General features: G+C 53.7%; 1 protein-coding gene across 1 annotated transcript; it reads right to left on the bottom strand.

Moving 5' to 3' along the window:
- Positions 1-1,410: 1,410 nt before the first annotated feature.
- On the bottom strand, positions 1,411-109,399 carry LOC142475570 (ubiquitin carboxyl-terminal hydrolase CYLD-like). The gene is made up of 15 exons (XM_075581372.1): positions 109,255-109,399; positions 93,758-94,261; positions 91,680-91,958; positions 82,079-82,151; positions 81,032-81,243; positions 78,368-78,530; positions 76,673-76,808; positions 13,605-13,715; positions 12,948-13,039; positions 12,450-12,516; positions 10,458-10,590; positions 9,279-9,387; positions 6,913-7,031; positions 5,589-5,808; positions 1,411-3,697 (listed from the first exon to the last, which is right to left on the bottom strand). Exons 1-15 carry the CDS (start codon positions 109,381-109,383, stop codon positions 3,513-3,515), a joined length of 2,532 nt encoding a protein of 843 aa, XP_075437487.1. The 5' UTR covers positions 109,384-109,399; the 3' UTR covers positions 1,411-3,512.
- Between the last annotated feature and the right edge of the window lie 4,851 nt (positions 109,400-114,250).

The raw sequence follows: 114,250 nt of genomic DNA, 5'->3' as shown, positions 1-114,250 counted from the left end.
CCTATCAGACCGTGGGAATTCTCCTGCCAGTCAATCACCGATTTGACAGTATTGTAAAGCAGGGCGGGCACCTTTTCTCAGGTAGGAAGGGGGCATGGTTAACTTGGCCCCTCCGCCACTTTGCATACTGAGCCCACCCTCTCCTCAGGCTCCACAGTCTGGATTTTGGCAAATGGTGGTAGCTTGCCTTGTGTCAGGCCAGGATATGGGTACTCCAGAATAACGACAGTGCCCCTCCTGCCCTAACACCTAGGCATCTCTGAGCCTATCTGAGGTTTTCAATATCTAAACACATTAAACTATACCCGCCTAATGAAAGATATGGTGCCCTGTCTTCTGTGTGCTAAAAGTTATGAGTTCTTATTCTGGTGTCAGGAATGGAGTGAGTGTATATTCCCTACAATCACTAACCTCATTCCTGGCACACAAGAAAAATACTTTTAACTTTTAAAGCACTGCAAACATGCTCAGCTTTCTAACCTTAGCTCGAGCACCTTCCTGAACCCCTACTCTAGGCTCAGGTTACCTGGGCATGTATGTGCGTACCTCTGCTATACTAAGGACTCCGTGTATACCTGCAGATATATTTTAACCCCTTCATACCCATTTACCTTGTCTGGAAGATGCTGCAGCAGGGATCCTGGCGGTGAGTCGTAAGAACGTTTCCAGGGTCCGAGGTTGGCGGAGTAATGCGCTTAGCTGTATCCAAAGATTCACTCAATCTCCGGATTCAACTGTTGGGGTATCCCATAACTCCGGTACCCCGCTACATAGACACATTCTGCAAAGACTTTCTCCGCCAAACCCACCCTGAAACTTACAGCCTAGAAATCTCCCGATCCCAGCACCCCCGGAAAGGCAAAAAAAATCACATAATTCTTTAATGTCTTAAAATCAGTATACAGTTGCAGTAATACATTTTTGCACATCTTGGTCCCAGAACTGACAATCTAAGACCCTAACACACGGGACAGGGTTAACCAAGTGGGCTTGACCTTTATTATAAGCCTGGTTAACCCCTTCACCGTCACACTGCTCATGTGAAATCCAGTTGCTGTTAATTAGTCCATGATTGGTTACATTCCTTCTGCATCACACCCTGAATCATAGAGTAACGGTACTGACACTATAGTCACCATAATTAGGATGCATAAAGTATAATAAATATATATATACTGTATCACCCTTTCACCTATCCCTATGGGAAACAACGGTAATTACAGTACTGGTGCTACCTGTTATACAGAAGGCCTCTGTTCATAGGGAGCCTGGGGTGACTGTGTGTTATGTATATCTCTATATGGTGCAGTGCCTCCACCTATGAGGATCCTGGGTAATAGGATGACTCCTCATAGGAACTCGTATACCTTAGGGTACTGTATATCCCAATAACACACACGCAATCCAGTATAATATAACTCCTTTACTGTGGTCCCACAGAAGGCCTCCAATAACACAACACAATACATAAATACAACAAGGATAACAGTATTTGCATTAATATAGTCCCGGGGTAGCTAGCCCCAATAGTACCTAGGGTGCTCGGCACCTGTAACAAAGTGTCCAGCAAGCGACCCCTCCCAGTGTGTGTGTGAGGGCAGCGCTACCTCTCCCTTGCGTTGGTACACAATACCATCCTGGCTTAAGGTCCAGCCAGGCCACACTTCCTAGCAAGGCAAGAACAGCAGCAAGGTCCCACACTGCGGGGTCTCCAACAACAAGCCCCTCACACCTTATGTCCAGGTGATGGCTGATACTCAGGCCGCTGGGGGAAGCCTCCCTCTGCACCCCGATCTGCTCCCTCACTAACAAGAGCTCCCGGCTCATAGGGCCAGCCCTGCACACTTCGCTGTGGAGGGGAACCTATCTGGGGGAAAGCTTGGGCCTAGTCCGGGAGCTTGGCAGGCTCCCCGGACACTACCTTCCTCTTCCCTGGCTCCGGATACTCTGAAGGTCACCCCTGTCCCGCGGAGGAAATCCCGTCTCAGCCCCTTCCTTCCGGTCGCGCCAACCCCAAGATGGCCACCGCATTACATATTACAGTGTCTGGAGGGCCACGCCAACCATAACATGGCCGATGCAATGCTGCTGTCTCTCCTGCACTACGGAGCTGCTCTCTCCCCAGGAGGTAAGAAGGGGGATCCCTGCTTCACATAAAATATATAATATAGATATAAAGATAGTAAACAAAATAGAAAGCTTTTTAACTGGTTTCCCCAGTTATGTATCCAGTAAGTATACAACAAGCGACAGAGAAGCCCAATGCTACATCCAATATGACAAAAATACTTATATATTCTCTTGAAAAAGGAACATTTAGTTTAACCCTTTGGCCAAAGCGTTGTAAGCCTGTGAGCCACGACAAGGCTGACTTTTTGACACTTATATATATATATTTTTTGTGGGGGCTCAGTGGTTCCCAAAAAGAGCTTACTGGGGTTCTGTGTGTTATGTATCCAGAAGTCCCTTAATATATTAATTTACGTCTTTATGGTTATCAATGCTTTATGCGCTTCCATGTATGCCCACTCAACACTCAAGAGGGAGGTATGTCTCTCAGTTGCTTAAATGTTCTGAGACGCGGGCCCCTCCTCTTTCTACTGTTCACAGCTTTCTATTGGCCGCCAGTATGACGCTAACCCCAGCAGCCATTTTTTGTTCCTCAGACGAACAAAAATGATGGCGAATACATTTTAGAATTAAATAGTCAGGGACCGGGGAGCCCCCTGGGCTGAGACGGCCACGGCTCAACTCTGGGGGACCACTAAATAATCTATAAATCTAAATTAATAAAAAAGTGAGCAGCATGGATTGCTAGCACTTTAAGCACATGCGCAATACACTTTATTTTAGGAAGAGTCGTCTCTTATTTATGATAAATAAACAGAAATGGAGAGAGCATTTCTACAGATCAGGAACTGTATGTAAAAAAGCAGTGGTACTCGGCACACCCCAAAACCACCGTGCTTACAAAATATCCCTTGTTAAGGGAATAGGAACATGTCTTTTCTTCAAGAGTCAGGGGTCTGGAGGCCCTCATACTACTGAGATTCATCAATAACCACTCTGGCTTCTGCTAATTCTGCAACTGCCCTAACCTGACCGCCCCCTCACGCCCACTGTCACACCCACTGTCTAAAACACCAGATGTTGAAGAGCGGAAGGAAGGGGCAGTTGGGTTGTGACGTTCCAAGAGAAGCCGAGAGTCCCGAGATGAAAAAAATGATATTGCCATAATATTTATTTTTAGATTAAATTCTGCATTGTTCCTATCGGGCACAAGTGCATTTTGTTAAACCCAAGAAGGTCACATTTTTTTAAATTTGGTGCAACCTCCATTTAATTAGATTGATGTGCACATGGAGTAACAAACAGTTATCTTCTCCGACACATCCTCCATCTCTCACCCCACATCTGACTCTCCCCAACATGAAACACAGGGCAATACAAATGGTCCACATAGCCAAGGCTGGGACTCTATCGCCTGTTTGAGTGGTTGCCCACTGGTTAGCTCATTTGTACAGCCCCATCCTCTTGTTCTGGTACATATACATGTAGGCATCGCAGAAGAGACGCTTGGCCACTCCTTTCATCTCCCGGGGGTTCTGTTCGGCCAAGTCCTTCACCGGAGACGCCAGGTATGTGGCTACCTCAGGGCACAGGTTGACCGTTGGTATATTATATCCGTCTTCATCACCTGATTGTAAGCACAAGAGGGTGGAGATGGAACACACGGAGAGAGAGGAACACTTCAAGCTTGTGGCATGAGGTTACACCTACACTATCAGAGGGGCAACACGGCAAAGCCCATTTCTGGAAGGCTCAACCGAGCCAGCAATATTTTGGAGATTGAGTATATGGCTCTAAAAAAAAAAAAGGGTAATTTTAAAGATAAAAACATCATCTTTGGGATTTTTTTAAAAATAAAACCTACAATTATTCCTGGTCTTTTTATGCTTTCCCAAACCTGCTTCATTTACTGCAATGTCAAAAGTCATACAGTGGTTAAGGCTGCAGAAGAGGATTCTGGGTAGCTACATGTAAATGAGCACTTGGTGGGCGTGTCACTTTTGCAAACTGGGACTGTGCCACGTAAACCCGGCTGTTTGATAGAGTTGTAGTAGATAAGTAGAACAACCTCTTATGTAAGAAGATGGGGTTTCACACATGGGCTGATCTCAGGCAATCAGGGTTGCCCCGGTGGGCCGGAGCTGTGGCTCTAGAAGCGGCGGACCCCCAAGCTCCCTGACTGCCTGCAATACTCTCCCTCCTCCACCGGGATCTAACGTCCGCCTGAGCAGCAGAGTCCCCAGACTGGCACAGGACTGCTCCTCACCTCAAGGTGAGTGTGTGTGGGTGTGTGTGTGTGTGTGTGGGTGTGTGGGTGAGAGGGGGCGTCTTACCTTCTCTGGAGCGCCCCCCCCCTTGCAGGGCCGTGTAGTCATGGCGACCAGACGTCACACGGGGACAAATTGCCATGACGCCACGACCCTGCAGGAGAAGGACCAGTCTTCAAGGAGTTGTCCGGGCCGGCAGGGATGTACAATCTACCTACCCCTCGTCTCACATGAGTCCGGCGAATCAAAGCCGAGCCTTCCCGAGTTCCCAGTATCCCTTAAGACACCTTGTGGGGCATCACTCAGTGTGCTGTGAAGCTGCGCCCTGGTGCTGGAGAAGATTCCAGTCTCATTCTCTTGACTGGAGCTGAACTCTTCTCGAGCGTATGGGATAAGTATATACTGTACTGGATCATTAGAATTAATAAAGAGAAAACCCGTTTCCCTTCTCACCTACAGTGGGTGTATATATATATATATATATATTTTTTTTTTTCCCCTAAGGTATTGGATTGTTTGAGGGAATTGTTGCTGAAAACAGTAATATAGAAATGTGAAACAGGAGCCAACAGGGGGCACGAGATTGTAGGGTCCCATTGGACAATAAAGTAAAGTGAGCTTAACTCATGCATGTGTATTTTTATATCATGTGTGTGTGTATATATATATATATATATAACCGAAACGTCAGTTTTCTTTTTGCGTCTTTTTCAAATACAATTAACTTTTTCTGCCTACTTACCTGAGTGCTGCCTCTGATTTCGTCTCAACAACGGTATCGTATGTCTTATAATTACTTTATGGGAAAAGCACCTACCTTTATGGACTTGCCAGTGCAGTGCCTGCTGTTTTTTGTGCTATATATATATATATATATATATATATATTGTTTTTTGCATACATACTCACACACTGTACAGTGCTAGACACAGAGCAGCCTGACACTCACTGTGGCCGTGTGCGCACACACACACACACATACACACACACACACACACAGATTCAGCATTCCGGGTTCCCCGGTCAGTCCGGGTCACTCAGCCAGTCTGGACTATGGGAGCCCCTCTGATGCCAACGTCCACTGAGTATTCCCACTGTTAATAAGTGTCTCAGTCCTACCCTGGTTCTACACATTGAACTCCCCTGAAATGCATTGCAAGCCCTTCTAGCAATGAAGGGATGAAAACGGGGAGAATGCGCACACAGAGATTCCCTGCAGATCGCCCCCACACCCGCCCTCACGCTCCTCACCGTGTCGGTCAGCCATGCTGTCAAAAAACATCCAGCTGCCCTTCTCCGGGCCGTACTTCACGAAGGACACGTAGTGACTGGTCTCTATGCACAGCACGGCAAACAGCTCCAGGGTTTCCCGGGGAATCCGCGAGGGGCCCCAGCCTCCCGCTCGCTGGAAGCCCTCGGGGAGGTGCAGGGACGTTAGCTTGTGGCCCCTGCGCTTGTAGTGCGCGTGCACCTGGGGGGGGGGGGGGAGAGCGAGATACAGTGAGAGCGAGCGCGAGGAGAGCAGGTCACGCGTGGGATTCGGGTTCTCGCGTGGCTGACTAGGATACTTCCCTCTGGCTCTCCCAGGTATACGAAGCCGGGGGGGATACCCGGAGCTGAACCGCGTTCATTCCAGCTCCAGGGACCCCCTGCAGTCCCGGGATACTTCCTGGAGAAGGTATCATGCGTATATGTCTATAATTAAGCTAGCATTAACCCTCAGTACCGCTCCGTAGCATCAGACTGCAGCTACAGAAACCAGAGCGTAAGGAGAAGCGTGGCTTCCCAGAATGCCTCTGTCTGTGGTAGAACGCGCGCAAACTGCACGCGGAGCGCACCAACAGCACAGCATGTAACGCCAGCTACGCACTGCCCAGCAGTGTAATACCATGCCGTCGGGAGCGCAGTGACTATGCTGTGAGTGGGGGTGCTGCACATACACAATCAGTAACATACATCAGGTAAAAATATATAAACCCTGCCGAAGAGGAGGACTGCAGCACCCCAGCACCCCTGGTTCCAGCCCCCCTGCCGCACCTCCGCGCCCCTAGTTCCACCCCCCCTGCAGCACCATCAGACCCCTAATTCCAGGTTCCCGGCAGCACCCCCACACCCCTAGTTCCAGCTTCCCTGCAGCACCCCTACTTCCATCCCCCTGTGCACCCATAACTCCAACCCCCTGCAGCACACCAACACCCCCTATCTCCAGTCTCCTGCGGGACCCCACATCCCTAGTTCCAGCGTCCCTGCAGCACCCCTAGTTCCAGCGTCCCTGCAGCACCCCTAGTTCCAGCGTCCCTGCAGCACCCCTAGTTCCAGCGTCCCTGCAGCACCCCTAGTTCCAGCGTCCCTGCATGCTTCACACTCACACCTGACACACACACACTCTCTCAGTGCGGGAGAGACTTGCCACGCACTGTGTGTAAGGGGTAAACACCAACACATCCGCAATGATATACACAGATTTACACATTTACACTCACAAATATACACATACCGATGTCCTGACATACTGTGCTATACACCTGCCTGCGCTATACGCTGCCTGCACTGTTCTGCCCCCGGCACAAGGTACCTGTTTAGTGCACACGTCACAGTACTGCTTGAGCGGGGAGTCGGAGAGAAGCTGGTCTTTGAAGCAGTCAGCGCACTCCTGGGTGGCAACATTCGCACACATCACGCACTCTCTGGGGCCTGTGAGGAGACAAGGAAACGCTCACTCATACGGTGTATAACCCCAGGGAGCAGGCTCTGGTGCAACTGTATAACCCCCAAGGTGCCTCAGGCATCTGTTGCTCAATACCAACTCGTAGTGAATGGATTACGGCATTCTTAAATACTGGGGGCGTGGAGGGGGAGGGGGGAGGGGGAGAGGAGTTGGGGGGAGGAGGAGGAGAGGAGGCTGGGAGGAGGAGGAGGAGAGGAGAGTGGGGGGAGGAGGAGGAGTTGAGGTGGGGGGGAGGAGAGGACGTGGGGGGGAGGAGGAGGAGGGTGGGGGGGAGGAGGAGGAAAAAGAGGGGGGGGAGGAGGAGGGTGGGGGGAAGGAGGAGGAGGGTGGGAGGGAGGAGGAGGAGAGGAGGGTGGGGGGGAGGAGGAGGAGAGGAGGGTGGGGGGGAGGAGGAGAGGATGTGGGGAGAGGAGAGGAGGATGGGGGGAGGAGGAGAGGAGGGTGGGGGAGGAGGAGGAGAGGAGGGTGGGGGGGGAGGAGAGGAGGGTGGGGGGGAGGAGAGGAGGGTGGGCGGGAGGAGGTGGGGGAGAGAGGAGGGTGGGGGAGGAGGAGAGAGGAGGAGAGGAGGTGGGGGGAGGAGGAGGGTGGGGGGAGGAGGAGGAGGAGGGTGGGAGAGGGTGGGGAGGAGAGGAGGAGTGGGAGGGAGGGGTGAGGAGGAGAGGAGGGTGGGGGGAGGAGGAGAGAGGAGGGTGGGGTGGAGGAGGGTGGAGAGGAGGGGGGAGGAGGAGGAGAGGAGGGTGGGGGGAGGAGGAGATGGTTGGGGGAGGAGGAGAGGAGGGTGGAGGGGGGAGGAGGAGAGGAGGGTGGAGGGAGGAGGAGGAGAGGAGGGTGGGGGGAGGAGAGGAGCCTGGGGGGAGGAGGAGGAGAGGAGGGTGGGGGGAGGAGGAGAGGAGGGTGGGAGGAGGAGGAGGAGAGGAGGGTGGGGGGAGGAGGAGGAGAGGAGGGTGGCGGGAGGAGGAGAGGAGGGTGGGGGAGGAGGAGAGGGGTGGGTGGGGAGGAGAGGAGGGTGGGGGGAGGAGGAGGAGGAGGGTGGGGGGAGGAGGAGAGGAGGGTGGGGGGAGGAGGAGAGGAGGTGTGGGAGGAGGTGGAGGAGAGGAGGGGGAGGAGGAGAGGAGGGTGGGGGGAGGAGGAGAGGAGGGTGGGGGAGGAGGAGAGGAGGGTGGGTGGAGGAGGAGAGGAGGAGCGGATCAATCTGTATTGCCCCATTGCCCCAGAACTGCAGCACTTTTGACCTGATATACAGACCCGAACAGCTGGAGTTAAGTAACATGTGTGAACACATGTAGGACACTCACTATCGTGCATCAGGTGTGAGTACGTGTAGGACACTCACTATCGTGCATCAGGTGTGAGTACGTGTAGGACACTCACTATCGTGCATCAGGTGTGTGTACGTGTAGGACACTCACAATCGTGCATCAGGTGTGAGTACGTGCAGGACACTCACTATCGTGCATCAGGTGTGAGTACGTGTAGGACACTCACTATCGTGCATCAGGTGTGAGTACGTGTAAGACACTCACTATCGTGCATCAGGTGTGAGTACGTGCAGGGCACTCAATATCGTGCATCAGGTCTGTAAGAACGTGTAGGACACTAACTATCGTGCATCAGGTGTGAGTACGTGTAGGGCACTCACTATCGTGCATCAGGTGTGAATACGTGTAGGACACTCACTACCGTGCATCAGGTGTGAGTACGTGTAGGGCACTCACTATCGTGTATCAGGTGTGAGTATGTGTAGGACACTCACTATCGTGCATCAGGTGTGAGTACGTGCAGGGCACTCAATATCGTGCATCAGGTCTGTGAGTACATGTAGGACACTCACTATCGTGCATCAGGTGTGAGTACGTGTAGGGCACTCACTATCTTGCATCAGGTGTGAGTACGTGCAGGGCACTCAATATCGTGCATCAGGTCTGTGAGTACGTGTAGGACACTCACTATCGTGCATCAGGTGTGAGTACGTGTAGGGCACTCACTATCGTGCATCAGGTGTGAGTACGTGTAGGACACTCACTATCGTGCATCAGGTGCGAGTACGTGTAGGACACTCACTATCGTGCATCAGGTGTGAGTACGTGTAGGACACTCACTATCGTGCATCAGGTGTGAGTACGTGTAGGACACTCACTATCGTGCATCAGGTGTGAGTATGTGTAGGACACTCACTATCGTGCATCAGGTGTGAGTACGTGTAGGACACTCACTATCGTGCATCAGGTCTGTGATGTCCAGTTCCAGGGAGGGAACGATTTTACCGAACATTTTATACTCCTTCCCGAAGCGCGGCGTCTGTATAATGAAACAGGAGGGGACCTGCCGGCAGAGGAGAAACGGAAGCAGTTATTTACCCTTCATTAGTCTTTATGTTGCATCAAAGAACGACCCAATGCCCCTTCCAATAAAGCCAGGGGCACCATGGCTGATGTCCCAGCCGGCATTTGAAAAGGAAATCGGCAGTGAAGCGATTTAAAGGACTGCTCCTCACGATCAGAATATCTTTCCTTGGAGTTTATATTTCTCATCCGGTGACAAAGCTGCTTTATACCGGTAGCAATCCAATCCCGAATGGATGGATGACAGGGCAGTAAACCCCAGCAGTATGAAGCATTGCTTGTTCACACAAACGGTAAGAGGATCAGTGGCTGAGCCACGACTTGCTCAGTATTTGGGCATGAAGCGTGGCCACTGGGCACATTTATTTTCCCGTTCTCCAAACCCTTTCCACTACACCGAAAATATCGCATCGGGCCCCAAAGATGGAGAAAAATTAGAGCCCCCAGAAAGGATTCTGGGCCGTGACGTTCTCAGTCCGGCATGTGATTGGGGAGGGGATAGTCTCGCCCTGAACTCATTGTGCCACCATGTGACTCCCGGACATTAAAGCCTTTATTACCCAGCAGGCACTGGGGGACAGAGGAGCGTAGCAGGGCGAGCTGAATGAATGGTTTTCACACACTGCACTAGCTCGATAAATGGATCAGCCTCCCAGCACAGGTCAACATATAGAGCGTAAGACCCAGAAAGTCCAAACGCACATCCCAACAAGACTTGCACTTTATTCAAAGCCTATTCAGACGTAGCAGCCGGCGTAGTCACACATCTACTAAGCGATGCTATGCTATTAGAAATCTTCCTGCGCCAGAAGCCGCCTTACAGCCCATTCCCTTCAAAGGGCCATAAGGGGTCTTCATGGCAAAGCACCGCTTAGTAAATATGTGCAAATATATTTTGGGATCACAACACAGAACGTAATGACGTCTCAGTGAGATGACCATAGGAGGACACACCAATCCATTGCAAACCACACAGAACGAGATGATTAGTGTAGCTGGGTATTGGGACGATCTGTGATCTTATACTGTGACTGGAGCCGTGTCCCGTACCTCTGCCAGCTTCAGGTTGGAATGGTGGAACGAGTGGTCCAGGAGCTGCTGTACGTTGGGCACGGTCATTTCCTGCTGCTTCTCCATGAAGATCTGGTAGCAGTAACAGTCCTGCACCGTCTGACCCGCACACCTGCAACGCAGAGCCAGCAGAACAACGGCATCTTCTGAGCACCGGCCGGATAAACGGGTGTTCAAGTCCACACATTTACCATTAGACATGCACAACCTTAGCCAGCTCCAAGCCGGGCGCCACGGCATTATATAGTTATATATGTCATTGTGCCAACAGCAGCGCTTCTGGGAAAGTGACCTTAAATATACAACAGTACATAGAGAAGCCCCAATGCCCGTCCAATGTGGCACATCATTTCATTCATTTCTATAGGTTTTTTCTTCTAGTTTAATGATGTGGTCAAAACTTCTTAATCCTGCAAACACGTCAGGTTAGCCCTTTCAGCAGTACCCCAATTATATACTGTATCCTCTGTATTGCCTCCACCGCATAGAGAAACAAAACAATGATGTAGTCCAGGGGGGGCTAAACTTCATTCCTCAAGCCCCCCCCCCCTTCCCAACAGGCCAGGTTTTCAGGATATCCCAGCTTCAGCACAGGTGGCTCAATCAGAGGCTCGTTCAACGTCTCAGCCCGATTGAGCCACCTGTGCTGAAGCAGGGACAATGCCACCTGTGCTGAAGCAAGGATATCCTGAAAGCCTGACCTGTTGGGGGGCTTTAACCCATCATTTGTTTTTAGATTTGAGGAAGATTTTTAGATACAAACTTGCGGCACTAAGTTTCCCCCAATATACGCAAATCTTTTTTTGAGTCACTGTGTGTATACCGAAGATCTGGAATAATAACCCCTTGTTAACACAGATTCTATGTTGGAAAAGGTACATTGATGATATTATTTTTAGATGGAAACGGGATGTACCACCTTAATGCTCCTTTTAGCATTTTTAAATATGAGCAATTTTGGGTCTTCCTTTCATATCCAAATGGGATTTTTAAACAAAAAAGAGTTTTTAGATGTTTTACTTTTTTATGACTGTGACGGTAGGGTGTAACAGGCGCTCAAATAAAGGTTTAAGCCTGTTTGGTTACCCCTGATTCATATATAAGGGTTCAAGAGAGTTAGCTCTTAGACCCAGTAACATTGTATCTTTCAATGCATCACCTGTAATAAAAGATATTTTGTGTGTTTTTCCCTTTCCGGGCATGCCAGCGAGCAGGGATTGCTAGGGCATGAGTTTCAAGGGGGGTTTTGCGGAGGAATTGTTGTCAGAATGTGGCTAGCTAGTTGGGGTCCGGAGATGTCGGTTCCCCTGTAAATGTTCCCGGGAATCATGCCTGATTCCTGGATACATGTAGGCACATTGTCCCGGCAATATCTCCCCTTGAAAACGCGTGCGTGATTCATCGCTGGGGTTCCCTGCTTCAGCACAGCCCAGAAAGGTAAATGAGGCACAGGGATGAAAAGTATCCCTGTAGCTGAGGGAATCCCTAGGTAACATAAGGGTACCCCAGTTAGTGCCAGGTAGCCCAGAACCAGGATTGGGTTTGTGGGTATCCCCAAGTGTAGATAAGGTTGCGAGGGGACTTTCAGAGTCCAAGCTAAGTCCAAAAGAGAGTGTGTGGGGAATAAAGGCTGATAGAAATAAAAGTACATATTTCTATTATATTCCCTTAGGGATGTATTCAAGTATATGTTATTAATACATTGTAATGTACTGGTGTATACTGTAATGAGCTGGGACTTTCAGAGCCAATGTTCAGACAGACTGCCAGTGCTACCCATTGGTGCCAGTAAGTCTGCTGGACATCCGAGTTCAAAGCAGTCAGAGGAACCCAGAGGTGTGAGCGGCAAATGGGCAGCGGGGAACGGCCGAGAATCCAAGTCCGGGGATCAATGGGAGTAAGGGGGGGAGGGGGAGGGGTGAGGAGCCCCCTTATCACATGTTCTATTCAAGGATAAACGTCAATACTCACTTCAGCTTAAGGAGAGGCTCCATTCCCAGGATATGATGCATGATGAGATTGAGGAACTCTTCTGGGTCTGAAAGGGAAAGAGCAGGAAGAAAGCACTCAGTACTGTGACACCTCCTTCCCATAACCCCCTGCAGAGGTCCCCAGTGGCAAACAAGGCAACATTCATGCTGGTGTTTTCATATGGTTTATTTCTAAGTAAAAGGCAGAGCGAGCGCCGGCAGATAAGGATGAAGCCCCCTTTATAAATGCCTAAGAAAATGCAGCACCCGGCACCCAGAATCAAGGTAACCTATGCCGAGTAGCCAGATATTGTACACCGATGTACTCTCCCTATAAGCCGGGCAGGGGGGGTTACAAATAGATTAAAGGAAACGGCGACGCATATTAATTTAATGCCCGGCGCATCGTTTGCAAACTCTGACTCGGCCGCGGACTTTTGCTTCCTCCTGCGACCGTTTCACCGCTCTCCAGCAACATGTAGATGTACATTACATTTACCTTTCTCAGAGGTGGTAAAGCTGGGACACCGGCTCTCCTGCATCAGCTGATGTCTGAGCGTCATCACACTGCTCGCCGAGACGAAACCCTTCCTGCCGGTAAAAGGGAACAAGGTCACACCAGGCGTCTTCGCCCGTTTCCGGCTTTAAAAAAAGCATACCCACCTCCCCGCTTCAGATCACCCGTGTGATAAGATCGTCTCTCTTCAAACGGAGCTCTCCCCACTACCAGAGCAGGCTAACGTTTACACCGGTAACGCCAAAAGCCAGAGGTGAAGAAAATCACGATTTTTTAACACAAACAGAAGACGCTGGTGGAAGAGGATGGAAGAGGAGGCCTTCTGTCGTTCTGCTCCTTTCCTGGGGAGATTTCGGCCCCTGTGCGCTCAGCGGGCAAAGATCGCAAACAGAAAAGGGATTCCCCTTCCGTTCCCGATGGCAGACCGGGTCCATTAGAGGACCAGCACACAGGGTTAAATGCATGCCTGTCAATGCTGGCAACATTGGGGGACTTGCATTTGGAGGCATCCTGGCACGAGCATCACTGAAATTGCTGGGAGGTGGTAAGTCACCATACTTGGCCGGGAATTGGCAGGCTGCTATGTTGTTTTTTCTTACAGCCTGTACCTCCCCCAGCATTGGCTAAGCCCGTCCTCACCTGCGCAAAGGGTTAACAATCTCCTCCCGCAGGATCCTCTGGGTATTTCCTTCAGGAAGAGCAGACGGCTTGAAGAGCAAAGAGTCCAGCACAGAACTGCAGGAGAAGAGACTGCGAGGAGAGACAGGGGGAGAAGGAGTTTGTTACTGTCGGTAAAACCTCCCCAGCTTCCTGCTTTACCCGGGACAACCCCAGTCTGCACAGGTCTATGGGGAAGAACATGAATATAACAGCACCCGTCTGCACAGGTCTATGGAGAAGAACATGTACATAACAGCACCCGTCTGCACAGGTCTATGGAGAAGAACATGTACATAACAGCACCCGTCTGCACAGGTCTATGGAGAAGAACATGTACATAACAGCACCCGTCTGCACAGGTCTATGGAGAAGAACATGTACATAACAGCACCCGTCTGCACAGGTCTATGGAGAAGAACATGTACTGTATATGACAGCACCAGTCTGCACAGGTCTATGGGGAAGAACATGAATATAACAGCACCCGTCTGCACAGGTCTATGGAGAAGAACATGTACATAACAGCACCCGTCTGCACAGGTCTATGGAGAAGAACATGTACATAACAGCACCCGTCTGCACAGGTCTATGGAGAAGAACATGTACTGTAAATGACAGCACCAGTCTGCACAGGTCTATGGGGAAGAACATGAATATAACAGCACCCGTCTGCACAGGTCTATGGAGAAGAACATGTACAGTATATAACAGCACCCGTCTGCACAGGTCTATGGAGAAGAACATGTACTGTATGTAACAGCACCTGTCTGCACAGGTCTATGGGGAAGAACATGTACTGTATATGACAGCACCTGTCTGCACAGGTCTATGGGGAAGAACATGTATATAACAGCACCCGTCTGCACAGGTCTATGGGGAAGAACATGTATATAACAGCACCCGTCTGCACAGGTCTATGGGGAAGAACATGTATATAACAGCACCCGTCTGCACAGGTCTATGGGGAAGAACATGTATATAACAGCACCCGTCTGCACAGGTCTATGGGGAAGAACATGTATATAATAGCACCCGTCTGCACAGGTCTATGGGGAAGAACATGTATATAACAGCACCCGTCTGCACAGGTCTATGGGGAAGAACATGTATATAACAGCACCCGTCTGCACAGGTCTATGGGGAAGAACATGTACTGTATATAACAGCACCCGTCTGCACAGGTCTATGGGGAAGAACATGTACAGTACATAACAGCACCTGTCTGCACAGGTCTATGGGGAAGAACATGTACGCTGTACAGTATACATGTAGACGAAAACGGCTCCGTGATTGGTTGGAATAATGGCCGCTGCATCTGTACATAAAATGTATCACACAAAGCCCTCACACTCTCCTCCCACACACACACACAGCCCCCACTCTCCTCCCGACACACAAAGCCCTCACTCTCCTCCCCCCACACACAGCCCTCACACTCTCCTCCCCACACACAAAGCCCACAAACTCTCCTCCCCACACACACAGCCCTCACACTCTCCTCCCACACACACACACAGCCCCCACTCTCCTCCCGACACACAAAGCCCTCACTCTCCTCCCCACACACACAGCCCTCACACTCTCCTCCCCACACACAAAGCCCACAAACTCTCCTCCCCACACACAGCCCTCACACTCTCCTCCCACACACACACACACAGCCCCCACTCTCCTCCCGACACACAAAGCCCTCACTCTCCTCCATACACACACAGCCCTCACACTCTCCTCCCCACACACACAGCCCTCACACTCTCCTCCATACACACACAGCCCTCACACTCTCCTCCCCACACACACAGCCCTCACACTCTCCTCCCCACACACACAGCCCTCACACTCTCCTCCCACACACACACACAGCCCCCACTCTCCTCCCGACACACAAAGCCCTCACTCTCCTCCATACACACACAGCCCTCACACTCTCCTCCCCACACACACAGCCCTCACACTCTCCTCCCCACACACACAGCCCTCACACTCTCCTCCATACACACACAGCCCTCACACTCTCCTCCCCACACACACAGCCCTCACACTCTCCTCCCCACACACAAAGCCCACAAACTCTCCTCCCCACACACAGCCCTCACACTCTCCTCCCACACACACACACAGCCCCCACTCTCCTCCCGACACACAAAGCCCTCACTCTCCTCCATACACACACAGCCCTCACACTCTCCTCCCCACACACACAGCCCTCACACTCTCCTCCCCACACAGCCCTCCCCCCCCCCACACACACAAAGCCCTCACTCTCCTCCCCACACACACAAAGCCCTCACACTCTCCTTCCCACACACACACAGCCCTCACACTCTCCTCCCCACACACAGCCCTCACACTCTCCTCCCCACACACACACAGCCCTCACACTCTCCTCCCCACACACACTTAGCCCTCACACTCTCCTCCCCACACACACTCAGCCCTCACACTCTCCTCCCCACACACAGCCCTCACCACACACACAGCCCTCACATTCTATTCCCCACACACACAGCCCTCACACTCTCCTCCCCACACACAAAGCCCTCACACTCTCCTCCCCACACAAACCTCACACTCTCCTCCCCACACACACTCAGCCCTCACACTCTCCTCCCCACACACACTCAGCCCTCACACTCTCCTCCCCACACACACACTGCCCTCACTCTCCTCCCCACACACACAGCCCTCACACGCTCCTCCCCACACACACAGCCCTCACACTCTCCTCCCCACACACACACAGCCCTCACACTCTCCTCCCACACACACACACAGCCCCCACTCTCCTCCCGACACACAAAGCCCTCACTCTCCTCCCCACACACACAGCCCTCACACTCTCCTCCCCACACACAAAGCCCACAAACTCTCCTCCCCACACACAGCCCTCACACTCTCCTCCCACACACACACACACAGCCCCCACTCTCCTCCCGACACACAAAGCCCTCACTCTCCTCCATACACACACAGCCCTCACACTCTCCTCCCCACACACACAGCCCTCACACTCTCCTCCATACACACACAGCCCTCACACTCTCCTCCCCACACACACAGCCCTCACACTCTCCTCCCCACACACACAGCCCTCACACTCTCCTCCCAAACACACACACAGCCCCCACTCTCCTCCCGACACACAAAGCCCTCACTCTCCTCCATACACACACAGCCCTCACACTCTCCTCCCCACACACACAGCCCTCACACTCTCCTCCCCACACACACAGCCCTCACACTCTCCTCCATACACACACAGCCCTCACACTCTCCTCCCCACACACACAGCCCTCACACTCTCCTCCCCACACACAAAGCCCACAAACTCTCCTCCCCACACACAGCCCTCACACTCTCCTCCCACACACACACACAGCCCCCACTCTCCTCCCGACACACAAAGCCCTCACTCTCCTCCATACAAACACAGCCCTCACACTCTCCTCCCCACACACACAGCCCTCACACTCTCCTCCCCACACACAGCCCTCACACTCTCCTCCCCCACCCCCCACACACACACAAAGCCCTCACACTCTCCTCCCCACACACAGAGCCCTCACACTCTCCTCCCCACACAGCCCTCACACTCTCCTCCCCCCCCACCCCCTACACACACACACACACACACACACACACACACACACACACACACACACACACACACACACACACACACACACACACACACAAAGCCCTCACACTCTCCTCCCCACACACAAAGCCCTCACACTCTCCTTCCCACACACACACAGCCCTCACACTCTCCTCCCCACACACACAGCCCTCACACTCTCCTCCCCACACACAAAGCCCTCACACTCTCCTCCCCACACAAAGCCCTCACACTCTCCTTCCCACACACACACAGCCCTCACACTCTCCTCCCCACACACACAGCCCTCACACTCTCCTCCCCACACACACACAGCCCTCTCACTCTCCTCCCCACACACACACAGCCCTCACACTCTCCTTCCCACACACACAGCCCTCACACTCTCCTCCCCACACACAAAGCCCTCACTCTCCTCCCCACACAAAGCCCTCACTCTCCTTCCCACACACACACAGCCCTCACACTCTCCTCCCCACACACACAGCCCTCACACTCTCCTCCCCACACACACACAGCCCTCACACTCTCCTCCCCACACACACACAGCCCTCACACTCTCCTCCCCCCACACATAGCCCTCACACGCTCCGCCCCACACACACAGCCCTCACACTCTCCTCCCCACACACACAGAGCCCTCACACTCTCCTCCCCACACACACACAGCCCTCACACTCTCCTCCCCACACACAGCCCTCACACTCTCCTCCCCACACACACAGCCCTCACACTCTCCTCCCCACACACACACAGCCCTCACACGCTCCGCCCCACACACACAGCCCTCACACTCTCCTCCCCCCACACACAGCCCTCACACGCTCCGCCCCACACACACAGCCCTCACACTCTCCTCCCCACACACACACAGCCCTCACACTCTCCTCCCCACACACAGCCCTCACACTCTCCTCCCCACACACACACACAGCCCTCACACTCTCCTCCCCACACACACACACAGCCCTCACACTCTCCTCCCCCCACACACAGCCCTCACACTCTCCTCCCCACATACACAAAGCCCTCACACTCTCCGCCCCACACACACACAGCCCTCACACTCTCCTCCCCACACACACACAGCCCTCACACGCTCCGCCCCACACACACAGCCCTCACACTCTCCTCCCCCCACACACAGCCCTCACACGCTCCGCCCCACACACACAGCCCTCACACTCTCCTCCCCACACACACACAGCCCTCACACTCTCCTCCCCCCACACACAGCCCTCACACTCTCCTCCCCACACACACACAGCCCTCACACTCTCCTCCCCACACACACACACAGCCCTCACACTCTCCTCCCCACACACACAGCCCTCACTCTCCTCCCCACACACAGCCCTCACACTCTCCTCCCCCCACACACAGCCCTCACACTCTCCTCCCCACACACAGCCCTCACACTCTCCTCCCCCCACACACAGCCCTCACACGCTCCGCCCCACACACACAGCCCTCACACTCTCCTCCCCACACACACACAGCCCTCACACTCTCCTCCCCACACACACACAGCCCTCACACTCTCCTCCCCACACACACACAGCCCTCACACTCTCCTCCCCCTCTCCTCCCCACACACACACAGCCCTCACACTCTCCTCCCCACACACACTTAGCCCTCACACTCTCCTCCCCACACACACTCAGCCCTCACACTCTCCTCCCCACACACAGCCCTCACCACACACACAGCCCTCACATTCTCCTCCCCACACACACAGCCCTCACACTCTCCTCCCCACACACAAAGCCCTCACACTCTCCTCCCCACACAAACCTCACACTCTCCTCCCCACACACACTCAGCCCTCACACTCTCCTCCCCACACACACTCAGCCCTCACACTCTCCTCCCCACACACACACTGCCCTCACTCTCCTCCCCACACACACAGCCCTCACACGCTCCTCCCCACACACACAGCCCTCACACTCTCCTCCCCACACACACATAGCCCTCACACTCTCCTCCCCACACACACATAGCCCTCACTCTCCTCCCCACACACACACAAAGCCCTCACGCTCTCCTCCCCACAAACACAGCCCTCACACACACAGCCCTCACTCTCCTCCCCACACACACAGCCCTCACATTCTCCTCCCCACACACAAAGCCCTCACACTCTCCGCCCCACACACACAGCCCTCACACTCTCCTCCCCACACACTCAGCCCTCACTCTCCTCCCCACAAACACAGCCCTCACACACACAGCCCTCACTTTCCTCCCCACACACACAGCCCTCACACTCTCCTCCCCCCACACACAGCCCTCACACTCTCCTCCCCACACACAGCCCTCACACTCTCCTCCCCCCACACACAGCCCTCACACGCTCCGCCCCACACACACAGCCCTCACACTCTCCTCCCCACACACACACAGCCCTCACACTCTCCTCCCCACACACACACAGCCCTCACACTCTCCTCCCCACACACACACAGCCCTCACACTCTCCTCCCCACACACAGCCCTCACACTCTCCGCCCCACACACACAGCCCTCACACTCTCCTCCCCACACAGGTAGCCACGAATGCAGGGATGCAGCGCACAGCAAAAGAACAGGATTCCACGGGACAGCAGCGGTATGGTAAAAAAGATCCTTTATTATAACATCATGGTGCACCCATTCCTGTCTGCAGCATGATGTTATAATAAAGGATCTTTTTTTACCATACCGCTGCTGTCCCGTGGAATCCTGTTCCTTTGCTGTGCGCTGCATCCCTGCATTCGTGGCTACCTGACCTTTACTCAACCTGCAGAAGCACGCATCTTGGAAGGCACTATGGGCATGGTCACGTGAGTCTGTACTTTGATATGGTACTTTGAGGTATTTTATTGGTGTTCACAGTCGTTTGTCAGATCTAGTCCACATTGGCAGTGAAGGGGTGGGGCTCATATATCTCCATTCACCCACACTCACCAGGACATTTATCCAGGTCTCATACATATACGCTCACCCATATATACCTCATTTACTCACTTATACACCTTAACCCAGCCTATTACCGTTCTTCAATCAAGAAACCAATTCATTATTACATGTCTAACATCTAAGGTCCTTAGAGCACTATTACTGAACTATGTTCTCCTACCTTGTCTCCACTCAGCCCTCACACTCTCCTCCCCACACACACTCAGCCCTCACACTCCTCCCCACACACAAAGCCCTCACACTCTCCTCCCCACACACAGCCCACACACACAAAGCACTCACCCTCTCCTCCCCACACACACAGCCAACACACTCTCCTCCCCACACACACAGCTCTCACTCTCCTCCCCACACACAGCCCTCACACACAAAGCACTCACCCTCTCCTCCCCACACACACAGCCAACACACTCTCCTCCCCACACACACAGCTCTCACTCTCCTCCCCACACAGCCCACAAACGCCCTCCCCACACACACAGCCCTCACACTCTCCCTCCCCACACACAAAGCCCTCACACTCTCCTCCCACACACACACACACACAGCCCCCACTCACCTCCCGACACACAAAGTCCTCTCTCCTCCCTACACACACAGCCCTCACTCTCCTCCCCACACACACAGCCCTCACACTCTCCTCCCCACACACACTCAGCCCTCACACTCTCCTCCCCACACACACAGCCCTCACACTCTCCTCCATACACACACAGCCCTCACACTCTCCTCCCCACACACACAGCCCTCACACTCTCCTCCCCACACACAAAGCCCACAAACTCTCCTCCCCACACACAGCCCTCACACTCTCCTCCCACACACACACACAGCCCCCACTCTCCTCCCGACACACAAAGCCCTCACTCTCCTCCATACAAACACAGCCCTCACACTCTCCTCCCCACACACACAGCCCTCACACTCTCCTCCCCACACACAGCCCTCACACTCTCCTCCCCCACCCCCCACACACACACAAAGCCCTCACACTCTCCTCCCCACACACAGAGCCCTCACACTCTCCTCCCCACACAGCCCTCACACTCTCCTCCCCCCCCACCCCCTACACACACACACACACACACACACACACACACACACACACACACACACACACACACACACACACACACACACACACACACACACACACACACACACACACACACACACAAAGCCCTCACACTCTCCTCCCCACACACAAAGCCCTCACACTCTCCTTCCCACACACACACAGCCCTCACACTCTCCTCCCCACACACACAGCCCTCACACTCTCCTCCCCACACACAAAGCCCTCACACTCTCCTCCCCACACAAAGCCCTCACACTCTCCTTCCCACACACACACAGCCCTCACACTCTCCTCCCCACACACACAGCCCTCACACTCTCCTCCCCACACACACACAGCCCTCTCACTCTCCTCCCCACACACACACAGCCCTCACACTCTCCTTCCCACACACACAGCCCTCACACTCTCCTCCCCACACACAAAGCCCTCACTCTCCTCCCCACACAAAGCCCTCACTCTCCTTCCCACACACACACAGCCCTCACACTCTCCTCCCCACACACACAGCCCTCACACTCTCCTCCCCACACACACACAGCCCTCACACTCTCCTCCCCACACACACACAGCCCTCACACTCTCCTCCCCCCACACATAGCCCTCACACGCTCCGCCCCACACACACAGCCCTCACACTCTCCTCCCCACACACACAGAGCCCTCACACTCTCCTCCCCACACACACACAGCCCTCACACTCTCCTCCCCACACACAGCCCTCACACTCTCCTCCCCACACACACAGCCCTCACACTCTCCTCCCCACACACACACAGCCCTCACACGCTCCGCCCCACACACACAGCCCTCACACTCTCCTCCCCCCACACACAGCCCTCACACGCTCCGCCCCACACACACAGCCCTCACACTCTCCTCCCCACACACACACAGCCCTCACACTCTCCTCCCCACACACAGCCCTCACACTCTCCTCCCCACACACACACACAGCCCTCACACTCTCCTCCCCACACACACACACAGCCCTCACACTCTCCTCCCCCCACACACAGCCCTCACACTCTCCTCCCCACATACACAAAGCCCTCACACTCTCCGCCCCACACACACACAGCCCTCACACTCTCCTCCCCACACACACACAGCCCTCACACGCTCCGCCCCACACACACAGCCCTCACACTCTCCTCCCCCCACACACAGCCCTCACACGCTCCGCCCCACACACACAGCCCTCACACTCTCCTCCCCACACACACACAGCCCTCACACTCTCCTCCCCCCACACACAGCCCTCACACTCTCCTCCCCACACACACACAGCCCTCACACTCTCCTCCCCACACACACACACAGCCCTCACACTCTCCTCCCCACACACACAGCCCTCACTCTCCTCCCCACACACAGCCCTCACACTCTCCTCCCCCCACACACAGCCCTCACACTCTCCTCCCCACACACAGCCCTCACACTCTCCTCCCCCCACACACAGCCCTCACACGCTCCGCCCCACACACACAGCCCTCACACTCTCCTCCCCACACACACACAGCCCTCACACTTTCCTCCCCACACACACACAGCCCTCACACTCTCCTCCCCACACACACACAGCCCTCACACTCTCCTCCCCCTCTCCTCCCCACACACACACAGCCCTCACACTCTCCTCCCCACACACACTTAGCCCTCACACTCTCCTCCCCACACACACTCAGCCCTCACACTCTCCTCCCCACACACAGCCCTCACCACACACACAGCCCTCACATTCTCCTCCCCACACACACAGCCCTCACACTCTCCTCCCCACACACAAAGCCCTCACTCTCCTCCCCACACAAACCTCACACTCTCCTCCCCACACACACTTAGCCCTCACACTCTCCTCCCCACACACACTCAGCCCTCACACTCTCCTCCCCACACACACACTGCCCTCACTCTCCTCCCCACACACACAGCCCTCACACGCTCCTCCCCACACACACAGCCCTCACACTCTCCTCCCCACACACACATAGCCCTCACACTCTCCTCCCCACACACACATAGCCCTCACTCTCCTCCCCACACACACACAAAGCCCTCACGCTCTCCTCCCCACAAACACAGCCCTCACACACACAGCCCTCACTCTCCTCCCCACACACACAGCCCTCACATTCTCCTCCCCACACACAAAGCCCTCACACTCTCCGCCCCACACACACAGCCCTCACACTCTCCTCCCCACACACTCAGCCCTCACTCTCCTCCCCACAAACACAGCCCTCACACACACAGCCCTCACTCTCCTCCCCACACACACAGCCCTCACACTCTCCTCCCCCCACACACAGCCCTCACACTCTCCTCCCCACACACAGCCCTCACACTCTCCTCCCCCCACACACAGCCCTCACACGCTCCGCCCCACACACACAGCCCTCACACTCTCCTCCCCACACACACACAGCCCTCACACTCTCCTCCCCACACACACACAGCCCTCACACTCTCCTCCCCACACACACACAGCCCTCACACTCTCCTCCCCACACACAGCCCTCACACTCTCCGCCCCACACACACAGCCCTCACACTCTCCTCCCCACACAGGTAGCCACGAATGCAGGGATGCAGCGCACAGCAAAAGAACAGGATTCCACGGGACAGCAGCGGTATGGTAAAAAAGATCCTTTATTATAACATCATGGTGCACCCATTCCTGTCTGCAGCATGATGTTATAATAAAGGATCTTTTTTTACCATACCGCTGCTGTCCCGTGGAATCCTGTTCCTTTGCTGTGCGCTGCATCCCTGCATTCGTGGCTACCTGACCTTTACTCAACCTGCAGAAGCACGCATCTTGGAAGGCACTATGGGCATGGTCACGTGAGTCTGTACTTTGATATGGTACTTTGAGGTATTTTATTGGTGTTCACAGTCGTTTGTCAGATCTAGTCCACATTGGCAGTGAAGGGGTGGGGCTCATATATCTCCATTCACCCACACTCACCAGGACATTTATCCAGGTCTCATACATATACGCTCACCCATATATACCTCATTTACTCACTTATACACCTTAACCCAGCCTATTACCGTTCTTCAATCAAGAAACCAATTCATTATTACATGTCTAACATCTAAGGTCCTTAGAGCACTATTACTGAACTATGTTCTCCTACCTTGTCTCCACTCAGCCCTCACACTCTCCTCCCCACACACACTCAGCCCTCACACTCCTCCCCACACACAAAGCCCTCACACTCTCCTCCCCACACACAGCCCACACACACAAAGCACTCACCCTCTCCTCCCCACACACACAGCCAACACACTCTCCTCCCCACACACACAGCTCTCACTCTCCTCCCCACACACAGCCCTCACACACAAAGCACTCACCCTCTCCTCCCCACACACACAGCCAACACACTCTCCTCCCCACACACACAGCTCTCACTCTCCTCCCCACACAGCCCACAAACGCCCTCCCCACACACACAGCCCTCACACTCTCCCTCCCCACACACAAAGCCCTCACACTCTCCTCCCACACACACACACACACAGCCCCCACTCACCTCCCGACACACAAAGTCCTCTCTCCTCCCTACACACACAGCCCTCACTCTCCTCCCCACACACACAGCCCTCACACTCTCCTCCCCACACACACTCAGCCCTCACACTCTCCTCCCCACACACACAGCCCTCACACTCTCCTCCCCACACACAGTCATCACACTCTCCTCCCCACACACAAACTCTCCTCCCCACACACAGCCCTCACACTCTCCTCCCAATACACACACAAAGCCCTCACACTCTCCTCCCCACACACACAGCCCTCACTCTCCTCCCCACACAGCCCTCACTCTCCTCCCCCCCCACACACACAAAGCCCTCACTCTCCTCCCCACACACACTTAGCCCTCACTCTCCTCCCCACACAGCCCTCACACACAAAGCACTCACCCTCTCCTCCCCACACACACAGCCAACACACTCTCCTCCCCACACACACAGCTCTCACTCTCCTCCCCACAGCCCACAAACGCCCTCCCCACACACACAGCCCTCACACTCTCCTCCCCACACACAAAGCCCTCACACTCTCCTCACACACACACACACACACACACACACAGCCACACACAGCCCCCACTCACCTCCCGACACACAAAGTCCTCTCTCCTCCCTACACACACAGCCCTCACACTCTCCTCCCCACACACAGCCCTCACACTCTCCTCCCCACACACACAGCCCTCACTCTCCTCCCCACACACAGTCATCACACTCTCCTCCCCACACACAGTCATCACTCTCCTCCCCACACACAAACTCTCCTCCCCACACACAGCCCTCACACTCTCCTCCCCACACACACTCAAAGCCCTCACACTCTCCTCCCCACACACACAGCCCTCACACTCTCCTCCCCACACAGCCCTCACTCTCCTCCCCCACCAGCCCCCCCCCCCCCCACACACACAAAGCCCTCACTCTCCTCCCCACACACACACAGCCCTCACACTCTCCTCCCCACACACACAGAGCCCTCACACTCTCCTCCCCACACACACACAGCCCTCACACTCTCCTCCCCACACACAGCCCTCACACTCTCCTCCCCACACACACAGCCCTCACACTCTCCTCCCCACACACACACAGCCCTCACACGCTCCGCCCCACACACACAGCCCTCACACTCTCCTCCCCCCACACACAGCCCTCACACGCTCCGCCCCACACACACAGCCCTCACACTCTCCTCCCCACACACACACAGCCCTCACACTCTCCTCCCCACACACAGCCCTCACACTCTCCTCCCCACACACACACACAGCCCTCACACTCTCCTCCCCACACACACACACAGCCCTCACACTCTCCTCCCCCCACACACAGCCCTCACACTCTCCTCCCCACATACACAAAGCCCTCACACTCTCCGCCCCACACACACACAGCCCTCATACTCTCCTCCCCACACACACACAGCCCTCACACGCTCCGCCCCACACACACAGCCCTCACACTCTCCTCCCCCCACACACAGCCCTCACACGCTCCGCCCCACACACACAGCCCTCACACTCTCCTCCCCACACACACACAGCCCTCACACTCTCCTCCCCCCACACACAGCCCTCACACTCTCCTCCCCACACACACACAGCCCTCACACTCTCCTCCCCACACACACACACAGCCCTCACACTCTCCTCCCCACACACACAGCCCTCACTCTCCTCCCCACACACAGCCCTCACACTCTCCTCCCCCCACACACAGCCCTCACACTCTCCTCCCCACACACAGCCCTCACACTCTCCTCCCCCCACACACAGCCCTCACACGCTCCGCCCCACACACACAGCCCTCACACTCTCCTCCCCACACACACACAGCCCTCACACTCTCCTCCCCACACACACACAGCCCTCACACTCTCCTCCCCACACACACACAGCCCTCACACTCTCCTCCCCACACACACACAGCCCTCACACTCTCCTCCCCACAAACACTTAGCCCTCACACTCTCCTCCCCACACACACTCAGCCCTCACACTCTCCTCCCCACACACAGCCCTCACCACACACACAGCCCTCACATTCTCCTCCCCACATACTCAGCCCTCACACTCTCCTCCCCACACACACACTGCCCTCACTCTCCTCCCCACACACACAGCCCTCACACGCTCCTCCCCACACACACAGCCCTCACACTCTCCTCCCCACACACACATAGCCCTCACACTCTCCTCCCCACACACACATAGCCCTCACTCTCCTCCCCACACACACACAAAGCCCTCACGCTCTCCTCCCCACAAACACAGCCCTCACACACACAGCCCTCACTCTCCTCCCCACACACACAGCCCTCACATTCTCCTCCCCACACACAAAGCCCTCACACTCTCCGCCCCACACACACAGCCCTCACACTCTCCTCCCCACACACTCAGCCCTCACTCTCCTCCCCACAAACACAGCCCTCACACACACAGCCCTCACTCTCCTCCCCACACACACAGCCCTCACACTCTCCTCCCCCCACACACAGCCCTCACACTCTCCTCCCCACACACAGCCCTCACACTCTCCTCCCCCCACACACAGCCCTCACACGCTCCGCCCCACACACACAGCCCTCACACTCTCCTCCCCACACACACACAGCCCTCACACTCTCCTCCCCACACACACACAGCCCTCACACTCTCCTCCCCACACACACACAGCCCTCACACTCTCCTCCCCACACACAGCCCTCACACTCTCCGCCCCACACACACAGCCCTCACACTCTCCTCCCCACACAGGTAGCCACGAATGCAGGGATGCAGCGCACAGCAAAAGAACAGGATTCCACGGGACAGCAGCGGTATGGTAAAAAAGATCCTTTATTATAACATCATGGTGCACCCATTCCTGTCTGCAGCATGATGTTATAATAAAGGATCTTTTTTTACCATACCGCTGCTGTCCCGTGGAATCCTGTTCCTTTGCTGTGCGCTGCATCCCTGCATTCGTGGCTACCTGACCTTTACTCAACCTGCAGAAGCACGCATCTTGGAAGGCACTATGGGCATGGTCACGTGAGTCTGTACTTTGATATGGTACTTTGAGGTATTTTATTGGTGTTCACAGTCGTTTGTCAGATCTAGTCCACATTGGCAGTGAAGGGGTGGGGCTCATATATCTCCATTCACCCACACTCACCAGGACATTTATCCAGGTCTCATACATATACGCTCACCCATATATACCTCATTTACTCACTTATACACCTTAACCCAGCCTATTACCGTTCTTCAATCAAGAAACCAATTCATTATTACATGTCTAACATCTAAGGTCCTTAGAGCACTATTACTGAACTATGTTCTCCTACCTTGTCTCCACTCAGCCCTCACACTCTCCTCCCCACACACACTCAGCCCTCACACTCCTCCCCACACACAAAGCCCTCACACTCTCCTCCCCACACACAGCCCACACACACAAAGCACTCACCCTCTCCTCCCCACACACACAGCCAACACACTCTCCTCCCCACACACACAGCTCTCACTCTCCTCCCCACACACAGCCCTCACACACAAAGCACTCACCCTCTCCTCCCCACACACACAGCCAACACACTCTCCTCCCCACACACACAGCTCTCACTCTCCTCCCCACACAGCCCACAAACGCCCTCCCCACACACACAGCCCTCACACTCTCCCTCCCCACACACAAAGCCCTCACACTCTCCTCCCACACACACACACACACAGCCCCCACTCACCTCCCAACACACAAAGTCCTCTCTCCTCCCTACACACACAGCCCTCACTCTCCTCCCCACACACACAGCCCTCACACTCTCCTCCCCACACACACTCAGCCCTCACACTCTCCTCCCCACACACACAGCCCTCACACTCTCCTCCCCACACACAGTCATCACACTCTCCTCCCCACACACAAACTCTCCTCCCCACACACAGCCCTCACACTCTCCTCCCCATACACACACAAAGCCCTCACACTCTCCTCCCCACACACACAGCCCTCACTCTCCTCCCCACACAGCCCTCACTCTCCTCCCCCCCACACACACAAAGCCCTCACTCTCCTCCCCACACACACTTAGCCCTCACTCTCCTCCCCACACAGCCCTCACACACAAAGCACTCACCCTCTCCTCCCCACACACACAGCCAACACACTCTCCTCCCCACACACACAGCTCTCACTCTCCTCCCCACAGCCCACAAACGCCCTCCCCACACACACAGCCCTCACACTCTCCTCCCCACACACAAAGCCCTCACACTCTCCTCACACACACACACACACACACACACACACAGCCACACACAGCCCCCACTCACCTCCCGACACACAAAGTCCTCTCTCCTCCCTACATACACAGCCCTCACACTCTCCTCCCCACACACAGCCCTCACACTCTCCTCCCCACACACACAGCCCTCACTCTCCTCCCCACACACAGTCATCACACTCTCCTCCCCACACACAGTCATCACTCTCCTCCCCACACACAAACTCTCCTCCCCACACACAGCCCTCACACTCTCCTCCCCACACACACTCAAAGCCCTCACACTCTCCTCCCCACACACACAGCCCTCACACTCTCCTCCCCACACAGCCCTCACTCTCCTCCCCCACCAGCCCCCCCCCCACACACACAAAGCCCTCACTCTCCTCCCCACACACACAAAGCCCTCACACTCTCCTTCCCACACACACACAGCCCTCACACTCTCCTCCCCACACACAGCCCTCACACTCTCCTCCCCACACACACACAGCCCTCACACTCTCCTCCCCACACACACTTAGCCCTCACACTCTCCTCCCCACACACACTCAGCCCTCACACTCTCCTCCCCACACACAGCCCTCACCACACACACAGCCCTCACATTCTCCTCCCCACACACACAGCCAACACACTCTCCTCCCCACACACACAGCTCTCACTCTCCTCCCCACACACAGCCCTCACACACAAAGCACTCACCCTCTCCTCCCCACACACACAGCCAACACACTCTCCTCCCCACACACACAGCTCTCACTCTCCTCCCCACACAGCCCACAAACGCCCTCCCCACACACACAGCCCTCACACTCTCCTTCCCCACACACAAAGCCCTCACACTCTCCTCCCACACACACACACACACAGCCCCCACTCACCTCCCGACACACAAAGTCCTCTCTCCTCCCTACACACACAGCCCTCACTCTCCTCCCCACACACACAGCCCTCACACTCTCCTCCCCACACACACTCAGCCCTCACACTCTCCTCCCCACACACACAGCCCTCACACTCTCCTCCCCACACACAGTCATCACACTCTCCTCCCCACACACAAACTCTCCTCCCCACACACAGCCCTCACACTCTCCTCCCCATACACACACAAAGCCCTCACACTCTCCTCCCCACACACACAGCCCTCACTCTCCTCCCCACACAGCCCTCACTCTCCTCCCCCCCCACACACACAAAGCCCTCACTCTCCTCCCCACACACACTTAGCCCTCACTCTCCTCCCCACACAGCCCTCACACACAAAGCACTCACCCTCTCCTCCCCACACACACAGCCAACACACTCTCCTCCCCACACACACAGCTCTCACTCTCCTCCCCACAGCCCACAAACGCCCTCCCCACACACACAGCCCTCACACTCTCCTCCCCACACACAAAGCCCTCACACTCTCCTCACACACACACACACACACACACACACACAGCCACACACAGCCCCCACTCACCTCCCGACACACAAAGTCCTCTCTCCTCCCTACACACACAGCCCTCACACTCTCCTCCCCACACACAGCCCTCACACTCTCCTCCCCACACACACAGCCCTCACTCTCCTCCCCACACACAGTCATCACACTCTCCTCCCCACACACAGTCATCACTCTCCTCCCCACACACAAACTCTCCTCCCCACACACAGCCCTCACACTCTCCTCCCCACACACACTCAAAGCCCTCACACTCTCCTCCCCACACACACAGCCCTCACACTCTCCTCCCCACACAGCCCTCACTCTCCTCCCCCACCAGCCCCCCCCCCCCCACACACACAAAGCCCTCACTCTCCTCCCCACACACACAAAGCCCTCACACTCTCCTTCCCACACACACACAGCCCTCACACTCTCCTCCCCACACACAGCCCTCACACTCTCCTCCCCACACACACACAGCCCTCACACTCTCCTCCCCACACACACTTAGCCCTCACACTCTCCTCCCCACACACACTCAGCCCTCACACTCTCCTCCCCACACACAGCCCTCACCACACACACAGCCCTCACATTCTCCTCCTCACACACACAGCCCTCACACTCTCCTCCCCACACACAAAGCCCTCACACTCTCCTCCCCACACAAACCTCACACTCTCCTCCCCACACACACTCAGCCCTCACACTCTCCTCCCCACACACACTCAGCCCTCACACTCTCCTCCCCACACACACACTGCCCTCACTCTCCTCCCCACACACACAGCCCTCACACGCTCCTCCCCACACACACAGCCCTCACACTCTCCTCCCCACACACACACAGCCCTCACACTCTCCTCCCATACACACACACAGCCCCCACTCTCCTCCCGACACACAAAGCCCTCACTCTCCTCCCCACACACACAGCCCTCACACTCTCCTCCCCACACACAAAGCCCACAAACTCTCCTCCCCACACACAGCCCTCACACTCTCCTCCCACACACACACACACAGCCCCCACTCTCCTCCCGACACACAAAGCCCTCACTCTCCTCCATACACACACAGCCCTCACACTCTCCTCCCCACACACACAGCCCTCACACTCTCCTCCATACACACACAGCCCTCACACTCTCCTCCCCACACACACAGCCCTCACACTCTCCTCCTCACACACACAGCCCTCACACTCTCCTCCCACACACACACACAGCCCCCACTCTCCTCCCGACACACAAAGCCCTCACTCTCCTCCATACACACACAGCCCTCACACTCTCCTCCCCACACACACAGCCCTCACACTCTCCTCCCCACACACACAGCCCTCACACTCTCCTCCATACACACACAGCCCTCACACTCTCCTCCCCACACACACAGCCCTCACACTCTCCTCCCCACACACAAAGCCCACAAACTCTCCTCCCCACACACAGCCCTCACACTCTCCTCCCACACACACACACAGCCCCCACTCTCCTCCCGACACACAAAGCCCTCACTCTCCTCCATACACACACAGCCCTCACACTCTCCTCCCCACACACACAGCCCTCACACTCTCCTCCCCACACACAGCCCTCACACTCTCCTCCCCCACCCCCCACACACACACAAAGCCCTCACACTCTCCTCCCCACACACAGAGCCCTCAAACTCTCCTCCCCACACAGCCCTCACACTCTCCTCCCCCCCCACCCCCTACACACACACACACACACACACACACACACACACACACACACACACACACACACACACACACACACACACACACACACACACAAAGCCCTCACACTCTCCTCCCCACACACAAAGCCCTCACACTCTCCTTCCCACACACACAGCCCTCACACTCTCCTCCCCACACACACAGCCCTCACACTCTCCTCCCCACACACAAAGCCCTCACACTCTCCTCCCCACACAAAGCCCTCACACTCTCCTTCCCACACACACACAGCCCTCACACTCTCCTCCCCACACACACAGCCCTCACACTCTCCTCCCCACACACACACAGCCCTCTCACTCTCCTCCCCACACACACACAGCCCTCACACTCTCCTTCCCACACACACAGCCCTCACACTCTCCTCCCCACACACAAAGCCCTCACTCTCCTCCCCACACAAAGCCCTCACTCTCCTTCCCACACACACACAGCCCTCACACTCTCCTCCCCACACACACAGCCCTCACACTCTCCTCCCCACACACACACAGCCCTCACACTCTCCTCCCCACACACACACAGCCCTCACACTCTCCTCCCCCCACACATAGCCCTCACACGCTCCGCCCCACACACACAGCCCTCACACTCTCCTCCCCACACACACAGAGCCCTCACACTCTCCTCCCCACACACACACAGCCCTCACACTCTCCTCCCCACACACAGCCCTCACACTCTCCTCCCCACACACACACAGCCCTCACACTCTCCTCCCCACACACACTTAGCCCTCACACTCTCCTCCCCACACACACTCAGCCCTCACACTCTCCTCCCCACACACAGCCCTCACCACACACACAGCCCTCACATTCTCCTCCCCACACACACAGCCCTCACACTCTCCTCCCCACACACAAAGCCCTCACACTCTCCTCCCCACACAAACCTCACACTCTCCTCCCCACACACACTCAGCCCTCACACTCTCCTCCCCACACACACTCAGCCCTCACACTCTCCTCCCCACACACACACTGCCCTCACTCTCCTCCCCACACACACAGCCCTCACACGCTCCTCACCACACACACAGCCCTCACACTCTCCTCCCCACACACACACAGCCCTCACACTCTCCTCCCATACACACACACAGCCCCCATTCTCTTCCCGACACACAAAGCCCTCACTCTCCTCCCCACACACACAGCCCTCACACTCTCCTCCCCACACACAAAGCCCACAAACTCTCCTCCCCACACACAGCCCTCACACTCTCCTCCCACACACACACACACAGCCCCCACTCTCCTCCCGACACACAAAGCCCTCACTCTCCTCCATACACACACAGCCCTCACACTCTCCTCCCCACACACACAGCCCTCACACTCTCCTCCATACACACACAGCCCTCACACTCTCCTCCCCACACACACAGCCCTCACACTCTCCTCCTCACACACACAGCCCTCACACTCTCCTCCCACACACACACACAGCCCCCACTCTCCTCCCGACACACAAAGCCCTCACTCTCCTCCATACACACACAGCCCTCACACTCTCCTCCCCACACACACAGCCCTCACACTCTCCTCCCCACACACACAGCCCTCACACTCTCCTCCATACACACACAGCCCTCACACTCTCCTCCCCACACACACAGCCCTCACACTCTCCTCCCCACACACAAAGCCCAAAAACTCTCCTCCCCACACACAGCCCTCACACTCTCCTCCCACACACACACACAGCCCCCACTCTCCTCCCGACACACAAAGCCCTCACTCTCCTCCATACACACACAGCCCTCACACTCTCCTCCCCACACACACAGCCCTCACACTCTCCTCCCCACACACAGCCCTCACACTCTCCTCCCCCACCCCCCACACACACACAAAGCCCTCACACTCTCCTCCCCACACACAGAGCCCTCACACTCTCCTCCCCACACAGCCCTCACACTCTCCTCCCCCCCCACCCCCTACACACACACACACACACACACACACACACACACACACACACACACACACACACACACACACACACACACACACACACAAAGCCCTCACACTCTCCTCCCCACACACAAAGCCCTCACACTCTCCTTCCCACACACACACAGCCCTCACACTCTCCTCCCCACACACACAGCCCTCACACTCTCCTCCCCACACACAAAGCCCTCACACTCTCCTCCCCACACAAAGCCCTCACACTCTCCTTCCCACACACACACAGCCCTCACACTCTCCTCCCCACACACACAGCCCTCACACTCTCCTCCCCACACACACACAGCCCTCTCACTCTCCTCCCCACACACACACAGCCCTCACACTCTCCTTCCCACACACACAGCCCTCACACTCTCCTCCCCACACACAAAGCCCTCACTCTCCTCCCCACACAAAGCCCTCACTCTCCTTCCCACACACACACAGCCCTCACACTCTCCTCCCCACACACACAGCCCTCACACTCTCCTCCCCACACACACACAGCCCTCACACTCTCCTCCCCACACACACACAGCCCTCACACTCTCCTCCCCCCACACATAGCCCTCACACGCTCCGCCCCACACACACAGCCCTCACACTCTCCTCCCCACACACACAGAGCCCTCACACTCTCCTCCCCACACACACACAGCCCTCACACTCTCCTCCCCACACACAGCCCTCACACTCTCCTCCCCACACACACAGCCCTCACACTCTCCTCCCCACACACACACAGCCCTCACACGCTCCGCCCCACACACACAGCCCTCACACTCTCCTCCCCCCACACACAGCCCTCACACGCTCCGCCCCACACACACAGCCCTCACACTCTCCTCCCCACACACACACAGCCCTCACACTCTCCTCCCCACACACAGCCCTCACACTCTCCTCCCCACACACACACACAGCCCTCACACTCTCCTCCCCACACACACACACAGCCCTCACACTCTCCTCCCCCCACACACAGCCCTCACACTCTCCTCCCCACATACACAAAGCCCTCACACTCTCCGCCCCACACACACACAGCCCTCACACTCTCCTCCCCACACACACACAGCCCTCACACGCTCCGCCCCACACACACAGCCCTCACACTCTCCTCCCCCCACACACAGCCCTCACACGCTCCGCCCCACACACACAGCCCTCACACTCTCCTCCCCACACACACACAGCCCTCACACTCTCCTCCCCACACACAGCCCTCACACTCTCCTCCCCACACACACACAGCCCTCACACTCTCCTCCCCACACACACACACAGCCCTCACACTCTCCTCCCCACACACACAGCCCTCACTCTCCTCCCCACACACAGCCCTCACACTCTCCTCCCCCCACACACAGCCCTCACACTCTCCTCCCCACACACAGCCCTCACACTCTCCTCCCCCCACACACAGCCCTCACACGCTCCGCCCCACACACACAGCCCTCACACTCTCCTCCCCACACACACACAGCCCTCACACTCTCCTCCCCACACACACACAGCCCTCACACTCTCCTCCCCACACACACACAGCCCTCACACTCTCCTCCCCACACACACACAGCCCTCACACTCTCCTCCCCACACACACTTAGCCCTCACACTCTCCTCCCCACACACACTCAGCCCTCACACTCTCCTCCCCACACACAGCCCTCACCACACACACAGCCCTCACATTCTCCTCCCCACACACACAGCCCTCACACTCTCCTCCCCACACACAAAGCCCTCACACTCTCCTCCCCACACAAACCTCACACTCTCCTCCCCACACACACTCAGCCCTCACACTCTCCTCCCCACACACACTCAGCCCTCACACTCTCCTCCCCACACACACACTGCCCTCACTCTCCTCCCCACACACACAGCCCTCACACGCTCCTCCCCACACACACAGCCCTCACACTCTCCTCCCCACACACACATAGCCCTCACACTCTCCTCCCCACACACACATAGCCCTCACTCTCCTCCCCACACACACACAAAGCCCTCACGCTCTCCTCCCCACAAACACAGCCCTCACACACACAGCCCTCACTCTCCTCCCCACACACACAGCCCTCACATTCTCCTCCCCACACACAAAGCCCTCACACTCTCCTCCCCCCACACACAGCCCTCACACGCTCCGCCCCACACACACAGCCCTCACACTCTCCTCCCCACACACACACAGCCCTCACACTCTCCTCCCCACACACACACAGCCCTCACACTCTCCTCCCCACACACAGCCCTCACACTCTCCTCCCCACACACAGCCCTCACACTCTCCGCCCCACACACACAGCCCTCACACTCTCCTCCCCACACAGGTAGCCACGAATGCAGGGATGCAGCGCACAGCAAAAGAACAGGATTCCACGGGACAGCAGCGGTATGGTAAAAAAGATCCTTTATTATAACATCATGGTGCACCCATTCCTGTCTGCAGCATGATGTTATAATAAAGGATCTTTTTTTACCATACCGCTGCTGTCCCGTGGAATCCTGTTCCTTTGCTGTGCGCTGCATCCCTGCATTCGTGGCTACCTGACCTTTACTCAACCTGCAGAAGCACGCATCTTGGAAGGCACTATGGGCATGGTCACGTGAGTCTGTACTTTGATATGGTACTTTGAGGTATTTTATTGGTGTTCACAGTCGTTTGTCAGATCTAGTCCACATTGGCAGTGAAGGGGTGGGGCTCATATATCTCCATTCACCCACACTCACCAGGACATTTATCCAGGTCTCATACATATACGCTCACCCATATATACCTCATTTACTCACTTATACACCTTAACCCAGCCTATTACCGTTCTTCAATCAAGAAACCAATTCATTATTACATGTCTAACATCTAAGGTCCTTAGAGCACTATTACTGAACTATGTTCTCCTACCTTGTCTCCACTCAGCCCTCACACTCTCCTCCCCACACACACTCAGCCCTCACACTCCTCCCCACACACAAAGCCCTCACACTCTCCTCCCCACAAACAGCCCACACACACAAAGCACTCACCCTCTCCTCCCCACACACACAGCCAACACACTCTCCTCCCCACACACACAGCTCTCACTCTCCTCCCCACACACAGCCCTCACACACAAAGCACTCACCCTCTCCTCCCCACACACACAGCCAACACACTCTCCTCCCCACACACACAGCTCTCACTCTCCTCCCCACACAGCCCACAAACGCCCTCCCCACACACACAGCCCTCACACTCTCCCTCCCCACACACAAAGCCCTCACACTCTCCTCCCACACACACACACACACACACACACACAGCCCCCACTCACCTCCCGACACACAAAGTCCTCTCTCCTCCCTACACACACAGCCCTCACTCTCCTCCCCACACACACAGCCCTCACACTCTCCTCCCCACACACACTCAGCCCTCACACTCTCCTCCCCACACACACAGCCCTCACACTCTCCTCCCCACACACAGTCATCACACTCTCCTCCCCACACACAAACTCTCCTCCCCACACACAGCCCTCACACTCTCCTCCCCATACACACACAAAGCCCTCACACTCTCCTCCCCCCACACACAGCCCTCACTCTCCTCCCCACACAGCCCTCACTCTCCTCCCCCCCCACACACACAAAGCCCTCACTCTCCTCCCCACACACACTTAGCCCTCACTCTCCTCCCCACACAGCCCTCACACACAAAGCACTCACCCTCTCCTCCCCACACACACAGCCAACACACTCTCCTCCCCACACACACAGCTCTCACTCTCCTCCCCACAGCCCACAAACGCCCTCCCCACACACACAGCCCTCACACTCTCCTCCCCACACACAAAGCCCTCACACTCTCCTCACACACACACACACACACACACACACAGCCACACACAGCCCCCACTCACCTCCCGACACACAAAGTCCTCTCTCCTCCCTACACACACAGCCCTCACACTCTCCTCCCCACACACAGCCCTCACACTCTCCTCCCCACACACACAGCCCTCACACTCTCCTCCCCACACACAGTCATCACACTCTCCTCCCCACACACAGTCATCACTCTCCTCCCCACACACAAACTCTCCTCCCCACACACAGCCCTCACACTCTCCTCCCCACACACACTCAAAGCCCTCACACTCTCCTCCCCACACACACAGCCCTCACACTCTCCTCCCCACACAGCCCTCACTCTCCTCCCCCACCAGCCCCCCCCCCACACACACAAAGCCCTCACTCTCCTCCCCACACACACAAAGCCCTCACTCTCCTTCCCACACACACACAGCCCTCACACTCTCCTCCCCACACACAGCCCTCACACTCTCCTCCCCACACACACAGCCCTCACACTCTCCTCCCCACACACACTTAGCCCTCACACTCTCCTCCCCACACACACTCAGCCCTCACACTCTCCTCCCCACACACAGCCCTCACCACACACACAGCCCTCACATTCTCCTCCCCACACACACAGCCCTCACACTCTCCTCCCCACACACAAAGCCCTCACACTCTCCTCCCCACACAAACCTCACACTCTCCTCCCCACACACACTCAGCCCTCACACTCTCCTCCCCACACACACTCAGCCCTCACACTCTCCTCCCCACACACACACTGCCCTCACTCTCCTCCCCACACACACAGCCCTCACACGCTCCTCCCCACACACACAGCCCTCACACTCTCCTCCCCACACACACATAGCCCTCACACTCTCCTCCCCACACACACATAGCCCTCACTCTCCTCCCCACACACACACAAAGCCCTCACGCTCTCCTCCCCACAAACACAGCCCTCACACACACAGCCCTCACTCTCCTCCCCACACACACAGCCCTCACACTCTCCTCCCCACACACAAAGCCCTCACACTCTCCGCCCCACACACACAGCCCTCACACTCTCCTCCCCACACACTCAGCCCTCACTCTCCTCCCCACAAACACAGCCCTCACACACACAGCCCTCACTCTCCTCCCCACACACACAGCCCTCACACTCTCCTCCCCCCACACACAGCCCTCACACTCTCCTCCCCACACACAGCCCTCACACTCTCCTCCCCCCACACACAGCCCTCACACGCTCCGCCCCACACACACAGCCCTCACTCTCCTCCCCACACACACACAGCCCTCACACTCTCCTCCCCACACACACACAGCCCTCACACTCTCCTCCCCACACACACACAGCCCTCACACTCTCCTCCCCACACACAGCCCTCACACTCTCCGCCCCACACACACAGCCCTCACACTCTCCTCCCCACACAGGTAGCCACGAATGCAGGGATGCAGCGCACAGCAAAAGAACAGGATTCCACGGGACAGCAGCGGTATGGTAAAAAAGATCCTTTATTATAACATCATGGTGCACCCATTCCTGTCTGCAGCATGATGTTATAATAAAGGATCTTTTTTACCATACCGCTGCTGTCCCGTGGAATCCTGTTCCTTTGCTGTGCGCTGCATCCCTGCATTCGTGGCTACCTGACCTTTACTCAACCTGCAGAAGCACGCATCTTGGAAGGCACTATGGGCATGGTCACGTGAGTCTGTACTTTGATATGGTACTTTGAGGTATTTTATTGGTGTTCACAGTCGTTTGTCAGATCTAGTCCACATTGGCAGTGAAGGGGTGGGGCTCATATATCTCCATTCACCCACACTCACCAGGACATTTATCCAGGTCTCATACAGTACATATACGCTCACCCATATATACCTCATTTACTCACTTATACACCTTAACCCAGCCTATTACCGTTCTTCAATCAAGAAACCAATTCATTATTACATGTCTAACATCTAAGGTCCTTAGAGCACTATTACTGAACTATGTTCTCCTACCTTGTCTCCACTCAGCCCTCACACTCTCCTCCCCACACACACTCCTCCCCACACACAAAGCCCTCACACTCTCCTCCCCACACACAGCCCACACACACAAAGCACTCACCCTCTCCTCCCCACACACACAGCCAACACACTCTCCTCCCCACACACACAGCTCTCACTCTCCTCCCCACACACAAAGCCCTCACACTCTCCTCCCCACACACTCAGCCCTCACACTCTCCTCCCCACACACACACACAGCCCTCACACTCTCCTCCCCACACACACAGCCCTCACTCTCCTCCCCACACACAGCCCTCACACTCTCCTCCCCCCACACACAGCCCTCACACTCTCCTCCCCACACACAGCCCTCACACTCTCCTCCCCCCACACACAGCCCTCACACGCTCCGCCCCACACACACAGCCCTCACACTCTCCTCCCCACACACACACAGCCCTCACACTCTCCTCCCCACACACACACAGCCCTCACACTCTCCTCCCCACACACACACAGCCCTCACACTCTCCTCCCCACACACAGCCCTCACACTCTCCGCCCCACACACACAGCCCTCACACAGGTAGCCACGAATGCAGGGATGCAGCGCACAGCAAAAGAACAGGATTCCACGGGACAGCAGCGGTATGGTAAAAAAGATCCTTTATTATAACATCATGGTGCACCCATTCCTGTCTGCAGCATGATGTTATAATAAAGGATCTTTTTTTACCATACCGCTGCTGTCCCGTGGAATCCTGTTCCTTTGCTGTGCGCTGCATCCCTGCATTCGTGGCTACCTGACCTTTACTCAACCTGCAGAAGCACGCATCTTGGAAGGCACTATGGGCATGGTCACGTGAGTCTGTACTTTGATATGGTACTTTGAGGTATTTTATTGGTGTTCACAGTCGTTTGTCAGATCTAGTCCACATTGGCAGTGAAGGGGTGGGGCTCATATATCTCCATTCACCCACACTCACCAGGACATTTATCCAGGTCTCATACATATACGCTCACCCATATATACCTCATTTACTCACTTATACACCTTAACCCAGCCTATTACCGTTCTTCAATCAAGAAACCAATTCATTATTACATGTCTAACATCTAAGGTCCTTAGAGCACTATTACTGAACTATGTTCTCCTACCTTGTCTCCACTCAGCCCTCACACTCTCCTCCCCACACACACTCAGCCCTCACACTCCTCCCCACACACAAAGCCCTCACACTCTCCTCCCCACACACAGCCCACACACACAAAGCACTCACCCTCTCCTCCCCACACACACAGCCAACACACTCTCCTCCCCACACACACAGCTCTCACTCTCCTCCCCACACACAGCCCTCACACACAAAGCACTCACCCTCTCCTCCCCACACACACAGCCAACACACTCTCCTCCCCACACACACAGCTCTCACTCTCCTCCCCACACAGCCCACAAACGCCCTCCCCACACACACAGCCCTCACACTCTCCCTCCCCACACACAAAGCCCTCACACTCTCCTCCCACACACACACACACACACACACAGCCCCCACTCACCTCCCGACACACAAAGTCCTCTCTCCTCCCTACACACACAGCCCTCACTCTCCTCCCCACACACACAGCCCTCACACTCTCCTCCCCACACACACTCAGCCCTCACACTCTCCTCCCCACACACACAGCCCTCACACTCTCCTCCCCACACACAGTCATCACACTCTCCTCCCCACACACAAACTCTCCTCCCCACACACAGCCCTCACACTCTCCTCCCCATACACACACAAAGCCCTCACACTCTCCTCCCCACACACACAGCCCTCACTCTCCTCCCCACACAGCCCTCACTCTCCTCCCCCCCCACACACACAAAGCCCTCACTCTCCTCCCCACACACACTTAGCCCTCACTCTCCTCCCCACACAGCCCTCACACACAAAGCACTCACCCTCTCCTCCCCACACACACAGCCAACACACTCTCCTCCCCACACACACAGCTCTCATTCTCCTCCCCACAGCCCACAAACGCCCTCCCCACACACACAGCCCTCACACTCTCCTCCCCACACACAAAGCCCTCACACTCTCCTCACACACACACACACACACACACACACAGCCACACACAGCCCCCACTCACCTCCCGACACACAAAGTCCTCTCTCCTCCCTACACACACAGCCCTCACACTCTCCTCCCCACACACAGCCCTCACACTCTCCTCCCCACACACACAGCCCTCACACTCTCCTCCCCACACACAGTCATCACACTCTCCTCCCCACACACAGTCATCACTCTCCTCCCCACACACAAACTCTCCTCCCCACACACAGCCCTCACACTCTCCTCCCCACACACACTCAAAGCCCTCACACTCTCCTCCCCACACACACAGCCCTCACACTCTCCTCCCCACACAGCCCTCACTCTCCTCCCCCACCAGCCCCCCCCCCACACACACAAAGCCCTCACTCTCCTCCCCACACACACAAAGCCCTCACACTCTCCTTCCCACACACACACAGCCCTCACACTCTCCTCCCCACACACAGCCCTCACACTCTCCTCCCCACACACACAGCCCTCACACTCTCCTCCCCACACACACTTAGCCCTCACACTCTCCTCCCCACACACACTCAGCCCTCACACTCTCCTCCCCACACACAGCCCTCACCACACACACAGCCCTCACATTCTCCTCCCCACACACACAGCCCTCACACTCTCCTCCCCACACACAAAGCCCTCACACTCTCCTCCCCACACAAACCTCACACTCTCCTCCCCACACACACTCAGCCCTCACACTCTCCTCCCCACACACACTCAGCCCTCACACTCTCCTCCCCACACACACACTGCCCTCACTCTCCTCCCCACACACACAGCCCTCACACTCTCCTCCCCACACACACATAGCCCTCACTCTCCTCCCCACACACACACAAAGCCCTCACGCTCTCCTCCCCACAAACACAGCCCTCACACACACAGCCCTCACTCTCCTCCCCACACACACAGCCCTCACACTCTCCTCCCCACACACAAAGCCCTCACACTCTCCGCCCCACACACACAGCCCTCACACTCTCCTCCCCACACACTCAGCCCTCACTCTCCTCCCCACAAACACAGCCCTCACACACACAGCCCTCACTCTCCTCCCCACACACACAGCCCTCACACTCTCCTCCCCCCACACACAGCCCTCACACTCTCCTCCCCACACACAGCCCTCACACTCTCCTCCCCACACACACAGCCCTCACACGCTCCGCCCCACACACACAGCCCTCACTCTCCTCCCCACACACACACAGCCCTCACACTCTCCTCCCCACACACACACAGCCCTCACACTCTCCTCCCCACACACAGCCCTCACACTCTCCTCCCCACACACAGCCCTCACACGCTCCGCCCCACACACACAGCCCTCACTCTCCTCCCCACACACACACAGCCCTCACACTCTCCTCCCCACACACACACAGCCCTCACACTCTCCTCCCCACACACACACAGCCCTCACACTCTCCTCCCCACACACAGCCCTCACACTCTCCGCCCCACACACACAGCCCTCACACTCTCCTCCCCACACAGGTAGCCACGAATGCAGGGATGCAGCGCACAGCAAAAGAACAGGATTCCACGGGACAGCAGCGGTATGGTAAAAAAGATCCTTTATTATAACATCATGGTGCACCCATTCCTGTCTGCAGCATGATGTTATAATAAAGGATCTTTTTTACCATACCGCTGCTGTCCCGTGGAATCCTGTTCCTTTGCTGTGCGCTGCATCCCTGCATTCGTGGCTACCTGACCTTTACTCAACCTGCAGAAGCACGCATCTTGGAAGGCACTATGGGCATGGTCACGTGAGTCTGTACTTTGATATGGTACTTTGAGGTATTTTATTGGTGTTCACAGTCGTTTGTCAGATCTAGTCCACATTGGCAGTGAAGGGGTGGGGCTCATATATCTCCATTCACCCACACTCACCAGGACATTTATCCAGGTCTCATACAGTACATATACGCTCACCCATATATACCTCATTTACTCACTTATACACCTTAACCCAGCCTATTACCGTTCTTCAATCAAGAAACCAATTCATTATTACATGTCTAACATCTAAGGTCCTTAGAGCACTATTACTGAACTATGTTCTCCTACCTTGTCTCCACTCAGCCCTCACACTCTCCTCCCCACACACACTCAGCCCTCACACTCCTCCCCACACACAAAGCCCTCACACTCTCCTCCCCACACACAGCCCACACACACAAAGCACTCACCCTCTCCTCCCCACACACACAGCCAACACACTCTCCTCCCCACACACACAGCTCTCACTCTCCTCCCCACACACAAAGCCCTCACACTCTCCTCCCCACACACTCAGCCCTCACACTCTCCTCCCCACACACACACACAGCCCTCACACTCTCCTCCCCACACACACAGCCCTCACTCTCCTCCCCACACACAGCCCTCACACTCTCCTCCCCCCACACACAGCCCTCACACTCTCCTCCCCACACACAGCCCTCACACTCTCCTCCCCCCACACACAGCCCTCACACGCTCCGCCCCACACACACAGCCCTCACACTCTCCTCCCCACACACACACAGCCCTCACACTCTCCTCCCCACACACACACAGCCCTCACACTCTCCTCCCCACACACACACAGCCCTCACACTCTCCTCCCCACACACAGCCCTCACACTCTCCGCCCCACACACACAGCCCTCACACTCTCCTCCCCACACAGGTAGCCACGAATGCAGGGATGCAGCGCACAGCAAAAGAACAGGATTCCACGGGACAGCAGCGGTATGGTAAAAAAGATCCTTTATTATAACATCATGGTGCACCCATTCCTGTCTGCAGCATGATGTTATAATAAAGGATCTTTTTTTACCATACCGCTGCTGTCCCGTGGAATCCTGTTCCTTTGCTGTGCGCTGCATCCCTGCATTCGTGGCTACCTGACCTTTACTCAACCTGCAGAAGCACGCATCTTGGAAGGCACTATGGGCATGGTCACGTGAGTCTGTACTTTGATATGGTACTTTGAGGTATTTTATTGGTGTTCACAGTCGTTTGTCAGATCTAGTCCACATTGGCAGTGAAGGGGTGGGGCTCATATATCTCCATTCACCCACACTCACCAGGACATTTATCCAGGTCTCATACATATACGCTCACCCATATATACCTCATTTACTCACTTATACACCTTAACCCAGCCTATTACCGTTCTTCAATCAAGAAACCAATTCATTATTACATGTCTAACATCTAAGGTCCTTAGAGCACTATTACTGAACTATGTTCTCCTACCTTGTCTCCACTCAGCCCTCACACTCTCCTCCCCACACACACTCAGCCCTCACACTCCTCCCCACACACAAAGCCCTCACACTCTCCTCCCCACACACAGCCCTCACACACAAAGCACTCACCCTCTCCTCCCCACACACACAGCCAACACACTCTCCTCCCCACACACACAGCTCTCACTCTCCTCCCCACACAGCCCACAAACGCCCTCCCCACACACACAGCCCTCACACTCTCCCTCCCCACACACAAAGCCCTCACACTCTCCTCCCACACACACACACACACACACACACACAGCCCCCACTCACCTCCCGACACACAAAGTCCTCTCTCCTCCCTACACACACAGCCCTCACTCTCCTCCCCACACACACAGCCCTCACACTCTCCTCCCCACACAGCCCTCACTCTCCTCCCCCACCAGCCCCCCCCCCCACACACACAAAGCCCTCACTCTCCTCCCCACACACACAAAGCCCTCACACTCTCCTTCCCACACACACACAGCCCTCACACTCTCCTCCCCACACACAGCCCTCACACTCTCCTCCCCACACACACAGCCCTCACACTCTCCTCCCCACACACACTTAGCCCTCACACTCTCCTCCCCACACACACTCAGCCCTCACACTCTCCTCCCCACACACAGCCCTCACCACACACACAGCCCTCACATTCTCCTCCCCACACACACAGCCCTCACACTCTCCTCCCCACACACAAAGCCCTCACACTCTCCTCCCCACACAAACCTCACACTCTCCTCCCCACACACACTCAGCCCTCACACTCTCCTCCCCACACACACTCAGCCCTCACACTCTCCTCCCCACACACACACTGCCCTCACTCTCCTCCCCACACACACAGCCCTCACACGCTCCTCCCCACACACACAGCCCTCACACTCTCCTCCCCACACACACATAGCCCTCACACTCTCCTCCCCACACACACATAGCCCTCACTCTCCTCCCCACACACACACAAAGCCCTCACGCTCTCCTCCCCACAAACACAGCCCTCACACACACAGCCCTCACTCTCCTCCCCACACACACAGCCCTCACACTCTCCTCCCCACACACAAAGCCCTCACACTCTCCGCCCCACACACACAGCCCTCACACTCTCCTCCCCACACACTCAGCCCTCACTCTCCTCCCCACAAACACAGCCCTCACACACACAGCCCTCACTCTCCTCCCCACACACACAGCCCTCACACTCTCCTCCCCCCACACACAGCCCTCACACTCTCCTCCCCACACACAGCCCTCACACTCTCCTCCCCCCACACACAGCCCTCACACGCTCCGCCCCACACACACAGCCCTCACTCTCCTCCCCACACACACACAGCCCTCACACTCTCCTCCCCACACACACACAGCCCTCACACTCTCCTCCCCACACACACACAGCCCTCACACTCTCCTCCCCACACACAGCCCTCACACTCTCCGCCCCACACACACAGCCCTCACACTCTCCTCCCCACACAGGTAGCCACGAATGCAGGGATGCAGCGCACAGCAAAAGAACAGGGTTCCACGGGACAGCAGCGGTATGGTAAAAAAGATCCTTTATTATAACATCATGGTGCACCCATTCCTGTCTGCAGCATGATGTTATAATAAAGGATCTTTTTTACCATACCGCTGCTGTCCCGTGGAATCCTGTTCCTTTGCTGTGCGCTGCATACCTGCATTCGTGGCTACCTGACCTTTACTCAACCTGCAGAAGCACGCATCTTGGAAGGCACTATGGGCATGGTCACGTGAGTCTGTACTTTGATATGGTACTTTGAGGTATTTTATTGGTGTTCACAGTCGTTTGTCAGATCTAGTCCACATTGGCAGTGAAGGGGTGGGGCTCATATATCTCCATTCACCCACACTCACCAGGACATTTATCCAGGTCTCATACAGTACATATACGCTCACCCATATATACCTCATTTACTCACTTATACACCTTAACCCAGCCTATTACCGTTCTTCAATCAAGAAACCAATTCATTATTACATGTCTAACATCTAAGGTCCTTAGAGCACTATTACTGAACTATGTTCTCCTACCTTGTCTCCACTCAGCCCTCACACTCTCCTCCCCACACACACTCAGCCCTCACACTCCTCCCCACACACAGCCCACACACACAAAGCACTCACCCTCTCCTCCCCACACACACAGCCAACACACTCTCCTCCCCACACACACAGCTCTCACTCTCCTCCCCACACACAAAGCCCTCACACTCTCCTCCCCACACACTCAGCCCTCACACTCTCCTCCCCACACACACACACAGCCCTCACACTCTCCTCCCCACACACACAGCCCTCACTCTCCTCCCCACACACAGCCCTCACACTCTCCTCCCCCCACACACAGCCCTCACACTCTCCTCCCCACACACAGCCCTCACACTCTCCTCCCCCCACACACAGCCCTCACACTCTCCTCCCCACACACACACAGCCCTCACACTCTCCTCCCCACACACACACAGCCCTCACACTCTCCTCCCCACACACACACAGCCCTCACACTCTCCTCCCCACACACAGCCCTCACACTCTCCGCCCCACACACACAGCCCTCACACTCTCCTCCCCACACAGGTAGCCACGAATGCAGGGATGCAGCGCACAGCAAAAGAACAGGATTCCACGGGACAGCAGCGGTATGGTAAAAAAGATCCTTTATTATAACATCATGGTGCACCCATTCCTGTCTGCAGCATGATGTTATAATAAAGGATCTTTTTTTACCATACCGCTGCTGTCCCGTGGAATCCTGTTCCTTTGCTGTGCGCTGCATCCCTGCATTCGTGGCTACCTGACCTTTACTCAACCTGCAGAAGCACGCATCTTGGAAGGCACTATGGGCATGGTCACGTGAGTCTGTACTTTGATATGGTACTTTGAGGTATTTTATTGGTGTTCACAGTCGTTTGTCAGATCTAGTCCACATTGGCAGTGAAGGGGTGGGGCTCATATATCTCCATTCACCCACACTCACCAGGACATTTATCCAGGTCTCATACATATACGCTCACCCATATATACCTCATTTACTCACTTATACACCTTAACCCAGCCTATTACCGTTCTTCAATCAAGAAACCAATTCATTATTACATGTCTAACATCTAAGGTCCTTAGAGCACTATTACTGAACTATGTTCTCCTACCTTGTCTCCACTCAGCCCTCACACTCTCCTCCCCACACACACTCAGCCCTCACACTCCTCCCCACACACAAAGCCCTCACACTCTCCTCCCCACACACAGCCCACACACACAAAGCACTCACCCTCTCCTCCCCACACACACAGCCAACACACTCTCCTCCCCACACACACAGCTCTCACTCTCCTCCCCACACACAGCCCTCACACACAAAGCACTCACCCTCTCCTCCCCACACACACAGCCAACACACTCTCCTCCCCACACACACAGCTCTCACTCTCCTCCCCACACAGCCCACAAACGCCCTCCCCACACACACAGCCCTCACACTCTCCCTCCCCACACACAAAGCCCTCACACTCTCCTCCCACACACACACACACACACACACACACACAGCCCCCACTCACCTCCCGACACACAAAGTCCTCTCTCCTCCCTACACACACAGCCCTCACTCTCCTCCCCACACACACAGCCCTCACACTCTCCTCCCCACACACACTCAGCCCTCACACTCTCCTCCCCACACACACAGCCCTCACACTCTCCTCCCCACACACAGTCATCACACTCTCCTCCCCACACACAAACTCTCCTCCCCACACACAGCCCTCACACTCTCCTCCCCATACACACACAAAGCCCTCACACTCTCCTCCCCACACACACAGCCCTCACTCTCCTCCCCACACAGCCCTCACTCTCCTCCCCCCCCACACACACAAAGCCCTCACTCTCCTCCCCACACACACTTAGCCCTCACTCTCCTCCCCACACAGCCCTCACACACAAAGCACTCACCCTCTCCTCCCCACACACACAGCCAACACACTCTCCTCCCCACACACACAGCTCTCACTCTCCTCCCCACAGCCCACAAACGCCCTCCCCACACACACAGCCCTCACACTCTCCTCCCCACACACAAAGCCCTCACACTCTCCTCACACACACACACACACACACACACACACAGCCACACACAGCCCCCACTCACCTCCCGACACACAAAGTCCTCTCTCCTCCCTACACACACAGCCCTCACACTCTCCTCCCCACACACAGCCCTCACACTCTCCTCCCCACACACACAGCCCTCACACTCTCCTCCCCACACACAGTCATCACACTCTCCTCCCCACACACAGTCATCACTCTCCTCCCCACACACAAACTCTCCTCCCCACACACAGCCCTCACACTCTCCTCCCCACACACACTCAAAGCCCTCACACTCTCCTCCCCACACACACAGCCCTCACACTCTCCTCCCCACACAGCCCTCACTCTCCTCCCCCACCAGCCCCCCCCCCCACACACACAAAGCCCTCACTCTCCTCCCCACACACACAAAGCCCTCACACTCTCCTTCCCACACACACACAGCCCTCACACTCTCCTTCCCACACACAGCCCTCACACTCTCCTCCCCACACACACACAGCCCTCACACTCTCCTCCCCACACACACTTAGCCCTCACACTCTCCTCCCCACACACACTCAGCCCTCACACTCTCCTCCCCACACACAGCCCTCACCACACACACAGCCCTCACATTCTCCTCCCCACACACACAGCCCTCACACTCTCCTCCCCACACACAAAGCCCTCACACTCTCCTCCCCACACAAACCTCACACTCTCCTCCCCACACACACTCAGCCCTCACACTCTCCTCCCCACACACACTCAGCCCTCACACTCTCCTCCCCACACACACACTGCCCTCACTCTCCTCCCCACACACACAGCCCTCACACGCTCCTCCCCACACACACAGCCCTCACACTCTCCTCCCCACACACACATAGCCCTCACACTCTCCTCCCCACACACACATAGCCCTCACTCTCCTCCCCACACACACACAAAGCCCTCACGCTCTCCTCCCCACAAACACAGCCCTCACACACACAGCCCTCACTCTCCTCCCCACACACACAGCCCTCACACTCTCCTCCCCACACACAAAGCCCTCACACTCTCCGCCCCACACACACAGCCCTCACACTCTCCTCCCCACACACTCAGCCCTCACTCTCCTCCCCACAAACACAGCCCTCACACACACAGCCCTCACTCTCCTCCCCACACACACAGCCCTCACACTCTCCTCCCCCCACACACAGCCCTCACACTCTCCTCCCCACACACAGCCCTCACACTCTCCTCCCCCCACACACAGCCCTCACACGCTCCGCCCCACACACACAGCCCTCACTCTCCTCCCCACACACACACAGCCCTCACACTCTCCTCCCCACACACACACAGCCCTCACACTCTCCTCCCCACACACACACAGCCCTCACACTCTCCTCCCCACACACAGCCCTCACACTCTCCGCCCCACACACACAGCCCTCACACTCTCCTCCCCACACAGGTAGCCACGAATGCAGGGATGCAGCGCACAGCAAAAGAACAGGATTCCACGGGACAGCAGCGGTATGGTAAAAAAGATCCTTTATTATAACATCATGGTGCACCCATTCCTGTCTGCAGCATGATGTTATAATAAAGGATCTTTTTTACCATACCGCTGCTGTCCCGTGGAATCCTGTTCCTTTGCTGTGCGCTGCATCCCTGCATTCGTGGCTACCTGACCTTTACTCAACCTGCAGAAGCACGCATCTTGGAAGGCACTATGGGCATGGTCACGTGAGTCTGTACTTTGATATGGTACTTTGAGGTATTTTATTGGTGTTCACAGTCGTTTGTCAGATCTAGTCCACATTGGCAGTGAAGGGGTGGGGCTCATATATCTCCATTCACCCACACTCACCAGGACATTTATCCAGGTCTCATACAGTACATATACGCTCACCCATATATACCTCATTTACTCACTTATACACCTTAACCCAGCCTATTACCGTTCTTCAATCAAGAAACCAATTCATTATTACATGTCTAACATCTAAGGTCCTTAGAGCACTATTACTGAACTATGTTCTCCTACCTTGTCTCCACTCAGCCCTCACACTCTCCTCCCCACACACACTCAGCCCTCACACTCCTCCCCACACACAAAGCCCTCACACTCTCCTCCCCACACACAGCCCACACACACAAAGCACTCACCCTCTCCTCCCCACACACACAGCCAACACACTCTCCTCCCCACACACACAGCTCTCACTCTCCTCCCCACACACAAAGCCCTCACACTCTCCTCCCCACACACTCAGCCCTCACACTCTCCTCCCCACACACACACACAGCCCTCACACTCTCCTCCCCACACACACAGCCCTCACTCTCCTCCCCACACACAGCCCTCACACTCTCCTCCCCCCACACACAGCCCTCACACTCTCCTCCCCACACACAGCCCTCACACTCTCCTCCCCCCACACACAGCCCTCACACGCTCCGCCCCACACACACAGCCCTCACACTCTCCTCCCCACACACACACAGCCCTCACACTCTCCTCCCCACACACACACAGCCCTCACACTCTCCTCCCCACACACACACAGCCCTCACACTCTCCTCCCCACACACAGCCCTCACACTCTCCGCCCCACACACACAGCCCTCACACTCTCCTCCCCACACAGGTAGCCACGAATGCAGGGATGCAGCGCACAGCAAAAGAACAGAATTCCACGGGACAGCAGCGGTATGGTAAAAAAGATCCTTTATTATAACATCATGGTGCACCCATTCCTGTCTGCAGCATGATGTTATAATAAAGGATCTTTTTTTACCATACCGCTGCTGTCCCGTGGAATCCTGTTCCTTTGCTGTGCGCTGCATCCCTGCATTCGTGGCTACCTGACCTTTACTCAACCTGCAGAAGCACGCATCTTGGAAGGCACTATGGGCATGGTCACGTGAGTCTGTACTTTGATATGGTACTTTGAGGTATTTTATTGGTGTTCACAGTCGTTTGTCAGATCTAGTCCACATTGGCAGTGAAGGGGTGGGGCTCATATATCTCCATTCACCCACACTCACCAGGACATTTATCCAGGTCTCATACATATACGCTCACCCATATATACCTCATTTACTCACTTATACACCTTAACCCAGCCTATTACCGTTCTTCAATCAAGAAACCAATTCATTATTACATGTCTAACATCTAAGGTCCTTAGAGCACTATTACTGAACTATGTTCTCCTACCTTGTCTCCACTCAGCCCTCACACTCTCCTCCCCACACACACTCAGCCCTCACACTCCTCCCCACACACAAAGCCCTCACACTCTCCTCCCCACACACAGCCCACACACACAAAGCACTCACCCTCTCCTCCCCACACACACAGCCAACACACTCTCCTCCCCACACACACAGCTCTCACTCTCCTCCCCACACACAGCCCTCACACACAAAGCACTCACCCTCTCCTCCCCACACACACAGCCAACACACTCTCCTCCCCACACACACAGCTCTCACTCTCCTCCCCACACACAGCCCTCACACACAAAGCACTCACCCTCTCCTCCCCACACACACAGCCAACACACTCTCCTCCCCACACACACAGCTCTCACTCTCCTCCCCACACACAGCCCTCACACACAAAGCACTCACCCTCTCCTCCCCACACACACAGCCAACACACTCTCCTCCCCACACACACAGCTCTCACTCTCCTCCCCACACAGCCCACAAACGCCCTCCCCACACACACAGCCCTCACACTCTCCCTCCCCACACACAAAGCCCTCACACTCTCCTCCCACACACACACACACACACACACACACAGCCCCCACTCACCTCCCGACACACAAAGTCCTCTCTCCTCCCTACACACACAGCCCTCACTCTCCTCCCCACACACACAGCCCTCACACTCTCCTCCCCACACACACTCAGCCCTCACACTCTCCTCCCCACACACACAGCCCTCACACTCTCCTCCCCACACACAGTCATCACACTCTCCTCCCCACACACAAACTCTCCTCCCCACACACAGCCCTCACACTCTCCTCCCCATACACACACAAAGCCCTCACACTCTCCTCCCCACACACACAGCCCTCACTCTCCTCCCCACACAGCCCTCACTCTCCTCCCCCCCCACACACACAAAGCCCTCACTCTCCTCCCCACACACACTTAGCCCTCACTCTCCTCCCCACACAGCCCTCACACACAAAGCACTCACCCTCTCCTCCCCACACACACAGCCAACACACTCTCCTCCCCACATACACAGCTCTCACTCTCCTCCCCACAGCCCACAAACGCCCTCCCCACACACACAGCCCTCACACTCTCCTCCCCACACACAAAGCCCTCACACTCTCCTCACACACACACACACACACACACACACACAGCCACACACAGCCCCCACTCACCTCCCGACACACAAAGTCCTCTCTCCTCCCTACACACACAGCCCTCACACTCTCCTCCCCACACACAGCCCTCACACTCTCCTCCCCACACACACAGCCCTCACACTCTCCTCCCCACACACAGTCATCACACTCTCCTCCCCACACACAGTCATCACTCTCCTCCCCACACACAAACTCTCCTCCCCACACACAGCCCTCACACTCTCCTCCCCACACACACTCAAAGCCCTCACACTCTCCTCCCCACACACACAGCCCTCACACTCTCCTCCCCACACAGCCCTCACTCTCCTCCCCCACCAGCCCCCCCCCCCCACACACACAAAGCCCTCACTCTCCTCCCCACACACACAAAGCCCTCACACTCTCCTTCCCACACACACACAGCCCTCACACTCTCCTTCCCACACACAGCCCTCACACTCTCCTCCCCACACACACACAGCCCTCACACTCTCCTCCCCACACACACTCAGCCCTCACACTCTCCTCCCCACACACACTCAGCCCTCACACTCTCCTCCCCACACACAGCCCTCACCACACACACAGCCCTCACATTCTCCTCCCCACACACACAGCCCTCACACTCTCCTCCCCACACACAAAGCCCTCACACTCTCCTCCCCACACAAACCTCACACTCTCCTCCCCACACACACTCAGCCCTCACACTCTCCTCCCCACACACACTCAGCCCTCACACTCTCCTCCCCACACACACACTGCCCTCACTCTCCTCCCCACACACACAGCCCTCACACGCTCCTCCCCACACACACAGCCCTCACACTCTCCTCCCCACACACACATAGCCCTCACACTCTCCTCCCCACACACACATAGCCCTCACTCTCCTCCCCACACACACACAAAGCCCTCACGCTCTCCTCCCCACAAACACAGCCCTCACACACACAGCCCTCACTCTCCTCCCCACACACACAGCCCTCACACTCTCCTCCCCACACACAAAGCCCTCACACTCTCCGCCCCACACACACAGCCCTCACACTCTCCTCCCCACACACTCAGCCCTCACTCTCCTCCCCACAAACACAGCCCTCACACACACAGCCCTCACTCTCCTCCCCACACACACAGCCCTCACACTCTCCTCCCCCCACACACAGCCCTCACACTCTCCTCCCCACACACAGCCCTCACACTCTCCTCCCCCCACACACAGCCCTCACACGCTCCGCCCCACACACACAGCCCTCACTCTCCTCCCCACACACACAGCCCTCACACTCTCCTCCCCACACACACACAGCCCTCACACTCTCCTCCCCACACACACACAGCCCTCACACTCTCCTCCCCACACACAGCCCTCACACTCTCCGCCCCACACACACAGCCCTCACACTCTCCTCCCCACACAGGTAGCCACGAATGCAGGGATGCAGCGCACAGCAAAAGAACAGGATTCCACGGGACAGCAGCGGTATGGTAAAAAAGATCCTTTATTATAACATCATGGTGCACCCATTCCTGTCTGCAGCATGATGTTATAATAAAGGATCTTTTTTACCATACCGCTGCTGTCCCGTGGAATCCTGTTCCTTTGCTGTGCGCTGCATCCCTGCATTCGTGGCTACCTGACCTTTACTCAACCTGCAGAAGCACGCATCTTGGAAGGCACTATGGGCATGGTCACGTGAGTCTGTACTTTGATATGGTACTTTGAGGTATTTTATTGGTGTTCACAGTCGTTTGTCAGATCTAGTCCACATTGGCAGTGAAGGGGTGGGGCTCATATATCTCCATTCACCCACACTCACCAGGACATTTATCCAGGTCTCATACAGTACATATACGCTCACCCATATATACCTCATTTACTCACTTATACACCTTAACCCAGCCTATTACCGTTCTTCAATCAAGAAACCAATTCATTATTACATGTCTAACATCTAAGGTCCTTAGAGCACTATTACTGAACTATGTTCTCCTACCTTGTCTCCACTCAGCCCTCACACTCTCCTCCCCACACACACTCAGCCCTCACACTCCTCCCCACACACAAAGCCCTCACACTCTCCTCCCCACACACAGCCCACACACACAAAGCACTCACCCTCTCCTCCCCACACACACAGCCAACACACTCTCCTCCCCACACACACAGCTCTCACTCTCCTCCCCACACACAGCCCTCACACACAAAGCACTCACTCTCTCCTCCCCACACACACAGCCAACACACTCTCCTCCCCACACACACAGCTCTCACTCTCCTCCCCACACAGCCCACAAACGCCCTCCCCACACACACAGCCCTCACACTCTCCCTCCCCACACACAAAGCCCTCACACTCTCCTCCCACACACACACACACACACACACACAGCCCCCACTCACCTCCCGACACACACAGCCCTCACACTCTCCTCCCCACACACACAGCCCTCACACTCTCCTCCCCACACACACTCAGCCCTCACACTCTCCTCCCCACACACACAGCCCTCACACTCTCCTCCCCACACACAGTCATCACACTCTCCTCCCCACACACAAACTCTCCTCCCCACACACAGCCCTCACACTCTCCTCCCCATACACACACAAAGCCCTCACACTCTCCTCCCCACACACACAGCCCTCACTCTCCTCCCCACACAGCCCTCACTCTCCTCCCCCCCCACACACACAAAGCCCTCACTCTCCTCCCCACACACACTTAGCCCTCACTCTCCTCCCCACACAGCCCTCACACACAAAGCACTCACCCTCTCCTCCCCACACACACAGCCAACACACTCTCCTCCCCACACACACAGCTCTCACTCTCCTCCCCACAGCCCACAAACGCCCTCCCCACACACACAGCCCTCACACTCTCCTCCCCACACACAAAGCCCTCACACTCTCCACACACACACACACACACACACACACACACACACACACACACACACACACACACACACACACACACACACACACAGCCCCCACTCACCTCCCGACACACAAAGTCCTCTCTCCTCCCTACACACACAGCCCTCACTCTCCTCCCCACACACACAGCCCTCACACTCTCCTCCCCACACACACTCAGCCCTCACACTCTCCTCCCCACACACACAGCCCTCACACTCTCCTCCCCACACACAGTCATCACACTCTCCTCCCCACACACAAACTCTCCTCCCCACACACAGCCCTCACACTCTCCTCCCCATACACACACAAAGCCCTCACACTCTCCTCCCCACACACACAGCCCTCACTCTCCTCCCCACACAGCCCTCACTCTCCTCCCCCCCCACACACACAAAGCCCTCACTCTCCTCCCCACACACACTTAGCCCTCACTCTCCTCCCCACACAGCCCTCACACACAAAGCACTCACCCTCTCCTCCCCACACACACAGCCAACACACTCTCCTCCCCACACACACAGCTCTCACTCTCCTCCCCACAGCCCACAAACGCCCTCCCCACACACACAGCCCTCACACTCTCCTCCCCACACACAAAGCCCTCACACTCTCCTCACACACACACACACACACACACAGCCACACACAGCCCCCACTCACCTCCCGACACACAAAGTCCTCTCTCCTCCCTACACACACAGCCCTCACACTCTCCTCCCCACACACAGCCCTCACACTCTCCTCCCCACACACACAGCCCTCACACTCTCCTCCCCACACACAGTCATCACACTCTCCTCCCCACACACAGTCATCACTCTCCTCCCCACACACAAACTCTCCTCCCCACACACAGCCCTCACACTCTCCTCCCCACACACACACAAAGCCCTCACACTCTCCTCCCCACACACACAGCCCTCACACTCTCCTCCCCACACAGCCCTCACTCTCCTCCCCCACCAGCCCCCCCCCCCCACACACACACAAAGCCCTCACTCTCCTCCCCACACACACAAAGCCCTCACACTCTCCTTCCCACACACACACAGCCCTCACACTCTCCTCCCCACACACAGCCCTCACACTCTCCTCCCCACACACACACAGCCCTCACACTCTCCTCCCCACACACACACAGCCCTCACACTCTCCTCCCCACACACACTCAGCCCTCACACTCTCCTCCCCACACACAGCCCTCACCACACACACAGCCCTCACATTCTCCTCCCCACACACACAGCCCTCACACTCTCCTCCCCACACACAAAGCCCTCACACTCTCCTCCCCACACAAACCTCACACTCTCCTCCCCACACACACTCAGCCCTCACACTCTCCTCCCCACACACACTCAGCCCTCACACTCTCCTCCCCACACACACACTGCCCTCACTCTCCTCCCCACACACACAGCCCTCACACGCTCCTCCCCACACACACAGCCCTCACACTCTCCTCCCCACACACACACAGCCCTCACACTCTCCTCCCCACACACACAGCCCTCACACTCTCCTCCCCACACAGCCCTCACTCTCCTCCCCCACCAGCCCCCCCCCACACACACACAGCCCTCACTCTCCTCCCCACACACACAAAGCCCTCACACTCTCCTTCCCACACACACACAGCCCTCACACTCTCCTCCCCACACACAGCCCTCACACTCTCCTCCCCACACACACACAGCCCTCACACTCTCCTCCCCACACACACTTAGCCCTCACACTCTCCTCCCCACACACACTCAGCCCTCACACTCTCCTCCCCACACACAGCCCTCACCACACACACAGCCCTCACATTCTCCTCCCCACACACACAGCCCTCACACTCTCCTCCCCACACACAAAGCCCTCACACTCTCCTCCCCACACAAACCTCACACTCTCCTCCCCACACACACTCAGCCCTCACACTCTCCTCCCCACACACACTCAGCCCTCACACTCTCCTCCCCACACACACACTGCCCTCACTCTCCTCCCCACACACACAGCCCTCACACGCTCCTCCCCACACACACAGCCCTCACACTCTCCTCCCCACACACACATAGCCCTCACACTCTCCTCCCCACACACACATAGCCCTCACTCTCCTCCCCACACACACACAAAGCCCTCACGCTCTCCTCCCCACAAACACAGCCCTCACACACACAGCCCTCACTCTCCTCCCCACACACACAGCCCTCACACTCTCCTCCCCACACACAAAGCCCTCACACTCTCCGCCCCACACACACAGCCCTCACACTCTCCTCCCCACACACTCAGCCCTCACTCTCCTCCCCACAAACACAGCCCTCACACACACAGCCCTCACTCTCCTCCCCACACACACAGCCCTCACACTCTCCTCCCCCCACACACAGCCCTCACACTCTCCTCCCCACACACAGCCCTCACACTCTCCTCCCCCCACACACAGCCCTCACACGCTCCGCCCCACACACACAGCCCTCACTCTCCTCCCCACACACACACAGCCCTCACACTCTCCTCCCCACACACACACAGCCCTCACACTCTCCTCCCCACACACACACAGCCCTCACACTCTCCTCCCCACACACAGCCCTCACACTCTCCGCCCCACACACACAGCCCTCACACTCTCCTCCCCACACAGGTAGCCACGAATGCAGGGATGCAGCGCACAGCAAAAGAACAGGATTCCACGGGACAGCAGCGGTATGGTAAAAAAGATCCTTTATTATAACATCATGGTGCACCCATTCCTGTCTGCAGCATGATGTTATAATAAAGGATCTTTTTTACCATACCGCTGCTGTCCCGTGGAATCCTGTTCCTTTGCTGTGCGCTGCATCCCTGCATTCGTGGCTACCTGACCTTTACTCAACCTGCAGAAGCACGCATCTTGGAAGGCACTATGGGCATGGTCACGTGAGTCTGTACTTTGATATGGTACTTTGAGGTATTTTATTGGTGTTCACAGTCGTTTGTCAGATCTAGTCCACATTGGCAGTGAAGGGGTGGGGCTCATATATCTCCATTCACCCACACTCACCAGGACATTTATCCAGGTCTCATACAGTACATATACGCTCACCCATATATACCTCATTTACTCACTTATACACCTTAACCCAGCCTATTACCGTTCTTCAATCAAGAAACCAATTCATTATTACATGTCTAACATCTAAGGTCCTTAGAGCACTATTACTGAACTATGTTCTCCTACCTTGTCTCCACTCAGCCCTCACACTCTCCTCCCCACACACACTCAGCCCTCACACTCCTCCCCACACACAAAGCCCTCACACAGCCCACACACACAAAGCACTCACCCTCTCCTCCCCACACACACAGCCAACACACTCTCCTCCCCACACACACAGCTCTCACTCTCCTCCCCACACACAGCCCTCACACACAAAGCACTCACTCTCTCCTCCCCACACACACAGCCAACACACTCTCCTCCCCACACACACAGCTCTCACTCTCCTCCCCACAGCCCACAAACGCCCTCCCCACACACACAGCCCTCACACTCTCCCTCCCCACACACAAAGCCCTCACACTCTCCTCCCACACACACACACACACACACACACAGCCCCCACTCACCTCCCGACACACAAAGTCCTCTCTCCTCCCTACACACACAGCCCTCACTCTCCTCCCCACACACACAGCCCTCACACTCTCCTCCCCACACACACTCAGCCCTCACACTCTCCTCCCCACACACACAGCCCTCACACTCTCCTCCCCACACACAGTCATCACACTCTCCTCCCCACACACAAACTCTCCTCCCCACACACAGCCCTCACACTCTCCTCCCCATACACACACAAAGCCCTCACACTCTCCTCCCCACACACACAGCCCTCACTCTCCTCCCCACACAGCCCTCACTCTCCTCCCCCCCCACACACACAAAGCCCTCACTCTCCTCCCCACACACACTTAGCCCTCACTCTCCTCCCCACACAGCCCTCACACACAAAGCACTCACCCTCTCCTCCCCACACACACAGCCAACACACTCTCCTCCCCACACACACAGCTCTCACTCTCCTCCCCACAGCCCACAAACGCCCTCCCCACACACACAGCCCTCACACTCTCCTCCCCACACACAAAGCCCTCACACTCTCCTCACACACACACACACACACACACACACACACACACACAGCCACACACAGCCCCCACTCACCTCCCGACACACAAAGTCCTCTCTCCTCCCTACACACACAGCCCTCACACTCTCCTCCCCACACACAGCCCTCACACTCTCCTCCCCACACACACAGCCCTCACACTCTCCTCCCCACACACAGTCATCACACTCTCCTCCCCACACACAGTCATCACTCTCCTCCCCACACACAAACTCTCCTCCCCACACACAGCCCTCACACTCTCCTCCCCACACACAAAGCCCTCACACTCTCCACACACACACACACACACACACACACACACACACACACACACACACACACACACACACACACACACAGCCCCCACTCACCTCCCGACACACAAAGTCCTCTCTCCTCCCTACACACACAGCCCTCACTCTCCTCCCCACACACACAGCCCTCACACTCTCCTCCCCACACACACTCAGCCCTCACACTCTCCTCCCCACACACACAGCCCTCACACTCTCCTCCCCACACACAGTCATCACACTCTCCTCCCCACACACAAACTCTCCTCCCCACACACAGCCCTCACACTCTCCTCCCCATACACACACAAAGCCCTCACACTCTCCTCCCCACACACACAGCCCTCACTCTCCTCCCCACACAGCCCTCACTCTCCTCCCCCCCACACACACAAAGCCCTCACTCTCCTCCCCACACACACTTAGCCCTCACTCTCCTCCCCACACAGCCCTCACACACAAAGCACTCACCCTCTCCTCCCCACACACACAGCCAACACACTCTCCTCCCCACACACACAGCTCTCACTCTCCTCCCCACAGCCCACAAACGCCCTCCCCACACACACAGCCCTCACACTCTCCTCCCCACACACAAAGCCCTCACACTCTCCTCACACACACACACACACACACACAGCCACACACAGCCCCCACTCACCTCCCGACACACAAAGTCCTCTCTCCTCCCTACACACACAGCCCTCACACTCTCCTCCCCACACACAGCCCTCACACTCTCCTCCCCACACACACAGCCCCTCACACTCTCCTCCCCACACACAGTCATCACACTCTCCTCCCCACACACAGTCATCACTCTCCTCCCCACACACAAACTCTCCTCCCCACACACAGCCCTCACACTCTCCTCCCCACACACACACAAAGCCCTCACACTCTCCTCCCCACACACACAGCCCTCACACTCTCCTCCCCACACAGCCCTCACTCTCCTCCCCCACCAGCCCCCCCCCCCCACACACACACAAAGCCCTCACTCTCCTCCCCACACACACAAAGCCCTCACACTCTCCTTCCCACACACACACAGCCCTCACACTCTCCTCCCCACACACAGCCCTCACACTCTCCTCCCCACACACACACAGCCCTCACACTCTCCTCCCCACACACACACAGCCCTCACACTCTCCTCCCCACACACACTCAGCCCTCACACTCTCCTCCCCACACACAGCCCTCACCACACACACAGCCCTCACATTCTCCTCCCCACACACACAGCCCTCACACTCTCCTCCCCACACACAAAGCCCTCACACTCTCCTCCCCACACAAACCTCACACTCTCCTCCCCACACACACTCAGCCCTCACACTCTCCTCCCCACACACACTCAGCCCTCACACTCTCCTCCCCACACACACACTGCCCTCACTCTCCTCCCCACACACACAGCCCTCACACGCTCCTCCCCACACACACAGCCCTCACACTCTCCTCCCCACACACACACAGCCCTCACACTCTCCTCCCCACACACACAGCCCTCACACTCTCCTCCCCACACAGCCCTCACTCTCCTCCCCCACCAGCCCCCCCCCCACACACACACAGCCCTCACTCTCCTCCCCACACACACAAAGCCCTCACACTCTCCTTCCCACACACACACAGCCCTCACACTCTCCTCCCCACACACAGCCCTCACACTCTCCTCCCCACACACACACAGCCCTCACACTCTCCTCCCCACACACACTTAGCCCTCACACTCTCCTCCCCACACACACTCAGCCCTCACACTCTCCTCCCCACACACAGCCCTCACCACACACACAGCCCTCACATTCTCCTCCCCACACACACAGCCCTCACACTCTCCTCCCCACACACAAAGCCCTCACACTCTCCTCCCCACACAAACCTCACACTCTCCTCCCCACACACACTCAGCCCTCACACTCTCCTCCCCACACACACTCAGCCCTCACACTCTCCTCCCCACACACACACTGCCCTCACTCTCCTCCCCACACACACAGCCCTCACACGCTCCTCCCCACACACACAGCCCTCACACTCTCCTCCCCACACACACATAGCCCTCACACTCTCCTCCCCACACACACATAGCCCTCACTCTCCTCCCCACACACACACAAAGCCCTCACGCTCTCCTCCCCACAAACACAGCCCTCACACACACAGCCCTCACTCTCCTCCCCACACACACAGCCCTCACACTCTCCTCCCCACACACAAAGCCCTCACACTCTCCGCCCCACACACACAGCCCTCACACTCTCCTCCCCACACACTCAGCCCTCACTCTCCTCCCCACAAACACAGCCCTCACACACACAGCCCTCACTCTCCTCCCCACACACACAGCCCTCACACTCTCCTCCCCCCACACACAGCCCTCACACTCTCCTCCCCACACACAGCCCTCACACTCTCCTCCCCCCACACACAGCCCTCACACGCTCCGCCCCACACACACAGCCCTCACTCTCCTCCCCACACACACACAGCCCTCACACTCTCCTCCCCACACACACACAGCCCTCACACTCTCCTCCCCACACACACACAGCCCTCACACTCTCCTCCCCACACACAGCCCTCACACTCTCCGCCCCACACACACAGCCCTCACACTCTCCTCCCCACACAGGTAGCCACGAATGCAGGGATGCAGCGCACAGCAAAAGAACAGGATTCCACGGGACAGCAGCGGTATGGTAAAAAAGATCCTTTATTATAACATCATGGTGCACCCATTCCTGTCTGCAGCATGATGTTATAATAAAGGATCTTTTTTACCATACCGCTGCTGTCCCGTGGAATCCTGTTCCTTTGCTGTGCGCTGCATCCCTGCATTCGTGGCTACCTGACCTTTACTCAACCTGCAGAAGCACGCATCTTGGAAGGCACTATGGGCATGGTCACGTGAGTCTGTACTTTGATATGGTACTTTGAGGTATTTTATTGGTGTTCACAGTCGTTTGTCAGATCTAGTCCACATTGGCAGTGAAGGGGTGGGGCTCATATATCTCCATTCACCCACACTCACCAGGACATTTATCCAGGTCTCATACAGTACATATACGCTCACCCATATATACCTCATTTACTCACTTATACACCTTAACCCAGCCTATTACCGTTCTTCAATCAAGAAACCAATTCATTATTACATGTCTAACATCTAAGGTCCTTAGAGCACTATTACTGAACTATGTTCTCCTACCTTGTCTCCACTCAGCCCTCACACTCTCCTCCCCACACACACTCAGCCCTCACACTCCTCCCCACACACAAAGCCCTCACACAGCCCACACACACAAAGCACTCACCCTCTCCTCCCCACACACACAGCCAACACACTCTCCTCCCCACACACACAGCTCTCACTCTCCTCCCCACACACAGCCCTCACACACAAAGCACTCACTCTCTCCTCCCCACACACACAGCCAACACACTCTCCTCCCCACACACACAGCTCTCACTCTCCTCCCCACAGCCCACAAACGCCCTCCCCACACACACAGCCCTCACACTCTCCCTCCCCACACACAAAGCCCTCACACTCTCCTCCCACACACACACACACACACACACACAGCCCCCACTCACCTCCCGACACACAAAGTCCTCTCTCCTCCCTACACACACAGCCCTCACTCTCCTCCCCACACACACAGCCCTCACACTCTCCTCCCCACACACACTCAGCCCTCACACTCTCCTCCCCACACACACAGCCCTCACACTCTCCTCCCCACACACAGTCATCACACTCTCCTCCCCACACACAAACTCTCCTCCCCACACACAGCCCTCACACTCTCCTCCCCATACACACACAAAGCCCTCACACTCTCCTCCCCACACACACAGCCCTCACTCTCCTCCCCACACAGCCCTCACTCTCCTCCCCCCCCACACACACAAAGCCCTCACTCTCCTCCCCACACACACTTAGCCCTCACTCTCCTCCCCACACAGCCCTCACACACAAAGCACTCACCCTCTCCTCCCCACACACACAGCCAACACACTCTCCTCCCCACACACACAGCTCTCACTCTCCTCCCCACAGCCCACAAACGCCCTCCCCACACACACAGCCCTCACACTCTCCTCCCCACACACAAAGCCCTCACACTCTCCTCACACACACACACACACACACACACACACACACACACACAGCCACACACAGCCCCCACTCACCTCCCGACACACAAAGTCCTCTCTCCTCCCTACACACACAGCCCTCACACTCTCCTCCCCACACACAGCCCTCACACTCTCCTCCCCACACACACAGCCCTCACACTCTCCTCCCCACACACAGTCATCACACTCTCCTCCCCACACACAGTCATCACTCTCCTCCCCACACACAAACTCTCCTCCCCACACACAGCCCTCACACTCTCCTCCCCACACACACACAGCCCTCACACTCTCCTCCCCACACACACTTAGCCCTCACACTCTCCTCCCCACACACACTCAGCCCTCACACTCTCCTCCCCACACACAGCCCTCACCACACACACAGCCCTCACATTCTCCTCCCCACACACACAGCCCTCACACTCTCCTCCCCACACACAAAGCCCTCACACTCTCCTCCCCACACAAACCTCACACTCTCCTCCCCACACACACTCAGCCCTCACACTCTCCTCCCCACACACACTCAGCCCTCACACTCTCCTCCCCACACACACACTGCCCTCACTCTCCTCCCCACACACACAGCCCTCACACGCTCCTCCCCACACACACAGCCCTCACACTCTCCTCCCCACACACACACAGCCCTCACTCTCCTCCCCACACACAGCCCTCACACTCTCCTCCCCCCACACACAGCCCTCACACTCTCCTCCCCACACACAGCCCTCACACTCTCCTCCCCCCACACACAGCCCTCACACGCTCCGCCCCACACACACAGCCCTCACACTCTCCTCCCCACACACACACAGCCCTCACACTCTCCTCCCCACACACACACAGCCCTCACACTCTCCTCCCCACACACACACAGCCCTCACACTCTCCTCCCCACACACAGCCCTCACACTCTCCGCCCCACACACACAGCCCTCACACTCTCCTCCCCACACAGGTAGCCACGAATGCAGGGATGCAGCGCACAGCAAAAGAACAGGATTCCACGGGACAGCAGCGGTATGGTAAAAAAGATCCTTTATTATAACATCATGGTGCACCCATTCCTGTCTGCAGCATGATGTTATAATAAAGGATCTTTTTTTACCATACCGCTGCTGTCCCGTGGAATCCTGTTCCTTTGCTGTGCGCTGCATCCCTGCATTCGTGGCTACCTGACCTTTACTCAACCTGCAGAAGCACGCATCTTGGAAGGCACTATGGGCATGGTCACGTGAGTCTGTACTTTGATATGGTACTTTGAGGTATTTTATTGGTGTTCACAGTCGTTTGTCAGATCTAGTCCACATTGGCAGTGAAGGGGTGGGGCTCATATATCTCCATTCACCCACACTCACCAGGACATTTATCCAGGTCTCATACATATACGCTCACCCATATATACCTCATTTACTCACTTATACACCTTAACCCAGCCTATTACCGTTCTTCAATCAAGAAACCAATTCATTATTACATGTCTAACATCTAAGGTCCTTAGAGCACTATTACTGAACTATGTTCTCCTACCTTGTCTCCACTCAGCCCTCACACTCTCCTCCCCACACACACTCAGCCCTCACACTCCTCCCCACACACAAAGCCCTCACACTCTCCTCCCCACACACAGCCCACACACACAAAGCACTCACCCTCTCCTCCCCACACACACAGCCAACACACTCTCCTCCCCACACACACAGCTCTCACTCTCCTCCCCACACACAGCCCTCACACACAAAGCACTCACCCTCTCCTCCCCACACACACAGCCAACACACTCTCCTCCCCACACACACAGCTCTCACTCTCCTCCCCACACAGCCCACAAACGCCCTCCCCACACACACAGCCCTCACACTCTCCCTCCCCACACACAAAGCCCTCACACTCTCCTCCCACACACACACACACACACACACACACACACACAGCCCCCACTCACCTCCCGACACACAAAGTCCTCTCTCCTCCCTACACACACAGCCCTCACTCTCCTCCCCACACACACAGCCCTCACACTCTCCTCCCCACACACACTCAGCCCTCACACTCTCCTCCCCACACACACAGCCCTCACACTCTCCTCCCCACACACAGTCATCACACTCTCCTCCCCACACACAAACTCTCCTCCCCACACACAGCCCTCACACTCTCCTCCCCATACACACACAAAGCCCTCACACTCTCCTCCCCACACACACAGCCCTCACTCTCCTCCCCACACAGCCCTCACTCTCCTCCCCCCCCCACACACACAAAGCCCTCACTCTCCTCCCCACACACACTTAGCCCTCACTCTCCTCCCCACACAGCCCTCACACACAAAGCACTCACCCTCTCCTCCCCACACACACAGCCAACACACTCTCCTCCCCACACACACAGCTCTCACTCTCCTCCCCACAGCCCACAAACGCCCTCCCCACACACACAGCCCTCACACTCTCCTCCCCACACACAAAGCCCTCACACTCTCCTCACACACACACACACACACACACACACACACACACACAGCCACACACAGCCCCCACTCACCTCCCGACACACAAAGTCCTCTCTCCTCCCTACACACACAGCCCTCACACTCTCCTCCCCACACACAGCCCTCACACTCTCCTCCCCACACACACAGCCCTCACACTCTCCTCCCCACACACAGTCATCACACTCTCCTCCCCACACACAGTCATCACTCTCCTCCCCACACACAAACTCTCCTCCCCACACACAGCCCTCACACTCTCCTCCCCACACACACTCAAAGCCCTCACACTCTCCTCCCCACACACACAGCCCTCACACTCTCCTCCCCACACAGCCCTCACTCTCCTCCCCCACCAGCCCCCCCCCCCACACACACAAAGCCCTCACTCTCCTCCCCACACACACAAAGCCCTCACACTCTCCTTCCCACACACACACAGCCCTCACACTCTCCTCCCCACACACAGCCCTCACACTCTCCTCCCCACACACACACAGCCCTCACACTCTCCTCCCCACACACACTTAGCCCTCACACTCTCCTCCCCACACACACTCAGCCCTCACACTCTCCTCCCCACACACAGCCCTCACCACACACACAGCCCTCACATTCTCCTCCCCACACACACAGCCCTCACACTCTCCTCCCCACACACAAAGCCCTCACACTCTCCTCCCCAAACAAACCTCACACTCTCCTCCCCACACACACTCAGCCCTCACACTCTCCTCCCCACACACACTCAGCTCTCACACTCTCCTCCCCACACACACACTGCCCTCACTCTCCTCCCCACACACACAGCCCTCACACGCTCCTCCCCACACACACAGCCCTCACACTCTCCTCCCCACACACACATAGCCCTCACACTCTCCTCCCCACACACACATAGCCCTCACTCTCCTCCCCACACACACACAAAGCCCTCACGCTCTCCTCCCCACAAACACAGCCCTCACACACACAGCCCTCACTCTCCTCCCCACACACACAGCCCTCACACTCTCCTCCCCACACACAAAGCCCTCACACTCTCCGCCCCACACACACAGCCCTCACACTCTCCTCCCCACACACTCAGCCCTCACTCTCCTCCCCACAAACACAGCCCTCACACACACAGCCCTCACTCTCCTCCCCACACACACAGCCCTCACACTCTCCTCCCCCCACACACAGCCCTCACACTCTCCTCCCCACACACAGCCCTCACACTCTCCTCCCCCCACACACAGCCCTCACACGCTCCGCCCCACACACACAGCCCTCACTCTCCTCCCCACACACACACAGCCCTCACACTCTCCTCCCCACACACACACAGCCCTCACACTCTCCTCCCCACACACACACAGCCCTCACACTCTCCTCCCCACACACAGCCCTCACACTCTCCGCCCCACACACACAGCCCTCACACTCTCCTCCCCACACAGGTAGCCACGAATGCAGGGATTCAGCGCACAGCAAAAGAACAGGATTCCACGGGACAGCAGCGGTATGGTAAAAAAGATCCTTTATTATAACATCATGGTGCACCCATTCCTGTCTGCAGCATGATGTTATAATAAAGGATCTTTTTTACCATACCGCTGCTGTCCCGTGGAATCCTGTTCCTTTGCTGTGCGCTGCATCCCTGCATTCGTGGCTACCTGACCTTTACTCAACCTGCAGAAGCACGCATCTTGGAAGGCACTATGGGCATGGTCACGTGAGTCTGTACTTTGATATGGTACTTTGAGGTATTTTATTGGTGTTCACAGTCGTTTGTCAGATCTAGTCCACATTGGCAGTGAAGGGGTGGGGCTCATATATCTCCATTCACCCACACTCACCAGGACATTTATCCAGGTCTCATACAGTACATATACGCTCACCCATATATACCTCATTTACTCACTTATACACCTTAACCCAGCCTATTACCGTTCTTCAATCAAGAAACCAATTCATTATTACATGTCTAACATCTAAGGTCCTTAGAGCACTATTACTGAACTATGTTCTCCTACCTTGTCTCCACTCAGCCCTCACACTCTCCTCCCCACACACACTCCTCCCCACACACAAAGCCCTCACACTCTCCTCCCCACACACAGCCCACACACACAAAGCACTCACCCTCTCCTCCCCACACACACAGCCAACACACTCTCCTCCCCACACACACAGCTCTCACTCTCCTCCCCACACACAGCCCTCACACACAAAGCACTCACTCTCTCCTCCCCACACACACAGCCAACACACTCTCCTCCCCACACACACAGCTCTCACTCTCCTCCCCACACAGCCCACAAACGCCCTCCCCACACACACAGCCCTCACACTCTCCCTCCCCACACACAAAGCCCTCACACTCTCCTCCCACACACACACACACACACACACACACAGCCCCCACTCACCTCCCGACACACAAAGTCCTCTCTCCTCCCTACACACACAGCCCTCACTCTCCTCCCCACACACACAGCCCTCACACTCTCCTCCCCACACACACTCAGCCCTCACACTCTCCTCCCCACACACACAGCCCTCACACTCTCCTCCCCACACACAGTCATCACACTCTCCTCCCCACACACAAACTCTCCTCCCCACACACAGCCCTCACACTCTCCTCCCCATACACACACAAAGCCCTCACACTCTCCTCCCCACACACACAGCCCTCACTCTCCTCCCCACACAGCCCTCACTCTCCTCCCCCCCCACACACACAAAGCCCTCACTCTCCTCCCCACACACACTTAGCCCTCACTCTCCTCCCCACACAGCCCTCACACACAAAGCACTCACCCTCTCCTCCCCACACACACAGCCAACACACTCTCCTCCCCACACACACAGCTCTCACTCTCCTCCCCACAGCCCACAAACGCCCTCCCCACACACACAGCCCTCACACTCTCCTCCCCACACACAAAGCCCTCACACTCTCCTCACACACACACACACACACACACACACACACACACACACACACACACACACACACACAGCCACACACAGCCCCCACTCACCTCCCGACACACAAAGTCCTCTCTCCTCCCTACACAGACAGCCCTCACACTCTCCTCCCCACACACAGCCCTCACACTCTCCTCCCCACACACACAGCCCTCACACTCTCCTCCCCACACACAGTCATCACACTCTCCTCCCCACACACAGTCATCACTCTCCTCCCCACACACAAACTCTCCTCCCCACACACAGCCCTCACACTCTCCTCCCCACACACACACAAAGCCCTCACACTCTCCTCCCCACACACACAGCCCTCACACTCTCCTCCCCACACAGCCCTCACTCTCCTCCCCCACCAGCCCCCCCCCCCCACACACACACAAAGCCCTCACTCTCCTCCCCACACACACAAAGCCCTCACACTCTCCTTCCCACACACACACAGCCCTCACACTCTCCTCCCCACACACAGCCCTCACACTCTCCTCCCCACACACACACAGCCCTCACACTCTCCTCCCCACACACACTTAGCCCTCACACTCTCCTCCCCACACACACTCAGCCCTCACACTCTCCTCCCCACACACAGTCCTCACCACACACACAGCCCTCACATTCTCCTCCCCACACACACAGCCCTCACACTCTCCTCCCCACACACAAAGCCCTCACACTCTCCTCCCCACACAAACCTCACACTCTCCTCCCCACACACACTCAGCCCTCACACTCTCCTCCCCACACACACTCAGCCCTCACACTCTCCTCCCCACACACACACTGCCCTCACTCTCCTCCCCACACACACAGCCCTCACACGCTCCTCCCCACACACACAGCCCTCACACTCTCCTCCCCACACACACATAGCCCTCACACTCTCCTCCCCACACACACATAGCCCTCACTCTCCTCCCCACACACACACAAAGCCCTCACGCTCTCCTCCCCACAAACACAGCCCTCACACACACAGCCCTCACTCTCCTCCCCACACACACAGCCCTCACACTCTCCTCCCCACACACAAAGCCCTCACACTCTCCGCCCCACACACACAGCCCTCACACTCTCCTCCCCACACACTCAGCCCTCACTCTCCTCCCCACAAACACAGCCCTCACACACACAGCCCTCACTCTCCTCCCCACACACACAGCCCTCACACTCTCCTCCCCCCACACACAGCCCTCACACTCTCCTCCCCACACACAGCCCTCACACTCTCCTCCCCCCACACACAGCCCTCACACGCTCCGCCCCACACACACAGCCCTCACACTCTCCTCCCCACACACACACAGCCCTCACACTCTCCTCCCCACACACACACAGCCCTCACACTCTCCTCCCCACACACAGCCCTCACACTCTCCGCCCCACACACACAGCCCTCACACTCTCCTCCCCACACAGGTAGCCACGAATGCAGGGATGCAGCGCACAGCAAAAGAACAGGATTCCACGGGACAGCAGCGGTATGGTAAAAAAGATCCTTTATTATAACATCATGGTGCACCCATTCCTGTCTGCAGCATGATGTTATAATAAAGGATCTTTTTTACCATACCGCTGCTGTCCCGTGGAATCCTGTTCCTTTGCTGTGCGCTGCATCCCTGCATTCGTGGCTACCTGACCTTTACTCAACCTGCAGAAGCACGCATCTTGGAAGGCACTATGGGCATGGTCACGTGAGTCTGTACTTTGATATGGTACTTTGAGGTATTTTATTGGTGTTCACAGTCGTTTGTCAGATCTAGTCCACATTGGCAGTGAAGGGGTGGGGCTCATATATCTCCATTCACCCACACTCACCAGGACATTTATCCAGGTCTCATACATATACGCTCACCCATATATACCTCATTTACTCACTTATACACCTTAACCCAGCCTATTACCGTTCTTCAATCAAGAAACCAATTCATTATTACATGTCTAACATCTAAGGTCCTTAGAGCACTATTACTGAACTATGTTCTCCTACCTTGTCTCCACTCAGCCCTCACACTCTCCTCCCCACACACACTCAGCCCTCACACTCTCCTCCCCACACACAAAGCCCTCTCACTCTCCTCCCCACACACAGCCCTCACACACAAAGCACTCACCCTCTCCTCCCCACACACACTGCCAACACACTCTCCTCCCCACACACACAGCTCTCACTCTCCTCCCCACACAGCCCACAAACGCCCTCCCCACACACACAGCCCTCACACTCTCCCTCCCCACACACAAAGCCCTCACACTCTCCTCACACACACACACACACACACACACACACACACACACACACACACACACACACACACACACACACACACACACACACACACACACACACACACACACACAGCCCCCCTCACCTCCCGACACACAAAGTCCTCTCTCCTCCCTACACACACAGCCCTCACTCTCCTCCCCACACACACAGCCCTCACACTCTCCTCCCCACACACACTCAGCCCTCACACTCTCCTCCCCACACACACAGCCCTCACACTCTCCTCCCCACACACAGTCATCACACTCTCCTCCCCACACACAAACTCTCCTCCCCACACACAGCCCTCACACTCTCCTCCCCATACACACACAAAGCCCTCACACTCTCCTCCCCACACACACAGCCCTCACTCTCCTCCCCACACAGCCCTCACTCTCCTCCCCCCCCACACACACAAAGCCCTCACTCTCCTCCCCACACACACTTAGCCCTCACACTCTCCTCCCCACACAGCCCTCACACACAAAGCACTCACCCTCTCCTCCCCACACACACAGCCAACACACTCTCCTCCCCACACACACAGCTCTCACTCTCCTCCCCACAGCCCACAAACGCCCTCCCCACACCCACCGCCCTCACACTCTCCTCCCCACACACAAAGCCCTCACACTCTCCTCACACGCACACACACACACACACACACACACACAGCCACACACAGCCCCCACTCACCTCCCGACACACAAAGTCCTCTCTCCTCCCTACACACACAGCCCTCACACTCTCCTCCCCACACACAGCCCTCACACTCTCCTCCCCACACACACAGCCCTCACACTCTCCTCCCCACACACAGTCATCACACTCTCCTCCCCACACACAGTCATCACACTCTCCTCCCCACACACAAACTCTCCTCCCCACACACAGCCCTCACACTCTCCTCCCCACACAAACACAAAGCCCTCACACTCTCCTCCCCACACACACAGCCCTCACACTCTCCTCCCCACACAGCCCTCACTCTCCTCCCCCACCAGCCCCCCCCCCACACACACACAAAGCCCTCACTCTCCTCCCCACACACACAAAGCCCTCACACTCTCCTTCCCACACACACACAGCCCTCACACTCTCCTCCCCACACACAGCCCTCACACTCTCCTCCCCACACACACACAGCCCTCACACTCTCCTCCCCACACACACTTAGCCCTCACACTCTCCTCCCCACACACACTCAGCCCTCACACTCTCCTCCCCACACACAGCCCTCACCACACACACAGCCCTCACATTCTCCTCCCCACACACACAGCCCTCACACTCTCCTCCCCACACACAAAGCCCTCACACTCTCCTCCCCACACAAACCTCACACTCTCCTCCCCACACACACTCAGCCCTCACACTCTCCTCCCCACACACACTCAGCCCTCACACTCTCCTCCCCACACACACACTGCCCTCACTCTCCTCCCCACACACACAGCCCTCACACGCTCCTCCCCACACACACAGCCCTCACACTCTCCTCCCCACACACACATAGCCCTCACACTCTCCTCCCCACACACACATAGCCCTCACTCTCCTCCCCACACACACACAAAGCCCTCACGCTCTCCTCCCCACAAACACAGCCCTCACACACACAGCCCTCACTCTCCTCCCCACACACACAGCCCTCACACTCTCCTCCCCACACACAAAGCCCTCACACTCTCCGCCCCACACACACAGCCCTCACACTCTCCTCCCCACACACTCAGCCCTCACACTCTCCTCCCCACAAACACAGCCCTCACACACACAGCCCTCACTCTCCTCCCCACACACACAGCCCTCGCACTCTCCTCCCCTCACACTCTCCTCCTCACACACAAAGCCCCCTCGATCTCCCCACACATAAAGCCCCCACACTCTGTCACGGGAAACACTTCATCACCCCGTTAAATCAACACGAAACGCCTAGAGGTAGAGTTTGCGTTCAATACCGCGTGACGCCTGAGACCGTGACGACGGACACCGGCTTCCTGCACTCCCCCACGAGGGCGCTGTGATCAGCTGCCTGTGATTGCAGTTGTGGCTGCTTCAGCTATTCATTAGGACTTTGTCTCAGTTTTGAGGTTACTGCTTCCCCCCCCCTCCCTCCCCCCTATGTGTGGGACTGTCCACTTGCTGAAGTTTACATCTGTGCTCTGACTGGGAGATCTGGACGTTTTTTTATTGCGAGTTTTGTGACTTGTTATTTTTTTACATAAAGTACCGCTTTCCTTTATTGAAATTATCTCTCTGTGCGCCTTTTCTTTTCATTTTAGTGTTTATCCTTTGACCCCGTTGATCACGGGAGGAGCATTAAGCGGCAGGAGAGATAAGGAATCGTAAAGAGAACAAACAGCCAGTGCGCACTTACTACCGACAGCAAACCTTAAAACTCTCCTCTTAAATGAAACGTTTCGATAGCCTGGACTCGTAGCCACTGTCCCACACTCGCGGTCACTCCTAAGCCCTGCCATCTACTGCACTTATTCCCTCACCTGCTGTCTTGGCAAGTCTCCCTACATACCACTTAGATTGTAAGCTCTCCGGGGCAGGGAACTCCTTTCCTATTGTCTGATTTTATCTGTTTCACTTATTTATTATAATTTCCTGTACTGTACTCTTTTGTAAAGCGCCGAGTACATTGATGGAGTTATATAAAGATATTTCCTGTACTGTATTCTTTTGTAAAGCGCTGAGTACATTGATGGAGTTATATAAAGATATTTCCTGTACTGTATTCTTTTGTAAAGCGCTGAGTACATTGATGGAGTTATATAAGGATATTTCCTGTACTGTACTCTTTTGTAAAGCGCCGAGTACATTGATGGAGTTATATAAAGATATTTCCTGTACTGTACTCTTTTGTAAAGTGCCGAGTACATTGATGGAGTTATATAAAGATATTTCCTGTACTGTATTCTTTTGTAAAGCGCTGAGTACATTGATGGAGTTATATAAAGATATTTCCTGTACTGTACTCTTTTGTAAAGCGCCGAGTACATTGATGGAGTTATATAAAGATATTTCCTGTACTGTACTCTTTTGTAAAGCGCCGAGTACATTGATGGAGTTATATAAAGATATTTCCTGTACTGTATTCTTTTGTAAAGCGCCGAGTACATTGATGGAGTTATATAAAGATATTTCCTGTACTGTACTCTTTTGTGAAGCGCCGAGTACATTGATGGAGTTATATAAAGATATTTCCTGTACTGTATTCTTTTGTAAAGCGCCGAGTACATTGATGGAGTTATATAAAGATATTTCCTGTACTGTATTCTTTTGTAAAGCGCCGAGTACATTGTTGGCGTTATATAAAGATCTACATACAGCGCGATGCCAGTTGTGTGACACAGGGAGGGTCCTGCCCGGCGGTACAGTACCTGAAGAGTGCAGCGTCCATGTAGCAGGAGTTGCAGTGGCCCTGGATGCCCCTCATCCTCCCCTGTAATACATCCACGGCTTCGCAGCCCTGCAGAGGAGGGATTTTCTCCACGATCGTGGGGTTGCCCGCTCCGCCTGGCAAACACACAGAGACAGATCTCTTGTAACCCTGCTTTCTGTACGAGAACACTACATGTATCTAACGGGGGTGGAGGGGGCGGTCTGCAGGCTCTGCGGTGACAGGCCTTCCAGGAAAGGGAATTCTGGGGGGAAATCAGTCAGTCTCCAGACTGGGAAACTGGGGAAATCTGATGCAAAGAATCAACACCAGATAAAGCAACGTATGAAATCCCAATGGCTTCCCCTTTAAATCTCACAATCATCTGTTCCTGGCACAATCCTGCTGTGCCAAAGCCATTGCTGCCACCCAACTCCTCCTCCTGCTGTGACCGCACATTTGTGCTACTGTAGCTTTGTTTCAATTACATGGTTTTCACTGTGATAAATCTGGAGATATGCGCTTGTATCTGTTCCGCATCTTATGGCTGCTGCTTAGTTAGTGACGGGGTTTACTGTTTCACAGGTTAGTTCAGCGGTGATTAAAACCTACAGGCGTTATTGCATCCCTTAACGAGATGTTATTCCGTGTTAACGGGAGCAATAACGCGGTCTCCATCTGTACCCAACACAGATCTCATCCTATCCGCAATCTCCTCCCAATAAACTGTTATACTGTACACGGGGGGAGGGGGCATGGTTTGTACGATAGTTATACTCTTACACTGAATGGTGAAGTAAAATAAAACAAGTTCTCTTTAAAAAGGAAGTGTGACTATAGACCTGTAAATAAAACAATGAGAGGATGACTGGGTAGATAAGAATGGGTATTCCGATGCCTCTAGCCGAATAGTGCTGTTGACCAGTAATTCTGTGTTCTGTCTTAGGTCAACCCAGAGGTTAACCCACAGCTCAACCCAGAGGTCAACTCACCTCAACTAGTGAACTGAGAGAGTTGTTAACTGCATAGGTTCTGCCAAGTACATAAATTTGCAGAATTTGGGTTAAACCTTTCTTTGATTAAAAAAATACTGTACAAAACAAGATGTGACACGAACCAAAGTAAAATAATGAATGTGGGTCAAAACGGGAATTTGAGTGGTTGCACCATGGACCAGAAGATGCAAACTGACAGATTGAAACCTGGCACACACGAAAAGGAAAATGTGAATGGACCAAACACCACCAGAATAAATTGGGGAACTTTTTATTTTGGGGGATCCAAAATAAATTAAAAAAAGCTGCATCTTATTACGAAACCGAATAATCCCTTAATACTCCAATAATATTAAATATGGATCCCATCTATAGTTAATTAATTGCTAAAGTTAAGGCTTCTATCCCTTCTGGCTGTGTGCTGTGGTCCATTCTCTAATGTAACCTCTTACAATTATTTTTATCTTCCCAGATACTGTACACACGTCCACATCGTCAGTTCCTAAACAAGGGGTTCCTCACCACCCTCCCCCCGCCCAATAATAGCGCAGTCCCAGAGGCAACAACAGGTCAGGCTTTCCGAAAAGCCTAACTAGTGATAATGAGAGTTAGGGTCATTATGTGTTAATTAGAGCAGTGTTGGCCTGTTGGTAGCTATTGAAACCGGAACGTGGACCTTTGTCCAGCAGAAGACCACTCACTGTGTGCGCCGGAGTCTAGGCTCTTGGGCAGGGAGTCTTGGTTACAGAGGAAGCGAGTGTCAGGCTGGCAGGCTTTCAACTTCACAAAAATGCCTCTTTTAAGGGGGCAGACGAAATATTGCTGGCTCTGCCAGGTGCCATCTGTGCACCCCTTCTCTTCTTCCTGTGTGACACGGAAGGAGACTGATCAGAGGACGAGATGCCAACTTCCAAAGACTAAGGGACAAAGCTAGGAAGCTCTGGAACCCCCCAAAAAAACGGAATGCAATTTGATGCAGTAAAAGTCGGGAGTTTTCACTGTATTCATTACAAATGATTAAAGATACATTTTATTTGCTTGCTCTTGCCACGGAAACGTGTGCTTTTTGGGACAGAGAAAGCTCTTCTCTCCAAGTCGCGGGGAGACTTGGTAGAAATGTTTAATTTACACACCATGCAAATAAAAAAAAAAATTTCCACGGTGATGTTAGTGGTCTTGCAAAGGATTTAGGGATTACTCTTTGCGTTTGCGTCTCTCTGTGCATGGATTTGCACAGACACCGCCATTCCCGGCCAATTTGGGCATGCGGACTGTTTAACGAACGCAGAGATGGGCCTATTAGAATCTGCAGGCATAGTCCAGACGTTCTCTTCCGTTCTGTGCTTGTAGTAATACAATTATTGTTGGGGCCACAACCCGAACACATACAAATATTATTCCCTTTTCCACGAATTCAAATAAACGAAAGCTTTTACGTTAATGGCGAGTTGATTTTTCAAAGGAAGCCATTATGTATGTATGTAAGTCTATCTTTAGTGATATAGCGCCCACACTTGTACTCAGCGCTTTACAAGAGAGACAGTAGAGAACATTATAATACAATAAGTGCAGCAAACAAGGACAGTGAGAAAGAAAATCCCTGCCCCGCAGAGCTTACAATCTAAGTTATTATATTTTTGCCCACTATGTAGCGCTGTCTTGCAGCAATTATTAAGGGCTGTTTCATACCATAGGTTTTAACTTATTACAACACTGCATGTCATTGTGCCTTATTTCTGTCCCCATGCTCTGCACATTGTCACTGTCCTTCTGTGCCTCTGTTACTTGTATTGGAACCTGGGAAATTCCTCGTATCAGCTCCTTGTTACCTTGGGCAAGTCACTTTATCTCCCTTTGCCACAGGCACCAAAAACAGATTGTAAACTCATCTGGACAGTGACTGTGTATGTTATAATCCTATGTGCTGTGTACTGCACGCTATATTGTCATTGTGAAGCGCTTTGAGTCCCAATGGGAGAAAAGCGCTAAATGAAATGAAGTTATTATTATTGTTCTGGCCCCTGGATGGGTTTTCTCTATCCTGTGGCTGCTGTCACTCTTCAGTGTTTATTTTGTTACAATGTAACTCCCATGTTGGCTTCTTAGCTTGTTGCCCTGGCTACCCCCCTTTACTCCTCTGTGAGTTGGACTGTCCCTCCTCCCCTTGATACTTGGTGTAGTCCCTGTCCCTTTCCTGCTTGATTAGGCAAGCATACTTCCTATTTTCAAGTCAGCAGCCATTGTTAGTAGTCATCTGTAACAGGGACTTATCCCTGTTTAAATAAAGCTGCCTAAAAATGGTTTGAGGAATCCAGAAGGGAGCTGGTTTAATTGCAGCAAGTCAATTAACCAGTCCACCTGGCTAATCAGAGCTGTAGAAAAGCCTACTGTGGGAAACTGCTGAGAGAGACTACTTAACACACAATTGTGCTGACAGAGGAGGAGAGACTCCTTAGCAAAGACACAACTGTGCTGACAAGAGGAGAGCGTCTTGAGCACACAGGAGGGCTGTGTGTTGACAAGAGACTTTCTTGGAGCAGCGGGACTGCAAAGCCTGCATCTGGAGAAACCGGAGACGCCGGATCAGCAGTCAGTAAAAGACTTTCATATATATTGCTCCCTGATAAATATGTTATGTGTTTTGGACTGGGAACTGGCCTATCCAGCCAGTCAGATAGCTAGGGCATGTACTGTTTATTTCGTCTCCAAAATGGAGTAGGTGTTTGTTTCTTTGTGTTATGTTTTGCCTTAAACTGCTGTTTAAAGTGACAGGTTAAAAAGAGCCATGTTTAATTTCCCCCAAATCGGTCTCCCTTAGTATACCTCTGCTCAGGTCTCTTGCATCACCTCACTGATTTCTCCTGGTAAAGTTAAATGTTATTTACCTATCCCATTTGCCATTCTAGCTCCCGTTTCCTCTTCATTGTTCCCATCCGACAGTGTTCCCTCAGTACTGCTTTCCCCTTTTTATTTCTACAGTATGTTGTGCCCAATAAACACTTCAGCAAATAAGAAGCTTTCCCTGGCTTGGTATGTGTGATTGAGTTAAAGCTGCCTGCCTCTACTCACTTGCCACAGTGAGCTTGGGACAGAACAATTATTATTATATAAAAGCTATAAATTAGGGAGATTTAACAGGTAAAGGGTCTCTTCATTTCCTACTGACTTTACTTGTTGAGGGAATTTATATTATGGAGAAAACAGACACATTTTCAGCCACTGATAGGAAGAGATTAATAATATGCTGCCACCATTTATTATTTCCGCCCTGCGTGCCAGATAACATGAGAAGGAGGCAGATTGTCTGCCTGAAGACCTCAGTGTCTCGCAGAGATCCAGCGAGAGTAAAACAAACAACAACTTACTAGTTCCACACCAGCCATCTTATCTTCCATTTGAGGCAGGTACCCCATCCATCGGATGATCCCAAAGGCCAGTTCCCCTTCTTTATACTGGATCTGCACCATGGAGTTGACTTCCAGAGGTCTCTGTCCAAGGGTGTCCCTTATCTGCCCCCCATCGCTTGTGCAGGGATCCTTTCCCAACTCCCAGCCCAGGACTCCATCAGCTTCCAGCCCTGCAAGGCAGGAAGGCAGTCGCTGAAAGGCCTGAAACATGGCACAGGACAGACACATACACCAGGCCATTCACGGAGCTTCTGAGGCACTATTAGACTATGGCGCTACCACCTAGGACCACTCACTGGAGCCATCTTCCTGTACCCAAGTGTGACTCCCTCAGGGTCAGAGAGGCCAGCAACTCCATGCTGTTTTCTTGCAATGCGTTGCTGGCCCCATTGGCAGTCAATGGGTTGACGAAAATCCCATTTCAGTAGATCCTTTGAGCAGAATGTTTTTGTAAAGATGCTGGCCATTCTTCATTTACACTCTCTGAAATGTGGCACGACCGAGATACATAGATACAATGATCTAACTCTCCCTGATATAGGCCCCTAGTTACTAAGCAGTCTTCTACCACAAGACTCTTTCCAGCGCTGGAGGACACCTTACAGCCCATTGATTAATGGGTGCCTCGAGCAGAAGACTGCTTTGTAATTATAGCCCATAATCCCTTGCCTAAGGTCACAAAGAGCCGGCATTGAGTTTCTAAGCACGATGTTCCACTTCTACTGCTAAGTGACATCAAACAAAAGGGAGGAGATAAAGCAGGGCAAACTATTCTCACGATTTTAATTTAAAAACTAACTTTATAAAAATATATTTTATATTTGTAAATAAAAGCATAATCGCCTTAAACAGGTAATTAACTTTAGTTTATTGTGACCTTAGGTAAGACTGCACCTTTAAGAAACATACAGAATGAAATAGGCAAATGGGAACCATGAAGACTAGGAAAACGAGCACAGGAAACAAAGACCCTGTAAATGTGTACAAGGCATGACATATTCCTACCGGAAGACGGACGCTCCTTCTTCCAAACAGAGTCCAGAGGTACTTTCAGGAGATCATCCATTAATCCGTCCTCCTGCAGGCAGAATGACATAAAATACTGTAATATACAAAATTATCCATTAAAGAGCAAGCAACGTGCTCAAATAACACAACGACAGACTGAAATCTAGCTAGTATAAACATATGGCTATTGCAAAATGTCCACTGATCGCTGCTCTAGTAGGAAAGCGGGTATTGTAAGCATTATACAACTGACGTAACTCAGCTGCACTCTACCACCTATGGAGCCAATAGTGGAACATACACAGCATGGAAATGATCAAAGCCTCATCAGACCAATCTAGGTCCCAAGAGTGGTCCCACCATGGTGTCTCTCGATTGCAGCTCCCCTCCGTTCCCCACTGTCCTGGATTGCGACGGAAACCATCTTTGTGGTCGGGGCTGGATGACGTCAACAGGTGCTGAACTCTGCAACGGACCTGATCAGCTGATGACTAGCACATAAAACACCCATCTTGGGTGTTAGCTATGCTCATCAAGATTAATGATTAAAGAAAAAAATCCAGTTGGTTTCAATAAAAACTAATAATAATTCTTTGATATACCTGGGGACATTTTTTTTGCTCTGGTTTTGCAGCCAGGAGACTTTAATAAATAACCCTCCTAGTGTTTCTAACCCTGCCAAGCAACTTACAGCCCATGGACGTTAAAGTGTTATTAGGGCCCAAATGTAATGTGGTGTTATGCCATAAAATACCTGTACCTTCTGATGCAAAAAAGGTGTCTTATGGCATAGAACCTCTTCGTACCGTACGGTTTAGCAGCACAGTGGCTCGGCCACACCTTGTTAGGTATAATGTTCTGTACACAGGTGGCTCTGCCACTCTCCCTAGGAGTATGTCCTTTAATAAGTGTCTGAATATGATAGTACGCTGGCACACTGGTGCCCCCAATCAGTTAGTGGGAGGCGGGATCAGCGCCTGATGACCGGTGTAGGTGCACTTGTTGATTAAAGATACCTTCCGGTCACTACGGTGACCACACCACTTCACACAGGTACCCAGTGTTGCTCCAGCCTTGCGCCGTCACTCCGTTATGCTGTGCGGTCTGTCCCCCAGGCCAAGATGGCGCCCGCAACTCCGCAGCTGAACCGCACTAAAGGGTGGGTCCCTAACTACTACGGCCGTCCCTACAAATGCGGCACCCTACGATGACAGGGGTAATACTCCTGGGGGCTGGGGAATGTCTCTCACCTAAGCGGAAGGGTCACTGACCCTCCGCTCGCGCACACGAGGTTCCGCCACCTTTCTCCTTCACCTCTCACTCGTGTGTCCCACCTCTCACACGCATCCTGTCTCCTCTATCAGAGTCTCGCACCCTATTGGTCCCCAGCCTCAGCTGGCTCTCCCACAGTTCAGAGTTCAGAGTGCAACCCCCAAAGTCCCTCCAGATTGGCTGCCGTTCGCGCGCTTCCCTCGCGCATGCGCAGACGGACTATTCACTCAGTGACCTTACTGGCAAAAGTACAGTATGGCGCTTCCTTTGTTAGTGACAGCGCGGAACCCTCATATATATGTATACACATCCTTACATTCTCCCCTCTCCAGAATCCAACGTCCCCGCTGGACTATCTAAACAAGATATATATGAACTTATTTACACAGTACTTCTCCCTTAAATTAGGTTACACATTTCATTGAGCAGTACTACCATAGATTGCATTCTATGCCGAGCCCACTGCTGAGCCTCATAATGGGGTGCCCCAAATTGATCATACACCATTCTCATGGGAGGCTGACTGGTTCTTTGACTTCGCCGAGGTTGATTCTCCTCGGCTTCCTCTGAGTATCCAGTCTCAACTGGTGTTTCCATCTCTACCCTTGAGGGGTTTTCAGCATTATTAAAGTCTCTCTGGGGTGTGAAACATGGGCTTTGTGGGTCTAATGACTGACTCATTGGAATAACATTGTCAATGTCCAGGCCAAGAGGCTCTTTACCCGTAGCTCCTTCGGGAGATGCCCCCGCGGCCGGAAGGCCCCTTTGAGAGGTTCCTTCCATCGGATCCTCAGAGGTGGCCGATTCTACAGTCTCTAAGCCATCCTCTGGGATCCCAACTTCTCCATCAATTGATGTAGCAGGTAGTTCCAACTCGTCGTTCCCTACTTGAGGTATGGGAAGTAGATGGTTCCTATGCCACACTTTTACGCGCCCTTCAGAGTCCTTGATCCGATACACGGGAAGGCCAGGCATTTGTGACTCCACTTCGTACACACCTTCCCGCCAACGGTCAGCCAATTTATGTTTCCCAGGAACACCTAAGTTGCGTAAGAGAACCGCATCCCCGGGACGGATCTCCTTATGACGCACTTTGTGATCGTAGCGTCTTTTGTTTCCCGCATTCAATTTCGCTGTCGTTCTTTCCGCCAATTTATAGGCCTGCTGCAAACTGTCCCGTAACCGCTGTACGTAGCGGAAATGCGTTCTGTTGGATACCCCATCGGTAGATATCCACAGCCGCACATCCACCGGTAGTCGGGCTTCTCTTCCGAACATCAGAAAATACGGGGTGTACCCTGTGGACTCATGCCGTGTACAATTATAAGCATGTACCAATGTCTCCACGTGCTTACTCCATTCCGTTTTCTGTGCGCTGGTTAGGGTTCCTAACATATCCAACAAGGTGCGGTTGAACCGTTCGGGCAGGGCATCCCCTTCGTGGTGGTACGGGGTGGTACGCGATTTAGAAATGTTCAGTAGGGTTAGCAATTCCTTGATTAGCGTACTTTCAAAGTCCCTGCCCTGATCAGAGTGGAGGCGATGGGGTAACCCATAATGAATGAAATATTTTTCCCACAGGACTCGGGCCACCGTTACGGCCTTCTGATCTTTCGTAGGGAATGCTTGAGCATACCTGGTGTAATGGTCAGTGATCACCAGTACGTTGCTAATGCCTCGACTGTCAGGCTCAATACAGAGAAAATCCATACACACCAGATCCATGGGGCCCGAACTTTTCAAGTGTGCCATGGGAGCCGCCCTGGTAGGCAGTGTTTTCCTCTGTAAGCAGCGGTTACACTTTCGACAGTGACGTTCCACGGACTCCCTCATCCTAGGCCAGTAGAATCTATCCTGTAGTAGCCCGAACGTTTTATCGATGCCCAGATGGCCATGGTCATCGTGGAGAGCCTGAAGGACCATGTTCCTCAAGCGCTCCGGCAGGAACAGCTGACGGCGGTCGGGATGGTTGTGATATGGGATCACCCGATATAACAAACAATTGTCCATTTCGAACTTCCCAAACTCATTCAACAGGAGTTTCACCAGGTTCTTGGGGGCCTGCTTGAGTATAGAGGGATTTTCTTGTTGTACGGATTGGCGGGCCAGCTCCACTATCGGGTCTTGAGTTTGGTAATGTACTAGATCCCTCCACGAGATGATATTATCTTCCGTGATATTCATCCCTTCTTGACCCTGATAGGCCCGGGGAATAGCTCGCGAGTGACATCCTAAAGAATCAGCAACCCGTAGTTCCGAGAATGCCACTTGATTATTGACTACCGCAGCCACAGAACAGAGGGCACGGATGCCGGGACCCGGGATTTCTTCCCACACTTCTTCATCAGGGTTGGATTGAAGGCCTGGTCGACGGGACAGGGCGTCAGCCCCTATGTTGGTGGGTCCCGGTTTGTATTTGAGACTGAAACTATAGTTGGCTAGGGCGGCCAACCAACGGTGTCCCGTGGCATCCAATTTGGCGGACGTATTTATATAGGTCATGGGGTTATTGTCCGTGCATACTTCGAACTGTACCCCATACAGGTAGTCGTGCAGCTTGTCCACCACTGCCCACTTTAGGGCCAAGAATTCCAGCTTATGGACCGGGTAATTCTGCTCGCTGGGTGTCAAGCTTCTGCTCGCATACGCCACTGGGCGAAGTCCCGTCTCGTACTTTTGATGCAGGACGGCTCCCAGCCCACTGAGGCTGGCGTCCACATGCAGGACGTATTCACGCTCCGGATCTGCATAGGCCAGGACTGGGGCCTGAGTGAGGCTGGCCTTTAAGTTCAGGAAGGCCTGTTCACATTCCGGGGTCCATTTTTCCCCAAAGGGTGTTTGCGCCGTGACCCCTTTTCGTTCTGTCTCTCCCGGGTAGATCTTTAAAAGATTGTTCAACAACTTGGCTTTGCTGGAATAACCTTCCACGAACCGCCGGTAGTAACCACAAAATCCCAAGAAGGACCACAACTCTTGGACATTATGGGGTCTAGGCCAATTCACCACAGCCTCTATCTTCCCTGGATCGGTGGATACTCCTTCAGCCGATACGATGTGGCCCACATACGTCACGGAGGATCGACAGAACTTGCATTTGTCCAGAGACAGTTTGAGGCCCTCCTCCTGAAGTCTATCCAGCACCTTCATCAGCCTCTCGGAGTGTTCCTCTAGAGTCCGCCCGAACACTATAATGTCATCCAGGTACACCAAGCATTCTTGCGGGTTCAGGTCTCCGAGGGTCTTCTCCATTAATCTCTGGAACGTGGCCGGGGCCCCGCAGATCCCTTGTGGCATGCGGGTAAATTGGTAAAATCCTAATGGGCAGATGAAGGCCGTCTTTTCTTGGTCTTCCTGGCCCATGGGTACTTGATAGTACCCGGACCTGAGATCGAGCACACTGAACCATTTACTTCCCGTCAGAGCGTTCAAGAGATCCTCGATTCGGGGCAGTGTGTACTGATCGGGAATGGTGCGGGTATTCAGGGTTCTGTAATCCACACAGAGACGGACCGTCCCGTTCTTCTTGCGAACTACCACGATGGGTGAGGCGTAAGGGCTACGAGATCCTTGCACGATGCCAGCCTTCTCCATCTCGGCAAGTAATCTCCTTACTTCTTCGACGTCCCGGGGTGCGAGCCGGCGGGAGCGCTCCCGGAAGAGGGTAGCGTCGCTCATTCGGATGGTATGGTGGGCACTGCGACTGCACCCCACATCCATATCACTAGTGGAGAACACGCTCCTTCGGTCTTGTAGCTCGACTTGCAGTCTCTTCCTCAATTCATCCGGGAGCGGAGAGTCGCCGAAGTCAAATTCCAACAATGAATCAGAAGTAGGAGGAGAGTACTTGGGTCGTTTTGTCGAGGCGTTCTCCTCGGGAGTCACGGGGTATATTCTTCCCAGCATCTGGCGCCGATCAATAGTCATGTGATACGGGGAGATATTCTGCACGTACACCCAGGTGCGATCCGGAATCTTCCCGGGCCACTTCTTTACGGAGGCCAGTACTTCGTAGCCCAACCGTTGTTCGTCTTGGGCCACACTTTCCAAGGCGAAGAGCTGATCCTCCGGCTGTCGCCGGGGATAGTGGCAAGCAGCGACCATCATTCGTCCTTCCCCCGGGGGAATTTGAGTCAGTCCCCATTCTTGACTGTAGAGTACGCCATGCTCCTCTTCGGTCGCAATTTTACCGCAGACCTCTTGGAGGGCGGGGCAAGCGGCTAGGGCCAGCAGCGGGGCTTCTCCCGCTTCTGGCAAAAACCTGCAGAACACCGCGCGCACAATGTCTGCGTTGGTCCCCAAGATGATGGGAGCGCTGTGGTGATCCTGAGGTTCGGGGCACACTAAGGCCTCCACTTCCATGGGATGATGTTTACCAGTGTTCAGTTGGGGGATATCTAACTGCACCTTTACTACTCCGTCTATGGGGTAATCTTCATGACTCAATCCCCTTAGTCGCAAGGCATCCGCAGAGAGCAACGGTAGTCGCTGTAGGTGTTAGTCGTAGAAGGGCCGGTATACGATGGTCACCTGGGATCCTGTGTCCAACAATGCGGCAGCGTAGATGCCCTCGATAACTACCCGAATAATGGAGGCGGGACCGATTCGGTTGCTTGGGGAGGGCGGCGACGCCTCTCCATCCTCCAGGGTTTTGCACGGCATCGACTGCGCCGGCCGGGACGCCGTTTTTCGCAAGGTGGGGCAGCGGGCACGTAGGTGTCCCATCTTTCCACACACGTAGCACTGCATTTGGCTGAGGTAATTCTCGCCTCTCCCGGTTGGTGAACTCCGCCCGGTCGGGGGACGGGATCTGGGCGTCACTGGTGCGGCGACATCCTCGGGGTCGAGATCCCCAGGTTCGGGTACGTCGGCCTTGGGTTCCATTTTCTTGACTTCCTTACTCCCGGGCTGTGGCTTTTTCCCAGGGGCTAGGTCACGCCCTAACAGCACCGTCTCGTGCGCTTGGACCCGGTCCATTAAGTCGTGAAACGATAAGGCCTGCCCAGGCGTTAGGCAGCTACTGACCCGCACTGACACGGGGTGTAGGGGTAGGAGCCCCCTCAACAGCTGGGTGGTGCGCAGTCCATTGGCTTCCATTCTGGGCAACACGCCTTTCCGCACTAGGTTCCATAAATCCAGGTGTAGTCGCCTGAGGAAGTCGGATACCATCTCCCCTTCCTTCTGGGCTAACGCATGGAATTTGGCCATCAGCGCATAAGTGTCCACCGGAGCCCCATACGCCTTTGTCAGGCAGTAGATGAGATCTGCTGCATCAGCCTCCGGGTTGTCATCTCGGTAGTAGTGCACCATGTGGGACGCAGGAGGTCGTAAGCACTCAACAATGCGTTGTCTTCGGACCGCGTCCGTGCAGGTCCATTCAGGCAACACCTGTTCGGTATGATCCAACCAGTCCTCTATTCCTACTTCCCCTTGGGGCGTGGGCTTCTCACCGGAGAAGGCCTTTAGCTTCCTATATTGAAGTGACTGGGTGGTGTTGTGGAGAGCGGCTGCTATTGCGGGAATAGAGGTGTCTCCCGGTAAGTTATCCCCGACTGCGGGGTAAGTGTCCAGTCTGGATAGGCTAAGGCGGTTGAGGGCGGGCCTCAGGCCGGACGGGGTGGACGAAGAGCCTAGGCTCAGGGCTGCCGGCCAGCGAGATTGCAGACCACGGTCAGGGGAGTGGTCTGGGCCCCCGGTTGCGGCACCTAAGATGGGGGTGTACTCTCTCTGTGGGGTGGAAGTGGCTAACGGTTCAGAGGTGTCCACTTGGACTAGGGGGCAGCGTACTCCTGGGGCCTCGGGTAGCAGCAGTACACGGGGCAGTGCCTCGGGGCATATTTCTTGTTCAGTGGCGTACAAGACCCGGCGCCAGGCCTGGTCGCGGTCATAGAAATGGTCTTGCACTTGGGCCGTGTGCAGGAGGGGAAGCTTCCGGACCTGTTCGGTTACAGTACCTAAAGAGATTTCAGCGGGGATATGGCCCAGCGCGAAAACACGATTCAGGGGGATCCCGCGCCGCTGGGCCCATTTACGCACCTCGAGCGCCGAGGGCAACGACATCGCGTGGGTTGGTTGCACAATTGAGAAAAAAATGTGGGGGCACCCCAGGTCTAAGATCTCAGCAGCGCCTCCAAATATAGCCCTTTTTGTGAACCCCTGCACAAAGGAACTATTGATGCTGTATTTACCTGCGGCTCCAGGAGCTCTAAGCCTCCGCTGTTGGGGAGCCTGGGGTCTTACCCTCTATTATCATGGTGCAGCGCCTCCACTTACCCAGGATCCCCATTGTAGAGAATCTACCCTGAGTAAGAAACATACAACTGTATTGTGCAACAAGCAACCTTTTACTATTGCAATATGTAACTAAAGCTTAGAGAATATACATGACACGTCTTAACCCTTATAATATATACAGTATATCACATCATGTAACACACACACAGTGGCTCGGCCACACCTTGTTAGGTATAATGTTCTGTACACGGGTGGCTCTGCCACTCTCCCTAGGAGTGTGTCCTTTAATTAGTGTCTGAATAGCATAGTACGCTGGCACACTGGTGCCCCCAATCAGTTAGTGGGAGGCGGGATCAGCGCCTGATGACCGGTGTAGGTGCACTTGTTGATTAAAGATACCTTCCGGTCACTACGGTGACCACACCACTTCACACAGGTACCCAGTGTTGCTCCAGCCTTGCGCCGTCACTCCGTTATGCTGTGCGGTCTGTCCCCCAGGCCAAGATGGCGCCCGCAACTCCGCAGCTGAACCGCACTAAAGGGTGGGTCCCTAACTACTATGGCCGTCCCTACAAATGCGGCACCCTACGATGACAGGGGTAATACTCCTGGGGGCTGGGGAATGTCTCTCACCTAAGCGGAAGGGTCACTGACCCTCCGCTCGCGCACACGAGGTTCCGCCACCTTTCTCCTTCACCTCTCACTCGTGTGTCCCACCTCTCACACGCATCCTGTCTCCTCTATCAGAGTCTCGCACCCTATTGGTCCCCAGCCTCAGCTGGCTCTCCCACAGTTCAGAGTTCAGAGTGCAACCCCCAAAGTCCCTCCAGATTGGCTGCCGTTCGCGCGCTTCCCTCGCGCATGCGCAGACGGACTATTCACTCAGTGACCTTACTGGCAAAAGAACAGTATGGCGCTTCCTTTGTTAGTGACAGCGCGGAACCCTCATATATATGTATACACATCCTTACATATGATTGACAGCCTACATGATCTTCTAAATATATAAATACAGATACCATTCCCATTCAGATAAAAAAGCCTGAGACGCCTAAAAAAAAACAAATTAAATATATTTAGTTAACACCCTGCTTTGAAGATTAAAGTTATTAGCATTGTTATAATGTTACATTCACTCTCTTTTCAAAGCAGCATTCTGTTATTATGTCCCTGTCCCAAGGGGGTAAAGATCTACTCCTTGGTGCTAAGATCAGTGAGATAAAGAGTCATATTTACTAAGCAGTGGTAAGACTTATGACCCATTCTAGTGAAGACGCCTTACAACTGCGGAGTAAATATGGCCTTAAGTGCCTTGGAAAAGTCACATAAGACACCATCCATATTTAATCAAGTGATAGAGGTAGTTGCAGCCACCCAACAGTCATACAAAGAGTGTTAGAAAAGTGGGGGAGTAAGTGCTCATGGATGGTGAGAACCTCAATATCACCAACAACCAGCAAATATCTTTCTCTTGGCATTGCACTACATATTGTGTAAGAGCGATTCAAGAGGTCAAAAATACTCTAATGTATGGCCATCAAACATTGAGACGAGGTGGCAATGAGCATCTATTAGATATCTTGGATCTGTCTTGCTCACTATAATCTGTAGTAGGACGACTGAATTGCCGTTTGCTTACAAAAGGCGCCAACACATGGAACATTAAATAGTGGTTCCTAGTGTTTCCCATGCTTCTTCCAGAAAGGAACTGATTAAGTTTCTATTAATGGGACCAATACTTATTTGTCTTATGGGGACGTGATCAATAAACAGTGAGGGACCAAGTGAAGGACCGTTAATGGTCACTTAAGACAATTGCCGTAGATGTGGGCTCTGGAGTGTACAAGACATTGCAGAAAAGACAGTGGTGTTTTACCTTTAGTTTAATCTTTAACTCCTCTAAAAGTAATTAGACACACTGCTCCATCACCCGGGGCAATCGTTACTCAGTTTTGCATTGGCCGCAAACTCGGGCGAAAGCTTCGCACATCTCTACCAAGGACATCAATGCAAAGTGCTGGTTTGTGGATCAGTGACTGGAAACCAGCGCCATACAGAACATGCGGAGGGTGGCATTTAAAAAAGAAGACCTTACCAGCGACACCTCCACAAAGTTGTCAGAGCCCTGGTTATTCAAGATCATAACGATGCCTCGTTTTATGGAATCTTCAACGTAAAATGTAACCTTATCCCCCGGGCTCACAGCGCTGACTGCGTCCGTCTGGGAGGAGGGTGATCCCGTGTCCTCCGTCTGCAACGTTCCCGAGAACAGGACTTGGTTGAGAGGTAGGAAGAGGCCGCTGTTCTTCTTACATTTGAAGAATGTCATCCCCTTGTAGGACCCGTCATTCTGACCTTTGCCGTCACCTTCACCCTACGGAGCGAGGAAAACATGAGCAGCAGCTTTGGTGACATACAAACTGTTGGACACCAGTAGCCCAGCGATTTATTTTTAGCAGTGTTATAAAATAGTGACGGTAACAAAGTGCCCCACAAAGCCCAGTTCAATAAGAAAAACAATCTTAGAGGTGGATGGAGTCCTGTCCGGGAAAGAGATCTAGGGACAGTGGCCTGCTTTATATGTTGCATGTATCGAGCGGGCATGTTTTTCCCGTATAATTATTATTTCTTTATTTCCAAATACTTTGGAAGGTTTTTACAATATTTAACTAATGTCTTTTTTTTTATCATCAACGTTGTTAGCTTAGCTTTGTTCCTTTGTTTGCAAGGTAATGACTGCGCCATCATTAGACAAGCAGATACACGAGTCGCTGATACATTTGAATCCAGGGTTCATAACAAAAAGCAATATATTTGTCACAAGACAGAAATAGGACTCATAATTTAACCCTTCGAACGCCCCAAGACGTAGCGGCCACGTCATCCTCAAAGGGGTCTGTTTTCCTGCTTTGATCGCGTCCTGCGACCCCGTGTGATCTGCCCAGCAGGACTCCTCCCCCTCTTACGGTTCCCAGAAAATGGCCGCCGTGGTCACGTGACCGCTATTGAAAGCCGGTCACCTGACCGCCCTGTGCCTGTGGGGCCGTGGAACTCAGGCACCGCGACCTCTCTGGCACTCAACGGGTTAAGGATGATTGATTCTGTCGAAGGAATCGGATTACACGGATACGGTGCTGCAGGAGAGGTGAAACCGCTAAGCTGACGTGCCGCAGCAAGAGGGAATTCCCATATTCATTCAATAACGGCACACGGGGAGCATCGCACGGAACACTTTCTCTGGAGGAAGAAGTGCTGTATTGCTGCGCAGTAAGAATACAAGGTTCTGCACATATCATACACCTATAGTGACATTACAAAACATGGCCTGCGCATTGTACCACATTACGGCAGAGAAGTACTCAATGGTGTTATAAGCCCCCTCCGATTGACATAGGGCTGGATTTACTGAGGGTTTGTTACTACACGGTCACATCAGAGCATGGAAGCAAATGACCTGATTCCCATTGGCCTCCAGCTCTCACGGAGCAATCGGAAACACGGCTATAAAACACATGGTATCAGTGGCTTGCTGTGGGGCCGCTGTAACAGAGCAGCCCTCCTCAGCGACGGCGCAGCATCATAACAACGCGCCGATGGGGTTGGCTGGTAAAAACTGCATCCCCTAATTAGAACGTCTAATTGCGCCCCTGATATATGATATACACCGATAAATGCAAGAGACATTATCCAGACAACATCAAACAGCAATCATCGTCAGTTTGATACTTAGCTTGAAAGTGCCCATTGAGAGCTCATGGTCTGTGTAGCTAGTGGGCACCATGCTCCATTCATTTCTATAGGGCACAGTGTGTGTATACTTTAACTTTAGGTAATCTGCAGATTTGATATATGTAAGAGTTTGGGCACTCAACGGATCTTGTGAAAAGGATTGAGGGTTTATTGGCAATCAAAAGATGTTGCAGTCCTGACGTGAACCTTTATCAAGGTACAGCGTTTATTGTCCATTTATGTCTTCCTGCTACCAAACTGGGGATGTACCGATGCAAAAATCGGCACCAGATATGCAAAATAAAAATGATTCCATTGCTTTCAAAAATAAATTTGACGCGATTTTCTGGCTCCACTTTTTTGCCCCGTTTTGCAACCAGGAGACATTGACAAATGACTAGAAAATCGTCTGCATGCAAGCTAAAGAATAAAAAGGCCACGTACCTCCAGTTCCACGCCAAAGTACACAGGGGGGAGTAAGGAGTTGTCTGAGATCTTGCCCACATGGTGGAGGACAGCATGGAATATCTTCTTCTCGTGTTCCACCAGAACCTGCTGCCCGACCTCTGCTTTCAGAGCCTGTTCCAGGGTCCCCCTCTCCAGGAAGCAGCCGAGCCTCTCCGTGGGGCTCTGCACCGCTAGCAGGAGAGCGGCTTTCTCCCGGCTAAGTGGGTGCAGCACGTTGACATCCACCTCCATCAAACCACTTTCCCCCAGCACGGTGACACAGAGGGATTGCGTAGAGGGGTGATCTTCAGCCACTCGCTGGAGATAAGCCTCCTCGCTCACGCAGCAGAGTCTGCCGGCCTCCACCGTCCGGGACCCCACGGTGAAGCTTTCCAACAGGATGAAGTACATAAGCGGGTCCTCCATCTCCGAGGGTCGCTGAGCCATGGTTTCAACTCCACTACTGTACGTCCAGCCGAGAATGGGTTTTCCCGGAGTGACCTAGTAAAAAGAGACCAGGCTCAGTGTATATGCATATGCAGTGCTTCCATCTGCTGTTAAAGAGATCTGGGCCTGTGTCAGTAATTCCTCTAATCCCGTCACTGCAGCACAGGTCTGCAAAGCTTCCCTGCACAATAATGCTTAACCCTGAAGCCCTGCATGGAATATTACAGAAGCGGTAAAAGATCCAAGGAGCCCGTCTCTGTGCCCGGCATTCGTACAGGGTGATGAGATAAGAGGTATGTGTCCCTGATATATCTCTGTGGGAGGTAGTATGACACACCCCTTTGGATCCTTGGATTTTTCCCACCTAGATTACCCTTCTGTCTATCCCAAGACATTTTAAATTCCTGTAATGTATTTGCCTTCTCTACCTCTAACTCTACCTCTGCCCCAGAAAATACTACCCTTGTAGTGAAGAAGAACTTGCTCACACACCCCCTGGACCTCTCATAAGCCCGCTTCAGCAACATTTTCGTTCCAATACAAAATATGTCCCCTCTGTATAGCTCTGTGTTGATGGAACTGATTTATTTACGTTACTATCACATCAAGTCCTTGATATCTCAGTAGGAGGGTGTAACACCTCTTTACTCGACTCAAAAAGTGCTACATTGAGGTGTCTTATATACAGTGGTGCTCAGCGGCTCTAATTACCTTCTCGGGGTGCTGGCATCTGGGCGTGTATGCTAGAAGGTGATAATGAAGGCGCTAGGAACTTTATACGGACATACAAGAGCTTTATTCGTTCAACAGATTGGGATCCACATGCAAGGGGCGTCTTTCTTCAGACAATCATAAGTGGCAAATAATATAGTTGCATTTGGTATTCTTCCCCAGACAGCTCTCGCCACTATCCTAGGCAGGTTCTGGACTTGGTACCCTTAGCACTGGGTCTGCATGGTATCCGCTGTCCCGGCATTTTGGATTTGCCTCCTTCCCACCAAGACCCGTGGTAGAGATACAGTACTTCCATCACCAGGGAAACATATCCTATCACTGTGAGGAGTACCCTCCTTAACCCAAGGCATTTTCGCACAGGGCGCTCGCACTTGGAACTGGTCAGTATGAGCAAACCCTGCGGTGGTCCTGAACCATTTATTTAAAAGGATTCCCCCCCGGAGTACCATGCACCCTCCTCTTTCAGGGCAGACGATTAACCCCACACCGCTGCTATGATTAGAAGGGACATGTTCCCCAACTATAAAATAATAAAGGTGACCAGACAACCTTAAACATATAGCTCTACACATAAACATGACACACTATATACAGTGAGATCCCCCCTCTGTGTCTCCTCCTGGGACCTGAATCTTCTACCCTCACTAGATATATACACACCTACTTGTGACATCACTAGTCACCATGTCTATAGGGGGATAGGTTTGGATTCTGCAAAGTTATCCTATACCAGGTTACAGGCTAGGCACCTAAGGGTGGCATGATTAAGGTTTCTGCATAGTAACCCTGTGACATGTGCTGGGAGAAGGGCGTTACACTTTCCAAGCACATAATGTTAACCCTTTAAGTCCCTAAACCTTTTAATTGAAAATATTAATCCCAAAGAGGGGGTTACATAGGAATCTGTTGTCCCTTATGAGTCTGTGCTAAGTGGTATGTTCCTTATATCTCAGGAGGATGTATGTGTCCCTGATGTCTCCATGGGATATTCCCCTGGCAGCTCAGTAACAGAGGAATATCCCTGATCGGTGTGTAGGAGAAGAGATTAAGGGCCTCATGCAGTAAGCCCCGATAAGGCGTTTATGGGCATTTTTTCCCTTCCAGATTCAGTAAGCCCCGATAAGTGGGAATTATCGGCAACTTTTCTTCCGGAAAAAAAAATTTCGCCACCCGGCTGCCGATAAGCCACTTATCGGGACTTTTTTAACCCGCCTGAATTCAGTAAGCCCCGATCAGCTTTTCGGTGCTGATCGGCAGGCCAGATTGGAGATTTTATGGCCAATCCAGCCCGCCAACTAAAGTTGGCAACTTGCTGAAGGAGAAGCATCGGCAAGGGCGACACTTAGAAAAAATCAGCCCTTTTTCCTGCCTGTGATTGATGCCGGGGGTCTCCGGAGCTGATACCCGCACCGGAGCCCCCCGGCATGCATCCGAGGCAGGAAAAAGGCATTTAAAAGCCACTTCATTACCTTAGCGGCTAACCGCTAAGGCAATGAAGGGGTTAACCCACCGTGCCAGCGTTATTGTGGGTAGCGGGGATGGGTGAGGGGGGTATTTGGCCCTGGGTGTGAGTTTAGGACTTGCGGGGGGGTTGCGGGGCACTTAACCCCTTCACGACCGTAGCAGTTAATACCGCTACGGTCCTGAAGGGGTTAAGGCCTCCCGCTACCCACCCGCAAGCCCTAAACTACCACCGTTGGGGCTAATACCCCTTTCACCCACCCCCACTAGCCACAATATTAAAAAAATACACACCCCAGCCCCACAATAACTAAATAAATAAATAATTAAAGAAATATATATATATATATATATAAACCCAACAACACCTATACCCCCCTAACATACTGTATAGTAATGGGCACAATGACTATTATCCACAAATGGATAATAGTGCAGTTGTCCATTTACAATACATACACACCAATAAAGACATTAAATACATGTAGCACTCACCCATGTACGGCTGCCACGATGAAGGCCATCCTCATCTTCATCCTGCCCATGCCCCATCCGCTTCTGCAAAACAGACACAATAATTAAAACATTCTATGTAATGTCCCCAAACCCCTTAATCACCATAACAGTTATTAACCGCTACAGTCATTAAGGGGTTAACCCACCATCACCCACATACCCTCTCCCACTAACCCCCCCAACCCTGAGGCCCAACCACCCTCACCCACTATCCACAGGGGAGTACTACCAAATACCCTTGGGGCCTATACCCCCTCCCCCAGCACATAAAGTACAATAATGAGCCAAATAAATATTATCCACATAGGTATAATACATTATTTGGCCATTATTAAACACATTCAATACGGTAATAAAGTGAATTAAATTGTACTAACCTCATCAATAAGAAGTCTCCATCGCCAGCATAATCCTTGGTGTCCGTTGCCAAAATAATAAATAGCCAAAACATTTGAATACCAGTAACATAACACTGAACCCCTTAATCACCTTATCGGGTACTAACCTGAAAGGTAATTAAGGGGTGAAGCCATCCTGCAATGCCTACAACACTTATGCATAACATCCTCAATGATTTGAAAACCAATTGCCTAACCAAATGCCATTTAATCATTCAATCTGAAGGCTCACATGCCTCTTAAAACATTGCATTTACAGTGTATACATGTAGCATAACATGTAAACTACATGTACACGCTGCAAATCAATGTTAACAATACAATAATCCCACTCAAATCGCCATACATCACAAGAAGTATATTATTTAATCCAATTAACTCACCATCAATGAATTAACACACATCAATTACATCCCTAAACAATTAAAATACCATCCATACCAATTACACAATGAACTCAAGCTATCCTAACAGAGAACAACTTCAAAACATAGTCAAAAGTACACCAACAATTACAATATACTAAAGCAAGGCTTTCCATAACCTACTGTACGGCCTAGAAGCCCAAAACTTACATCTCTCTAATAATAAAATACATTTACCACACATCTATGCATAGCCACAATGATTAACAATACAGAATATCAAGCTTTAACAACAGTATCATTTATTACCCTGTATATATATATGTAGACATACATACATACATACATACAGTGGCAACAAATTATATGCATTTTAAAAAATGAACACAGGAATAAGCAACAAAAAACACAGTTACATTCAATACATTTCTTTCTTAAACTTACCATTACTTGCCCCCACCGACTCCCGTTGATCAGCTTACTCACGAACCAATCCACGACACCATCCACGAAACAATCCAGGAACAGGAAACCATGAAATAAAAAAACATTACAAATTAAACATTAAAATAATACAACATGACAATCAAGGGTTGTGCTAGTTTTAATCCATGTGAATCTGTATTAAAATACCTTGTTCCGGGGTCTTCTTGGCGTCCGGTGCCACGCCCAGGTCTTCAATCTTCAGGAGGAGGTCCTTCCTCCTCGGCGTCTGTCTTCAAAATGAGACGCCATAGGCTTTTAAAGGCCTATGGCGTCACATTTGTCGTCATATGGTTCCCACGGCCCTGATTGGGCCGTGAAAACCATGTGTTTTGGCCGATGTAAAAAAAATTGATGACGTCACTTAAAGGCAATGACAGCACAGCCAATCAGAATGGCTTTGCTGCAATTGCCTTTAAGAAAACGTCATGAAAAGACACATGGCCGGACTCATGGTACGGCAGCCAATCAGAGCGTGGGAACTCCATCCCTACTCTGATTGGCTGCCGTACCATGTGAGTCCGGCCATGTGTCTTTTCATGACGTTTTCTTAAAGGCAATTGCAGCAAAGCCATTCTGATTGGCTGTGCTGTCATTGCCTTTAAGTGACGTCATCAATTTTTTTTACATCGGCCAAAACACATGGTTTTCACGGCCCAATCAGGGCCGTGGGAACCATATGACGACAAATGTGACGTCATAGGCCTTTAAAAGCCTATGGCGTCTCATTTTGAAGACAGACGCCGAGGAGGAAGGACCTCCTCCTGAAGATTGAAGACCTGGGCGTGGCACCGGACGCCAAGAAGACCCCGGAACAAGGTATTTTAATACAGATTCACATGGATTAAAACTAGCACAACCCTTGATTGTCATGTTGTATTATTTTAATGTTTAATTTGTAATGTTTTTTTATTTCATGGTTTCCTGTTCCTGGATTGTTTCGTGGATGGTGTCGTGGATGGTGTCGTGGATTGGTTCGTGAGTAAGCTGATCAACGGGAGTCGGTGGGGGCAAGTAATGGTAAGTTTAAGAAAGAAATGTATTGAATGTAACTGTGTTTTTTGTTGCTTATTCCTGTGTTCATTTTTTAAAATGCATATCATTTGTTGCCACTGTATGTATGTATGTATGTATGTATGTATGTATGTATGTCTACATATATATATACAGGGTAATAAATGATACTGTTGTTAAAGCTTGATATTCTGTATTGTTAATCATTGTGGCTATGCATAGATGTGTGGTAAATGTATTTTATTATTAGAGAGATGTAAGTTTTGGGCTTCTAGGCCGTACAGTAGGTTATGGAAAGCCTTGCTTTAGTATATTGTAATTGTTGGTGTACTTTTTTCTATGTTTTGAAGTGGTTCTCTGTTACGATAGCTTGAGTTCATTGTGTAATTGGTATGGATGGTATTTTAATTGTTTAGGGATGTAATTGATGTGTGTTAATTCATTGATGGTGAGTTAATTGGATTAAATAATATACTTCTTGTGATGTATGGCGATTTGAGTGGGATTATTGTATTGTTAACATTGATTTGCAGCGTGTACATGTAGTTTATATGTTATGCTACATGTATACACTGTAAATGCAATGTTTTAAGAGGCATGTGAGCCTTCAGATTGAATGATTAAATGGCATTTGGTTAGGCAATTGGTTTTTAAATCATTGAGGATGTTATGCATAAGTGTTGTAGGCATTGCAGGATGGCTTCACTCCTTAATTACCTTTCAGGTTAGTACCCGATAAGGTGATTAAGGGGTTCAGTGTTATGTTACTGGTATTCAAATGTTTTGGCTATTTATTATTTTGGCAACGGACACCAAGGATTATGCTGGCGATGGAGACTTCTTATTGATGAGGTTAGTACAATTTAATTCACTTTATTACCGTATTGAATGTGTTTAATAATGGCCAAATAATGTATTATACCTATGTGAATAATATTTATTTGGCTCATTATTGTACTTTATGTGCTGGGGGAGGGGGTATAGGCCCCAAGGGTATTTGGTAGTACTCCCCTGTGGATAGTGGGTGAGGGTGGTTGGGCCTCAGGGTTGGGGGGGTTAGTGGGAGAGGGTATGTGGGTGATGGTGCGTTAACCCCTTAATGACTGTAGCGGTTAATAACCGTTATGGTGATTAAGGGGTTAGGGGACATTACATAGAATGTTTTAATTATTGTGTCTGTTTTGCAGAAGCGGATGGGGCATGGGCAGGATGAAGATGAGGATGGCCTTCATCGTGGCAGCCGTACATGGGTGAGTGCTACATGTATTTAATGTCTTTATTGGTGTGTATGTATTGTAAATGGACAACTGCACTATTATCCATTTGTGGATAATAGTACTGTTGCCCATTACTGTATTGTATGTTGTGCATTGCTGCTATGTTTATTGGGGGCATTTGTCCCCAATAAACATGCTACTATGCGTTAACCCCTTCATTGCCTTAGCGGCTATCCGCTGTGGTAATGAAGCAGCATTAATGTATTTTAATAATATTGTGCGGGAGCAGGAGGCCCCCTGAGCTGAAGCGCATTTATTTGTGGCTCAGAGACCCCCTGCTTCCCGAGTTACAGGCCCCGGTTTGGGCCATCGGTTACAGTGTGGACGCCATATTTGTTGCGGGAACGCTATAAATATGGCGGCGACACTGCCACCCGATGACACATACCGGGGCCTGTAACTCGGGAAGCAGGGGGTCCCTGCTCCACAAAGCAATGCGGTTCAGCTCAGGGAACCCCCTGCTCACTGTACAGTATTATTAAAAATACATTCATGCTACTTCATTACCGTAGCACATAGCCGCCAAGGTAAGGAACGAGTCTTTATTGATGTGTGTGTTTTTACTGATAGTGTAGATATGCAGAGGGTCTCCGGAGCAGAACCGCGTTGGTTTCAGCTCCGGGGACCCCGTGCTCCCCGAGATACAGGCCCCTTTTGGGGTGCCGGTATCCCTCTGCTTTGTTTACAGGTCGCGGTCACGTGATCGGGACCTTTAAACGCAGAGGGATACCGGCACCTCATAAAGGGGCCTGTATCTCGGGGAGCACGGGGTCCCAGGAGCTGAAACCAACGCGGTTCAGCTCCGAAGACCCCCTGCACATGTACACTATCAGTAAAAGTTGTTTTTAAATACTTTATTTGTTGCTGATGTTTGCGCTGAGAGAGCGGCTTGTCTCTCTCTGCTGCAAACATCTATCGGCAGAAAAGGCCTTATCGGGAGCTAGGCTGTATCGGCACAGGCTCATCGGCAGCTTTGCTTTCGCAGTGCTTCGGCAGGGATCGGAAGGATTCGGCCCTTATTGAATACTGCGAGGGCAAATCGGCCAAAAAAAGCCTTTTCACTATTCTTGCCGAAAATTTTGTATCGGGGCTTACTGCATGATGCCCTAAGAGTTAGGTGTTCTTGTTGAGGCTTTGCCAGGAGGAAGCTGCCACAGCACCCAGCGAATTACTGATTGACATGTCTACAGTGTAATTGGCACAGCACCGAGCTGGCAGCGCCCATGATCTATAACAGGGATGCCCAACTCCAATCATCAAGCTCCCCCAATCGGTCATGTTTTCAGGAGATCCCAGCTTCAACACAGGTGGGTCAAAGACTAAGCCTCTGATTGAACCACCTGTGCTGAAGCAGGGATATCCTGAAAACCAGCCCTTTTATCCCCTGTACCCAATTTTCCAACTCTATTGGCTGAGAAACTTGGCAGGGTGCCAAAAATTGCGGGCCATTACCGATTGGATAATGCCCGGAATTTTAACCAATCAGAGAGCAGGGATTTCAATAATGCCCGGAATTTACCAGCTGTAGCCTATAATAAGTGGCAAATAATATCGTTGCATTTGGTATTCTTCCCAGATAACTCTCACTGTATTACTTCCTGGTAAAATATATTATCTACTATATATTTCTGAAAGTGTCCTATGTGTCCGGGTCTGTATGTTTCTCCCTGTGTCCCTCCCTGTGTCCCTAGCGGCAATCTCATTGGCTCCCTTGGCCCGCCCCCGCACACCGCTCATTGGCCGGACACACACATACACTCACACAGAGATACACACAGGCAGGACACTGAGACACACACAAAGATACACACACACTGAGACACACAGATACACACACACACACACACTGAGATACACAGACAGGACACACATATACAGACAGGACACACACACACACACGGACGGAGACACACACAAAGATACACACACACAGATACACACACACACACACACACACACACACACACACACACTGAGATACACACAGGCAGGACACTGAGACACACACAAAGATACACACACACTGAGACACACACAGATACACACACTGAGATACACAGACAGGACACAGATAGACAGGACACACACACACACACGGAGATACACACAGGCAGGACACTGAGACACACACAAAGATACACACACACAGATACACACACACACACACACTGAGATACACTCCCCACTCCCCTTTCCCCCCCCTCCCCCACTCCCCTTTCCCCCCCCCACTCCCCTTTCCCCCCCCACTCCCCTTTCCCCCCCACTCCCCTTTCCCCCCCACTCCCCTTTCCCCCCCACTCCCCATTCCCCCCCCTCCCCTTCCCCCCCCCCACCCCCTTCCCCCCTCCCCCACTCCCCTTTCCCCCCCCACACCCCCCCCCCCAACCCCACCCCCCCCCCCACCCCCACCCCCTTCCCCCCACCCCCACACCCCCCCCCCACCCCACTCCCACTCCCTCCCCCCCACCCCCAACTCCCCCCCCTCCCACTTCCCCCCCCCCCACACCCCCACCCCCCCACCCCTTCCCCCCACCCCCACTCCCCCCTCCCCCACTCCTTCCCCCCCACTCCCCTTTCCCCCCCCCTTCCCCACTCCCCTTCTTCCCCCCCACCCCCACTCCCCTTTCCCTCCCCCACCCCACTCCCCCCTCTTTCCCCCCCTTCCCCACTCCCCCTTTCTCTCCCCCCCCACTCCCTTTCTCCCCCCCACTCCCCTTTCTCCCCCCCCCACTCCCCTTTCCCCCCCTCCCCTTTCCCCCCCTCCCCCACTCCCCTTTCCCCCCCACTCCCCTTTCCCCCCCTCCCCCACTCCCCTTTCCCCCCCCACTCCCCTTTCCCCCCCTTCCCCACTCCCCTTTCCCCCCCTTCCCCACTCCCCTTTCCCCCCCCACCCCCACTCCCCTTTCCCCTCCTTCCCCCCCCTTCCCCACTCCCCTTTCTCTCCCCCCCACTCCCCTTTCTCCCCCCCCACTCCCCTTTCTCCCCCCCCCCACTCCCCTTTCTCCCCCCCCCCACTCCCCTTTCTCCCCCCCCCACTCCCCTTTCTCCCCCCCACTCCCCTTTCTCCCCCCCCACTCCCCTTTCTCCCCCCCCACTCCCCTTTCTCCCCCCCCCACTCCCCTTTCTCCCCCCCCACTCCCCTTTCTCCCCCCCCACTCCCCTTTCTCCCCCCCACTCCCCTTTCTCCCCCCCACTCCCCTTTCTCCCCCCCCACTCCCCTTTCTCCCCCCCCCACTCCCCTTTCTCCCCCCCATTCCCCTTTCTCTCCCCCCCACTCCCCTTTCTCTCCCCCCCACTCCCCTTTCTCCCCCCCACTCCCCTTTCTCCCCCCCACTCCCCTTTCTCCCCCCCACTCCCCTTTCTCCCCCCCCCACTCCACTTTCTCCCCCCCCCACTCCCCTTTCTCCCCCCCCACTCCCCTTTCTCCCCCCCCCCACTCCCCTTTCTCCCCCCCCCACTCCCCTTTCTCCCCCCCCCACTCCCCTTTCTCCCCCCCCACTCCCCTTTCTCCCCCCCCACTCCCCTTTCTCCCCCCCACTCCCCTTTCTCCCCCCCCTCACTCCCCTTTCTCCCCCCCCACTCCCCTTTCTCCCCCCCACTCCCCTTTCACCCCCCCCCCCACTCCCCTTTCTCCCCCCCCCCACTCCCCTTTCCTCCCGCCCTCCGCTCCCCTTTCCTCCCCCCCTCCGCTCCCCTTTCCCTCCCCCCCTCCGCTCCCCTTTCCCTCCCCCCCTCCGCTCCCCTTTCCCTCCCCCTCCTCCCCCCTTTCCCTCCCCCTCCTCCCCCCTTTCCCTCCCCCTCCTCCCCCCTTTCCCTCCCCCCACCCCACCCCCCTTCCTAAACACAGGGTTGATTCAGATGTGCTGACCCATCCTTCGCGCTGAGAAAAAGGGGAGCACACGGTAAACATAAGAGGCATCTTTTCTAACCGCAAATACTGTATCTCATCAAAAGGGCATCTCCAGTGTAGGGAGAACGAGCAGCTGCACATAGCTATGAAGTTGGAAAAGCCTATGATTGAGCCCCCTGTGCTGAAGCTGGGGTATCCTGACCACCGGACCTGTTGGGGGGGGTGGGGGGGATTTTGAGCAGCACTGGTCTAGTAAAAGGCACCACTACGTACCACTTCCACCTCCTTTATTTTGCCACGGTACGAATCCATCTTTAAACAGAAGTGCCGCTCCATGGAAGCAACTAGAACATGATTTGTCACATGGATCCCGCCGAGAGGTTTTCCTCTCTGCCCGTCCAGGGTCTCTGCCCCGGAGGAGGTGTACTTTGGGGAAATGAGTTCTCAAGTCCAGTAGCCCAAGAGGGCCAATGTTCATGTCCAAACAGCATTTAACGTCTGCATGTAACGTCCGCTGACCCGTGTATTTTTTTTTGTGTAGGTTTTTTTTCTTTATATACTTAATAAATCTTTTCTTGCCCTTTCCGACGATGTTTTTATTTTATTTTTAAATGTGCTGCTCTGTTCAGGAGATCTAAGCGTTTAAAAATACTTGGTGCCCGGGAGATTAAAATGGAGGAGCGAAGGCCTAAGGTTGCCATGGTAACTTCAGAAGCCAGCCATTAAGAACACCAGCATTTTTAACACAGAAACAAGATCAAATAAAAAGCAGGACATGCTCAGGTGTGAGATATTGAGATTAAACCTCATATAGGCTTCTGGGGGCGGGATGCTGCTTTAATGCACATTTAATCAGGACAGAGTATCACACGCGTTGAATTCAGGTGAAGGGTAAAAGGGTAAAAGTCTTGTGTGGTAGTCCCTCCTGCTGCTCCGAATCCTCCCGCGATCGACGGGGCAACACTTGGAAATTGAAAACAAGAAGGAGCGCAACGAGGAGACTGGCAAGTATAAAAATCCTTTATACTGAGCGGTAACAAAATATTAACAACTCCCATCAAGTATTAAGAACATCGGCACCCCCCGCGGAACCCCACAACTCAGTGACGTGCCGGCTGATAGTCCTCCGACTTCCTGTAATGGAGCGTCCCGCAAGGCTGCCGAAGTGTGTAACATGAAACGCAGAGAGGCTGTGTCAGGCTGCGGTTATAGTGCCGGCGACGGTGAAGTCAGGCTGCGGTCGCTGGAAAAATCAAATTGAGATGACTTCCAGCGATCGCGACCAAGCCGTCGTGCCGCGCTTACTATAAACACACGCAACGGCGGCAACGCATTTGTTTTGACGCAACCGGACACTCACCTGCCGCACACCAGACGCTCACCTCTATCAGGCAGGCCCCAGTGGTGTCTGTTGTCGTGACTCACGCAGCGCGACAGCGTGTCGGCCACCAGGGAAGACAAGAATGTTGTCTTCCCGTGCGGCGACGCGGTCACGTGGTGTGCGGGGAGCCAGTGGCAGCGAAGGACAGGGGTGCTCCAAGCCGAAGCTCTGAAAACAGAGGGATATCAGTGCCAGAAGAATGCTCTCAGTGTTGGCAGAAACAACAAAGATGGCAGCAATACTGTACTGGATGCTGATGAAGTGCTTATGGTGCCACAGCAACTGAGACAGCTTCGTTCGTTCACGGACGCCGGCCCCCTCCCCACATTTTGGCCATGCACCCCGGTCTTCCTATCACTCCCTACAGTCCACAGATGGCGGCTTTAAGCTGTGCACGCGCCGCCTGGACGCCAGGCACAAGTGCAGCAGCCAACACTGGGTCGTAGCCTTAGGCCGTATCCATGGTTATCGCGACCGTGCTTGTGGCGGCGATCAAAATGAGGAGCCTCTATGAGGCTGTCCTAAGAGCGCGCGACCGACCAGAAGTCGGTGCGTGAGAAAACGGTACGTGAGAAAATGTTATCTCGCCCGCCGGCCGGGTCACATGAATAGTTCGCCGAATGAGGGCGAACCAGGTCCCGTGACGTCACGTCCAATTAGAGCTCACAAATCAGTGAAGCTAGAGGCAAGCGTGCAGCCACCAGCACAGTCACACAGTCGCACGCCCGCACCCCCCATGAATATCAACACCGAGGCCTCTACTTGCTGTCCTGGTGGGGAACCGGCTCTTCAAACCAACTGCATTGCTGCCTTCCGGGACGCCCCATTATAGGAAGCCGGAGGACTAACAGACAGGCACTTCTTTGAGTTGTGGGGTTTCGTGGCCTTACCGATTATTAGTCTAATTATTATTAATACTTGATGTGCGTTTTTTTTTTTTATATTTTGTTACCGCTCATTATAAATGATTTGTATACTTACCAGTCTCCTCGTTGCGCTGCTCTCTTGTTTTCGACACTTAAATCAGGAGACTGCCCACGCTCTGCAATATAAATACACTTTGCACACAGGTCATTAAAAACAACACCGCAACGGAGTTTTATTAACCCCTTCGCTGCGAGACTGGACTGCGAAGCATTGCAACGCGCCTCTGGCCCCTCGCCCAGCGAGAAGCATCTGATTAACCCCTTCAGTGACAGAACATAGTGAATTACAGCATCCCTGCTGAAAAGATAAAAAAACATAACATTTTCCTTGAACATAAAACCCTAACAGGTTGATTAAATGTTGATCAGGAAGCTCATAAATCAGCTCCACCTGTTGCAATTTGCTGGTGATTGTGGGCTGGGCCTTTTTAAATGGCAGAGTCACAAGCATGGAATTTCCCAGCAGTGATAATAATAGCAGCTGATAGGGATCTTGTGCAATAGCTAGGAGCACCGTAGCTTCGGCCTAACTCCAGTTCAACCACGTTCCACGTTTTACTCCACTGACAGCAAACTAAAGCAATACATCTGCTCTCACCCACGCAACATAGTCACCTCAAGTCCTATACACTTATATATAACTGTAAGCCGGGGCTTTTAAATGGCTGCTGCATCCCGGATATCAACAGTGGAACAATATATCTGAACTTGTTCTTTTTCTCCAGTTAATACCAGGGGTTTATAAATGTATAAGCTAAAAAAAAACCTGTGTATAAGCTAAAAACGCAGGCTTACACTTTTAGCAGTATATACAAGTATACCATATAAGCATGTGTGGGACTGAGTGTATAAATCTGTGTGTGTCACTGCGTATATCAGTGTATTGCTTGTGTTACCGGTTGTACGTGCGTAGAAGAGGGTTTCAGGGAATTTGTGCCGTGGGGTTAAAGAGCATCAGGTTCTGACATTCGGGTCAGCAGAAACACAGGACATTATAGAATATATAAGGGTTAAGTATGGCTGTGAGAGACAGAGATAAAATGTTATAGGGTATCTAGTTATAAAGGGTCAGAGTCAGGGCCACCAACAGGGGGGGACAGAAGGTACTGGCGTCCCTGACCCCGTGAGTCAGGGGGCCCGGCCCCCCTGTGCGGCCATGCCCGTTATATTAAAAAAAGAAAATGGCGGCGATTCCCTGTGCGCATGGGCAGAGCCGAGGTCCCAGCGCTTGTGCGCAGGGCAAGCAGGGTGTCCGGCCTGCTGCCTGTGGGCCCGCACCCCCCCTTCCAACGTGGGACGGAGGGGAAGCGCCAACCCAGCTTCCTCCGTGGGCGCGCCAACCCAGCTTCCCCCGCGCGCACTCCAACCCAGCTTCCTCCGTGGGCGCGCCAACCCAGCTTCCCCCGCGCGCACTCCAAACCAGCTTCCTCCGCGGGCGCGCCAACCCAGCTTCCCCCGTGCACGCCTCGTGCCCCGGACAACAGCCGCAGAATCAGCCTGAAAGTCTCGCCCCCCTCCCCCAGCCGCCCACCCATTCACTGTCACCCGGTCACTCTCACCCACCCAGTCACTCGTCCCACCCACCGTCACTCAACCCACACAGTCACTGTCACCCAGTCACTCATCCCACCCACCGTCACTCAACCCACCAAGCCAGTCACTGTCACCCAGTCACTGTCACCCACCCACTCACTGTCACCCACCCACCCAGTCACTGTCACCCAGTCACTGTCACCCACCGACCCAGTCACTGTCACCCACCCAGTCACTGTCACCCAGTCACCTGTCTTTTGTTGAAAATATAAGAATAAACAGGTTGCATTGTAATGTTTTTTTCCGTATTACAATAAGAAAACAGTTAAGTAAAAGTTGCGCGCTAAAAGATATTTTTTCGTGGTACAGTAGGTGCGCTATGGGTTCGGGGGGTGGGGGTCCCTCCTCCTTTCATTTGTCCTGGCCCCATGATTTCTGTTGGCAGCCCTGGTGAGAGGTGTGTGTTCCAAGCTGCATGCTATATAGGGCCACAGGGTATATGTTGTAGGGTATAAGTAAATGTTAGTAGGGTGCAGGGTATACATAGGGTTTGCAGGGTATACATACTGTAGGGTTTGCAGGGTATACATAGGGTTTGCAGGGTATACATAGGGTTGGGATAACAGTGCGCTACAGTTGCATGATATGTGATAAATAAGCGTTATAGGGATTCAGTTTTTATAGGTTTTAACCACATTTTAATCTGGTCTGTAAGTGTTCCATCCGCCTATAACATTTACTGTACTATGTGTTACTGTGCATGCAATGTCTTGTATACAATGTATAAGCTTGCTGACTTCATGTAACAATGTATTTGTAAGCATGTATTTGTAAGCATGATAACTTTGTGCCCAGGACATACGTGAGAACGAGCGGGAACTCTCAATGTATTCCTGGTAACACATTTTATAAAGAAATAAATACATGGATCAGTTTCGTGTACATTTGCTTGTTATGTGACACACTTCCCTTTGTTGTTACACATTTACACAGCAGCCAGTGTGTAACAGGAGCGCAGCCGCACACAGCAATGTGGGAGCAATGAGAAAAGGCGATCTATAAAAGCTGCACGCACGGCAGCAGCAGAGGAAGGAAGCAGAGGACTCACAATATGCAGGAAATTGTTCCGCTGCCACTGACTTGTGCTCTGAGATCTGACAGCAGCAGCCTCTGTGCAGCAGGAAGAGAGATGCATGCTATGCTGGGGGAGGGGGGAGAAGGAGGGAGGAGAGATCATCTCCTCCCCCCGGTGTATGTATTGCATGCTATGCTGGGGAGGAGAGGCTATCTCCTCCCCCTGGTAATGGGCACAGTGTATGTATTGCATGCTATGCTGGGGGAGGGAGGAGGAGAGATTATCTCCTCCCCCTGGTAATGGGCACAGTGTATGTATTGCATGCTATGCTGGGGGAGGGAGGGGGGAGAGGCTATCTCCTCCCCCTGGTAATGGGCACAGTGTATGTATTGCATGCAATGCTGGGGGAGGGGGGAGAAGCTATCTCCTCCCCCCGGTAATGGGCACAGTGTATGTATTGCATGCTATGCTGGGGGAGGGGGAAGAGGTTATCTCCTCCCCCTGGTAATGGGCACAGTGTATGTATTGCATGCTATGCTGGGGGAGGGAGGAGGAGAGATTATCTCCTCCCCCTGGTAATGGGCACAGTGTATGTATTGCATGCTATGCTGGGGGAGGGAGGGGGGAGAGGCTATCTCCTCCCCCTGGTAATGGGCACAGTGTATGTATTGCATGCAATGCTGGGGGAGGGGGGAGAAGCTATCTCCTCCCCCCGGTAATGGGCACAGTGTATGTATTGCATGCTATGCTGGGGGAGGGAGGAGGGGCTATCTCCTCCCACCGGTAATGGGCACAGTGTATGTATTGCATGCTATACTGGGGGAGGGAGGAGGGGCTATCTCCTCCCCCCGGTAATGGGCACAGTGTATGTATTGCATGCTATGCTGGGGGAGGGAGGAGAGGGGCTATCTCTTCCCCCTGGTAATGGGCACAGTGTATGTATTGCATGCTATGCTGGGGGAGGGGGAAGAGGTTATCTCCTCCCACTGGGAATGGGCACAGTGTATGTATTGCATGCTATGCTGGGGAAGGGGGGGAGGGGCTAGCTCCTCCCACTGGGAATGGGCACAGTGTATGTATTGCATGCTATGTTGGGAGAGGGGGGAAGAGAGTCAATCTCCTCCCCCTGGGGTATTGCATGCGATGCTGAGCTAGCAGATCCGGTGCAAGGGTATTTGGCACCTTATGTCAGTGGGTTCCAATCTTTTTTTGGTTAAGGAACCCCAAGTGACATTCTGAGGAACCCCCAAACCTCTCTAATAACAACGCTGTGATCAGATTGTCACGGGAGACCAGGTTTATTAACAACTTTTATGCCGGGATCAGATGATTGAGCAAAGCAAGGAGGTAAACTAAATTGTAATTTATTCCACGAAAAGACGTACACACAATGGATCACAATTTGCAATGAAAAACACACTGACTGGGATCTGGGCTAACGAATTAAACTTTCCTAGAACTAAATGTTAACAACTGGCGTCTGTACGAGTCCTTTCCAATGACTGGTAGGTACTCACAAAAGTCCTGGAACGCAATTCGGCATGAAATCCCAGCCACGACCGCTATGTCCCGTTTTCAGATCTTGGCCCCTGAAAAGCGGGACTTAGAAAATGTCTTGAGTTGCAATTTCTGAAGCCGGCTCGCATCTATTTCGTACAGAGCATCTTTTTCGGATCTTGAATTTGCCGCTGATGGTTTAGCGCTTAGAATCAGCCTTCCTGATTGGCTGCAAGGCTTCTTATGGGTTTTGGATGTTCATTCACAAAACCCTACAGCCAATCAGAGCATGGGAATTTCTCTGCCAGCCTATCATCGATTTGCCAGTATACTGAAACTGGGTGGGCACCGATTTCAATTCTGCTAAGGAACATGCACCAACCTGGCACCTCTGCCTCTTAGCATATTGAATCCCCACTGTTCCAGGCTCCACAAAGTCTGGGGTTGCGCAAATGATTGCCGGATAGCCCTTTGTTAGACCAGGCCGAGGGTACTCAAGTATAACACCTTGGCATCCCTGTGGCTTTCAACTCCGGGACCCGAGTAGACACAGTGGCACCAAGCGTGGTAGCCATTTGGTCTCTCGGAACCCAGGACTTGGAAATCCCACAGTTTATTTACAGGTTACAAGCATACTGTATATATCTATTAAACATGAACCTTTAATAAAATACACTTTTACACGTTATCTTATGCGAAAATGTCTAGGACCCCGTTTCTGGTGTCAGGGATAAAATAAGGAGATATACTTTCTACTCTTTCTACCCTGCTGTACGGACATTGGCGCAGATACAATATAGAGGATCAGCGTCAATGCAGGAGGATAACATAAATTAGTCTAATTCGTTCCGGACCCTGCGCTGGGCTGTTGACTCTGATAGCGCCAAAGGTTCACGAGATTGCACCGCCCCATTACTGTACCAGCCCAGTCAGAAATCTATTCTGACAGAATATTTACGATCACCATATGATTTAGGACGAACTAGTCTGCTCGCGCTATCCTAATTGCCCTTAACTAGTGCGTCGGCACAGGGTGACTATACGGATTAGAGCCTATTGGTTCTTGACCTCGGTCCGGGCTGTTTACTCAGACATTGTGCTGAGTGAATGACAGTGAGACTCTGGGCTGCTGACTCCGATAGCGCCAGGAGCACACGATATTGCACCGCACTTGGTTCCGAGCTACTTGTGCAATCTATGCACCATTACTATACCGGTCCATACAGGAATCTTTTCTGACATAATATTTACGATCACTATATGTTTCGGGACAAACCAGTCTGCCTATACTATTCTAATAGCCCTCTACTAATGCATCATAATATGGGCATTGGCGCTGGTATAGCATAAAATGATCAGCGTTGGTACAGGATGACTACACTAATTAGAGCCTAATTGGTGCCTGATCTCGACCAGGGCTGTTTACTCAGACATCGCGCAAAGTGCATGACTGTGCACCGTGATTAATATCTAGCGCTTGATATAGCTACCCCAAGCTAAGTGCTGGTTTGAGTATACTACCTATAACCTTCCTTGAGGTTAAGTGGTGGAAGCCTGAGCTTTCCACGTGATCGTAGCTATATCGGTGCATCGCTATACTTCATTACGAACGGAGCGCTCATCTCTAAGCACTATATACTGCTTGTGTATTAAATTCTACCGCTTCAGTCATTTTTTTTTACTGTGACCAGTGTGGAGGCAGATAGCACTACACTGGCTGCAGAGAGGCTCATGCGTAGTACGTCCACCTGTCTACTATTACAGAGGTAATGGACTTCTACACTATCACATATAGGGAACCAGAGAGTGGTATGTTAATCCCCAATATTCTAGCCTGTACAAGGGTGTGTATGTGTGTGTGTGTGTGTGTGTGTGTGTGTGTGTGTGTATCTGGACATTTGTCCGTATACCTCCGTAAGTGTTTGATCGAGAGCACTCATATAGTATTTATACATCGATCCTAGTCACTTCACGTCGTTGTTCTATTTTGGAAGCCCTTTATTTTATATTCGTTTTGGACATTAAATTAAGTATTTTAATTATATAATTCACCATTTGCAGTGTTTGCGCGCTAAAAATTTTTTTTTTCCCGTGGTAGGTGTGCTTTGGGTTGGGGGGGGGGGAGGCCCTGCTCCTTTCATTTGTCCTGGGCCCCATGATTTCTGTTAGTGGCCCTGCACACTAATAAATAAAGAAGGCCAAAAGCCCAATAGAAATAACAAGACAACATTGGATAGTCTCACTTTTATTACAAAATATAACTGCAGCAGCCACAACTAAAAACATCATTCTGAAAAATTGGAAATTTTCACAAACATTTTGAAAAATATACTGCCTCCTATTCCCAAGGTTATTTATAAGAGGGCAGAGAAAGTGAAACGCATTCTCGCACCAAGCGAAATCAGATCTGTAGATGACCATATAGCATCAGATATAAACTGGGTACCTCCAATCCTAAAGGTTTTTTTTTCCTTGTGGCCATTGTTCAATCTAAATGGGAGGGTTGTAACTGGGTGCTCCTATTGGAACTAGGTGGATACAAGTTGATAATGCAAAAAATGAACGTGCTGTGATACCCAAAATAAGGATGAAAGTGAAATAAACAAATATTAAAGACACTGATTAATATAACTGTAAAGCAAATTGCAAGGATTTTAAACCACCACCAGTGCGGTGAAAAGGTGCTGTGGGATAATAAATTAAAAGCAGTTCAAAGAACCCCTTTTTAGACCATTCCCAGGTCCATTTGAGATAGCGATGTCTTCCAGGTAAGGGGAGCGCAGGATTTTCAAGACATGAGTAAGTAAAATGAAAAAAAAAATATATATATAATAGTGTAGCCAGTTAAATGATGATTCAACAATAATGTAGGGGTTAGTGTTCCACTCACAAGTTTCCCTTTAAAAGTGTGGCATATCAGAGATCCAATCTTTCTCTGATGGCAGCATTGATGTAGTTCACCAGTAGATGCAGAAGCTTCCCTCCAGTGTATCTTAAAATTAAGAGAGACTCAAGATGATTTAGTGTGTCTATATAGCAGTGGCTTGTCCAGCTATCTTTCTGCCCCTACTGTCATGTAAGTCCTGAGTAATGTGAAAGAGATATATATCTCTGGTGCCTAACACATATAAGTATATGTAGCAATAAAAAATATATACAACCAGGACTGGCGGATGATTCAAATCCCAGGATGGGCTCCAGATGGTAGAGGAGTCTTATAAAGGAAATAAAACAAAATAGAATACATAGCGGAATACTGCAGAGCTATAACAAAAATATATACAGACACATGGGCAAGACACACAATAAAACTATTGGAAGCTAAAACGAACAACAGGTGAACTGAAATAATTAAAAAAACATTTAATATCCAACACAAATGTGTAACACTGATGGTAGTTAATATCCTATGGAATAAGTCCCACTGAAGGTTCCTGTGCTTTAGATGAACTGCCCACTTACCAGATGGAAAGTGGTAGCAGGCGGTGGAGATATCCGAGAGTCTCCCCTCTCATCTGTGGCAGTTGTTCCC

Source organism: Ascaphus truei, chromosome 2, assembly GCF_040206685.1.
Source record: "Ascaphus truei isolate aAscTru1 chromosome 2, aAscTru1.hap1, whole genome shotgun sequence".
In the NCBI taxonomy this organism is placed as follows: domain Eukaryota; kingdom Metazoa; phylum Chordata; class Amphibia; order Anura; family Ascaphidae; genus Ascaphus; species Ascaphus truei.
Note: the sequence above shows the minus strand (reverse complement) of the source record. Positions and strands in the feature narration are given on the sequence as shown.

Coding starts and splice junctions, on each gene's coding strand:
- LOC142475570 (XM_075581372.1), bottom strand. CDS start 109,383: ATGATCTCTCCTCCCTCCTTCTCCCCCCTCCCCCAGCATAGCATGCAT. Junction 94,262..109,254: donor GGAACAATTTCCTGCATATT/GTGAGTCCTCTG, acceptor TCTTTTTACTAG/GTCACTCCGGGAAAACCCAT. Junction 13,716..76,672: donor ATGGACGCTGCACTCTTCAG/GTACTGTACCGC, acceptor CTCTCCTCGCAG/TCTCTTCTCCTGCAGTTCTG.